The following is a 144,179-nucleotide window of genomic DNA, read 5'->3' on the forward strand; positions in this document are numbered from 1 at the left end:
CTTGAAAACAGCTCTCACTGTGGGAACAGTGGACAGTGTGCATTCCAAGGGCAGCAGAGGGGGTGAGGAACCTCTGATTGCCTGGGTCCAGCTCTCGGCTCTACCTGTGGTCATGTCCTCTCGATGACCTCCCCCAACATTTTTACTTTACCTACAGTAAGACCATAGACTTTCACTTCTTACTCGTTCAGAACCCCTTTATCATTCCCAATCTATTAACGAAACTGCTCAATACAGCCTACTTTTTCCTCCTATTATTCACTCAGCTATCTAAGAACTGTTACATCTTGGCCTCCTCTTTTTCATTCATAAAACTAGCTGTTGTCTGATGGAAAACTAGCTGTTTCTGATATCATTATATCAGAAATTAGGGAAACCAAAGTTTTATTCACACCTTTTTTGAGAGGCCTTAGAACATTGTTTAATTTACAAGTTCTCATTGTAATTTTTCTTTATTCCCTTAATAAACACGCACAATTTTTATAGCTAATGAGTGCACAGTGTTTCTACTATGTGAAACTTTACCTTATAGTTTGTTGACCTATGAATAGTGATTTTACTTCATTGCTTTTGCTCAAAATTATTCTATTCACTGCTGATGATATAATACCAACCATGTTAATTTTCCAAGCCACTACTCTTTCCCAGGATCCTACAACTGTGCCACATAACAGACGTGTTGCCTGGGGTGGTTACACTAGTTATAAATGGAATATTGGACACTGCAGTTTGGCCTGTAGCCTGATTTTTCTGTAACTCAAATTCTGGTTGCCTACTGCCTGAAGGAAATGATTTTCTTGATGATTTGTTATGTCCCCACAAAGGTCAACACTGTGTGTGTGTGTGTGGAGTGACTTATTTATTTATTATTTTATTTTATTCTTTTTTATATTATATAATGTGATTTGCAAAAAGGTGTACAACTTGATGATTTAATATCTCTATATATCGTGAAATGATTACCACTGTCAAGTAACCCATTCATCACCTCACATAGTTATCTTTTGTGTGTGTGTGTGTGTGTGTGTGTGTGTGTGTGAGATGAGACCACTTAAGATCTACTCTTAGTGGGAATTCCCTGGTGGTCCAGTGGTTAGGACTTCTGGGTTCAATCCCTGGTCGGGGAACTAAGATCCACAAGCTGTGCAGTGTGGCAAAAACAAACAAAAACTACTCTCTTAGCAAAATTCAAGTATACATACAGTATTGTTAACTCTAGTCACCATGCTCTAGGTTAGATCCCCAGAGCTTATTCATCCTATAACTGGAAATTTGTACCCTTTGACCAACATCTCCCCATTTCCCCCACCCCACAGTCCCTGGTAACCACCATTCTAGTCTCTGGTTCCATGAGTTTGACTTTTTAGGTTCCACATATAAGTGAGATCATATACTATTTGTCTTTCTGTCAACACAGTTTTGATAGTGCTAATTATTGTCTGCTTTCCTTTCCACATGAGATGGACTCTGTCATAGTGCAGCATATTATCGAACAGGCTTGAATGACAGAATCTGTCCTGTGTGAGAACATTTCCTTGGGAGACAGGAAACTTGGCTTTTAGTGCACATTTTACTATAACTGAGCTGGGTGACCATAGATAAGTGACTAAACTCTGGGTTTCATTTTTTATTTATAAAGAGTAGAAGGTTTTGATCTTTAATATATTAGGGATTCAGACTTCTTCAAATTATCAATATAGTTTTAGCTTTTAGAAAGAACTTCATTGAAATTTGTATGTAAACATAATAAGAATCCAAGACAAAAACTGCCTACATTCTCATTTAGTCTTTGTCTATGCACATATTCAATGAATACATACTTTCAGTTATGTTATAAATGAAACTTTATATGTTACTTTTTCACTTGACATATAGTACATATTTTTCCAAAAAATGCCTTTTTTTTTCTGTTTGACACATACTTTTCCTCCTTCTGTCCTCTCACCACCGTTCCACCATCCCCATCGCACTCAGGTAATATGTGTCCTTCCACCTTTTTCTGCATAACTCATTTGATTGTATAAAATATAAACATACATGTAGGGGTGAAATAGCATTTTGTTGATGGTTTCCTTTGCTGTACAGAAGCTTTTTAGTTTGATGTAGTCCTACTTGTTTATTTTTGCTTTTGTTGCCTTTGTTTTTGGTGTCAAATTAAAAAAAAAACAAAAAAAAACACCTGCCAAGACTGATGTAAAGGAGCTGACTTTGTATGTTTTCTTCTAGGAATTTTATGGTTTCAGGTCTTGCCTTCAAGACTTTAATCCATTTTGAGTTTATTTTTGTATATGGTGTAAGATAGTGGTCCATTTTCATTCTTTTGCATGTCCAGTTTTCCCAACACCATTTATCGAGGAGACTATCCTTGAAAATTAGTTGACCATATATGTGTGGGTTTATTTCTGGGCTCTCTGTTCTGTTCCATTGATCTTGTGTCTGTTTTTCTGCCAGTACCATACTTTTTTGATTACTATAACTTTGTAATACAGTTTTAGATCAGGAAGTATGATGCCTCCAACTTTGTACTTCTTTCTTGAGACGGGTTTGGCTATTCAGGGTCTTTTGTGATTCCATACAAATTTTAGAAAATTTTTTTCTATTTCTGTGAAAAATGCCATTGAAATTTTGATAGGGATTGCATTGAATCTGTAGATTATTTGGGTAGTATGGACATTTTAACAATATTAATTCTTCTAATCCATGAACATGAAATATCATTCCATTTATATGTGTTTTCTTCAATGTCTTTCATTAATATCTTATAGTTTTCAGTGTAGAGGTTTTATCACATCCTTTGTTAAATTTATTCCTAAGTATTTTATTATTTTTGATGCAATTGTAAATGAGATTTAAAAAATTTTTTCTTTCTGATAATCCATTATTAGTGTATAGAAATGCAACAGATTTTTGTATATTAATTTTGTATCCTACAACTTTACTGAATTTGTTTATTAATTCTAACAGTTTTTTTGGTGGAGTCATTAGGGTTTGCTATATATAAACTGTCATTTGAAAATAGAGACAGTTTTACTTCTTCCTTTCTGATTTGTATGCCTTTTGTTTCTTTTTCTTTCCTAATTGCTCTGACTAGGAATTCCAGTAGTATGTTGAATAAAAGTGGCAAGAGTGGCCATTCTTGACCTTAGAGGAAGAGCTTTCAGCTTTTCACCTTTGTTTTGGTTTTAGCAAGTAATTAGGTTTATTTTTTTCAGGTTTCTATTGACTTTATTTTTAAAAATTTTTATTTTATATTGGAGCATAGTTGATTAAAAATGTTGTGTTAGTTTCAGGTGTACAGCAAAGTGATTCAGTTATACATAAATATGTATCTGTTCTTTTTCAAATTCTTTTCCCATTTAGGTTATCACAGAATATTGAGCAGTGTTCCCTGTGTTATACAGTAGGTTCTTATTGGTTATCTATTTTAAATATACCAGTTTTTCACCTTTGGGTATAATGTTAGCTGTGGGCTTGTCATATATGGTCTTTATTATGTTGAGGTATGTTCCCTCTGTACCCATTTTGTTTAGCGTTTTTATCATGAATGGATGTTGAATTTTGTCAAATGCTTTTTCTGAATCTATTGAGATGATCACATATGACTTTTGTCCTTCATTTTGTTAGTGTGGTGTATCTCATTGATTGATTTGCAGATACTGAACCATCCTTGCATCCTTGGAATAAATCCTTTGATCATGATGTATGGTCCTTTTAATATATTGTTTAATTCAGTTTGCTAATATTTTGTTGAGGATATTTACATATATGTTCATCAAGGATATTGGCCTGTAATTTTCTTTTCTTGTAGTGTTCTTATCTAGTTTTGGTGTAAGGGTAATGCTGGTCTCGTAAAATGAGTTTGGAAGTACTTCTTCATCTTCTGTTTTTTGGAAGAGTTTGAGAAGGATTGGTATTAATTTTTCTTTAAATGCTTGGTAGAAGCCACCTAGTCCTGGACTATTGTTTGTTGGGAGGTTTTTATTACTGATTCAATCTCCTTACTAAAATTGGTCATTTCAGATTTTCTATTTCTTCCTAATCCAGTACTGGTCAGTTGTATGTTTCTAGGAACTTATCCATTTCTTCTAGGCTGTTTAATTTGTTGGCATATAACTGTTCATCATTTAAGTGTAGTTTCAATCAAAGCCAAGAGATTTTTTTTTCCTAATTGGACTAAAATTTAATCTTTAGTAATTAATATGGAAAAATTGCATAAATAAGGGACTCTTGCTCAACTACCTGTTAAAGCTTATGTATGGCAGAAATAAATACTTGGGTGTAGATAAAACTTGAGAGAGGGTAAAAGTGTACTAATTTCCTCATTTTTCAGAAAGGTTAAGGTCAAAGGGCTAACTAAACATGTACCCTGGAAACTTAATCAGGAAGAAAGTTAAATGTTAGAATTGTATAGTGGTAAATCCAAGATTAAAAAAATACCAAAGAGAAAGGTATAATTTACAATAAATACATAACTGATATACAATTGTATATGACTAATAACATAGTACTAATATTTAAAGACAAGTAAAGGAAAAATCCAATTAAAATATTGGCAAAAATTTGATCACTTTGTAACAGATGATAGTAAGAATGGCCATTAAACACACAAAATTTAAATTAAAATCACAAGATACCATTCATATCCTCTAGAATGGCTATAATCAAAAAGTCTAACAACATCAAATACTGGAGAGGATGTATACTACGTGAAGTCTCATACATTTCTAGTGGCAGTGTAAAATGGTATAATCACTTTTGAAATATTTCGGCAGATTCTAACAAAGTTAAACATATACATTCACTATTCCCTAGCAATTCCACTCATACATTTTCCAAAGAGAAATGAAAACTATGTCCAACAAAATGTACAAGAAAGTTTAGAACAGCCTTATTTATAGTAGCCAACAAGTGTAGTTGTATATTCATAGAGTAGAGTATAACTCAGAAATAAAAACCAACAATCCATGCAACGACATGGATGAATCTCAAAAAGAGTTGTTATGCAAAAGAAGACATGTTAAAAAATACATACTATAAGATTATATTTATATAAAATCCAAGAGTAGATAAAAATGATCTGTAGTGAAAGTAGTTGCCTGGGGCTGGGGATGGGAGTGGGAATGGGTAAGAGAGGAACTGAATTGAAAGGGGCACAAGAGAACTTTCTGGCGTGTTGGAAGTGTGTATAAAATTGTGAACGCTTAAACTGAAGACCTAAGGATTTTATTGTTAATTAATTAATTATTTGACATGTTATTCGTATCCCAATAAAAAATACAAAAGGCAGCTACAAATTAACTGAGAATTTTTCACATATTTCATATACATTATCTCATTCATTTAATACATAGAACAAGATTTGGAACAACTATTTTTCCAGTTTTACAAATGAGATAACTCAAGTTCAGAAAAGTGAACAAATACCCCTAAAGTTTATACCTAATAAGAATTCACATCCAGATCTGCTTGATATTAAATCACCTGTTCTTAGTTATGATGTCATTCTGTTCAAGATGGCAGAGTAGAAAGATTTGCTCTCACTCCCTCTTGCGAGAGCACCAGGGTCATGGCTAACTGCTGAACAGTCATCAACAGGAGGACACTGGAACTCACCAAAAAGGAGACCCCACATCCAAAGACAAAGGAGAAGCCGCAATGAGACAGTAGGAGGAGCGCAATCACAATAAAATCAAATCCCATAACTGCTGAGTGGGTGACTAACAAACTAGAGAACACTTATACCACAGAAGTCCACCCACTGGAGTGAAGGTTCTGAGCCCCACGTCAGGTTTCCCAACCTGGGGGTCCAGCAACGGGAGGAGGAATTCCCAGAGAATCAGACTTTGAAGGCTAGTGGGATTTGATTGCAGGACTTTGACAGGACTGGGGGAAACAGAGACTCCACTCATGGAGGGCACACACAAAGTACTGTGTGCATCTGGACCCAGGGGAAGGAGCAGTGACCCCATAGGAGACTGAACCAGACCTACCTGCTAGTGTTGAAGGGTCTCCTGCGGAGGTGGGGGCTGGCTGTGTCTCACTGTGAGGACGAGGACACTGGCAGTGGAACTTCTGGGAAGTACTCCTTGGTGTGAGCCCTCCAAGAGTCCGCCATTAGCCCCACCAAAGAGCCTGGGTAGGCTCCAGTGTTGGGTCGCCTCAGGCCAAACAACCAACAGGGAGGGAACCCAGCCCCACCCATCAGCAGACAAGGGAATTAAAGTTTTACTGAGCTCTGCCCACCACCAGTCCCTCCCGTCAGGAAACTTGCTCAAGCCTCTTAGATAGCCTCATCCACCAGAGGGCAGACAGCAGAAGCAAGAGAAACTACAATCCTGCAGCCTGTGAAACAAAAACCACATTCACAGAAAGATAGACAAGATGAAAAGGCAGAGGGCTATGTACCAGGTGAAGGAACAAGATAAAACCCCAGAAAAACAACTAAATGAAGTGGAGATAGGCAACCTTCCAGAAAAAGAATTCAGAATAATGAGAGTGAAGATGATCCAGGACCTCGGAAAAAGAATGGAGGCAAAGATTGAGAAGATGCAAGAAATGTTTAAAAAAGATCTAGAAGAATTAAAGAACAAACAGAGATGAACAATACAATAACTGAAATGAAAAATACACTAGAAGGAATCAATAGCAGAATAACTGAGACAGAAGAACGGATAAGTGACCTGGAAGACAGAATGTTGGAATTCACTGCTGCAGAAGAGAATAAAGAAAAAAGAATGAAAAGAAATGAATACAGCCTAAGAGACCTCTGGGACAACATTAAACACAACAACATTCACATTATAGGGGTCCCAGAAGGAGAAGAGCGAGAGAAAGGACCCGAGAAAATATTTGAAGAGATTATAGTCGAAAACTTTCTTAACATGGGAAAAGAAATAGCCACCCAAGTCCAGGAAGGGCAGAGAGTCCCATACAGAATAAACCCAAGGAGAAACACGCCGAGACACATGGTAATCAAATTGGCAAAAATTAAAGACAAAGAAAAATGATTGAAAGCAGCAAGGGAAAAATGACAAATAATATACGAGGGAACTCCCATAAGGTTAACAGATGATTTCTCAGCAGAAACTCTACAAGCCAGAAGGGAGTGGCATGATATAATTAAAGTGATGAAAAGGAAGAAGTTACAACCAAGATTACTCTACCTGGCAAGGATCTCATTCAGATTCGATGGAGAAATTAAAACCTTTACAGACAAGCAAAAGCTGAGATAATTGAGCACCACCAAACCAGCTCTACAAGAAATGCTAAAGGAACTTCTCTAAGTGGGAAACACAAGAGAAGAAAAGAACCTACAAAAACAAACCCAAAACAATTAAGAAAATGGTCATAGGAACATACATATCAATAATTACCTTAAACATGAATGGATTAAATGCTCCAACCAAAAGACACAGGCTCGCTGAATGGATACAAAAATAAGACCCATATATATGCTGTCTACAAGAGACCCACTTCAGATCTAGGGACACATACAGACTGAAAGTGAGGGGATGGAAAAAGATATTCCATGCAAATGGAAATAAAAAGAAAGCTTGAGTAGCAATACTCATAACAGATAAAATAGACTTTAAAATAAAGAATGTTAAAAGAGGCAAGGAAGGACACTATATAATGATCAAGGGATCAATCCAAGAAGAAGATATAACAATTATTACTATATATGCACCCAACATAGGAGCACCTCTGTACATAAGGCAACTGCTAACAGCTATAAAAGAGGAAATCGACAGTAACACAATAATAGTAGGGGACTTTAACACCTCAGTTACACCAGCGGACAGATCATCCAAACAGAAAATTAATAAGAAAACACAAGCTTTAAATGACACAATAGACCAGATAGATTTAATTGATATTTATAGGACATTCCATCCAAAAACAGAAGATTACACTTTCTTCTCAAGTGTGCACGGAACATTCTCCAGGATAGATCACATCTTGTGTCACAAATCAAGCCTCAGTGAATTTAAAAAAATTGAAATCATATCAAGCATCTTTTTGGATCACAACGTATGAGATTAGAAATCAATTACAGGGAAAAAAAAAGTAAAACACACAAACACATGGAGGCTAAACAATATGTTACTAAATAACCAAGAGATCACTGAAGAAATCAAAGAGGAAATAAAAAAATACCTAGAGACAAATGACAATGAAAACACGATGATCCAAAACCTATGGGCTGCAGCAAAAGCAGTTCTAAGAGGGAAGTTTACAGCAATACAAGCCTACCTCAAGAAACAAGAAAAATCTCAAATAAACAATCTAACCTTACACCTAAAGGATCTAGAGAAAGAAGAACAAACAAAACCCAAAGTTAGCAGAAGGAAAGAAATCATAAAGATCAGAGCAGAAATAAATGAAATAGAAACAAAGAAAACAATAGCAAAGATCAATAAAACTAAAAGCTGGTTCTTTGAGGAGATAAACAAAATTGATAAACCATTAGCCAGACTCATCAAGAAAAAGAGGGAGAGGACTCAAATCAATAAAATTAGAAATGAAAAAGGAGAAGTTACAACAGACACCGCAGAAATACAAAGCATCCTAAGAGACTACTACAAGCAACTCTATGCCAATAAAATGGACAACCTGGAAGAAATGGACAAATTCTTAGAAGGGTATAACCTTCCAAGACTGAACCAGGAAGAAATAGAAAATATGAACAGACCAATCACAAGTAATGAAATTGAAACTGTGATTAAAAATCTCCAACAAACAAAAGTCCAGGGCCAGATAGCTTCACAGGCGATTTCTATTAAACATTTAGAGAAGAGCTAACACCCGTCCCTCTCAAACTCTTCCAAAGAATTGCAGAGGAAGGAACACTCCCAAACTCATTCTATGAGGCCACCATCACCCTGATACCAAAACCAGACAAAGATACTGCAAAAAAAGAAAATTACAGACCAATATCACTGATGAATATAGATGCAAAAATCCTCAACAAAATACTAGCACAGAATCCAACAACACATTAAAAGGATCATACACCATGATCAAGTGGGATTTATCCCAGGGATGCAAGGATTCTTCAGTATATGCAAATCAATCAATGTGGTGCATCATACGAACAAACTGAAGAATAAAAACCATATGATCATCTCAATAGATGCAGAAAAAGCTTTTGACAAAATTCAATGCCCATTTATGATGAAAACTCTCCTGAAAGTGGGCATAGAGGGAACCTACCTCAACATAATAAAGGCCACATACGACAAACCCACAGCAAACATCATTCTCAATGGTGAAAAACTGAAAGCATTTCCTCTAAGATCAGGAACAAGACAAGCATGTCCACTCTATCCACTCTTATTCAACATAGTTTTGGAAGTCCTAGCCACGGCAATCAGAGAAGAAAAAGAAATTGTATTTCTAATACAAATTAGAAAAGAAGAAGTAAAACTGTCACTGTTTGCAGATGACATGATACTATACATAGAGAATCCTAAAGATGCCACCAGAAAACTACTAGAGCTAATCAATGAATCTGGTAGAGTTGCAGGATACAAAATTAATGCACAGAAATCTCTTGCATTCTTATACACTAATGATGAAAAATCTGAAAGAGAAATTAAGGAAACACTCCCATTTACCATTGCAACAAAAAGAATAAAATACCTAGGAATAAACCTACCTAGGGAGACAAAAGACCTGTATGCAGAAAACTATAAGACACTGATGAAAGAAATTAAAGATGATACAAACAGGTGGAGAGATATACCATGTTCTTGGATTGGAAGAATCAATATTGTGAAAATGACTATACTATCTAAAGCAATCTATAGATTCAATGCAATCCCTATCAAATTACTAATGGCATTTTTTACAGAACTAGAACAAAAACTCTTAAAATTTGTGTGGAGACACAAAAGACCCCGAATAGCCAAAGCAGTGTTGAGGGAAAAAAACGAAGCTGGAGTAATCAGACTCCCTGATTTCAGACTATACTACAAAGGTACAGTAATCAAGACAATATGGTACTGGCACAAAAACAGAAACATAGATCAATGTAACAAGATAGAAAGCCCAGAGATAAACCCACGCACCTCTGGTCAACTAATCTATGACAAAGGAGGCAAGTTTATACAATGGAGAAAAGACAGTCTCTTCAATAAGTGGTGCTGGGAAAACTGGACAGCTACATGTAAAAGGATGAAACTAGAACACTCCCTAACACCATACACAAAAATAAACTCAAAATGGATTAAAGACCTACATGTAAGACTGGACACTATAAAACTCTTAGAAGAAAACATAGGAAGAACACTCTTTGACATAAATCACAGCAAGATCTTTTTTGATCCACCTCCTAGAGTAATGGAAATAAAAACAAAAATAAACAAATGGGACCTAATGAAACTTAAAAGCTTTTGCAAAGCAAAGGAAACTACAAACGAGACAAAAAGACAACCCTCAGAATGGGGGAAAATATTTGCAAGCGAATCAATGGAGAAAGGGTTAGTCTCCAAAATATATAAGCAGCTAATGCAGCTGAATATTAAAAAAACAAACAACCCAATCCGAAAATGGGCAGAAGACCTAAATAGACATTTCTCCAAAGAAGACATACAAATGGCCAAGAAGCACATGAAAAGCTGCTCAACATATCACTAATTATTAGAGAAATGCAAATCAAAACTACAGTGAGGTATCACCTCACAGCAGTTAGAATGGGCATCATCAGAAAATCTGCAAACAACAAATGCTGGAGAGGGTGTGGAGAAAAGGGAACCCTCTTGCACTGTTGGTGGGAATGTAAATTGATACAGCCACTATGCAGAACAGTATGGAGGTTCCTTAAAAAACTAAAAATAGAATTACCATATGGCCCAGCAATCCCACTACTGGGCATATACCCTGAGAAAACCATAATTCAAAAAGACACATGCACCCCAATGTTCATTGCAGCACTATTTACAATAGCCAGCTCATGGAGGCAACCTAAATGCCCATCGACAGATGAATGGATAAAGAAGTTGTGGTACATATATACAATGGAATATTACTCAGCCATAAAAATGAACGAAATTGGGTCATTTGTAGAGACGTGGATGGATCTAGAGACTGTCATACAGAGTGAAGTATGTCAGAAAGAGAAAAACAAATATTGTATGTTAATGCATATATGTGGAACCTAGAAAAATGGTACAGATGAACCAGTTTGCAGGGCAGAAACTGAGACACAGATGTAGAGAACAAACACATGGACACCAAGGGGGGAAAGTGGCAGGGTGGTGGTGGGATGAATTGGGAGATTGGGATTGACATATATACACTGATGTGTATAAAATGGATAACTAATAAGAACCTGCTGTATAAAAAAGTAAATAAAATAAAATTCAAAAATTAAAAAAAAAAAGAAAAGAATTAATACAGAGATATTGTATACCTTTCACACATTTTCTCCCAGTGGTAACGTCTGTTATAACTGCAGTGCAATATCCCAAGCAGGAAATTGACATTGATATAATTCACCTACTTTATGCAGATCTCACTGGTTTTACATATACTCGTTTATTTGTGTATTTTGTTTTATGCAGTTTTATCACATGTTGATGCACGTGACCACCGCCATAGCCAAGATGTAGAACAGTTTCAGTACAGGAATCCCTCCTGCTACCCTTTTATGGCCACAACCAGTTCCCTCTCCTCTCTTGCCTCTCCTGCTCCCCTAATAACTGGCAACCACTAATCTGTTCTCCATCTCTATAATCATTATATGACTCTTAAAAGAATTAAATGTGCTTTGTTTCTAATTATTAATTGGAGCTCTATAAATACCTACAATAAATTCGTGTGGTTGAAATGAAAGAGAAAGAATGAATAATAGGTGTGAAGGATGACAGCTCTATGTGATCACTTTCCTAATGCTGTCATCTTAACTGTTAATGAGCCATGCTGTAGATAGACACATTTTATTCTTTAAAGAAATTTTTTTTATTAAAAAATTTTTAAAAATTTTATATTGTAGTTGATTTACAATGTTGTGTTGGTTTCAGGTGTACAGCAGATTCTTTTCCCATATAGGTTAATACTGAATATTGAGTAGAGTTCCCTGTTCTATACAGTAGGTCCTTGTTGATTATCTATTTTATATATAGTAGTGTATATATGTTAATCCCAACCTCCTAATTTATCCCTCCCCCCCACTTTCCCCTTTGGTGACCATAAGTTTGTTTTCTATGTCTGTGAGTCTGTTTCTGTTTTATAAATAAGTTCATTTAGATACATTTTATTCTTAAACTGCTTTTGATTTGCTTCTCATATAAACAGGGTCATGGGGAATTTTATACAGCCAAATGTGCAAAATGGCCTGGTCTTCAGATTTAGTTCTGGGTTAGAGGTCAGTTTGTGAAAGGATTATAAAACTTGAGAAGTATGGACACTTTTGTGGTTTTTATGGTATTTATGCTTGTATTTTATACATATTGCTTGTTTTTCTTTGAATTAAAAAAAGGACAAATTGGGGGAACACTTCCATAGCTGGTGATTTAATTAAAGGTGGGTGGTTCAATAATATTTTCCCCAAAACTATCAGTTTATTATGGCAGATTCCTGTCTCTATTCTAACTGAATATTACAGACAATACATTCTAAATAATTAAAAACATGTTTCATTTTCAAACTCCCTTTACAATATAAAAACTTTGGCCACTCTCAAGGGAATCATACTCTTGAGAGTGACAGCAGCATTTAAGAATGTAAAATAAAACATTAATAGGTATATATGAACTCTTTTGAGGCCTGTGTGAAAACATGGATTAGAGAGTTAATAAAATAGATTTATTATTTGGCAATCAATTCTAGAGTATACGAGAAACCCTAAATTCCAAGCAAAATACTTTATATTACTCCAGCTCATCCTTCTCATGGACTATGGAAAATAGAATGTCGTCTCCAAGGGAATTCATTCTCTTTAAACATATTCTTTTTTAAAATTTATGTCCTGTGAGCTGATTACCAGCCTTGCTCTGAGGGTCAGCAGCTGTCCAGATCCCATTCTTCAGCAGAATTCAATAAACATATTCTTTTAATCCTTTCCAAATTAGAGTCTAATTTGATATATGAATGTTATAGTAACTTTCTAAGAGGACTTTTAAACATTAAAGAAACTTCACTTTATGAAGGAAATGTTTTTGCAAAATTATAAAACAATCATATTTGCACAATTCTCACTTACCTTTGTTTTTTACAACCACCTTGTGGCAAATCTTCATTTACTAGAATGAGGTAATATTTTTATGTATTGTGTTTTTAAAGATTAGGACAACATAATTCTTTTTTGAAAAATTAACTTTTGAGATAATTGTAGATTCACATGCAGTTGTAAAAAAAAATGCAAAGAGAACTGTGTATCCTTTACCCAGGTTCCCCCAGGGTAACATCTTATAAAGCTATAGCACAATACACAGCCAGTACATTAACATTGATACAGTCAAGATACAGAACATTTCCATCCCCACAAGGATCCTTCCTGTTACCGTTTTATAGCCACACCCACTTCCTTTCCACCCCTCACTCCTACTCAACCCCTGGCAACCGCTAATCTGTTCTCCATTTCTATAATTTAATATGTCTGCTCTTTTTTTTCTTGGTCTGCTTGCTAGAAGTTTATCAACTTTATTGCCTTCTCAAAGAACCAGCTCTTTGTTTCATTGATACTCTATAGTGTTTTGCTGTTTCAATTTCACTGATTTCTGTTTTTATCTTTATTGTGTCCTTCCTTTTATTTTCTTTGGTTTTATTTTATTATATTCTTGAGGTGGGAGATTATATTGTTGATATATGACTTTTCTTCTTTTGTAATATAGGTATTTAGTGCTATAAATTTCTCTCAGCATTGCTTTATCTGTGTCCTATACATTTTGATATGTTGTATTTTCATTTCCATGCAGTTCAATGCATTTAAAAAAAAATTTCTCTTAAGCCTTTCTTTTTGACCCAAGGACTATTTAAAAGTGTGTTTAGTTTCCAATGTTTGGAGATTTTCCTGGTATTTTTCTCTTATTGATTTCTAGTTTGATTCCACTGTGGGCTGAGATCATATTCTGTATGATTTCAGTTCTAAACTTGTTGGGATCTGCTTTATGGCCCAGGATATGGTCTACTTTGGTATCTATTCTGTGAGCACTTGGAAAGAATGTGTATTCTGCATTGTTGAGTGAAGTGTTCTATAAATGTTTATTAGATCCTCTTGGTTGAGTTCTTCTGTATCTTTGTTGATCTTCTGTCTAGTTCTATCAATTGAGAGAGGAGTATTGTAGTTTCCAACTATAATTGTGGAATTGTCTGTTACTTCTGTCACTTCTATCAGTTTTTGCTTCACATGTTTTTCTCTTTTTTGATGTATACGCATTTAGGATAGCTACGTCTTGGGGGAATGACCCTTTTATCATTATATAATGTCCCTCTTGGTCTCTGGTAGTTTGCTCAGAAGTCAACTATCTGGTATTAATATAACTGAGGAAATGGGGGCATCTCTTTGTTACTGCTCAGTGGAGGTAGAAGTTGAGGTTCCCCAACCAGCATCTGTTGCACTCAAGTTGGAGAGTTCCTTGTTACTGCTGGGTGGGGGTGTGAATTCTGCTCCCCATGTGGTCTTCACCAACACCACAGTGGGGTAGCCTCATTGTTGCTAGACTGACTCTCCACTAGGTCTTCTCTGACACCACCCCAGTGCAGGGGATGTAGGGGCATCTCGTTACTGCCAGCTCGGGGTGAAAGTCTAGGCTCCCCATGTAATCTCCACTGATACCAGGGATGGGGGGACTGTGAAGGGCCTTGTTACAGACCACTGTGGGTAGAAATAACGACTCTATACTTTGCTCTGAAACCACTCTGGGGAGGGTGTAGGGACCCCTCCTTACAGCCTGGCAAGGATGGAAGTCTAGGCTCTCCACTTGGCCTTGGTAGGTATGGGTTGGGGTAGGACTGCAGTTTTTCTGTGGTGTTTGGCTTGGGTTAAGCTGTTATTGTCTAAAAGTTTTCTGTCTTGTCAGGCTGCCCCTTTCCTTTCTTTGCTATAGAGAGCAGGGTTTTCTTGAGGCCTTTTTTTTTTTTTTGGCCAGAACCTGTTGGTATTTCAGAGTTGCCCACTTCTCCAACTCCAAGTTGGGAATATACGAGATAAAAAGAAAACCCAGAGAATTTACCACAGTATTGTTCTTCAGGATCTGAGGTGTCTAGCTGGTCTATATTTTGCTCTCCACTTTTCAGAGCCATCTTATATTCATTTTATATATAATGTCCAGAGTGTTTAGTTGTACTCATTGGGAGGAATAGAGGGAAATGCATATACTCCATCAATGCCAGAAGTAGAAATTCCGGAATGCTTCTTTTTGTATGCTACATCTAATTTATGGATTCATGGTTGTTTGAAAATGGAACATATTTGAATATTGTAATTATGAAGATTCACATGTACTGGCACTAACAATTAATATCTATAAGGATAACTCTACGTACTTTTAATAAAATATACATGATCAAATTACAGCTTCTTTTAGCCATCAAATATGTGACAGATTGAAATTTAACATTTAATTTCAAATTGTAAATGATCACTTGCCCAGGAAAAATTGCTAACATCTGTTTTTCTAAATGTACCACTTTGTTTTGGATGCAATTGTTGCTTTTGGAGTAATAGACATTGAATATGAAAACTGTTCTTCTCTTTTAAGTACACTGTGATTTTAATGTCCCTCTATGGTAAAGAACACTTGTTTCTGTAACAAAGGCAGAAGAGAAAACAATATAAAGGAAACATTTTCTTACTCTCACTTGAAATGACTAAAAATCAGTTTAACAGATCATCAATTAGCACATGCTAATCAAACTTGCTCCTGGTTAAACTGGCCACATTTTTTAGAACAAAATTATCTTTAGAAGCTGTAGTTTATTTGATGATTATGTGCCTGAAAAGGTTATCCCAGTAAAAAGGCTACATCTGCACAAAAGGAAACAAAAATGAATTTGTTCAGGTAAAAATGGTACAAGGGGTGATTTGCAATGTTCATGTTTAATAGTTGAGGTCAGATTTCTCTGAATCAAATTTATAGTTCTGAAACTTGGTCACAGATTACCCAGCGTTTTCTGGGATTGAAGTAAAAGAAAGTAACTATTGAACTGAAAAAACAGCCAGAAAAAAATAAAATAGAATAAAAATAAAGCCAACCAATTTGAATGGTGCCTGAGTGTTTCTAGAGAATAGATGGGAAGAAGTCAGTTTTTCCTCCTGGCCCACTCACTTGGCTCGTCTCTTTCCATTTCGTTCTCCCTTTTTGATAAGTGAGATTTTTATGGCTCACTTTTAATGTAGCTGCTTTTAACTCAGAATCTGCATTGTGTTAGCCTGATAGCTAAATTATGGTGTGTATTCCAATCCCCAAAATTAGTTTTATTTTCTCCTTTCACATTAAAATAAATATGGGCATTGAACTATGACTACTATCCAGAAATCTTTAAACTATATACCTTTTTACTGATCTACTCTTTGTATTACAAATACATTAGAAAATAATAAATAATAAATTCATAATTTTCAGGAATAAGGCAATTTTTTGATGCTAAAACTAGTTCTTATGATAGATATTGTTTCTGTATCCTTCATTTCAGTTTAACCTGACAGTCTATAATTTTATGTCATTTAAAATCTTAATTATCAGTAATCTCTAAGTGTACTTCCTATAGCTAGAAATGTAAACATCTTTCTATTTCTAATGTTCAGTCCATAATGTCTTATTGCACAACATTAAAAGATTTGTTTTCCCACTTTCCTTAAAGAACAATTCTAGAGGATAATTTTATTTGCAGCCTGATATTAAAGATTTGGGAATGGCAAAGGATTGTATTATTGAGAGGTTGTCAATTTAGGTAAATTGATAGGTTTTATTATCATATTTGATTAAAGAATCTCTAAGTCCCTAACAGAAAACAGAAATGCAAAGCTCTGGACCCTATTATTGTTAACAAATCCACAGAAAACATAATTTTCAGTATTCTCGTTCTAGAAAACAGATGACCACCTGCAGAAAATTGTGATTGTTTAAAAATATCTTGCCATTTGTGACATCACAGACCTTGAGGGTATTATGCTAAATGAAATAAGTCAGACGAAGAAAGATAAGTACCTTTTGATTTTGCTCATATGTGGAAAAGAAAAAGAAAAAAAGAACAAATCAAACCAAACAAAAACAAATACATGGATATAAAGAACAGAGTAGTGGTTATCAAGGGGAAGTGGCAGGGGGAGGGCAAAATGGATAAAGGGGATCAACTGGAGACTTCCCTGGTGGTGCAGTGGTCAAGAATCTGCCTGCCAATGCAGGGGACACGTGTTCAATCCCTGGCCCGGGAAGATCCCACATGCCGTGGAGCAACTAAGCCCATGCACCACAACTACTGAGCCTGTGCTCTAGAGCCCGTGAGCCACAACTACTGAGCCCGTGCATGCACAACTACTGAAGCCTGCACACCCCAGAGCCTGTGCGCCACAACTACTGAGCCCGCATGCCGCAACTACTGAAGCCCACGCGCCCCAGCGCCTGCGTGCCACAACTACTGAGCCCATGTGCCGCAACTACTGAAGCCCACGTGCCTAGAGCCCATGCTCTGCAACAAGAGAAGCCACCGCAATGAGAAGCCCGCGCACCACAACAAAGAGTAGCCCCCACTCACCGCAACCAGAGAGAAAGCCCACACGCAGCAACGAAGACCCAATGCAGCCAAAAAAAAAAAGGGATCAACTGTATGGTGACAGATGAAAAGTAAATTTTTGGTGGTGAACGCATTGTAGGATATACAGAATTAGAAGTATAATGTTGTACACATGAAACTTATATAATGTTATAAACCAATATTATCTCAATAAAATTTTTTATATTACCTCAATAAGAAAGAAAAAAATATATTTATAGATTTTTTGATACCTTTCTTTAAGAAGTAGAGATTAATTCCTCTCCCCTGGAATGAAAGTTGGTGACTTGCTTTTAACCAGTAGAATCTGATGGGACTGACTGTAAGTGATATCTGAGACTGGATCATAAAAGGCATCGAAGCTTTCTCCTTTCTTTCTCTCTAGAATCACTTACTCTGTAGGAAGCCAGTTGTCATGTTGTAGACACTCAAGCACTGAAATGGAGAGAACCATCAGCTACTGAGGAGCTGAGGCCCCCTGACAATAGCCATGTGAGTGTGCCATCTTGGAAGTGGATCCTTCAGTCCTAGTCAAGTCTTTAGTTAACAGCATCTATGGCTAAAGTTTTGACTGAAACCTCATAAGAGACTCTAAGCTAGAAGCACCCAGCTAATCCTCTCCTAAACTGTGAGATAAGCAATGTTTGGTGTTTTATGCCACACAGTTTTGGGTTAATTTGTTACACAGCTATAGATGACAAATACAGATTTTTCCCTCCTTAAAATTCTGTCCCTCTGGAATCACTCTTGGTACCAAATGAATTGTATCATGTTAGATGGAAGCATGACTTTGTTATTGAGTTTTCTGGAAATTGTGTGGTTTAAAGAGCTGTATATGGGTGCCAAGTTGACAAATGTGGATTTTGGTGACTTTGTAACGTCAACTTGGCTATGTTAAACTGTATTTCCCAGAATTCCCTTCCCTTCATATTTTTTGGCTAAGATGAGCCACAAGAGACATTTTTTCATGAGTGTTTGAGGGCAAAGGTGAAGCAGCAGCTATTTTGTTTTTTACACTCAGATAGTCAAAGCAGGCACTTCTGTATCTCATGGACATTGTTGCTTGTCTCCTGGCTGATCTCATGGGAGAGGGATAGCAGCCAGGCCTGCAACTATGTCATCTTTCCCTGGATCCTCCTTTAACTTACTTGATTCCTTGGCCAAGTATGTATTTAGGTCCATGATGAGAGTGCCGACTTCTTCTGCTGGGCACCCCCATCATGAAGGTTGGAGGCACCAAGAATTCACATGGATTCCAGTGTGTCCTCATGGTTTCTAGCTCATGCTGATGGTTCCAGCTTGTTTTCACTCTCCTTCTCTTTACACTCATCTTCTCTTTTTGTCTACCTGAGCTACAGATTTCTAGCTTCAGCATCAGACAAAAATATTAGCCTTCTGGAGACTGTTAAACCAACTCCCACAACTGTATAGGTCAAATCCCTGTAACAAATACTTTATTCTATTTCTAGCTTTATTTCTATTTCTACCTCTATCTCTTTATAATCTATTTCAATCTCTTAATAGTTCTGCTCCTCTGAATGAACCTCGACTAATAGCGTGATCTTCATCATCAACTTGTACCTTCAAATATGTTTGTTCTCAAACCCATTAAAGTAAGTACAAGAATCAGGGATTCCTGTGAAACATGAAAATTACCAGTCTCTACCTCCAGAAAAAAATTCTGATTCACTGGGTGGGTGTGCAGCCTAAGAATCTACATTTTACATAGGCATCAGATTCAGGTGGTCCAAGCACCATACTTTGAACAAATACTTATGAATGTTTTATCATATTTAAAAGATATTTCCTTGAAATTGAAGTTTTCCAATAATAGGATTTCCTTTTAATGCTGGTAGTGTTAAAACCAAATCTAGGTGAATTCATCCAACAAACATTTATTATTCATGTGTTATATGTTAGAAACATGCTCCAGGGTGGGAAAATGTATGAAGGTATCTAGTGAAAGATACCCAGTAGAAAGAAGCATTGTGTTGGAGTCCTATAAAATGTTGTTATACATCTTTCTATTCCTATTAATAGTGATTTTTTCTGACAATGCTTTAAAAAGCCCTGTGGTTTTTCAGAGCAAGTTCAGGTATAAAGGAAGGTTCAGATTAGTGACACAGTGTGATTCTGCAGTTGCCTCTGCCTAGGTTTCAGCCAGGGAAGTTCTGTTATTTTACACACACACACACACACACACACACACACACACACACAGACACACACACACGAGGTTTTCTCATGAGGTGTTTTATTTGAAGAAATTGTACTACATAAAAATAATTGAAAATGAAAATCTTTACTATAAAATATTAAGCATATTATTTTTCACATAAAAAGTATTTAACAAATATTGATTAAATGGATAATGGGTATGTTGATACATCTTACCATTATAGAGTCACAGTATTAATGCAAAAAAGACAAATCATAGCTAACATCATATGCAATGATGAAGTGTTGAAAGTTTTCCCTCTAAGACCAGGAACAAGACAAGAGTGCCCACTCTCACCATTCCTATTCAACAGAGTACTGGAAGTCCTAGCCAGAGCAATTAGTCAAGAAAAATAAATAAAAGGCATCTAACTCAGAAAGGAAGAAGTAAAATTGTGTCTAATGGAAGATGCTATGATCGTGTATTTAGAAAACCCTAAAGATGCTATCAAAACTAATAAATGAGTTCAGTAAAGTTTCAGAATACAAAATCAGCATACAAAAATCAGTTGTGTTTGTATACACTAACAGCAAACTTCTGAAAAATAAATAAGGAAAACAGTTCCATTTACAGTAGAATGAAAGATAATGAATAAATTTAACCAAAAAGGGCAAATATCTGTACACTGAAAATTCCAAGACATTGATGAAATAAACTGAAGAAAACAGAAATTCAGGGGAAGATATCCCATGTCCATGGATCAGAAAAATTAATATTGTTAAAATGTCCATACTACCAAAAGCCATCTAGAGATTCAGTGAAATCCTTATAAAAATTACAATGGCATTTTTCACAGGAATAGAACAAATAATCTTAAAATTCATGTGAAATCACAAAAGTCTCTGAAGAGCCAAAGCAATCCGGAGAAAGAAGAGCAAAGCTAGAAGCATCACAATTCCTGATTTCAAACTTTATTACAAAACTATAGTAATCAAAACTGCACAGTTCTGGCATAAAAACACACATAGACCAATGGAAAAGAATCAAGAGCCCAGAAATAAACTCACGTATACATGGTCAACTAATCTTTCACAAGAGAGCCATGAATACCTACTGGAGAAAGGACAGTCTCTCAATAAATGTTGTTAGGAAAACTGGGTAATCACATACAAATGAATGAAATTGGATGCCTATTTTATACCACCCACAAAAATTAACTCAAAATAGATTAAAGACTTAAATGTAAGACTCAAAACTGTAAACCCACCGGAAGAAAACAGGGAAAAAGCTTCTTGACATTGGTCTTGGCAATGATATTTTTGGATATGACACCAAAAACACAAGCAACAAAAGCAAAAATAAACAATTGAGACTACCTCAATCTAAAATCTTCTGCACAACAAAAGAGACAATCAGCAAAATTAGAAGGCAACCTATGGAATGGGAGAAAATATTTGCAAACCATCTATCTAATAAAGGGTTAATATCCAAAATATATAAGGAACTCATACAACTCAATAGCAAAAATTAACAATCCAATTAAAAAATGGGAAAAGGACTTGGATAGATATTTTTCCAAGGAAGACATACAGATGGTCAATAGGTACATCACTAATCATCAGGGAAGTGTAACTCAAAACCACAGTGAGATATCACCTCACACTTGTTAGAATGGCTATCATCAAAAAGACAAGACAACAGGTGTTGGCGAGGATGTGAAGAAAAGGGAACCCTTGTGCACTGTTGGTGGGAATGTAAATTGGTACAGCCACTCTGGAAAAAAGTATGGAGTTTCTCAAAAAATTAAAAATAGAACTACCATATGATCCAGCAACCTCACTTCTGGATAATATCCAAAGGAAATGAAATCACAGAGTTTAGATATCTGTACCCTCTTGTTTACTGCAGCATTGTTTACAATTACCAAGACATGGAAACAACCTAAGTGTCCATAGATGGATGAATGGATAAAGAAAATGTGACACACACACACACACACTCACACACACACACACACACAGGAATATTATTCATCCATAAAGAAGAAGGAAATCCTGCCTTTTGTGCAACATGGATTGACTTTGAGCACATTAGGCTAAGTGAAATAAGTCAGACAGAGAAAGAAAAATACTGTATGTTCTCACTTGTTTGGAACCTAAAAAGGCTGAACTCACAGAAATAGAGAGTAGAATGGTGGCTGCCAGGGTCTGGGAGGTGGGGGAAATAGGGAGACGTTGGTCAAAGCATTCAGACTTCTAGCTATAAGATGACTAAGTTCTGGGGATTTAGTGTATAACATGGTAACTATAATTAACAGTACTTTATTATATACTTGAAAGTTAAGAGAGTAGATCTAAAATTTTATCATCACACACACACATAAAAGGTAATTATGTGGGGGGAAGGAGGTGTTAACTAATCTTATTGTGGTAGTCATTTCACAATATATAAATGTATCAAGTCATTACACAGTACACCTTAAACTCACTTATGTTATCTGTCAATAATATCTCAATATAGCTGGAGGTAAGAAGGCAAAAAGTTAACTAGAGACCATTTGGTGTAACCCTCTTATTTCATAGATGAGTAAACAAAAGGCCCAAAACATGGAATGATTTGCCCAGTTTCACTGGTAAATTTTCAGTAGAGCTAAGCATAGTCTTATAGGCCATTTCTCTTTTCTGTGTGCCATAACTGACATATTGTAAAAGGATCAATAAATATTGGTCTTTGTAACATTTCAGGAAATTTTCAATATGTTTATTATTTTTTCTGATTATATTGTATCTATTAGACTTACCTAATTAAATTAAAAATTTCTGGAGTTTTTAAACTTTTAACAAAGGGGATTTTTTTCTTTAGGCTAATCAGGTAAAAATATGATTATTCTAAAATCTTATACGTTGATGGGTTTTTGAATTTTGATTCAGATAAAGAACTATTTCAGATAACTTCACATCAAAACTAATTTTTAATTATATTAGAAGGTGAAATAATGAAAGATTGTATCGTGGCTTTAAAAAAAGTAATAGGCATGTTTTTCTCCGTTTGTATTTTGTTCATGTCTACAGCTGGATCCTGATGGCACCGTTACTGTAGAAGAGCAGATTGTCCTTGTGCTGAAAGCTAAAGTGCAGTGTGAACTCAACATCACAGCCCAGCTCCAGGAAGGAGGTAAAGATGCTGAGAACACCATGTTCCCCATGTGTCTCACCCTGGTCTTCACAAAAAATGCACATTTCCTCCTTAGTGAGTATTAGGGAGTTCTTCATCAGTCATTCCATGCTTCCATGTGGAGAGCTGTGTAGCAGAATAATGCTCTTTTCATCTCTTTAACCTACCAGCTCTTCGCTCCCTGTGGATGAGTGACTTGCCTGGTTTGTGAGTTTGAGAATGACCGGGCACGTGCACATCAGCGTCTTCCTCAGACCTGTCTTTGGGATCTGTCTGTCTGCAGAGAGCATGCATATTGTTTTGCCCTTGACCGTGCAGTAAGCTTGGAGGAGCAGGCTCTGTACTTGTGGGTATCACCTGCAGTTTTAGGGAGTATGTAAAATTCAAAGGAGCCAATAAGCAAGCCCATTGATACATACATAGACCATGTTCTCCAAAAAACTTTCTGCTTAATAAAATGATTATTTTCTCTTCATCTGCCTGACTTATGTAATTTCTCAATTAGTTCCAAGTTCAAGTGGGAAACTACAAAAACAAAACTACAAAACTGCAGATGAGCTTGTGGTAGTGTTGGTGCTCTTGTGCGCCTCTACCGTTGAAGCTGCACAGGGACCTGTGGCTTGTGTTCCTTAGGGTCTGGTGGTCACTCACAGTTCTAAACGGGGCCACTGAGTAAAGTCATTTATTGAATTGGAGTAGTGGGAAAATTATAATGTTTTATATAGGGAAATGCCTTGCCTTGATAGTTGAATATATTCAAAGACATTTTTAAAAAAGAGGGAGGTGCTATTTACTGAACTCCTTAAATTCCCAACAATCTGAATGAAGTAGATAATGTCCTTAAAGCTATGCTTTAAAAAAAATTTGTGATTGATTTCTCAGTTGGTTATGATCAGAGAATGTGGTCTGCATGATACTAATTTTTAAAAGTGTGTTGAGACTTAATGGCTTATATTGGGGTCAGTTTTGATAAATATCCTATATGGTCTTCCAGAGAATGTGTACTGTCCAGTTTCTGAGTACAGTGTTTTATAGTGTCCACTAGGTTAAGCTTATTGGGTGTGTGGTTCAGGTATTCTGTATCTATGATTTTTCATCTATTTGACCTATTATTTTCTGATATATATCTCTTAAAATATCCCACTCTGAGGATGAATTTTTTTGCCTCATATATTTTGAAAATATGTTATTGGGTACATACAAGTTTATAAATGTTATATTTCCTGGTAAATCAAGCCTTCCATTGATATGAAGCAGCCTTCTTTATTTCTAGTTTACTTTTGTTTTAAATATTAACTAATAAACATCCCAATCCAAAAATGGGCAGAAGACCTAAATAGACATTTCTCCAAAGAAGATATACAGATTGCCAACAAACACATGAAAGAATGCTCAACATCACTAATCATTAGAGAAATGAAAATCAAAACTACAATGAGGTATCACCTCACACCAGTCAGAATGGCCATCAAAAAATCTACAAACGATAAATGCTGGAGAGGATGTGGAGAAAAGGGAACTCTCTTGCACTGTTGGTGGGAATGTAAATTGATACAGCCACTGTGGAGAACAGTATGGAGGTTCCTTAAAAAACTAAAAATAGAACTACCGTACGACCCAGCAATCCCACTACTGGGCATATACCCTGAGAAAACCGTAATTCAGAAAGAGTCATGTACCACAATGTTCATTGCAGCTCTATTTACAATAGTCAAGACATGGAAGCAACCTAAGTGTCCATCATCGGATGAATGGATAAAGAAGATGTGGCACATATATACAATGGAATATTACTCAGCCATAAAAAGAAATGAAATTGAGTTATTTGTAGTGAGGTGGATGGACCTAGAGTCTGTCATACAGAGTGAAGTAAGTCAGAAAGAGAAAAACAAATACCGTATGCTAACACATATATATGGAATATAAAAAAAAAAAAAAGGTTCTGAAGAACCTAGGGGCAGGACAGGAATAAAGACGCAGACGTTGAGAATGGACTTGAGGACACAGGTGGGGGAAAGGTAAGCTGGGACAAAGTGAGAGAGTGGCATGGACTTATATATACTACCAAATGTAAAATAGATAGCTAGTGGGAAGCAGCTGCATAGCACAGGGAGATCAGCTCGGTGCTTTGTGTCCACCTAGAAGGGTGGGTTAGGGAGGGTGGGAGGGAGACGCACGAGGGAGGAGATATGGGAATATATGTATATGTATAGCTGATTCAATTTCTTTTTTTAAAAAATTTTTTATGTAAACACATACAGTGTATTGAGACCATTTGGGCAGGAATTAATCTCACTCTACATATAATGGACAAAAGTGACCATTATTTCATTAGTCATTGTTGATTCAATTTCTTATAAAGCAGAAACTAACACACAATTGTAAAGCAATTATACTCCAATAAAGCTGTTAAAAAATATTAACTAATATATAATATAAAATTATTATATTAAAATAATATTTAATAAACAACATTAGTTCTTTCTTCTTTGGTATTTGCCTTGCACATCTTTTCCCATCCTTAAAAAATCTTTAATTATGATACAATACACATAATATTAAATTAATCATATTAAATGTTTTTAAATGTACAGTTCAGTAGTGTTAAGTGTATTCACATTGTTGTGCCAACAAATCGCCAGAAAATTTTCATTTTGCAAAATTGACACTCTAAATCCATTAAACAGCAATTCCTTATCTTTTCCCATTCTTCTATTAAACTTTTCTGTTTACTTATGTTTTGGGAGTATCTTTTATAAACGAGACACAGGTGGACTTCTTCTTGTTATTTATTCTGTTAGGCTTTGTCTATTAACTGAAGAGTTTAGCCAATTCATTAATTATGATAATGAATATACAGTATTTGAATTTAATTTTACCATCTTATTTGGGCTTTTCATTTCACCAGCTCTTCCTGTGTGTCCCTTCTACTCCCCGCTTCCACCTTCTGTTGGCTTCTTTTGAATTGATTGAAACTTTTTTCCTTATTTCATCCTCCCTCCCCCTAGTTTGGAAGATATATGTTATATTTAATTCTTTAGTGATTAACCTAGAATTTTTTCATGTATATTTAAGAAAGTTTAATTTTATCAGTAACTTCCCTCTCTCAAATAATGTAAGCATTTTGAAATACTTTGCTTCCAAATTATGTGCTATTATCATATAGTTTTATCTTAAGTGTATGTTTTTATAATTTTTCTTCTTCCTGAAATACATCTTTTTTTAAAATAGTATTTTATTTTATTTATTTATTTTTTAACATCTTTATTAGAGTACAATTGCTTTACAATGCTATGTTAGCTTCTGCTTTATAACAAAGTGAATCAGTTATACATATAGATATGTCCCCATATCTCTTCCCTCTTGCATCTCCCTCCCTTCCACCCTCCCTATCCCACCCCTCTAGGTGGTCACAAAGCACCGAGCTGATCTCCCTGTGCTATGCGGCTGCTTCCCACTAGCGATCTATTTTACGTTTGGTAGTGTATATATGTCCATGCCACTCTCTCACTTTGTCCCAGCTTACCCTTCCCTCTCCCCGTATCCTCAAGTCCATTCTCTAGTAGGTCTGCATCTTTATTCCCGTCTTGCCCCTAGGTTCTTCTGACCATTTTTTTTTTCTATTTTTAGATTCCATATATATGTGTTAGCATACGGTATTTGTTTTTCTCTTTCTGACTTACTTCACTCTGTATGACAGACTCTAGGTCCATCCACCTCATTACAAACAACTCCGTTTCATTCCTTGTTATGGCTGAGTAATATTCCATTGTATATATGTACCACATCTTCTTTATCCATTCATCTGTTGATGGACACTTAGGTTGCTTCCATGTCCTGGCTGTTGTAAATAGAGCTGCAATGAACATTTTGGTACATGACTCTCTTTGAATTATTGTTTTCTCAGGGTATATGCCCAGTAGTGGGATTGCTGGGTCATATGGTAGTTCTAGTTTTAGTTTTTTAAGGAACCTCCATACTGTTCTCCATAGTGGCTGTATCACTTTACATTCCCACCAACAGTGCAAGAGGGTTCCCTTTTCTCCACACCCTCTCCAGCATTTATTGTTTGTAGATTTTGTGATGATGGCCATTGTGACTGGTGTGAGATGATATCTCATTGTAGTTTTGATTTGCATTTCTCTAATGATTAATGATGTTGAGCATTCTTTCATGTGTTTGTTGGCAATCTGTATATCTTCTTTGGAGAAATGTCTATTTAGGTCTTCTGCCCATTTTTGGATTGGGTTGTTTGTTTTTTTGATATTGAGCTGAATGAGCTGCTTGTAAATTTTGGAGATTAATCCTTTGTCGGTTGCTTCATTTGCAAATATTTTCTCCCATTCTGAGTGTTGTTTTTTCTTCTTGTTTATGGTTTCCTTTGATGTGCAAAAGCTTTTAAGTTTCATTACGTCCCATTTGTTTATTTTGTTTTTATTCCCATTTCTCTAGGAGGTGTGTCAAAAAGGATCTTGCTGTGATTTATGTCATAGAATGTTCTGCCTATGTTTTCCTCTAAGAGTTTGATGGTATCTGGTCTTACATTTAGGTCTTTAATCCATTTTGAGTTTATTTTTGTGTATGGTGTTAGGGAGTGTTCTAATTTCATTCTTTTACATGTAGCTATCCAGTTTTCCCAGCACCACTTATTGAAGAGACTGTCTTTTCTCCATTGTATATTCTTGCCTCCTTTATCAAAGATAAGGTGACCATATGTGCATGGGTTCCTCTCTAGGCTTTCTATCCTGTTCCATTGATCTATATTTCTGTTTTTGTGCCAGTACCATACTGTCTTCATTACTGTAGCTTTGTAGTATAGTCTGAAGTCAGGGAGCCTGATTCCTCCAGCTCCGTTTTTCTTTCTCAAGATTGCTTTGGCTATTCGGTGTGTTTTTTGTTTCCATACAAATTGTGAAATTTTTTGTTCTAGTTTTGTGAAAAATGCCAGTGGTAGTTGATAGGGATTGCATTGAATCTGTAGATTGCTTTGGGTAGTAGAGTCATTTTCACAATGTTGATTTTTCAATCCAAGAACATGGTATATCTCTCTATCTATTTGTATCATCTTTAATTTCTTTCATCTGTGTCATAATTTTCTGCATACAGGTCTTTTGTCTCCATAGGTAGGTTTATTCCTAGATATTTTATTCTTTTTGTTGCAATGGTAAATGGGAGTGTTTTCTTAATTTCACTTTCAGATTTTTCATCATTAGTGTATAGTAATGCAAGAGATTTCTGTGCATTAATTTTGTATCCTGCTACTTTACCAAATTCATTGATTAGCTCTAGTAGTTTTCTCGTAGCATATTTAGGATTCTCTATGTATAGTATCATGTCATCTCCAAACAGTGACAGCTTTACTTCTTCCTTTCCAATTTGGATTCCTTTTATTTCTTTTTCTTCTCTGATTGCTGTGGCTAAAACTTCCAAAACTATGTTGAATAATAGTGGTGAGAGTGGGCAACCTTGTCTTGTTCCTGATCTTAGTGGAAATGGTTTCAGTGTTTCACCATTGAGGACGATGTTGGCTGTGGGTTTGTCATATATGGCCTTTATTATGTTGAGGAAAGTTCCCTCTATGCCTACTTTCTGGAGGATTTTTATCATAAATGGGTGTTGAATTTTGTCAAAAGCTTTCTCTGCATCTATTGAGATGATCATATGGTTTTTCTCCTTCAATTTGTTAATATGGTGTATCACGTTGATTGATTTGCATATATTGAAGAATCCTTGCATTCCTGGGATAAACCCCATTTGAACATAGTGTATGATCCTTTTAATGTGCTGTTGGATTCTGTTTGCTAGTATTTTGTTGAGGATTTTTCCATCTATGTTCATCAGTGATATTGGCCTGTAGTTTTCTTTCTTCGTGACATCTTTGTCTGGTTTTGGTATCAGAGTGATGGTGGCCTCGTAGAATGAGTTTGGGAGTGTTCCTCCCTCTGCTATATTTTGGAAGAGTTTGAGAAGGATAGGTGTTAGCTCTTCTCTAAATGTTTGATAGAATTCGCCTGTGAAGCCATCTGGTCCTGGGCTTTTGTTTGTTGGAATATTTTTAATAACAGTTTCAATTTCAGTGTTTGTGATTGGTCTGTTCATATTTTCTATTTCTTCCTGGTTCAGTCTCGGAAGGTTGTGCTTTTCTAAGATTTATCCATTTCTTCCAGGTTGTCCATTTTATTGGCATATAGTTGCTTGTAGTAATCTCTCATGATCATTTGTATTTCTGCAGTGTCAGTTGTTACTTCTCCTTTTTCATTTCTAATTCTATTGATTTGAGTCTTCTCCCTTTTTTCTTGATGAGTCTGGCTAATGGTTTATCAATTTTGTTTATCTTCTCAAAGAACTAGCTTTTAGTCTTATTGGTCTTTGCTATTGTTTCCTTCACTACTTTTTCATTTATTTCTGTTCTGGTCTTTATGATTTCCTTCCTTCTCTAACTTTTCGGTTCTTTTGTTTTTCTTTCTCTAATTGCTTTAGGTGTAAGGTTAGGTTGTTTATTTGAGATGTTTCCTGTTTCTTAAGGTAGGCTTGTGTAACTATAAACTTCTCTCTTAGAACTGCTTTTGCTGCATCCCATAGGTTTTGGGTCATTGTGTTTTCATTGTCATTTGTTTCTTGGTATTTTTTGATTTCCTCTTTGATTTCTTCAGTGATCTTTTGGTTATTAAGTAGTGTATTGTTTAGCCTCCATGTGTTTGTATTTCTTACAGATTTTTTTCCTGTAATTGATATCTAGTCTCATAGTGTTGTGGTCGGAAAAGGTACTTGATACGATTTCAATTTTCTTAAATTTACCAAGGCTTGATTTGTGATGCAAGATATGATCTATCCTGGAGAATGTTCCATGAGCACTTGAGAAGAATGTGTGTTCTGTTTTTTTTGGATGGAATGTCCTATAAATATCAATTAAGTCCATCTTGTTTAATGTTTCATTTAAAGCTTGTGTTTCCTGATTTATTTTCATTTTGGATCATGTGTCCATTGGTGAAAGTGGGGTGTTAAAGTCCCCTCCTATGATTGTGTTACTGTCAATTTCCCCTTTTATGGCTGGTAGTATTTGCCTTATGTATTGAGGTGCTCCTATGTTGGGTGCATAAATATTTACAATTTTTATATCTTCTTCTTGGATTGATCCCTTGATCATTATGTAGTGTCCTTCTTTGTCTTTTGTAATACTCTTTGTTTTAAAGTCTATTTTGTCTGATATGAGAATTGCTACTCCAGCTTTCTTTTGATTTCCATTTGCATGGATTATCTTTTTCCATCCCCTCACTTTCTGTCTGTATGTATCCCTAGGTCTGAAGTGGGTCTCCTGTAGACAGCATATATACGGGTCTTGTTTTTGTATCCATTCAGCCAGTCTATGTGTTTTGGTTGGAGCTTAATCCATTTGCATTTAAGGTGATTATCGATATGTATGTTCCTCTTACCATTTTCTTAATTGTTTTGGGTTTGTTATTGTAGGTCCTTTCCTTCTCTTGTGTTTCCTGCCTAGAGAAGTTCCTTTAGCATTTGTTATGAAGCTAGTTTGGTTGTGCTGAATTCTCTTACCTTTTGCTTGTCTGTAAAGCTTTTAATTTCTCCATCAAATCTGAATGAGATTCTTGCTGGGTACAGTAATCTTGGTTGTAGGTTTTTCTCCTTTATCACTTTAAATATGTCCTGCCACTCCCTTCTGGCTTGCAGAGTTTCTGCTGAAAGATCATCTGTTAACATTATGGGGATTCCCTTATGTGTTATTTGTTGTTTTTCCCTTGCTGCTTTTAATATTTGTTCTTTGTATTTAATTTTTGATAGTTTGATTAATACATGTCTTGGCGTGTTTCTCCTTGGATTTATCCTGTATGGGACTCTCTGTTCTTCCTGGACTTGATTAACTATTTCCTTTCCCATATTAGGGAAATTTTCAACTATAATCTCTTCAAATATTTTCTCATTCCCTTGCTTTTTCTCTTCTTCTTCTGGGAACCCTATAATTCGAATGTTGGTGTGTTTAATGTTGTCCCAGAGGTCTCTGACCTCAATTGAGACTGTTCTCAATTCTTTTCATTCTTTTTTCTTTATTCTGCTCTGCAGTAGTTATTTCCACTATTTTATCTTCCAGGTCACTTATCCGTTCTTCTGCCTCAGTTATTCTGCTATTGATCCCTTCTAGAGAATTTTTAATTTTATTTATTGTGTTGTTCATCACTGTTTGCTCTTTAGTTCTTCTAGGTCCTTGTTAAACGTTTCTTGTATTTTCTCCCTTCTATTTCCAAGATTTTGGATCATCTTTACTATGATTATTCTGAATTCTTTTTCAGGTAGACTGCCTATTTGCTCTTCATTTGTTAGGTCTGTTGGGTTTTTACCTTGCTCCTTCATCTGCTGTGTGTTTCTCTGTGTTCTCATTTTTCTTAACTTTCTGTGTTTGGGGTCTCCTTTTTGCAGGCTGCAGGTTCGTAGTTTCCAGTGTTTTTGGTGTCTGTCCCCAGTAGCTAAGGTTGGTTCAGTGGGTTGTGTAGGCTTCCTGGTGGAAGGGACTAGTGCCTGTGTTCTGGTGGATGAGGCTGGATCTTGTTTTTCTGGTGGGCAGGTCCACTTCTGGTGGTGTGTTTTTGGGTGTCTGTTGCCTTATTATGATTTTAGGCAGCCTCTGCTCTAATGGATGCAGTTGTGTTCCTGTCTTGCTAGTTGTTTGGCATAGGGTGTCCAGCACTGTAGCTTGCTGGTCGTTGAGTGGAGCTGGGTCTTGGCGTTGAGATGGAGATCTCTGGGAGATTTTCGTCATTTGATATTATGTGGAGCTGGGAGTTCTCTTTTGTACCAGTGTCCTGAACTTGGCTCTCCCACCCCAGTGGCACAGCCATGACGCCTGGCTGGAGCACCAAGAGCCTGTCCTCCACACGGCTCAGAATAAAAGGGAGAAAAAAAAGAAAGAAAGAAGATAAAATAAAGTAAAGTAAAGTAATGTTATTAAAATAAAAATAAAAAATAATTATTAAGAAAAAAAAATTTTTTTAAGTAAAAAAAAAAGAAAAAAAAAAAACCGGACAGACAGAACCCTAGGACACATGGTAAAAGCAAAGGTATACAGACAAAATCACACAGAAGCATACACATACACACTCACAAAAAGAGAAAAAGGGAAAAATATATATATATATATATCGTTGCTCACAAAGTCCACCTCCTCAATTCGGGATGATTCGTTGTCTATTCAGGTATTCCACAGATGCAGGGTACATCAAGTTGATTGTGGAGATTTAATCCGCTGCTCCTGAGGCTGCTAGGAGAAATTTCCCTTTCTCTTCTTTGTTCGCACAGCTCCCGGGGTTCAGAGTTGGATTTGGACCCACCTCTGCGTGTAGGTCGCCTGAGGGCGTCTGTTCTTCTTCGCTCACACAGGACGGGGTTAAAGGAGCCGCTGATTCGGGGGCTCTGGCTCACTCAGGCTGGGGGGAGGGAGGGGTACGGATGCGGGGCGAGCCTGCGGCGGCAGAGGTCGGCGTGATGTTGCACCAGCCTGAGGCGTGCCGTGCGTTCTCCCGGGGAAGTTGTCCCTGGATCTCGGGACCCTGGCAGTGGCGGGCTGCACAGGCTCCCGGGAGGGACGGTGTGGATAGTGACCTGTGCTTGCTCATAGGCTTCTTGGTGGCGGCAGCAGCAGCCTTAGCGTCCCATGCCCGCCTCTGGGGTCCGCGCTGATAGCCGCGGCTCGCGCCCGTCTCTGGAGCTCCTTTAAGCGGCGCTCTGAATCCCCTCTCCTCGCGCACCAGGAAACAAAGAGGCAAGAAAAAGTCTCTTGCCTCTTAGGGAGGTCCAGACTTTTTCCCGGACTCCCTCCTGGCTAGCCATGGCGCACTAGCCCCCTTCAGGCTGTGTTCACGCAGCCAACCCCAGTCTTTTCCCTGGGATCCGACCTCCGAAGCCCGAGCCTCAGCTCCCAGACCCCGCCTGCCCTGGCGGGTGAGCAGACAAGCCTCTCGGGCTGCTGAGTGCTGGGCGACACCGATCCTCCGTGCGGGAATCTCTCCGCTTTGCCCTCCACACCCCTGTGGCTGCGCTCTCCTCTGTGGCTCCGAAGCTTCTCCCCTTCGCCACCTGCAGTCTCCACCCACGAAAGGCCTTCCTAGTGTGTGGAAACCTTTCCTCCTTCACAGCTCCCTCCCACTGGTGCAGGGACCGTCCCTATTCTTTTGTCTCTGTTTTTTCTTTTTTCTTTTGCCCTACCCAGGTACATGGGGAGTTTCTTGCCTTTTGGGAGGTCTGAGGTCTTCTGCCAGCGTTCAGTACGTGTTCTGTGGTGGTCGTTCCGCATGTAGATGTGTTTCTGATGTATTTGTGTGGAGGAAGGTGATCTCCACGTCTTACTCTTACGCCATCTTGAAGCCGTTCCTGAAATACATCTTTTTAAAGATTTTCTTTACATTGGAATCTACTTATAGTGAATTCTCTCAGTTTTTGTTTGTCTGAAAAGGTATTTATTTCAGTCTCAAACTTTATAGATACTTTTTCTGGACTTATGATCCTTGGATGAGAATTGTTTACTTTTAGCTCCTAAGGATATTGTTTTATTTTTCCACCCTGGCTTCCATTGTTGTTGCTGACAAATCAGTTCTCAGTCTTTGTTGGTGATTAGTTTTTCTCATTGGCTCCTTTTAAGAGTTTCTCTTTGATTTTGATGTTCTGCAATTTCATTCTGTATCTAGGTATGAGTTCATTTGATTTCTGGAGTGTAAGGTTCTGTGTCTTTTTTCAGTGGTGAGAATGTTTTGCTATTTTGTCTTTGAAAATTTGCTCTCCCCCATTCTCCTATTCTCTCTTTCTGGAACTTTAAGTAGAGAAGTATGGGAACTTCTCACATTACCCTTTGTATCTTTATATCTTATATGATTTCCTTTTCTTTGTTTTTCTACTGCTGTTTTGTTAACTTCTGCAAATATATTTTCCAGTTCACCAACTCTTTATTCAGCTTTGTCTAATGGCTCTTTAATCCATCCATTAAGCTAATTTTGATTATTCTATTTTTCAGTTTTTGGGATCTTCCTATTGAATTTTGGTAGTTTCTTTATCTTAAATATCATTTTAATCTCTTTTCTTTTTCCTTCTTAGACATATTCTATATTCTGCATTTGATATTAAAATAACCACAGACTTTGCTTGTCAATACTGACTACCACACATGGGGGCTTATTTCCTTATGTGTCTAATGACTTATGATAAAGAACTTGTAAGGTACTCATGTCATGTGCATTCTTCCAAAATTTCTGTTTTCTGCAAGGTGCCTAGTGGAACTATTGATCTAGTTCCACTTTAAACTAAGACCACACATTAGACCACACATGAATGTGAGCTTGTGGTTAGAAATTGTCAGAGAAGAATCTTTTTCTCCATTGTTTCCTAGTCCAACTCTAAATGCAGCCAGGAGTGAAACAAGGCAATCTCTTTCTGAAAGATACTTTTGTTTCTTGTTCACTCACTAAGGGCTTCATATTTTGGGGATCCTGACCTTATACAGGAGTTTCCAGTCCAGTTTCCCACTTCATCAGGTCTCAGACTCATCTTTTGCTACCAGAATACAATCAAAATCCAAGGTCTTAGCCAATAAGTCAGTAGAGGCCTCTAACGTAAGCCCCAAATGCAGTGCCTACTGATCCTACGGAATAATTTCTGATCTCAGATTTATTCCTTTAATTTGTAGCCAGCTAAGCCATGTTTTAACAAAGAAGGTTTTTATATTAATTCAGCCTTTGTAGGTGTCTTATACTAGGAAAGAGTTCTCTGAATGGCTAGACTAATAATGTCAGGAAAGGGAATCACTTATGTTACCTTTAAAGAACACTGACCCTGGTATCTCAAACATGTAGGTCTACTAACAAAGAGCAACACTGTCATGAAGGAATTTATAAAGATTGTTATCTAGGAGGGCTAAATGAACTATTTTCTATGAAGTCTCATGAAATTTTGAGCTGGAAGATATCTTAGAGACTATCTAGTCCAACATTATCATCTTTATTGGCCCTTTAACAGTTCAACAAAGATATTATGTGCCTACAGTGTGGTATTTCTGTAGTAAGCACTGGAAAAAATGAATCAAAGTCTGTCCTTACCCCATGGAAATGATGATCTAATAAGGGAAGTAGACACCTTTCAGATGGTGTGTAAGTGTAACAACAGAGGTATCACAACTATGGAACCACTGAAAAAGCATCTTAATTCATCAGGGAGGAATCAGAGAAAACTTTCTGGAGGAGCAATCTTGAAATTAAAGGAGTAGGATTTAGATGTGTACAGGAGGAAGTAAAAAGACATTCCGGGCAGAGGGAATAGGGTCGGCAAAGACAAGCAACTGGGAATCAGTCACACACCACAAGAGTTAAAAAGAGTAAAAGATCTGGATGTAAACTTATGTAACATCTAAAATTTGTGATGGTGCAACTCATGTGAAATGTGTAGATGAATAAATATTAAAAGAGAAAAGGCACTTTCTTTGAGATCTTTCTCCATACAATAGGATAGAATTAAATCTGGTCGAACTTTGGTCTCCCTTTCAATGAAAAATGTCTATATATGTAAATTGACTCAGCATTTCTTCACTTTACAAGTGTGAAAAGATAAATGACATTTTGAATTCACTAGTTAATTTAAGAAGTTTTCATTTTAAAATTCTCCTAAAATTGAGGGATGCATATCAGAATATTTAGGAGTGAGCTGTTATGCTGCCTGCAACTTACTTTAAAATACCATAGCATTCATTTAGATGAAATAAATATGGTAAAATATTACCAACTGTAAATTCTAGATTGTGGGTATATAATATCCTCTGTTTTATTTCTGAAAAAAATTTTATAATAAAAATAAAATATAATTTTTCCTCTTGTCTATGAAAGAAAGAAAAGAAAACGTAAATGCAAATACCTTGTTATACAACTATTTAGGTACTTAAGAACAAAACCCAAAATATTAATGATCGCAGTTTTATTTCACAATTGTATGGTTGTTTTATGTTATGGGTAACTGTAGAACTGAAAAGAGTCAAAGTTATGTTCTCCAAATTTTAGATTGCTCTGTGTAAATATCATGGTTTGACAAGTTTCACTAATGATCAGTTTGTCCTGGCACACACAAAAGATTACAGGGAGTGTAATTAATGGTGTTAATTTATAAAGGGACTTTGGTGACTCATTAGGCAATTAATTAGTTTCTTGCTAAATAATGAAAGTATTTACTCGCATAGAATGTGAAATGATGATCAAAGAGAAGATGTTATTTAAGATCTCTGTATTAAGTGTATGAGGGCATGGCTTTCCCAATCTTTTCAACCTTTTGTGAATATTGATTATTCTCTTTGTCAAAGAGCCACCAGAGAGATGATTACAATCTATGGAAACATTATTCTGGGGGAGTGTTGGTTTTCTGAATTTTGAAATACGTCTGTGTGTGTATGTGTGTGGGATGGTATCTTTTTTTTTTTTAAAGGACATGCTATTCGATTTTATTTTTAAAAACTTTTTAAAATTGAAGTATAGTTAACTTACAATGTTGTGTTAGTTTCAAGTATACAGAAAAGTGATTCAGTTTTATATATATCTATGTTATATATGTTATTTCCATTATAGGTTATTATAAGATATTGAGTATAGTTTCCTGTGCTCTACAGTAGGTCCTTGTTGTTTACCTATTTTATATATAGTAGTATGTATATGTTAATCCTAAACTCCTAATTTATCTCCCCCCCCACCTCACTATCCCCTTTGGTAACCAATAACCCCCTTTGGTAACCAATAAGCTTGTTTTCTATGTCTGTGGGTCTATTTCTGTTTTGTAAATAAGTTCATTTGTATCATCTTTTTAGATTCCACATATAAGTGATATCATATGATACTTGTCTTTCTCTGTCAGACTTTCTTCACTTAGTATGATAATCTCTAGGTCCATCCATGTTGCTGCAAATGGCATTATTTTATTCTTTTTTATGGCTGAGTAATATTACATTGTATATATATACCACATCTTCTTTATCCATTCCTCTGTCGATGGACATTTAGGTTGCTTCCATGTCTTGGCTATTGTAAATAGTGCTGCAATGAACAATGGGGTGCATGCATCCAGGAGTGGGATTGCTGGATCATATGGTAGTTCTATTTTTAGTTTTTTAAGGAACCTCCATACTGTTCTCCATAGTGGCTGCACCAATTTACATTCCCACCAACAGTGTAGGAGGGTTCCCTTTTCTCCACACCCTCTCCAGCATTTATTATTTGTAGACTTTTTGATAGCCATTCTGATAGGTGTGAGGTGATACCTAATTGTGGTTTTGATTTGCATTTCTCTAATAATTAGTGATATTGAGCATCTTTTCCTGTGCCTGTTGGCCATCTGTATATCTTCTTTGGAGAAATGTCTATCTAAGTCTTATGCCCATTTTTTGATTGGGTTGTTTGTTTTTTTAGATATTGAGCTGTATGTATATTTGGACTGGTATCTTTTAGGGAACAAAAATACAATTCCTTTTAAAGCATAAGGAAAATATCAGCAGTGTTCTTTATTGCAGTTTAAAAACTACATAATTATAGAATAAACTGATCATTGGCTTTTAGACTTCTGTGAAGACCTTAGTCCATCACATGATCAACTCTTGTCAGAAAATCTCACGTGACGTTGCAGCATACATTTTAGAGGGACAACTAGTTACAAGAACACAGGAATATATGTCTGGGACCATTTTATGTAGATTGCACCATAGATACTGTATCTGGTAAAGGATTGGATCCAGATAAATAAGGATGCATGACTTATTAAAGATAAAATGAATGGATGGGAAGCCATATGGAATGCTATCAAGACGTAGAAGAGTATCTAGTGCAAAGTTTATGGAAGAGATTGATTCATTATACTCTGTTTAAACAAGAAGGAAGATAAACACACAAAAAGCAGGTCATGGTGGAAAGAAGCAGGTGAAGCCGTATACCAGAAACAGGAGCCAGCGTAATGAGTTCCCAGGTTACTTGCAATATGCAAAGCCCAGGCTTTTATTATGAGAGCAAAGTGAGGCTGTTTCCAAGAAAACATTCTCTTCTACGAGAACAATGTGGGTGAGGGAAGATATTTTCTTTTTCTTATTGCTTCAGCAATTCACAAAGCAAATCAAGTACTTGTTTCCATGTGATATGGTGGACACTAGCAAGTTAATTTCAGGTTTATGCTGAATTATTTTCTGTAGAAATCGGTGTTTGCATGAGGTTCTATCATGCTGACTATTCAAAACTGAACAACTCGACATAATGAATGTTAGCTATAACAAAAATCCTCAGCTACAGTTAGTGTAATTGGTAACTAAAAAATTGAGAGAGCTGCAATGGTACTTGTGGTAGCAGAATAATGTCCCCTCAAAGATGTCCAAACCCTAATATCTGGTGTTCTGCCTGTGTATGTTATGTTACAGGGCAAAAGGCTTTGCAGATGGAATTAAGATTGTGGGCCTTAAAATAGGAAGATTATTCTGGATTATTTGGACAGGACTAATGTAATCACATGGGTTCTTAAAAGTGAAAGAGGAAGGCGGAATAGTCAGTAATGGAAAAAAAGAATGGAGGAGAGACTTGAAATGTGAGAAGGACTTGACCTCCCTTGCTGACTTTGAAGATGGAGGAAGGGGGCCATGAGCCAAGGGATGCAAGTGGCTTTCAGAAGTTGGGAATAGCCCTCAGCTGACAGCCAGGAGGGAGATGGGAACCTCAGTCTTATCACTACAAAGAAGTAAATTCTACCAACAACTGGAATGAGTAAGGAAATGGATTTTCCCCCAGAGCCTCAGAAAGCATCACAGTGCTGCCCAGCCCTTGATTCAGCCTTGTGAATCTATAAGCAGAGGTCTGGCTGAGCTCACCGGACTTCTGACCTACAGAAATAGTGAGATAATAAATTTGGGGTATTTGAAGCTGCTAAGTTTGTGCTAATTTGTTATGGAAGCAATGGAAAATGAATACAGCACTCATTAAAAATAGTCTCTTTTGGGTAAGTTGGAATATGACATGGCTGATAGGCTCTCTTCTTGAAAGTTTCATACACAACTAATGGAGGAGAGTCCTGAAAAACACAGAGTGACAAACGCATGAAGCAAAACAGGAGAAAATATTTGCAAAGGAACCAACTGACAAAGGATTACTCTCCAAAATATACAAATAGTTCATGCAGCTCAATACCAAAAAAACAAACAACCCAATCAAAAAATGGGTGGAAGACCTAAATAGACATTTCTCCAAAGAAGACATACAGATGGCCAAGAGGCACATGAAAAGATGCTCAATCACTAATCATTAGAGAAATGCAAATCAAAACTACAATGAGGTATCACCTCACACCGGTCAGAATGGCCATCATCAAAAAATCTACAAACAATAAATGCTGGAGACGGTGTGGAGAAAAGGGAACCCTCTTGCACTGTTGGTGGGAATGTAAATTGATGCAGCCACTATGGAGAACAGTATGGAGGTTCCTTAAAAAACTAAAAATAGAATTACCGTATGACCCAGCAATCCCCCTCCTGGGCATATAGTGAGAGAAAACCATAATTGAAAAGAGTCATGTACCACAATGTTCATTGCAGCACTGTTTACAATAGCCAGGACATGGAAGCAACCTAAATGTCCATCAACAAAGGAATGGATAAAGAAGATGTGGTACATTATATACAATGGGATATTACTCAGCCATAAAAAGGAATGAAAGTGGGCCATTTGTAGAGATGTGGATGGACCTAGAGACTGTCATACAGAGTGAAGTAAGCCAGAAAGAGAAAAATAAATATCATATATTAATGCATATATGTGGAATCTAGAAAAATGATATAGATGATCTTATTTGCAAAGCAGAAATAGAGGCACAGACGTAGAGAACAAACGTATGGATACCAAGGGGGAAACGGGGGTGGGATGAATTGGGAGACTGGGATTGACATATATACACTATTGATACTATGTATAAAATAGATAACTAATAAGAACCTAAGTATAACACAGGGAACTCTACTCAGTGCTCTGTGGTGACCTAAATGGGAATGTAATCCAAAAAAGAGGGGATATATGTATATGTATAGCTGATTTACTTTGCTGTACAGTAGAAGCTGTCACAACATTGTAAAGCAACTATATTCCAATAAAAATTAATTTTAAAAAACAGACAAAATTCCTCACCCTCAAGCTCCTTAAATCCTATGGTTTAAGAAAATGATAATAAAATAACACTTAATAGTGGAAGATGATGAGAGCTCAAGTGAAAAATATAGTAGGTAAGGGGATAAGGAGTATGGGTTGGGGTGGGTGAGTGGGGAATAAGCCAGGGGAGAGAGAAGATCCTGAGGGGCCATTAGGCCTTGGAAAGACTCGACTTCTGCCCAGAGTGAGATGGGAAGCCTTTGGAGGATTTTGGGCTATTGCATGAAGAATAAATGAGAGGAGAGCAAGAATGGAATCAAGAAGACCAATTGGGGGCCATTGCAATAATTTAGTCTGGACATGTGGTGGCTTGGACCAGGGGTGTGGCAGTGGACATTGTGAGAAGTAATAGGGTTCTGGATTCATCTCGAGGAGAGTAGAGTTTCTGAGAATTTTGTTTAAGATGAGTGTTAGACTCAAAGAAATTACTAGTAATTGGTAAAAAGGCAAACCCAAATCTTGGCGCTTACCTGTGAAGTTCAATCTATTTCATGTGTCATATTTTTTAACAGTAATTAAAAAAAAAACTAGGGTAAAAAATGTAGCTACAACTATGATAGACTTTTACTAACAGAAATTGTTCTTTCTCCCGATTCATCCCACCCCGCCCCCTTCCCCCCTTAGTATCCATACGTTTGTTCTGTACATCTGTGTTTCTATTTCTGCTTTGCAAATAAGTTCACTTGTACCCTTTTTCTAAATTCCACATATAAGCGATATTATCTGATAGATAACTAATGAGAACCTACTGTACAGCACAGGGAACTCTACTTAGTGCTCTGTGGTGACCTAAATGGGAAGGAAGTCTAAAAAAAGGAGATATACATATACGTGTAGCTGATTCACTTTGCTGTACAGCAGAAACTAACACAACATTGTAAAGCAACTATACTCCAATAAAAATTAGTAAAGAAATTGTTCTCAGTGAATTCTGATGTTTCTTATATATTAATTGCTATAACTCATATATATTGGAGTCACTAAAATATGTTTAATTTATGCAAATCAAATGTTCCTATCAATGGGCCTTTGATGAGGCTAGGTGGATGAGTTTTGGGGTATTTGCATCATATCTACCCCATTCTAGTTTCCAAAACTACCGATTTGTTTTACAGTGCCTGTGTTTTACATAGGCAGTGACCTGAAATTTTGTATTTTGAATGCATTCATTCTCTGGTTCTAACTGCATTTTTGTTTATTTGCTTTTTAATTTTTTTCCTTATCAGAGGGAAGTTGTTTCCCAGAATGGGATGGACTCATCTGTTGGCCTAGAGGAACAGTGGGGAAAATGTTGGCTGTCCCATGCCCTCCTTATATTTATGACTTCAATCATAAAGGTATTGAATTTTTCTGAAAGGATTAATTTGGAATAGAAATTTATTTTTTTTTATAATGGACTCTACAAGAACTGAGCAATCTCAGTGTTTTTCTTCATGTCTTCACAGGAGTTGCTTTCCGACACTGTAACCCCAATGGAACATGGGATTTTATGCACAGTTTAAATAAAACATGGGCTAATTATTCAGACTGCCTTCGCTTTCTGCAGCCAGATATCAGCATAGGAAAGGTAATGGTATCTTTGTATTTGTGAACCCCTAAGGGAAAGCAAAAGGTTTTTATATAATTCTTGATTGTCAACCACTATTATAAAAATCCTTATATTATATGACACAAAGATCAAAAAAGATAAAAGCAACTTTGGAATCTTTTCAGATACCTAGTTAAGGAAAGGTCTAGGATCTGAAACATTTTTTTTTCCTGTTTTAAGAAGTTCGTATTTTATTTTATTTTTTAAAAATTAATTTTTATTGGAGTATAGTTGCTTTACAATGTTGTGTTAGTTTCTACTGTACAGCAAAGTGAATCAGCTATACGTATACATATATCCCCTCTTTTTTGAATTTCCTTCCCATTTCGGTCACCACAGAGCACTGAGTAGAGTTCCCTGAGCTATACAGTAGGTTCTCATTCATTATCTATTTTAGGACCTGAAACATTTTGATATTTTCTTTAGGTTAGAGTGACCTGGGTGAGATATATGCATATATACTTATAAATATGTGTCTGTTGTATTATATTATGTTTATATTACACTATATGATGCTATATTATTTATGTATAAAAATTCAAATTGGTAGTCAGCAACATGATGCATAATTTTTTTCTTGGTTACCTATGAATGGCTACATCTCATCTCACTCTGTATTCCTGGAGGAGCTTTGTATTTTAGAGATGTATTTTCCATATCATAAGATTTGCCAGCAGGTGATTTCATTAGTATATGAAAGATTAGAGTTTCAGAATTAAAGAGGAGCAAGGGGTGTCTTATAGGTCTTCTCACACAATACCTTAATTTTACACGTGTGAGTCAATTCAGAACCAAAGGTTAAGTGTTGGTCAAAGTGACACAGCTGGATCATGGCAGGGTCAGTGCTGTTTCCGGTATGGTAATCATATGTAAATTTCAAAAACTTCTAGATAGTTACTTTTAGGTTATATGTGGTGGATTAAAAGTTATGCCTAAATTCCTATCACGCAGACCTCGTCAGTAAAATGCATGATGCTATAAGCATATGAATGCTAGGAATGAACATGGTAAGTTGATGTATAAATGATTTTATGAGGATCCTGAGAACAGTCATAATACATAACTCTCCTAACATTAGACATTTTTCTTTATGCTTGATGATATTTATTTTTTGGTGGGGAGGGAGGGAGAGCAGTGACAGAAGTGGTAAGTTGGAGTTTTCTTCGTTTGATTTCTTTTTTTTTTGGCCGCGCTGAGCGGCATGTGGGATCTTAATTCCCTGAGCAGGGATCAAACCCACACCCCCTGCATTGGAAGTGCGGAGTCTTACCCACTGGACTGCCAGGGAAGTCCCTGTTTGATTTTGCATTAATAGTCAGAACTTCCTTTCTTAACTTTTTTTTCTAACACAAAGCACTACCACCTTAATGACCCTTTAGTAAATTGCCAAAAGACCTCAGTTTTGTATTTCGTTGTTGACATGCTTCTTAGATAAAATTAGTCAATGTGAGGAGACAATTATGTACTCTACAATGGAACCAAAGCCAACAATGAGTTAATATAAAATACTTCAAAATAATTTCAATTTCATTGATATAAATAAACGTTTACAATATTTAGTATACTCTGTTATGAATTTGTGCATTAAATGATGACAAGTGCAAGTCTTCACAGCTTTTAAATGGCCATTAAATTATATCATGATTTTATTTACACTGAACTCTATTCAGAATATTACAACCATTCTTTTTAATAACTATGTATTCCAAGAATCAAAATAGCTAAGGATGGTGAAATACCCAAAATATATACTATTTTATATAAACATGATTTAAAAGTTAACTGAAAAATTTGATTAATTTTGTTAGTGTAAGTAATTTTATCTCCTTAATCAAAAATATAAAGAGTGTTTTCTATTGTTTACAACCCTTAAGCAATAATTTGAGAAAACTTAAGAAATGTAAATATCCTTTAATAAGAAAACTGGATACCTTCTAAAGTTTTGATATAGTGTAGGGCAAAATGATATTACTTATGAGATATTAATTATTAATGGTTATAATCAGAGTTTTTGTATAAAAAAAGGTAAAAACGAAAAAGTGCATTTAGAATAAATGCCACATCTTTATAGGGGAAATAAGGTGAAGATTTTTAAAACATCTATTGTTTTGTTCTTTAAATAATTTCCATATCATTGACTTGACAAAATGAGCTAATTACTTTTAATAAAAAAAGCGAGGAAACTCTTATGATGGGCCATGAGGTTGTTAAATTCTTTAGAGTATGATATTTTAAATAGTAGCATACTGTAGAAATTACCATATATCTCATGTCTAAAGGTTATATGGACTTTCGGACAGTAATTTAACAATATATATTAAGAAATTTCAAGGGGGTCATATCCTTTGATCTTATAATTTTACTTCTAAGATTCAAGCGTAAAGATTTGAAGTGGGGGGAACTGAATGGAATAATATTCATTGAACAATTAATTATTATAGTGAATATTCTGAAGAATTTTAATTTCCAATGAAGAAATGGTTAAATAAGCTCAAATATATATTTTGTGTAAAGAGTTTGTGGTCTTGGGAAATTCCTTTGTTATACAGTTACCCGGAAAAAAAAAATCAGATAATAAACTTGTATATAAATTGGGAATGCAATTATTCAAAGCAGTAGGAAATGATACATAGAAATAGAGTGAAAAGAAATACATGAAATACAGTGTTTCTTTTTGCTTGGTGGGAATTAGGGAATTTTTTTCCTTCTCTTTTTTGTATTTTACACATTATCCAGATATTTTCTATAAAAAGTTTAACATTTTATTAAGAGAAAATAATATATAATAAATGTTTTAAAACAGAAACAAGAGACAAAGTCAGGATGTGGGAAGTTGCAACAATAAGAATAAGTTGAGTAAGATGCAAAATTAATAATTTGTAAAAACCTATCAGTAAGCTGAGGATGCCAAGAAGTCTAAATGAACCTAATTGCAGAAGTGGGAAAGCCCTTGTTATGAGAGAAAAGACCTATGGCTGCATTTATCCCTGGCTCTGCACCAGAAAAGGAGCAACCAGGCTATGGAAGGGGATAAAAAGAAAAGAACCGGACTTTTAAAACAACTTTTATCAGACAAGGACTGGAATAAGGGCTTAGAATTCCAAGGAATGAACCCCAGTCACAGTGAGCTATTACCCATCAGCCAATTCTTTCCCATAAGCCTTCACTGAGTGTCTGGAGCCAGTGTGCCAAAGGCTGGGGTGGAGCAGGTGGGCCAAGAGAAATTTCCCAAGATGTGCGTAGGACCCTCACAGAATGAGAGCTGTTAGCTGAAGGCATGGGACGGAACAGAGGAGCTAAGAGACATCTCTTGGGGGTATCTGCGGCTCTCTCTAAGTGCATGACTGCTTCAGCTCATAGACCGGGGGAGGGCAGGAAAGCTGAGACAAACCCCCAAGATGACAAATCTCACTAAGTGAAAGGCAGCAGCCTGACAAAATAGAGCTGAGAAAGATCTTTCCTAGGCACAGGAGGTCTTCATCCAAAGCAAGGCAGTGGCTAGCTGAGAACTGGAGCAGAGCAGCATAATGGAGTGACATCTTCTGAGATGCAGAAAGCCCAGGGCAGAGCTGGAGAGCAAAGTGAAATTTCCAGCAGCTCTAAAGCTGATGGATGGTTCAAAAAGCAGAAAGAGTCCTTATGTGGCTTGGAAAACTGTCAGATGTACTAAAACCCATATACTGGCCACTAGAGGCTGCTGGTGCTCAGATCCCACGGTCTGCTGAAGGAAAAGTCTCGAATCTGCTCTCAAAACCTAAAATCAGGATAAAAGGAATCATAAAAACAAAAACAAAACCAAAGCACTACAACAAACCCAATCCCAGTTTAAAAACAAAGTAATCCATCCTCCCAACCCAAGAAGCCTGGTAGAGGAAGAGGACTGCCCTTTTCAGGCTGTTAATATTACATACTCCAGTCCTTACTCTTCTTTTACCTACAATGCCTGTAGTGTAATAAAAAATTACAAGGTAAGGACCCAAAATCTAGAGTAAAAACAAAAGCAAGAATGATCCAGATGTTGTAATTTGCAGATGAGGACTTGATAATAACTATTACAAATATGTTAGGTGATTTAGTGAAAAAGCATAAAACAGATGGGAAAATCAGCAGAGAAATGAAAACTTAAAGAAAAAGGAAATTGTAGAATTGAAATATTCAATTAAAAAATGAAGAAGTTATTTGATATGCTCAACAGCAAACTGGACACAGCATGATAAAGATCAGTGAACCTAAAGAGAGGTCAGTAGAAATTATCCAACTGAAGCATTAGGAGAAAAAATAAATTTATAAAACAGAACCATCTGAGACTGTGAGATAATATGTAATTGTCTAAACATATGTGAAATTAGAGGTAAAGGGAGAGGGAAAGAATAGGACAAAATAAATATCTGAGAAGGCAATAGCCCATAATTTTCTAAAATGGATGAAATAAATCAATCCACAGGTTCCAGAGATTCAGCAAACCCTAGGCAGGGTAAATAAAAAGAAAACCATATTTAGACACATCCTAGTTAAACTGTTGTGAATTAAAAAGAAAATCTTAAAAGCAGTGAGAGAAAAAGGGCACATTATATTCAGGGGAGCAACAACTAAAAAGATGCTGTGTTTTAGTAATAAACAATGGAGGCCAGAATACAATGGAATGATATCTTTAAAGTGATAATATTCATTAAGACAGAGGCAAAATAATGATATTTTTCAGACAGAAAAAATCCGAGAGAAGTCATCTTCATCGGACTTTCAGTATAAGAAATGCTCCAAAAAATTCTCTAGGCAGGAGAGAAATATACCAGATGGAAGCATAGATTGTCAGAAAGAAATGAGGAGTACCAGAATAGGTGTATATGTGGATAAAAATGACAGACTAAAATAATAAACAAAACTATATATACCTATCCTTATTTATTGCTATGTTTATATCTACCTTTATATCTATAATTTAATTCATTTAAAATCTGTTGACTGCTTAAAGCAAACATAATAGCCTCTTATTGGGGTTTATAAATTATGCAGAACAAAATCTAAAAGGGACAAAGGCTAGGGGAGCAAAATTGAGTACATGATTGTAAAGTTCTATTTATATGGTGAAATAGTTCAATATTACTTAAATGTAGGCTCTAATAAGTTCAGATGCATAACCAAGTCTCTATAGTAACTGCTAAAAAATAACACAAGTTTTGGGAATTCCCTGGCGTTCCAGTGGTTAGGACTCCAAGCTTTCACTGCCAAGGGCCAGGGTTCAACCCCTGGTCAGGGAACTAAGATCCCTTAAGCTGCCCCCCACCCCAAAACAAAAGACAAACCCACATGTGAAATACTAAGAAATACTTGATTGATTTCCCCATCCCCTACCCCCCAATAAAAGGTAAGGAAGTAGGTACAGAGGAACAAAGAAAAGATAGGACATTTAGAATGCAAATACCTATATGTTAGATTTAAACCCAGCCATAGCAATGATTGTATTCAAGGTAAGTGGACTAAACATTTTGCTTAAAAGGCAGAGGTTGTCAGAATGGATAATTAAAGTATGACTCAGTAGTTTGCTGTCTTTGAGAAATGTACTCTAAATATAAAGATACAGATAAGTGTAATTACCAAGATGGAGGGACATTTCAAATTATAAAGAATCAATTTACCAAGAGGAAATAATCCTAAATATACATGCATTTAGGAGCTTCAAATTACATGAAGCAAAATTTGTCAGAGCTAAAGGGAGAAATAACCAAATTCCAGCATGTTGACATTTTAAAGAATGCCATTTTCTTAGTAATTGATAGAACAATTGGACAAAACCTTCTATAGAATATATTTCAAACAATTTGAATAAATTGACATTTATAGAATAGTATACACAATAATTGCAAAATTTACATTCTTTTAAAGTACTCACCAAAGTTTTCTCAAGATAGAGCATATGCTGGGCTATAAAACAAGTTTCAGTAAATCTCAAGATTAAAATCTTATGGAGTATGTTCTCTGACCACAAAAGGATTAATTGAAAATAAGTTAAAATATGTATACAATTCATAAATAGTTGGAAATTATGTGACCAATGGCAAAAGTTTGAACTGAATATATATGAAAGCTCAATATATATAAAAAATTGTGGGAAACAGCAAAAGCAGAGTGTAGAGAAAGATTTATACTTTTCAGTGTTTAATTAGAATAGAAGAAAGGTGAAAGTTCAATGATCAAATCTTCCACATTAAGCTGTATAATGTAATACCGAGAGCCACCACCGAAAGCACTATACAAAAATATAAATCAAAATGGAATTCTACAAAATGTTCAAGTAACCAGGGATGGCAGGAAAAGCAAAACACAGAAATGAAAAACATAACAGAAAATAAAAATATAAAATGATGGACTTAGCCTTAACATATCAATATTATATTGAAAGCAAATGGTCTTAATATACCAATTAACAGAGATTGAAAGAGTCTATAAAAAACATGACCCAACTTTGTATGTTATCTACAAAGTTTGAAACTCATTTCAAATATGGTATATGTAGGTTACATGCATACCATGCAGTACTATGCAGCAATAAAAAAGAACAAACTTGGTATGTGTAACAACTTGAATGGATCTTGAGGTTATTACTCTGAGTGAAAAAAACCAATCTCAAAGATCATGTTCTGTATGATTTCATTTCTGTAACATTTACGAAATGACAAAATTATAGAGATAGAAAACAGATTAATGTTTGGCAGGTGATAAGGATGGTGGAGAGGAACAGGGTAGGTATGACTGTAAAGGAAACAGCACAAGGAACATCTTTGTGGTGATGGAATAGTTCTGTATCTTGATTGCAGAGGTTACAAAAATTTTCATATGTAATAAAATGACACAAAACTGTAAACACATGAACTGCACCAATGCCAAATTCCTGGTTTGATATTTTAGTGAACTTATGTAAGATATAAGCATTGGAGGATACTGCGTGAAGGGTACATAGGACCCTTTTTACTATCTTTTTCACTTCTTTTGAATCTAGAGTTATTTTAAAATACAAAAAAAAAAAAAAAAAGGAATGAGCCATTGATTCATGCAACAATATCAGTGAATATCAAAACAGTATATTGACAAAAAGAGTATATACTATATAATTCCAAGAAGTATAAGAACAGTTGAGAAATATATGAAGTACATGAACAGATAAAGCCAATTTGTGGTGACAGAAATTGGAACAGTAGTTACCTGGGGGTGGATGGTGGGTGGAATTTTCACTAGCAAGCGGCACAACGAACTCGGTTTGTCAAAACCCATCAAACTGCTCATTTTAAATCTGCACATTTTGTTTCATGTAAACTACAGCTCAATAAAAAAGCTAAAGAAAACTAGAACTAATATTCCAAAACTGACATTTTTTTTTTACCAGTTTTAAAATAGTCTGTAACATGTGTTTTATTTACTCCAAATATCACATGTTAGATATACAGTTCCAATTAGTTAAAATGAACACTGTAAAAATACATGAAGTAAATTTCGTAACATTGAATTTGGCTTCACTTAAGCAAGAAGAAATGCCAAATATTTTAATTATATCTTTAACCCTGACTTGAATTTAGGGAGTAAAAGGAAGGCCAGAAAAATAACCTGTATATTATACGAATGTGGTCACACGTTGCCTATCTTTACAGAGGTTAAAAGCACAATTTTTAAGTTTATCTACATCAAATTATTTGTTCAAACCTGCTTTTCTGATTAAATCTGTTGCCCTCCAGCAAGAATTCTTTGAACGCCTCTATGTCATGTACACTATTGGTTACTCTGTCTCCTTTGGATCTCTGGCCGTGGCTATTCTCATCATTGGTTACTTCAGGTGAGTGATTCCCAATCACTTTCTCCATGAGGGGGCAGTTCTGTTTCTTATTCATCAAAGACACAGACCTCTCATAATCTGTGCCTCCAAATACTTTTCCCAAACACAAGTTTCTGAATTCAGCCTAGTGTAAAATTATTTGACTTTGACAATTTATTTTTGATGAAAAATTCAGGGTTCTTCTTTGTTGTTTGTTTGTTTAAAAACTTAAAGCATCAAAGCAGTATGAAACCATTAAGCCAATAGATCTGCATTGTAGTATATTTTTGCAAAGTGACGCAGACTATTGTCAAGTGAGTTACAAAAATTTTCACTCATGATGTAAAGACTTATTTCACTTTTCCCAAGTGATTTTGGTGCCATGGGACAGAAATTCATTTTAAATAATCTCTAATTGATTTGATATCATATATAAAGAAATACTATATATTGCTTTTGCTGTGGTTTAAGTTTTATCCACTTAAACTTTTGTCTAATTCAATTCAACTTAATCTAAATCAACACAGAATTTTGAACGCCAATATGGAGATAAAACAGTGAACTATGTGTATAGGCTGATGCTTGCAGCTGGTTTGTGACACAAATAGCTGAGAAAACAATGAGTTTACAGTTTGAGAAGTGCTGTGATTCATGTGGCTTATAGTGATTTGGGAGGACAGAGGAGGGACAAGAGAGAAGACTTCCCAAATGAAGTGACATCTCAAATGACACATGAGTATACACAAAATTTAACCAAAAGAGGAGACTGAGGAGAGAGTTCCAAACCTGTTTAGATCAAGAAAAAGCATGGAATATCTGAGAATTGAGAATTTTGCTGTAGGCAGGTGATGGACACTGAGGCTAGAGAGGTAAGCAGGGTTGGGAATGTATTGAGACCTGTATATGGAATCTGAACTTCACCCTAAGAGCCAGTGAGGAGCCATGAAGAATTTGAAGCACAGGAGTGACATGGAACGTGTATTGTAAGGTGGAGTGTGAACTGGTGGTAGGAGGCCCATTTGGAAGATGCTAGTAGAGTCATCAGGACAAGAAGATGGTGGCCTGGCTTAGGGCAGTGGCCTTGGGGATTGGATAGAAATGGACAGTTTTGAGATATATTAAATTAAGATTGTACAATTGAAAAAATTTAGTGCTAAAGTATATGCAGGAAAAGAAGGGGTGAGGTTAGATGATACATTAGAAAATGGAAATAGAGGATTTAGAAATTAACAGAAACTATAACTAAAAGAAAAATTTTATATTTTGTTTCCTATTATCTTACAATCTTCTCTTCCTTGAAACTTCTCATACCTATTTCCTAGTTTACTTTTCTCCTCTGATGTATAACTGTCTAATGTATTATCTGATGTTTTACTTATTGATCTTATTAGTTTTTGTCTCTCCCTCTAGAATGTAAAGCCACACAAGAGTAGGCATTTATTTTTTTTCTGTTTGCTCATTGCTGCACTCTCAGTAGTACTTGATATGTCCTGGTGCTCAGTAACTATTTGTTGAATTAATAAATAGTGACTAGTTGTAATATTCCAACCACTTCCAACAGTTTCTCATATAGTAGTGGTATAGTGGTGTAGTTTATATTTCCAAAGCTTTTGCTTTATTGATTTACTAGTCCATTGGTTCAACAAGCGTTTTTCTCTATCATGTGATAGTCCTTTTTTGGTATTGATGGAGGCCAAGTTAAGATATGTTGAAGACCAGAAAAGTAGTATATACACCATTAAGAGAAACTGACACATTAGATGATTATCAATTAAAGTATTATTAGTACTGTAATGCAGGTTTCATAAAGGGCTTTGGGAATACTAAGGAACTAGTCTAAAACTAACAAGATAAGGGAGAGAGATTTCCCAGAACAACTGGTGTGTGAGCTGATACTGAATGATGAGAAGGAATTTGGCATATTCCAAATGATGGCAACAGAATGTACAAAGGTCAGAGGCACAAAGGAGCAGAGTATACGCAGGGAATATAGAAGGGTCCCATATGAATGCAGCATTTGATGCATAGGGAGGAGTGGCCATATGGGAATGGCCAGGGGGAAACTAGATTTTGTGGCATTAGGTTTTACAGGCTCTTGTCAAGGGCTTTGAATTTTGTCTTTTAAGGTAGTGTACAGGGAGCCAATGAAGTTTTTAAGTAGAAGGGTAACACGATCACATTTGTGGGCTTGTAGAGGGGTTCCTCAAAATAGCCTCGTGAAGTTGGCTTGGCAGGGATGATCTCATTTGAGAGACAAGAAACTGAAGCTCAGTGTTCAAAGTCACAAGGTCATAGGTGGTCCAGCTGGAAACAGAACTTTCATCTTCTGACTTGGATCCAGAGTTCATTCCATTACATCAAACTTAGCTGTGGTTGTTCAGAATAATAGATAGATATTTATAAGAATAAAAGTTACGTGAAATTTCAGGAGGATACCAATGACTAAGTAATAATTCCTCAGTTTACATAATAGTTTATCAGAGTATTTAACAGTAGATTCTTTCTATATTATGAAATATAAAAATATATTACTAGATTAAAACATTTCTTCTTTTATTTCTGGATTAAAACATTTCTTACTTCCTTATACTTGAGTACTTTGTCTTTTCAGGAAGAGACGTAGTATCAGTGTGTTCATTGTACACGAAAGCTCAGCTTTTTTCATAGTCAAGCAATGGTAGAGCTGGGCCTTTTGACCAGATTATACATCCCTTTTCCTGGTGTTTTTGTTTTGTTTTCATTTTTGTTTTAATCAAACTTAAAAGAAATCTTTTTTTTTTTTGGAGTTACCTTTCTGTACTAGTTGATGCTGCTATATCTACTCCTGAGTATGTTACTGACTTAACTTGTGTCTAAGATCCTTTTATAATTCCAAAGCTTTTTATATTAAAGGAAGCTTGTTTTCTCTCTAACATTCCTAGGAAATAAAACTGTGTAATTCTATCAAAATATCTTACTTTTTCTTATAGAGAATATATTGAAAATGTGAACATTCCAGTTTTAATAAGGCTTATCCCTGTTCAAGGTGGTTCTCCATCAATTATTTATTACCTTAATATATAGTATAATGTAATGCTATAGTATAATGTAGCATAATATTTAACACTGCATAGTCTGGATAACCATGGTAGCCGATCAGGATAAATTTGAAATTAATTCTCAAAAAGCTACATTTTAGTTTTTGACTCCAATTGTTTCTGTCTTTGTTCAGGTTTATTATATTTCTTCTTTTTTGGGAGGAGTTTGAGCTTATTTATGTATTTTCTTTCTCCATTTCTAATTTTATTCAAATCTAAGTACTGAATATTTTCTCTCCATAGACGATTGCATTGTACTAGGAACTATATCCACATGCACTTATTTGTGTCTTTCATGCTGAGAGCTGCAAGCATCTTTGTCAAGGACAGAGTGGTCCATGCTCACATAGGAGTAAAGGAGCTGCAGTCCCTGATAATGCAAGATGACCTACAAAGTTCCATAGAAGTGCCTCCTGTGGACAAATCACAATATGTAAGTGTTTTCACCATGAGCCCTTGCATGGCTCACCACTTTCAAAAGTAAAAAGCTCACCTGAAAGACCAGGAGCTTGGGATTTAAAAACCCAGGGCATTTAGTTCCTTTATTGTAGACTCAAAGACTTGTTCCCAAATAAGATTCCATGGTACTTGATTCTGCTCTTAAATGTCCTGTTGTTATTTAGTAAGTAGAATCACCCAATAATTCAGTTAATGAGAAGCATTATCACCATTGAAGCAATATATCTGGAAATTAGGTAGAATAGATTGATTGTATTGATGGTGTGAATTAATGCTGTCGGTATCTTTGCCCTTTGCCCTGTAGTTCATTGTTGTCTCTGCTGATTCTAATTCTGGATTGGCTTTGTGACTTTTAAAATGAACTAGAATGAAGTAGGTGTGATGGTGTGTCAGTTGAGGGTAGACCTCTATGAGTGAGCCTAGCCAAGATTAGCTGAGCTTTGCCCAAATCAGCAGAATCATCTAGCCAATCCATCGATTCATAAGACATATTAAATGTTTATCATTTTAAGCCATTAACTTTTGGGGCATAAAAAAGACCAGAATAAAATAAATTCATGGTAGAATGATGGATAATTTTTCCTCTTTTCTTTACTTTCCTAATTTTCTCTGATGATCAAGTATTTTTATAAACAAGAAAACTTAAGGAAAAGTGATTTCTTGTAACTTCTAAAGGAATAAAAATCTTATTTTAAAAATAGAATCAAGCCAGCAGTCTTAGAAATGCTATGTTAAAATAACTTTGTTCTGACCTCTTTCAAAAGTCTTGGCCTTCCCAGGTACAAGAGATATTAGATCATAAAAAAGAAATGGAGGAACTGCTTTTTAGTGGTCTAATGTTGGAACAAGTACGATTAGGAATTCTAATATGGTGCAATGTTGGTTTATTTGTAACAGATTGGGTGCAAGATTGCAGTTGTGATGTTTATTTACTTCTTGGCTACAAACTACTATTGGATCTTGGTGGAAGGCCTCTATCTGCATAGTTTAATCTTTGTGGCGTTCTTTTCGGACACCAAGTACCTGTGGGGCTTCACCTTGATAGGCTGGGGTAAGGCATTTCTGTCTGCTTTCCTTTTCAACTGGATTATGGATTGTAGGGCTTTCTGTCTTGCCTGTCATTAGCATTCCTTCTGTCATTTTCCTGAAATAATCCCTCCCTATTCTATCTTTATCCTTTCTTTCTCTTTAATTATTTATTCAGGAAATTTATTAAGATCAAGTCTATAATCCTCCCAGTGGTAACAAACTTTTCACTTTTAACTTAGGGTTAGTGTTCTTAGGCCAGATTCTTGCGAGGATTCTTTGGGGGAAATGCCTTGTTAGCCATGCACATTTAGAACTGCTGTGCTCATCGTATCTTATGTCAATGTCTTGATTTAACAATAATTTCATCCTAAAAATTTTGATTTTTGAATTTCTAAGCTATAATGATGCATCTTTGATTTGTAATTCTAGGTCATATGATGAGAATGCCAGAAAGGAATTTATAGGACCACCCTGACTGCATTTAACAATGCAAATTACAAACTAATTATGTAGATATACCATGTCTTTTGGAAGGAAATAATTCAAATTACTTTTGGCATAAATAATTTTAAAGAAAAGATATTCAGCTCACATTCCGAAAATGCCTTGTCAGTACTAGAGGGATTACTGAATTAGGCACTAACTCAATGTAATGTGGAGAAAGGATGTTGCTTGTTATAATTTAAGAAAAATTAAAACTCATACATGGTTAAAGTTAAGAAGTGTCAATATTAACAATTGCTATTTTAATATCCAAATTATGACGTGCTCAGCACAGGGAAAAAAATCAACCAAGTGGCTCAAGATTAAATTTGAAGTGTTTTTTTCCCATCAAAATAAGAATTTTTTGGCCTGTTTTGTCTTAATATTGTCTTAACGTTTGAAAATGTGAAGTAAAGGATATTGAATTTCCTGTTAGTTAATAACCTTTAAGAAGACAAAGGGTCAATTTACTGTCAAGTGTTATTTTTTATGAAATAATAATTGTTGTGAATAAAATTTTATTTCTGAAAACAGTTTGTTTTTAGGCTCTCCCTTATCTTTGATTAACAGTTACTAAGATAAAAAAAGATACACTTTATTTGTTTAGGGTACTTTGGATATTTTCTCAACAGTTTTTGGTAGTTTGCCTTCAAGGCAAAATTATATCTGTGTGCCCACATAATTACTAGAAGTTGGTAAAGATGTTGATAGAAAATTCAACAATGAATTTGTCTGAGTTCCATTTTATTTTTTGGCTTTCTATGACATTGGTCACACTAGTAATAAACTTGTTTTTCTTTCTTTACATATTGGTTTGATAGCAAATTCCCCTGTCAGCTCTTATTTGGGCTGTATCACTCAGTCTGTCGCTCTGTAAAATCAGGAGTTTGCCTCACTGAAACCCAGGAAACTAGTTTTCAAATATTTCTATGAAAATGAGAATTAAAAAAACAGTGAGGGTTCCAGTGAGCTTCTATGCAAGTATGAGGTTCTCACCTTCCTTTACAACTTTAATTATTTGTCCACAAAATTTTGTCATAAGAGTGACAATTACAGTAGAGAAGCATCACAACTTGAAATCTTCATTTCACTGAATGGTTTAAGAACATGCATGAAAGCAAGTAGTATCTACGTGGAAGATCACTTTACAAAAAGCATCTTACGTGCAATATTATGTAATTAACCACAATTAAAACAGTAACAAGTAATCTTTACAGGGTTATGGTTCTATAGTTGGTCTATCTTCCGGCTTCTCTCTTTGCATTAAAAAAATAAATGCTCTAGGCTAGGACATATATAATTAAAAAATAGTAATATTCTTTTAAGAATTTCTCTCTGCTACTGAAGTAAATATCCAAGTCTATTTGATTAATAGACTATTTTCTCTTATCTCAACACTGAGAGTCTGATTTTAAAATATCATTTTTATTTCAGACTCATTTTTCTAACTTTCTATAAGAAAAATAAATATCAAAACATTATAGCTGCTTTGCAGGATCCTTTGCTAGACTAATCCATAGTGAACCCAGTTTCAGACTTTCTTCCAGTGATATATTGGCTTCACTAGAGAAGAGAATTTGCTTGGATTCGTTTGTTGTTCATTTGGACCCAGTTATTATAACTTTAAGCTCTCTTTAGCTAGGTAAATACTCAGCACTTTATTACTCACTTTGTAATGATATGTGGAGTTGCATTATTTACATTGATTTTGCTGGTTCTTAATAATAAGTTGGCAGGGAAGGAAATTACCATCTAAAGAGGAACATATGCCATGTCTGCCTTAGTAAATTGAAGGCAGATATTTAAAATGACTGTTTTTTATATATCTTTATCACAAAACAAGATGTATAGAGGAGTAAAGGCAAATTCTAATGATGACTATGCTTCTTTTCTTTCAACTAACCATTTTCTTAATTTTTCCTATCCCTGCTCAATTTTCTCATGAATAAGGCACTTTATTCTCAGTTCCAACTACATATTTAAAAAATATATTTAATTCTATATTTAAAAGGTCAGTCAAAAGGTAACAAACTTCCAGTTATAAGATAAATAAGTACTAGGGATATAATATACAACATAATAAGAAAAAAAGTGTCATTCTTGCTTCTTTATCCTTATTGAATGTGGTAATTTACCTCTGTATTAGCAGCCATTCTTAATTTTCACCTGTCAGATGAGATGCCAGAATGTACGTATTATCATATAAAAGCACCTATCCTGGTTATACGACGTAGTCACGTCCCTGTTGCCAAGCTTTCTTATAGAATATTTTCATATTTTGTATTATCTTAAAATAATCAGGAGAAGGTACTACACTTCCAATTTTATTATCTCTGTATAAAATGATTTCAATCCAGCAAACATTTTTTGATCATCCATTTGGCAGTATATATAATTGAAATACAAGATATATGTTAAAGTCCCAGCACACAAGAACATGGAGTCTGACCTTTTAGGTTGTTTTATTTTTTGTAGGCCTATTCTCATCATATGTATTATATTCAAAATATTTAATTTATAAAATCTGTTCTTCATAAAATTATTTATGATAGTCAATATAACACCTTTATACAATTAAAAATCTTCGTTGTTTGCTTTAAGCAAATTTTAAAAATCTAGAAAAACTGTTTCTCCCTTGCCCTATGATTTTTAATGCCATTATTAATTCTACCTTAAAGTTATCTTAAAGTTAAAATTATATTTAACCATTAGAGTCAATAAGAGATCTATATTTTGGTCCTACTTTATGAAAGATAAGGAATTTGGTTCTCCCTGCTTATTACTTTTTCCAGACCTTCAAGATGTAATTTGGGGTTTTACTACTTATCATTAAAAAATTCTACAGGTTATTATCTGTTTAAAAGAAAATAAATTATAGTCAAATTTAAATTTATATTTGTAACCATTATGTAGATTTACCTCTGTGCGTTCACCTGGTTTCAAGATTCCACCTCCTCTCCACCAATTGATTTTCTACAGTTTCTGCCCGCTGGCAATATTTAATTCAGTAAACATTTTCTTTTCCATTGTAGCTCTTCTGTTTTAGATTGGTCCTTTTTCATAATGCCTTACTCTTCTTCTAGAGCAGATTTTAGAGTATGAATTTGATATATTTTTTAAAGATTTCTTTTGTTTACTGTAGTAATTCCATCTCAGGGGAGGGTAAGTCTTCTGAAGTTTCATAAATAGACACCTTTGTAACAATGGAAAACTTTAAAGGCTCTGGAGTTTTCCTTACAGAGAGGAAAGGCTCATTCAGTATTAGCCTTAGAGTCCTATGAGGCTTGAGAACAATTCTATCAAAATTATATAGACAAATTTCTAGGTTCCTCAAAGAATGAATCAGCAAGTGATAGATACTAAATTCCAGCATCCTGCAGTGAGTAGAGAGGGAACTGAAGACATAGCTTGGAGCTTTATGTCTGACCAGTCAACATAGACTGGATTCCCAGGGGAATCAAGGTTTCTGGTTAGTAAGACGTTGTATGTCTGTAGCAAATCTGGGAATCCCCATATCATGATGGGTTTCTAATTTTTAGGGTTAACTCTACACTTTATGATCAAGCTATGACTTTGCAATACCACAGTAGCATTTCAGGAGGAGGGTAAGGCTGAGGTTGGGTTCTATGAAGCCTCTGAAGTGTCCAAAACAAGATAAAATTACATGGGCCAATATGGCAAGACCCTTTTACCCCACTTTGGCTTCAAGGCATCTCTGGCTTATGCGGTGGGCTGCTGTATAAGTTTTTATTTGAAGAAAGTGTTTAATTGCTAAAGTTTTTTTGACTACTATTAGTCCAAACCTTCATTTTAAGGGAGAATAATAATGAAGCCACACCAAAACTCGAGTCTACTTATTCTTAGACCAGAGATTGCCTCCCTCTCAGAATCACTTATTTATACTGATGTATTTTATGAAAATAACTCAGCTCTTAAGATAAATACAAATATAGAATAACATTCCAATTTACATTAAATTTACTTAAAGTAACACTTAAATTTAAAATAACATCTAGACCTCAAAGATTTTTCCCTTTATTTATGTGTTCTCAATTATGTAATAATGTGACACTAAGATTGGTGACCAAAAATTCTTAAAAAGCCTCAAGGTGGTTTCTGTTCTTTATTCCTCCATGGTTGTCTCTGTGCTCATCTTGTGAATGAGGGTCTTCCAAGAGGATGAGAAAAGCAATTTCATTAAGACATGGTGTCTGATATAAAGTATTTGCTATAATTATCATTTAAAACATAATTCTAAATCCAGCACCATTAATCAATGTTCTATATATAGAACATCATTCAGGAAATTGCCTGATCAGGAGATTGTAAAGGAAGCAGAAGATGAAGACCTGCAAATGAGAAAATGTGAACATTTTGATCAAAGGCAGACACTTTTTAAAGATAACCAAGGCAGTAGAACAGCAAAGGGATCCATGTCAGACCTTTTTGAACCACTCTGTCAGAAGGAGCCGTGCTCTCTCCATTACATAGTGTCATTCTTGTTTTTTCTTCATAGCGCTAATGGATAACTGAAGTTGTGTTATTAATTTTGCCTCCCATACCAGAATATAAGTTTCAGGAAAACAGGGATATTGTTTATTCTGTTCTTTTTTTGAAATCTTCTGAGACTATAACAGTTCTTAACAAATGAAAAGGCATTTAATAAGTGCTAAGTGGATATATGTTTATACAGATGGATGGATAGATGGACTAGATAGATAGATAGAATAGCAAGCTGAACCTAAGAATTAACCAGAATTGGGTAGATCTCTTTTGACAAAAATTTCCTAGAACATAGAATTTGAGCAGAATTTTTAAAAAAGGAGTTATATAAAAACAATAAATAAAATTGGAATATAGAGTCATAAAGTTAAATAGCCACACAGGCAGGCTGAGATTAAATTCAATTAGATCACTAAGGAGACCAAAGAAATTCCCTTTTGTGGGATATCACCTTATTTTAATTTTTTCTGAAATTTTTTTCATCTGAATCTATTTTTATGTTTACTTTTTTGGCTTAGAAAATATATCTGAAAATTTAGAAATGTGTTTTTTAAAAGGTAAAGAATATTGTGTTAAAAAAATGTTCTGAGTTAAATTTTTTTTCTCTCTTTGTAAGGCGCTTCCTATGGTTTCTCTTCCTTTTTTTAAAACTTCTTTCTAAAAGGCCACATAATGAAAAGTTATCCATTAAATCCTTCGATCTTCTGTTGCAGTGCTGCATAAAAGTTATGGTTTGTGATTTTTTGTGATGTCAGAGTCCAAGTATAGCGTGAACTGAGCAGTCAACCTTTACTGGAGGCAAAGGACTCATGGAAAGTCAGTATAATAGAGTTGATGTTGCAAGCTCATAGGTGTTTATTGTTTATGAAGGACAAATATGTCATGCTCAAATCATCAAACTAATATAGCACCACCCTTTGCTAAGCTTTCAGTGCCTGCAAATGCTTCTGTCTGGAGCTGATATGAACAAAAAAAGAAGGGCTAAACTGATCAAAACCTCCTAATTTTGTAACTTGCAATATAGCCTCTCTATGCCTTCAACTTTTAGAATGAGAAAATTTGAGTATTTTAGAACAGCAGCCTTCCTGCCACTTCTCATGGGTCCCTCTTGTTGCTTCACTCCTCTTGGAAAGCATGTGGCTTTCGGCATTTCAAGAGGCAAAGTTGGAAGCACCGACCACCGCCTGCCTTTGACTCCGGGAACTTTGGTCCCCTCCATACATGGCTTAACCTTACACCCCTCAAAGGAAAATAGAGCCAGTCTTCATCTTCAGACTTTTGAGAATGAATAACATCAGTGTACCACCTCCCTTCTCAAACGGACAAGATGAAAATTAAGTGGACTTTTCATATTCACATAGCAACATTTTTCATGCCTGTTTTTCTCTCTCACCTTTTAATAGTATATTTTTATGTGATGAATATAAGAAAAAAATCCCTTAATCTTAAAAGAAATATGGTCTCTGAATCCTTTTCTGATTGCAGGGTTCCCAGCAGCATTTGTTACAGCCTGGGCTGTGGCACGAGCAACTCTGGCTGATGCAAGGTGAGTGGAAACAAGAAGAGGTAAAGCAAGAGCCTGGGATTTTCTCAAGACTTGCTGCTGTTCTTGATGACATTGCCCTTTAGGGATGTTATGTGGGAAATTACCTTGTAGCCTCTGATACATTACCAGCAAGCTATCCATCCCAGAGTCATGGGACAGAAAGACTCACAGACCCGATTAGGATGGTCATAAACTCCATGGTTTATGAAATCAATTTGAAACATACAGTGAGAAGCAAGGGGAAAGAGATGGGTAAGTTAACACACTTAGGATATCACGTACCCAGGTGAAAGGACTGCACTACCTGAGTCCTGGGATAGGCAGTACTCATATCTCCTCTCTGTCTCTCTCTCACTCTCTCTGCCACATCAGCATTCCCCACTGATGGTGCGGTTATGAGGACCAGAAATGTGGTTGCAACAAGGGGACCCACAGACAAAAGGTGCCTTGGGCCGGAGACACACACCTGCTGTCTCAGAGAGATATAAGGGCAAGTTCACCTGGCCATGGCTCTAGCTTGCCACTTAGCCTGCTGAGCAGCTCTGGGTTTTATTTGCGTTCTTTGGGCAAAGGATATGTGGCCATGGGTTCCACCAATCAGTGGCTGAATTAAGACATCAAGACTATCGAGTACTTCCTGCGTATTGGGGATACTTTGTGCCTCTTATATATTTAGTGCATCATGAATATTTAGTGCTCAGTTGCCCCAGATATTTAGTACCTGTGCTTAACACTCATGTGCTCTACTTAACTAACTATTGATCTACATTTAATGCAAACTGTAGGTTTAATCCACCCCATTTGTTCTCTTGTCTTCTATAGCATAATTAAATATTCTTAAATGATAAAACAAATGCACATTAGAAGTGGAATCCATCCTAGGGAATCACTAGCCCCCCAGTTGTCTGTTTCTCTTTGGGTGCTACATGATGAATGGATACTGAAACATTCATTTTTTCATATTATTTCTGTTTTTAGTAATGGTGAGTCAAAGAAAGAAAAGGAGAACATGGAGAAGCATTCAGTGCCTGCTCTTTGCTTTCATGGTCAAACTTATTGCTTGGAATGAATTGTGTCTCCCCAAAATTCATATGTGGGAAGCCCTAATCCCCAGTGTGACTGTATTTGGAGGGATGGCCCTTAAGGAGGTAATTAAGGTTAAATGAAATCCTAAGGGTATGGCTCTGATATGATAGGATTAGTGTCTTCATGAGAAGAGACACGAGGGAGCTCCTTCTCTCTGTGTATGCACATGAAGTAAAGGTTTTATGAGCACACAGCAAGATGAAAGTGCCTTGCATTTTGATCTCAGACTTCAGCCTCCAACTGTGAGAAAATAAATGTCTGCTGTTTAAGCCCTCAGTCTATAGTATATTGTTATGGCAGCCCGAGCAGACTAATACACTTATGATACATGAAAAGGCGATTTAAAGAGAGACAGTTTTAACTTATAGATGTAGTAATGCTGAGCATTCTTCCCTGTTAACAGAATACAGTTTAATATCCACAGATCGTGTACATTTCCTGACAGCAACTCCTTTTTGTTTGCTCCTTTCTTTCATTGAACCCGTACATTTGTTTTGAGTCACTGAGTATTTCCTTCAGAATCATTTTGTCAGTTGTGCAGTGAAGAAAATGCCACATTATGTGAGCACCTGAATTCTACAAAGAACCTACCACTGTTCCCCCAAATCTGAAGTCTACAGATCATTATCTTTAGGTGCAGCCTTGCTCCAGAACTCCCCATTCATCAGCTTTCCCTCAGTTCTAGAACTTACTGGCTTTGCTTTTTTTTACACAGCGATATTGGAAATCTCAAAGAAGACTTGCAGCATTGCTGTTTGGTTTCTTGGAGGAGGGAGGGAGGTTGAGTCAGTAAAGAGGTACTAAATAATGCTAAATAATTTTACCCTGAGATGTGTAACCAAATCACTTAGATTTGGAATTTTAGAGAAGGTAGAACCGAAGGCATTGTTTGGTCCAATCCCCACATTTGAGAGATGAATAGAATGAGACCCAGAGATATCAGGTTACATCTCCAAAGCCTACAGCTAGCCTGGAGCAATTTTGACTCATTCATCCATTCAACAGCTATTCCAGGCCTTGAGCAAGGAAAGAAAGCAAATATATTCATAGTACATTTTATATCGAATTAGATAATTAGTTTTCTTAGTTATCTTGCATTTTTAAAAGAATCATAAACTAGATATTAAATCATTAATAATCATAAGTCTTTTTGCTGAAAAAATAAGAACTACATGTTTATCATTTTTGAGAAAAAATCCATTAGGTATGTAATACTTTGAAAAATACAACTGATACTAAATATTGCTCTAAAACAGATGTATTAATGTAAAAATATTAAATATAAGTTAGATCATGTGACTCTTCTGCATAAAATATTTATTCCTACCTTACTTAGAATAAAATTCTGAATTCTATAGTGCCCTGATCTGAGTGCGATAATTGGGTTAAGGGGTCATTTTATATTTATTTTGCATAGAAAAAAAAACTGTATTACCACATTCATGGCATGATTTTATAATTGCCAGATTTGATTTCTCATGAAATTCAGCTTGTCTAAGATAAAAAGTTTTTGTGGGTTTTCTTGAGCGTCATCATCTGACCTATGTATAGTGCCGTGTCACAAAGTTCAAGTGGAGAGAGCAGACTTGGAGCATCTCCAAAGGACAGATGGGGCCCCTGCTCATGTCTCTTATAGTTGCGATTTATCTTTTTCTGATCTGGCCTTTCAAAGCTAGAACTCTGATTTTCTCTGTATCTTGGACATTTAGAGATAAGCAGATAAGACCCAGTTTTAGAAGGTACTCTAAACTCTATAGAATATACAAAAGAAGTCTCTTCCAGTTCTAAAATTCTATCAAAGTGTTATTTGACTAAGGTAGGGTAAGATAATTGGGAAGTTTAGATTGGACAAATGACTTAAAAAGTGAATAATTTTGTTTTTCTTTTTACTTACAAAAGCAAAAACACTTTACAAGATACCTTATTACCTTCTCCCTGCTCATTCAAAGGAGATAAGAGATGCCAGCAGGAACCTTAGGGCTTGCAATTGAAAGGACCAAGAAAAGATACACTCCCTCATTCCTAGGAAATCTGCATGGCTCTCAGGGGACTTCACTTCCTCTACTCTTATCAGAGTGTGAGTTGTGGAGACAATACAGTATTTAATCAATATAATTCCCTGGATCCCTCTGGTGGAACAATGTATTTCCTGTTTCCAGTTCTGGCTGCAGGAAATCCTACTTTATAGTCTGTATGCTTTACCATTCAGCATACAGACTACTGGGTTTCATGCTCTACCATTCAGGACTACGTTTTTACCGACATTTAGTCCTGCATTTCCTAGAGTGTTAAAATTTATTTTAAAAAATCTGGACAGAGGGTAGTTTCTCAGCCATGTTAACAAACACGGTGTGAGCTGGGACATTGAAGAATTAATGAAAAATAGGGATTAATAGCATTTTCTTTAAAATATCTGAAACCTCAGTTGCCTCTTATCAAAGGGCAAATTTGAAACTTTGACATTGAAAATGATCAAAGTCAAGTTTTTCCTGTTTTTAGAAGTAGCTGGTTTGACCTACTTCCAGATACAAGTATTTTGTAGAGCTGAAATTGTGTAATCGAATTCCAGTGTGTTAGGAGACACCACGATGAAATGTCATTGAAGCAAAGAGAGATTATGAAGATATTACCAGATGTCAAAGCTGAAAAGAAAATTTATGAAATCCAAATTTATGAAATCCAAAATTTAGTGAATCAATGTTCAATTTATATTCTCACAATATGTGCCACTTTCCTTACAGTGGGAAGCCTTTTTAGCGTAGTGTGATAGATGTTTTGCACGACTCAGTAACACTTTTATCTTTCTTGTCTGGCTGAACAATGTGGAAAATAGATGCATACAAATAATATGGGCAATGTTCAATAATGTGTAAACAAGTAAGGTGTATGCAAGTATAAAATGTCCCTGTGTTTGATTTCCATTCTTATTCAGTCTTCAAGCCCATTGACTTTGCAGATTTCAGTGTGGCTGGACCAGAATTACACTTTGGTCTAGGGGTCTGGTTGATTTAACTGTCGTACCTCCTTCCAATGGAATGCTGGGCTACTAAGCTCTCTTGGTACTGATATGGAAAGAAGTTAAAAATATACTATTAAAAGGAAAGGGAAAGTTACAGAACAGAGTGTACATTGCATTTTTGTAAGATGGGGAAAATAAGATTATAATATTTGTATGTGTTTGTATATGCATAAAGAAATACTGAAAGCATATACAATAAAGTAATAAAAGATGTTACCTGTAAGGAGAAAGGCAAGGTCAGAGGTATACAGGAACATGGGGAGGACTGAGAGGTCTCAATGTCTATCTTTTTATATAGTTTGTTTTTTGAAATGAGAATGTATTGCCTATATACAAAATTATATTTAAAAAATATGTTGTTATTACATGTGTACTGAAAATGTTTTACCTTCAAGGAAGAGTTGAAATAGCTTTTTATTATCCATAATTTGTTCATTAATTTAAAAGTAACTTTCTTAATAAGTTTATTATCCAGAATTTAAAAATTATCATTATATCATTAAAATTTCTTTATAAAATTTCATTTACTGTTGCCACAATCAATGCTAGGTTTTGTCTAAGGAGAAAGAAACTGAAGACTTTTATTTATGTATCTTTAATTTAAAACAAACGTTTAAAGTGCTACATTAAAGTTTCAAGTGGAACTAGTTTTTCTCAACTCTGTTCCATTTATTCTAGTGTAAGACCTTTACCACAAACCAGATTGGGTGAGGTTGAGTCTAACTTACTTTGAATTCAATTCAATTCAACAAATGTTTATTGACTACCTACATGCTATGTACTGTTCTAGGCACTTGTAACAGAAAACAAAAACAACAATGATCCCTGCCTATGTAAACTTAAATTCTAGTTGGAGTGAGCAGGAAGCAGAAAATAAATATAACAAATAAGTAAATCAAATAGTGTTTTTATTAAGTACTGTTAAAAACTAGCTTTTTAAAATAGAAGATAAAATCATGATCTTATGCAAATATAAAATGAGCACCTATCAAGATTTTTTAAGTCACTAATTAATGAGGAAACCAGTAAGATGTTGTAACTGGTTCAAAGGAGAAATAAAAGAATTACATGTTTATATCTAGTAATACATACACTGAAATAATTTTACAAATAAATGTAAAAACTGGTCAATATTCACAGATCACTGAGCAATTACATTCCACCAACCCAGCTAATTTTCCTTTCTATGGACAAAAATCATTTGCATTCAGTTTTCTTCTACATTCCTATCAACAAGAATCACTTTCATGATTGTCAGTTTTCTGTTGCATTTCTGTGGATTAGAATGTACTAATGTCAATGTTCTACAACGAATGGAGTAAATTCTGAAAGTGAGAGGACTTTCTCTATCAACAAGGTTTAATTGTTATGGATCTTTCCAGTGATAACAAAAATAAAGAATCAATGGTACCACATTTAGAAGACTAATTTTATTGTGGCTCTAGAAACATAGTTTTGACTCTTATAAAAATAATAAACCACTATTTATAATACTTTACTTATTCCCAAGGGGTAGCTAATAGTATGGAAACCAGGACCGTTACACTTTTTTTTTTTTTTTACTGTTTTGGGTGTTTTAGGAGATTTTTTTTTTCCTGTCTACTTGTTTCTTAATCAAAAACCTGGGTCTGGAATTTTTGGTAAAACAAAAGGTTACATCTCACTGCTTATTTGCTTTGCTGATTCTTTAATGGAAGTTCTTTTTCATGTCTCAGATGCTGGGAACTTAGTGCTGGAGACATCAAGTGGATTTATCAAGCCCCAATCTTAGCAGCTATCGGGGTAAGTTTAAAAACCTGTATAGTTTAAAGAAAGAAGAAAAAGATGCATAATTAAACTACTGCTAAAACCCAGAGAAAGTTTGTCTGTCACTTTGTTTCCTAAACCTCACATTACAGCAATAGCTGTTGGGAAAGTCTGGATTGGGGATCAGACCCTTATTCATGGCTGACACTGCGATCCATGAAGAAAGTGCATACCCTCCCTTTAATCTGCTAACACGTAGGGAAAATTCCGGGACTTCAAAATATCTATGAACATTTATAGGTTCAAGCAGTTAGGGCGGTCCTTAAACTCTTCCCCCTTTTCAGCCATTATTTTATAAAGTTCTGACCACCTGATGACCTGGTAATAGGTAGGAGGAGGGGGCAAAGATGGAATAGCAAGAGAACAGAGGAATTATCGAGAGAGAAAAATGATAGTGTGATTTATTATAAAACATTGCCTAAAGCTTTTATTTCACATACTTTCCCCAAGGAGTTAAGAGGATTCCATACTCTTTTGGACTCTCTAGTCCAAAAAAGACTAGAGTTGGCAGTCATATTGCATGGGACTTATCTGCCTGTATATTACGTCTGTGTTACAAAAGAAAACAAAATCACACACTTTGTGTCTAACAAAACTCACCAAAATGCTCAATATTCTGTAATAACCTAAATGGGAAAAGAATTTGAAAAAGAATAGATATGTGTATATGTATAACTGAATCACTTTGCTCTGCACCTGAAACTAACACAACATTGTTAATCAACTATGCTCCAAAATAAAATAAAAATTTTAAAAAAAGAAAAGAAATGTTTACTCTTGACCTTCCCTGAAGAGTTTATGGTATTAGCTTCTCTGTGGTTTGATGAAGAAATTATACCACCTTGTGTTTTCCTGGTTTTCATGTATTAACCCAAGATTATAAACATCTTTAAAAAAGGACTGATGTCCCAATATTAAATGTTAAATAATTTGAAAGTAATATAGCAGCCTGATTTTTTTCTATTTTTTTAATTGAAGTATAGTTGATTTACAATGTTGTGTTAGTTTCAGGTGTACAGCAAAGTGATTCAGTAATACATATCTATCTATATCTATCTATCTGTCTATCTAGCTATCTATTCTTTTTCAGATTCTTTTCCATTATAGTTTATTACAAGATATTGAATATAGTTCCCTGTGCTATACAGTAGGTCCTTGTTGTTTATCTATTATATATATAGTAGTGTGTATATGTTAATCCCAAACTCCTAATTTATCCCCCCGCAACCTTTCCCTTTTGGTAACCATAAGTTTGTTTTCTATGCCTGTGAGTCTATTTCAGTTTTGTAAATATTTTCATTTGTATCATTTTTTTAGATTCCACGTATAAGTGATATCCTATGATATTTGTCTTTCTCTGTCTGACTTCACTTAGTATGACAATCTCTAGGTCCATCCATGTTGCTGCAAATGGCATTATTTCATTCTTTTTTATGGCTGAGTAGTATTCCATTTGTGTGTGTGTGTGTGTGTGTGTGTGTGTGTGTATATATACATATATATGTATATATATACACACACCACATCTTCTTTATCCGTTCATCTATTGATGGACATTTAGGTTGCTTCCATGTCTTGGCTGTTGTAAATAGTAGCAGCCTGATTTTTAACCAATTTTTTCAGTCTTTCTTTGGTCTCCAGTTTCTTACTTTTCTCATTTTGTTTTCTTTTGGACAAGGTGTGTCAGCATGTTGGCATGATGGATCCAGAAGGACAGCTATTAATGTGGTTGAAGTTTTGTAAGATCTATCCAGATAGTCAGATAAAAGCTTATTTATCTCATAGGAAAAATGCAGATAGCAAGGTAGAAGAGATCAAAAAGGAATCTTCATTTCAGAAGCTTATTGATGTAAATATTTAGAGGGGAAAATAAAGTACAGAAGTTTTAGAGAAGCCAGTTTGTACCCTTGCTACAGCAGCCTGTTATCAAATTAGACCCGATTCTAAGTCTTAGGGGAAGCTCAAAAATGGATTGTGGAAATGAGCATATCTGCAAAACAAAAACAGACTCACAAATATAGAGAACAGACTTGTGGTTGCCAAGGGGGAGGGGGTGGGGGAGGGAAGGATTGGGAGTTTAGGATTAACAGATGCAAACTATTGTATATAGGAGGGATAAACAACAAGGTGCTACTGTATAGCACAGGGAACTATTTTCAACATCTTATGATAAACCATAATGGATAAGAATATGAAAAAGAAGATATATGTATAACTGAGTCACGTTGCTATACAGCAGAAATTAACACAACATTGTAAATCAACTATACTTCAATAAATTTAAAAAAATGGGTTGTGGATAAATGAATGAATGAATGACTTCAGTTTAGAAACTCATATTAATTTTAATGAAGTGCTGCTGTATTAATGTAGTGATAAACCATCCCATCAAACCTAGTGATAAACTACATCCCTGAGAGATTATCAATAAACTTAAAGAAGATAATTAACTTTATAAATTAACTGGGGTTTACTACTCTGATTTCCCTTTTATGCACTGATACGCTAACCTTATCTGCATTTCCAAGCCTTTAACTTTCCTTTCTCTCTCTTCCTTCTTTATTATGTTTGCTCCTCCATCTCTTACTACCATCTTTTTGAAGGGATAACCCATGTCTTAATACTTTTTGTGTCTTCAGTGCCTTGTACTTGAATTGATAAATAAGAGGTAATTAAATATTATAAAAATGAGGCAAATTTAAGAACATTAAGTTTGTGTTTTCATTTGATGAAAAAGAAGGGCTTATTAAAATCCAGGGGATCCTTGTAAAATTATTAGGAATTGAAGCAAAGAACAGTGGAGAAAAAAGTAAATCATAGGACATTTTCCCTTGAAATAGTTGATTTTTATCCAAAGCTTTGTTGTTTATTTACAGATCTTAGTTACTCACATCACCAGTGTGGATGAGAAGTTTATTTGCTGAGGTTTCTAAATTGCAATGTGAAACAGTACAGTTAGGTGATTATAGAGGTTCTGAAAGATTCACCATTGATGAAAGAGAACCAGAAATGATGGTACACTCAATAAATTTTGAAGGAAACTTAAGTAGGTTGCCATTTTCATCTTGAGCAATGCAAAAGCAAGAGCAATGCAAAGCAAGAATTCTTAAATATTTTTCCAATATTACAACATCCATTTAATCTCAAAAATCAGAGAAGAGATTCAAGAGCACCTTTCTGTTCACTTAAAGTTACCTTTCTGTTTCTTTATTACAATTCAGGGTTATCTCAATTCCTTTTAAGGTTTCCTCATTTTACTGTGGAAACAGCCTGTATGGGAAGAGATGCACCTGGAGCCCTGGTCTCAGCACCTGGAGTGTAGTACTCCTTCCTCTGAGCTCTTCTGTGTCCTGAATCCAGGAAGAATGATGCTAATAATAACAACATACACAGCAAAGTGCTTACCACCATTGGGCACTGTTTTAAACACTTTATTTACATTGATTGATCTAATCCTCCCAATAACTCTAAATGAGGAAACTGCCCAAGGTCACTCAGCTAGTAAGTGGTGGAGCTCAGATTCTAACTTCAGGGTCAATGTCCCTACCTAATGAGCTCACAGTAAATAATGTGAGCTCTTATAATAAAGAGCTTACATCCCGCACTTATAATAAAAGCCAACATCCCTGATAGTCCAGAGAAGACCCTGTCACTCATGCCTGCACCCCTTTATGCTCTCTGCCTTAGCCTCGTTGTTTCCCTTTCGGTTCCTTGAACTTGTCCATGTCTGCCCCTCTCAGGACTATTCTTCATTTTGCCCTGTACCCCTGGAAGGCTGGGATATGCTTCCTTCTACTCCTCACTTTAAATGTCACTTCTTCATTGTGGCTTCCTTGTTGCCCCCAATCCAAATTAGGTCACCTATTATAACCCGCAGAGCACGGTGAGGTTTTTCTTTCTCAAGATCATCATCAAGTATAATGCTTCTGATTGTTTGTTGAATGTCCATCTTGCCCACTAAACTGAAAGGTTTTTGTGAACAAGAACCATATTTTTCTCAACTTCTATATTCTAATGCCTTGTAATTTTCCTGGCACAGAGTGGACACTCAATAAACACTTGCTGAAAAAATAAAACATGCATACAAAGTAAATATTCTGGGAAACGGTAAGAGGGGAGAAGTGAAATAAGAGCAGAAAGCCAGTATAATTACAGAACTTTTGAGTCCATTTTACGCAACCTTTTTATTTTCTAGAGAAGGAAACTAAAGCCCTCACAGATAAAGGTCACACAGCCAGTGTGACAAAACAAAGACTATAACCTGCATTTTTGGACCATGTTCTTTTCACTTACATTCCAAAGCATGTCAAAATTTTTTCTCGAAGGTATGGGAAAATAATCTTTTCAATTTTATGGCTACATTTATAATTTTTTATATGTTAACTTTAGAATAAAAGGTTTGTTTTTTAGTCTTGTATTTCGTAGTATGGATGAGCGTTCATAGGTTCTAACTTGAAGAAGTCATATCAAGAGAATTGAATTTTAGAGATAAACACAGACTTTAGTACAAATTTGGAAGGAACAACTTGATTTTGGAATCGTAGAATCTAAAATTGTAGCACTATGTTTTGTTCATATGTGGTAAAATTATGTTTAAGAGAATTAAGGTCATTCGAAACATTAATTTTTGTTCTGAAAATAAATGTCTCTAAATATAATTAATTATTCACCCTCAACATCTTGATGTTGATTTGAAGATGATTTTAAGTTCTTCTATATAACATTAAAATATGAAAGGAATGGGCTTCCCTCGTGGTGCAGCGGTTAAGAATCTGCCTGCCAATTTAGGGGACACGGGTTCAATCCCTGGTCCGGTAAGATCCCACATGCCGCGGAGCAACTAAGCCCGTGCACCACAACTACTGAGCCCGCGTGCCACAACTACTGAAGCCCGGGCGCCTAGAGCCCGTGCTCCGCAACAAGAGAGGCCACCGCAATGAGAAGCCTGCACACCGCAACGGAAGAGTAACCCCTGCTCATCGCAACTAGAGAAAGCCTGCGCGCAGCAATGAAGACCCAACGCAGCCAAAAATAAATAAATAAATAAATTTACAAAAAAAATGTGAAAGGAATATTTCCTAATTGACAACGGGACATGAAGCATTGTTTTGGTCCTGGGCCTCCCAGAGCAGCATTAGGAGGAACAGTGTGCTTGGCCCACAGAGCAGGAGAAGCCACAGGCAGGGCAGGATGGATTAGAAGTGGTGAAGGTGAAGTTGGCAGAGGTGATAAATCCCGACCAAGCGGGACACTGCCCCCTGATACACGAGAACCTACGTTTTCACTGGCGTCAACCAGAAGAGACTATAATAGTTGAAGAGAAATAAAACCACAGACATAAAAGTACAGATTGTAAAATTGAGCAGATTTGCTCATGAGCATTTACAAGATGGTCTTGAAGAGGCCAGTAATATGGGGTGGAGAGAGCTTTGGTCTTAGCAGAAATCTGAGATCTTGGATTTACAGGTTAGGGAAAAGAAAAACAGAAACTCTGTGGTATTTGTTTTTACTTGTTTCCTTCATCCTGTGTTAGTCTGCTTCATCCCTCCATCCTTTCATTCATCATCCTCTGATGTGTGATCAAATGGTCTTTCTAGTACCTGCTCAATTTCATTTTTACCAAAATGTCTTTTCTTTTGTCCCTTGACAGAGTTAATCTCTTTCTATTTATCATTTGATGAATAAATATTTTGGGGTGCGTTTTTTTGCTTCATGTTTTGTCTCAAAACCTTTTCTTCATTAACCCTCAAACAACTTTGAGATTGGTATTTTCATTATTCTTAGTTTGAGTCCAAGAGCAGTTATGTAACTGGCTTAGGTATATACATTTAGAAAGTGCTGAAGTCGGAGTCAGGTTCAGGCAGCGTGGTTCCAGAGCCCACAGTTTTCCATTTGTGGTAATTGAATTTAAGCTCAGCCAGTGTTTGCCAGGGTGAGAGCACATACCCTGGTGCATGAGAGGATTGATTTAGGTAGTGTGTGCAAGGTTATTAAGTAAAATCAGTTAACATTGAGAATATTGGTCCCTCTCCAACCCTTCTGAACACATCTCGGAGGTCTCATTTTGATACTGATCTTTAACACTTTTCTAATGTGTGTGGTGTCTTCCTTTGGGGAATGGAGGTGGGGGACAGGCAACCCAGTCTAGGTAAAATTTCATATGACTTGTTTCCATTGTATTTATTTTTACAGTTGCCTCTTGCTTGTAGCAGCTTCTATTGGTTTTCCATTGCTGGTAATGATATGAAATTTAAACTTTAATAATTTAATAAAAGTGGATTGCTTGAAGAAGGGTATTAAGTAAATAATAGTAGATGAATAATATTGATATGGCCAAAATCATGGTGGTGGCACCCTAAGCCACTTGGAAAACGCTGAACTAGATCAGTTCCTTTGACAATGAAATTTGGAGTTACTGCAAAAGGCCTGACCAGTGTAACCAGTGAGTGTCCACATGGTTGTGGGAGGTTAGTTATGTTTCATGTGATCAGGAACGTTAAGGGTATAAATGGACGGGCCATGTTTTCTGCGGCTGGAAGGATGGGTGCATCTGTTGAAAATGCAAGAGATCAGACTGGAAGTGGATAGGGGTTGAATCATGATTGGACTCGTATTCTGTACTATAAGGACATTGGAATTTTCCTTAAAATTATAAGACATTGAAAGATTTTAAGCAGGATAGTGATCTGATTAGATTTGGGTTTTGGCCTTATGAGGATGGTGCCCCAGGCACAGGATGCTCCTAACCCTGGAGATGCTACAGAGAAAATCTGTTCACCGCAAGCTCCCAAGATGAAGAAGGATAGGCTGAGTCAAGCAAACTCGGTATTCTTCCCACATTCACTCATCAAATACTTCAACCCATCCCCTCCAGGGATGGAGACAGTAAGGGGGACTGAGGAGCACAGACATGCACATCAGTTGAGCTGCCTTCCCTGGAAGGAAAAATCAAGAATGGGGATTAAATGAACTAGTCTGGAGGTATGGACATCTGTCTAAGAGAGCTATTGGCTATTCACTTTTTTTTTAAAAATTGTTTATTTTATTTATTTAGTTTTGGCTGCATTGGGTCTTCATTGCTGCACGCGGGCTTTCTCTAGTTGCTGTGAGCGGGGGCTGCTCTTTGTTGCGGTGTGCAAGCTTCTCACTGCGGTGGCTTCTCATTGTGGAGCACAGGCTATACGTGCGCGGGCTTCAGTAGTTGTGGCACGTGGGCTCAGTAGTTGCGGCTCGCGGCTCTAGAGCGCAGGCTCAGTAGTTGTGGCACACGGGCTTAGTTGCTCCACAGCATGTGGGATCTTCCCAGACCAGGGCTCGAACCCGTGTCCCCTGCATTGGCAGGCGGATTCTTAACCACTGCGCCACCAGGGAAGTCCTGGCTATTCACTTTTAAGTACATAATTCTATCTGACTGACTCTGACATCAATTATGATATTTTGAAGGTCCTCAGATTTCTATATGAGAGGTCATTTTCTTGATGCAGGCTTCCAAAGAAAGATACAGGAAGTAAAGAGTTGCATTAAAATTGGAACAACCAGAACTTCCCTGTGGTCCAGTGGTTAAGACTTTGCTCTCCCATTGCAGAGGGCCCAGGTTCGATCCCTGATCAGGGCACTAGATCCCGTATGCCACAAATGAAAAATCCCGCATGCTGCAACTAAAGACCCCGCACGCCACAACAAAGATCCCACGTGCCACAACTAAGATCCGGCGCAGCCAAATAAATAAATAAATATTTAAAATTGGAACAACCATAAACAGTGTTAAACTAAGGTGAGCAACAAAGGGACATCAGTGCTTCAGCAGTTGGTGACCATGAGCAGGGTGACGGCAATCCTTGTTTTTTTCTTCTTTTGATAGGAGTCAAGCCCATATCTTCAATTCATATAAATCCATTCCTTTGGAGAGACCACAAACTCCCAAAATATTTCTCTGTACAATGTATTGCTTCATCGTAGCTGAACTAAAATGTAAATGTGCAGTAAGAACTATTTTTTTTAAAGGTACCAAGAAAAGGTAAATATCATCAATAAAAATGTAAATGTATTACTAATTTAATTACTAATTTTAATGTATTACTATTTAATAATATATCTTTTATACTTGGAGGGTCGAAATTTCTTCCAGAGTTACTTTTCTTATAGTACATACAACTAAGCAATGTTTATACAGTGGGAGTGGTAAAATAGAAAATCCAAGATTCAGTCTTAAAGCAACCCAAAGCTTTTATTAAAGACACTGAAATTGGAAATCAGGGCCAGTCACTCGCGGAGACGTTAGAATTTATGTACTTGTTTTTCTATAGGCAGTAGTTCATTTTCTGGTAACTCCTCAAAAGTAAGCCATAGAATGAAAAAATGTCCATGTTGGGAAACATTCTGGGGGGCTCTTGCCTGATGTTAATCTGGCAACACTATTGCAGAGATTTTTGAGCTTTAAATAACCCTACAGAGAACTGATAACTGTGAGAGTTTATAGTTTTCTTTATATATGTTGATGGATTTTAGGAAACTACAGGGCAATAGTCCGTCCCTCCTTCCCTCTCCCCTCCCCTCCCCTCCCTTCCTCCCTCCCTTCCTTCCTTCCTTTCTCTTTCTTTCTTTCTTTTCCTTCCTTCCCTCCTTCCTTCTTCCCTCCCTCCCTCTCCCTCCTCCCTCCCCCTTCCCTTTTTCTTTCCCTTCCTTCCTTCCTTCCTCCCTTTCCTTCTTTCTTCCTTCCTTCCTTCCTTTCTTTCTCTCTCTGTCTTTCTCTTTCTTTCTTTTCTTTCTTTCTTTCTTTCTTTCTTTCTTTCTTTCTTTCTTTCTTTCTTTCTTTCTTTCTTTCTTTCTTTCTTCTTTCTTTCTTTCTTTTCTTCCTTCCTTCCTTCCTTCCTTCCTTTCTTCCTTCCTTCCTTGTTATTGGTATATTTGCTTGTTTTTAGATGTCTACCATGGCTTACAGCACCACTGTGTACCCAAGCTAAGGACTAATGTCTGACGTCAGCAAGTAGTTTGTGGTGTTTGTCATGGGCTTGCTCATTCTATGAATAACGATCTAATTTGAATGACTAACTAAGTAGTGGCCCTTGAGGAGACTGCATGCTACTCAGAGTGCATTAAATGGAGAGCTCCAGACTTTCAATTTTTTTCTTATACATGTTTTGTTCCCTGTACCTGTCAAAGGATATCTCAGGGAATTCTGGCAGGTGGAATAAGATGGTACTTCTAATAAATTCCTTTAAGAAAAATTCTAAAGTGATATGTTTAAAAAATCATATCCAGTGCACTTTATAAAATATGAAAAGAAGGGGACAAACAGAGCATAAGCTTCTCAGCTGCTGTTGAGTCAGTGATTCATTTCCGCCCAGTTGTTATTAAAGGAGGCTCGATCATGAAGCACAAGAAGGGAGCATGAGAGGGATGACTGGTAAGGGAGAAGTTTTAAGTAAAATGGATAAAATTTAATCTCTGATCTTTGATGGAATTGCAAATACAAAATTTTTTTTTTACCCAGAGGAAAATCTCCGCTCCATAATCTCTTTCCTCTTCTAAATCAGTCAGCTATAGAACCTTGAGTGAAATTAAAGCTCTAGCATTTACCCCTAAGTTATAAATTGAATTCCAAAGGATAAGAAGTGAACTACATATTTTGTCTTCATATCTATTATACAGATAATCAAATTATAGTAGCTGATATAGATTAAGGAGTTTATTATCTATCATTTAAATGTTCAACATTTAGAATTGATACACATATAAACAAAGCAAAAATGTTTCTCATGTTCATGATATTGAAAAAGAAACCAATATATGGGGTGAGATGTGATGTTTTCAGAGAATCTCTGAGGGCAGCTAATACATAGCGTCCCTCTTTGCTGCTCAGATTCTAAATAAGTTGAGATATAAAACAAAGGAGGAGAGAGAGAAACAAAGCAAAACCCTTATAGCTGTTAGAGTCTGGGTTGGAAGTTGTGATCTTCGGTCTGTTAGCCAAGTGAACCAGTTGAAGAACCCCACAGTTAGGCAGGATCTGCCCACCCAGGCACAGATTGCTGAGGGGCAGGCTCCTAAGCCTGGAGATGCTGAAAGTCTGCTCACTACAAGCTCCCAAAGAAAAGAAGGATGGGCTGAGTTAAGCAAACTCAGTATTCGTCCCATATTCACTCATCAAATACTTCAATCCATCTTCTCCACGGTTGGAGACAGTAAGGGGGAGTATGGAGAACAGAAGTGCATATCAGTTGACCTACCTTCCCTGGGAGGAAAAATCAGGAAAGGGGAGATAGCAAATCTTCCCCATCATGTATCCAAAGGCATTGATGAAATTTTTAAGTGTAAATAGATAGTTTTAAAGATATTTTATAACAGTGGAATTTCTTATACATAAATTTTGACTTCTTTCTCTACTTATGTCTTTTGTGATAGACACCTAGAAGTGAAAATTCTACATTGAAGGGGGATATGCTGATTTACCTCAATATAAGTAGGGTTTAGAGAGTGCACGTTTCGTTCACTCATTTATTCATTCACTCATTTAACAAATCTTGATTAAACACCAAGAACATGGCAGGTGCTGTGTGAGGCAATGGGGATGAGATGGGGGGAACAGGCATCAATTTCTCCTTAAACTTAAGCATAGTGGGTGAGACAGACATTAAAATGTGACGAGTGCTGTGGTGGGGCTGGGGTGTGGGGAATAGCTTTTGAGAAGTGACATTCAGCTTAAAGCCTGAGAATGAGCTGTCCTAGTAAGGGTGAGAGAGCGGAGGGAGTAGGGAGAATGATCCAGGCAAAGGTGATTCTAGGAGCAGTCTCTGAGACGGCCTGAGGAGCCAGAGGTTTCACGGCTGAAATTTTAACTTTGAAACTCATCTGTGGTTCACTTTGAATAAATCTTTAAAAATTTAATTGAGAGAGACTCTAATGTTTATATTTGCATTATTTTAAAACCACATTTGCATAAAATTTATTCTATATGCTACTGGCTTATTAACGGCTTTAAGCAAAATTTTCCCTCCAAGATTACTTGAGATATGCAAGGACTCTCTAAATGATTTTTTTTCTCTCTGAATGATACTTCATTTAAAAAAATTTTTAAAAATCTCACCAGAATGTGTTGTTCTTTTTCATTCCATTTCCCCATATATAGAGTCATTTTTCCTTCTGCAGACTTGGATCTTTCTTTAGAGCAGGATTTTTTCTTTTATGTCTTTATTGATTTGTTCTATTTATCATTTCCTTCAGAAAGAGAAATAATCTTCATAATGACTCTGAATTCCGTGCTCTCCATGTAAGCATCTATCCCTCATCACAAAAGTCTTTGTTCTTCATCCCTTCATTTGGGAAGATTCTTCAAGTGTCTTCTAAATTGCTAAATCCACTTTCCTGCTCTGTTAGACCTAATGTTTAGGTTTCTAATACTGACTTTAAAACTGGGTTATAAGTTAGATTCTTTACAATCTTTTCTTAATCCGTCCTGCTCTTTAAAAAATTTCTGTCTCCATCTCAATCTGCTATTAACTCAACTCTATTTTATGGGCAGTTTGGTGCAGTGGTTAAGAGTCCATGCTATGTATCCAGGCTGCATGGGACTCATTAGGGCTCTGCCACTTGCTGGCTGTGTGATCATGCATAATTTGTGTAAGCTGTGACTCAGATTCCTCATTTGTAAAATGGGAGCAATATGCCTATCTCATAGAGCTGCTGTGAAGACTAAGCGTCAATTCACCTAAAACACTTAGAATAGTAAGTAAGTAGTCAATAACTTAGTTTCTAATTAACCTATATTCTATACTTTCCTAAATTATTTATAATTTTTTGGAAATTCATTCAACTGTTACTGCGTGTATCAATATGTGTGTGTGCGTGTGTGTGTGTGTATGTGTGTATTTTGTTTACCTATCTTTTAAGGCAGCAAGTTCTATTTTTCTTAATTCTTAATTCTTTCCATAATCCACTTTGCTGTCCTTTGAGTTATAAAACCAATGGACTGATTGGTGTGTGTCTTCTTTAATAAGTTTCTGGGAGTTTGCAGTATTTACTTAGTATGGTCTACTGACTTGAGTACAGAGTCCCTGGTCATGGGCATTTTAATATGGACGGAGTTTAAGGTTGGCCCATCTGAAGCCATTTGTAATTCTTTATTTTTTCCAGGAATAAGGAATGGCAAATGACAATACCCAGCTAACATTGCTTCCATAGCTCTGCCAGCTTCAGCTCCTAGCACTTGGTCCTTCACACAGTAGTTACACAGCATCACTCCCCACTGTTTTCACTCCCAGCTGCATTTGTATTGCCAGGGAGTATAGTCTTAGGGAGAGAGGAATTAATGAAGCATGAAATAAGTTTGGCCATTCAGAAAGTAGCACTCATGTGATAGACAAGTAGCAGTTTCTCACCTTCTTATTGAAAAAGATTATGTGGACATGAATCAGGTGTTGTAGTGGGTGAGGATGAATGAAAATCCTCAACTCTCATGTTTTGCATCTTTTTATCCTCCTGAAAAGAAGGTATAAGATAGTGGTTAAGAGTGATATCAGCATCATGGCAGTGTGTGGCACTCTCTTTGCCTTTCCCCTTCAATCTACAACCAGTAAAAACATCCATAACTCAACAAAGGTGCCTTTGCTCAACACAGCAGGACATCAGAGAATTCCACACATCTAAAGGTGGGTGGACTGAAACACATGGAAGAGGCAGAACCAGGCAGAACAGCAGAGGTGGTGCCTGTGATCCTGGACCCTCAGCCATGGTAACTGAGCCTGCAGCCCCAGAGAACCTGGTAACATCAGGGGAAGCAGAACATATGACTCCAGCCTCCCAGCCAAAGTGGTGCCCCTGGCCAAAGAGATCCAGGCAACAGTGACAGTGGGCCTATGACCCTGTCCTTCCAGTTATGGAGATGCCTATTACTCTGGCTCCCCCTGCCTGCCCCTATCCACAGTGGCAATGCCTATGAGCCTGACAACCCTGGACATGGTAAGGACACCTGGGACCCTGGCTCCCTACCCTCCCCCCCCGGGGGGGGGTAGTGGCGCCTGAGCCCCTGGACATAGCAGAAGTACCCATGAACCCAATGTCCCAGGTAGTGATGCCAGCAGCAGCAATGCATTAATGACCCCAGAGGCACAAGCAGCAACAACCAGGGCAATGGATGACACCTCTGACAGAGGTGGTGGAGAGTGGAAAATGCTGATGCTCAAATATAACCAGAAGCAGCTCAGGTAGGAGACCAAAAACTTGTGCTATATCACCCCTGCTGGAAAACAAGAGAGGCCTCTAGTTACTAATCTGTTGAACCTTTTGAATCAAGTTTTTTTTAAAAAAGCTTTACCTAAAGAAGAAAGGTGTTCTCTACTTCAAATGTGCTGGCAGAAGAACAACTCATCAAGCTCAATGAAGAACCATGGTAACACTGTATCACAAAAAGAAAGTGACAGTTCTCCAAAAACCAAACTTAGAGCCACAGAATATTGCAATCTTACTGATAGAGAATTCAAAATAGCTGTCATAAAGAAACTCAATGAACTAAAGGAAAATACAGAAAGGCAATTCAATAAGCTCAGGAATAAAATTGTTGAACAGAAGGAATATTTTGCCAAAGAGACTGAAACTCTAAAAAAGAACCAAAGAGAAACTCTGGACCTGAAGGACTCAATAAATGAGATGAAGAAAGCACTGGAAATAGAGCAGATGATATGGAAGAGAGACTAGTGAGCTTGAAGATAGGAATCTAGAAATGATACGGATAGAAGGGAAGAGAGAATTAAAATCTTAAAAAAAGAAGACATTCTATGAGAACTATTTGACTCTATTAGGAAGGGCAGCATTATGTTAATGGGTATTTCAGAAGGAGAAGAGTGGAAGCAGGGAGGAGAAAGTTTATTTAAAGAAATAATAGCAGAGAATTTTCCAAACCTGAGGAAGGAACTGGATATAGAAGTCCATGAAGCTGGGAGAACAACTAATTACTTCAATGTGAAAAAACCTTCTCCACAACACATTATATTAAAGCTGTCAAAATAAATGACAAAGAAAGAATTTTAAAGGCAGCCAGGGGAAAAGACTGGCAACCTACAAAGGAACCCCAGTAAGGCTATCAGCAGATTTCTCAGCAGAAACTCTACAAGCCAAGAGAGAGTGGAATGATGTACTCAAAATATTGAAAGATAAAAACTCTCAGCCAGAAATACTCTATCTGGCAAAGTTATCATTTAGATATGAAGGAGAAATAAAATTTCTCAGACAAACAAAAGCTGAGGGAGTGCATTAGTACCAGATTTGCCTTGTAAGAAATGTTGAAAGGAGCTGTTCTTCCTAAACGAAAAGGTAAAAGTGTGCAAAACTTTGAGTAAGGTGATAAATAGAATCAGAAAATTGCAACTCTATATCAGAATAGCACAGGGGTTAAAGGGAAAAAAGCAGTAAAAACAACTATAGCTATTTCAAGTTGGTCACAAACTCACAACATAAAAAGGGATAATTTGAGATGACAGAAACATAAAAACGGAAGAGGAAAGTACAGAAGTCGTATAGTCAAATGATGATAAGATGCTATCGGCAGAAAAAGAACAATTTTATCTATGAGAATTTTAAACAAACATGGTAACCAGAAAGCATAAATCTAGAGCAGAGACATGAAACATAAAAAAGAGGAAATGGAGAAAATATCATAGAAAACCACCAAACTAAAATGGCAGTCAGAAACACAAGGAAAAAGAAATAATGGAGATATAGAGCAACTAGAAAATAAAAGATAAAATGGCAGTACTAAGTCCTCATTTATCAATAATCACCCACAATGAAAATGGATTCAATTCACCAATCAAAAGACACAAAGTGGCCGGATGGATTAAAAAAACATGACCCAATGAAATGCTGTCTCCAGGAGACTTATGTCAGCTTTAAAGACAAACATAGACTCTAGTGAAGGGATGGAAGATGATACTCCAAGTAAATGGCAGCCAAACGAAAGTGGATGTAGCCATACTCATAGCAGACAAAATAGATTTCCAGCCAAAAGGGGTAACAAGAGACAAAGATGGACATTATATAATGATAAAGGGGACAACACCAACATGCACCTAACATATGATCACCAAAATATATAAAGAAATTATTAACAGACCAAAAGGGAAAGATTGACAACAACACAGTGATAGTTGGGGACTTTAACACCCCACTTACATCAATGGATAGATCATCCAGACAGAAACTTAACAAGCAAACAGCAGCCGTAAAACATTAGACCAGGTAGACTCAATAGATTTATACAGAACATTCCACCCAAATGTAGCAGAATACACATTCTTCTCAAGTGCACATGGAACATTTTCAAGGACAGACCAAAAGTTGGGACCCGAAACCAGTCTCAATAAATTTAAGAAGATTGAAAAAATAACAGCATCTTTTCTGATGAAACTAGAAATCAACTACGAGAAGAAAGCTGGAAAAATCATAAATATGTGGAAACTAAACAACATGCAACTGAACAAATACTGAGTCAAAGAAGAAATCAAAGTAGAAATTAAAAAATACCTTAAGACAAATGAAAGTGAAAATACAACATGCCAAAATCCATGGGATGCAGCAAAAGAGGTACAAAGAGGGACGTTTATAGCAATACAGGCCTACCTCAAGAAACAAGAAAAATCTCATATAAACAATCTAACTTTACACCTAAAGGAACTAGAAAAGAAAAACAAATGAAGCCCAAATTCAGTAGAAGGAAGGAGATAATAAACATTAGAGTGGAAAGAAATGAATAGAAACTAAAAAGATAATAGAAGAGATTAATGAAACTAAGAGCTGTTTCTTTGAAAAGGTTAAAAAAAATTAACAAATCTTTAGCTAGATTCACTTAAAAAAAAGAGAGAAGGCTCTGATAAATAAAATCACAAATGAAAGAGAAGAAATAATAATGGATATCACAGAAATGCAAAGGATTAAAATAGAATATTATGAACAGTTATATGCCAACAAATTGGACGATATAGAATAAATGGACAAATTTTTAGAATTATACAACCTTCCAAGGCTGAATCATGAATAAATAGAAAAATTGTAATAGACTGATCACTAGTAAGGAGATTGGAACAGTAATCAAAACCTCCCCCAAATCAAAAGTCCAGAACCAGATGGTTTCACAGGTGAAATCTAGCAAACACTCAGAAGATTCATTACCTATCTTTCTCAAGCTCTTCCAAAATATTGAAGAGGAGAGAATGCTTCCTAACTCATTTTATGAGGACAACATTACCCTGACACCAAGGACAACACACAAAAACAAAACTTACACGCCAATATCTTTGATGAACATAGATGCAAAAATCCTCAACAAAGTATTAGCAAGCTGAATACAATAGTACATTAAGAGTATCATATCTTATAATCAAGTGAGATTTATTCCAGGGATTCAAGGATGATTCAATGGCTGCAAATCAATCATGATACACCACATTAACAAACTAAAAGATAAAATCATATGATCATCTCAGTAGATGCAGAAAAAGCAACTGACAAGATTCAACACCCATTTATGATAAAAATTCTCAATAAAATGAGTATAAAGGAACATACCTCAACATAATAAAGACCATATATGACAGCATCATAATCCCAGCTAACACATTCAACAGGGAAGAACTGGAAGCTATCTAAGATCAGGAGCAAGACAAGGATGCTCACTCTTACCACTTTTATTCAACATAGTATTGGAAGTCCTAGCCAGAACAATTAGGCAAGAAAAAGAAATAAAAGGCATCCAAATTAAAAAGGAAGAAGTCAAACTGATGCTACTTGCAGATGACATGATTTTATATATAAAAACCCCTGAAGAGTGTGCAAAAAACCTGTTAGAACTAATAAACAAATTCAGTACAGTTGCAGGATACAAAGCAACATACAAAAATCTGTTGCATTTCTATACACTAAAAATGGACTAGCAGAAAGAGAAATTAAGAAAACAATCCCATTTACAATTGCAACAAAAAGAATAAAATACCTAGGAATAAATTTAACCAAGGAGGTGAAAAACATGTACACTGAAAACTATAAGACAGCCTGAAAGAAACTGAAGACTATGCAAAGAAATGGAAAGATGTTCTATGCTCATGGTTTGGAAGAATTAACATTGTTAAAATGTCTACATTACCTAAAGCAATATACATATTCAGTGCAATCCCCATCAAAATCCCAAGGACATTGTTCAAAGAACTAGAATATAAAAATCCAAATATTTGTATAGAGCCACAAAAGACCCCTGAATAGCCAAAGAAATCCCAAGAGAAAAGAACAAAGCTGGTGATGTCACACTCCCTGATTTCAAACTGTATTACAAAGCTATAGTAATCAAAACAGCATGGTATTGGCAGAAAAAGAGTCACACAGATAAATGGAACAGAATTGAGAGACCAGCAATAAAACCACACATATATGGACAATTAATTTAAAACAAAGGGGCAAAGAATATAAATGGAGAAAGGATGGTCTCTTCAATAAATGGTGTTGGGAAAACTGAACAGCCACATGCAAAAGAATGAAAGTGGACCACTGTCTCACACAACACACAAAAATAAACTCGAAATGGATTAGACTTAAATGTAAGAACTGAAACCACAAACTCCTAGAAGAAAACATATGCAATATACTCTTTGGCATTGGTCTTAGCAATATCTTTCTGGATATGTGTCCTCAGGCAAGGGGAAAAAAAGCAAAAATAAACAAATGGGACTACAGCAAACTAAAAAGCTTCTGTATAGCAAAGGAAACTACCAACAATAAAAAAGACAACCTACCAAATGGGAGAAAATATTTGCAAATCATATACCCAATAATGGGATTAATATCCAAAATATATAAAGAACTTGCACAACTCAACAACAAAAGATGGGTAGAGGAGCTGAATAGACATACAGATGGCCAACGAGCACACAAAAAGATGTTCAATATCACTAATTATTTGGTAAATGCAAATTAAAACCACAATGAGATATCATTCCATGCCCATTAGAATGGCTATTATCAAGAAAAATGAGAAATAACGAGTGTTGGAGAGGATGTGGAGAAAAGAGAACTCTGCATATTGTTGGTGGGAATGTGAATTGGTGTAGCTACTATGGAAAACAGTATAGAGATTCCTCAGAAGATTAAGAACAGAACTACCATATGACCTAGCTATTCCACTTCTAGGCATTTATGTGAAGAATGCAAAGACACTAATTCGAAGTATATGCACCCCTATATTCATCACAGCACTTTCTACAATAGCCAAGATATGGAGATAACCTAAGTGCCCATTGAATGGGTATAGAAGATATGATATCCGTATCTATATCTGTATCTATATACCTATATCTATATCTATCTATCTATCTATCTATCTATCTATCTATCTATCTATCTATCTATCTATCTATCTATCTATCTATTCAGACACAATGAAATACTACTCAGCCATAAAAAGATGAAATCTTGCCATTTGTGACAACATCGATGGACCTTGAGGGTATTATGCTAACTGAAATAAGTCAGAAAGACAAGTATTGTATGATTTCACTTACATGTGGAATATAAAAACAAAAACAATATCCCCCAAAACAAAATAAATGAAGAAACCAAATAAAAACAAACACCTAGATACAGAGAACACAGTAGTGTTTACCAGAAGGGAAAGGGGTGGGGAGGACAAAATGGGTAAAGGGGACGGATAGAAACTACCTTTTGGTAGTGAGCATGCTATAGTATATATAGAAGTCGAAATATAATGTACACATGAAACATATAATGTTATAAACCAGTGTTACCTCAATAAATAAAAAGTTAAATTTAATTAAAAAATAAAGGTAGTGGTTAAGAATTCACAATACAGACTCACATAGGCCTGGTTCAAATTCCAGCTGATAGCTGGGTAGTCTAGGTCAAATCAGTTAATCTCTTTGAGCTAGAGTTTCTTCATTCATAATAAATGGGCATAATAAAAATTCCTGTCTCATATTTATGTGAGCATTTAAACTAGACAGTGTTCAATAACTAGTAGCTCTTATTAGCCTGAAAACATCCTTCTTCCACAATTTCACAGCACAGCTCTGTCCTTCCTCTAGGGTATGGGGCTCAAGACCCAGCCCCCAGTTCTTTTTTTTTTTTTAGTCTTTATTGGAGTATAAATGCTTTATATTGTTGTGTTAGTTTCTGCTGTTTAACAAAGTGAATCAGCTATATATATACATATATCCCCATATCCCCTCCCTCTTGCATCTCCCACCCTCCCTATCTACCCCTCTAGGTGGTCACAAAGCACCGAGCTGATCTCCCTGTGCTATGCGGCTGCTTCCCACTAGCTATCTGTTTTACATCTGGTAGTGTATATATGTCAGTGCCACTCTCTCACTTCGTCCCAGCTTACCCTTCCCCCTCCCCATGTCCTCAAGTCCATTCTCTACGTCTGTGTCTTTATTCCTGTCCTGCCCCTATGTTCATCAGAACCATTTTCTTTTTTTTTTTTTTTTTAGATTCCACATATATGTGTTAGCATACGGTATTTGTTTTTCTCTTTCTGACTTACTTCACTCTGTATGACAGTCTCTAGGTCCATCCACCTCACTACAAATAACTCCATTTTGTTTCTTTTTTATGGCTGAGTAATATTCCATTGTACATATGTGCCACATCTTCTTTATCCATTCATCTGTCGATGGACACCTAGGTTGCTTCCATGTCCTGGCTATTGTAAATAGTGCTGCAATGAACATTGTGGTACATGACTCTTTTTGAATTATGGTTTTCTCAGGGTATATGCCCAGTAGTGGGATTGCTGGGTCATATGGTAGTTCTATTTTTAGTTTTTTAAGGAACCCCCATACTGTTCTCCATAGTGGCTGTATCAATTTACATTCCCACCAGCAGTGCAAGAGGGTTCCCTTTTCTCCACACCCTCTCCAGCATTTATTGTTTGTAGATTTTGATAATGGCCATTCTGACCAGTGTGAGGTGATACGTCATTGTAGTTTTGATTTGCATTTCTCTAATGATTAGTGATGTTGAGCATTCTTTCATGTGTTTGTTGGCAATCTGTACATCTCCTTTGGAAAAATGTCTAGTTAGGTCTTCTGCCCATTTTTGGATTGGGTTGTTTGTTTTTTCGATATTGAGCTGCATGAGCTACTTGTATATTTTGGAGATTAATCCTTTGTCAGTTGCTTTGTTTGCAAATATTTTATCTGATTCTGAGGGTAGTCTTTTCATCTTGTTTATGGTTTCCTTTGCTGTGAAAAAGCTTTTAAGTTTCATTAGGTCCCATTTGTTTATTTTTGTTTTTATTTCCATTTCTCTAGGAGGTGGGTCAAAAAGGATCTTGCTGTGATTTATGTCATAGAGTGTTCTACCTATTTTTTCCTCTAAGAGTTTTTTAGTGTCTGGCCTTACATTTAGGTCTTTAATCCATTTTGGGTTTATTTTTGTGTATGGTGTCAGGGAGTGTTCTAATTTCATTCTTTTACATGTAGCTGTCCAGTTTTCCCAGCACCACTTATTGAAAAGCCAGCCCCCAGTTCTTGTAGGAGGCTGTGAAATTGGTGAGAGTTGCCTATGGGGTAGTCAGTGGTAGGATGGCAAAGAGGGTGGTGGGAATTAAGGGCTGATGCAGATAATCAACTAGATTGGGTAGTGGGGCACATGAATCACCCAGTACCAAAATTCTCCAAATTCCAGAAATGATTGGAGACTCTGCAGGATAATTTATCCCCCAGAATGCAGAGTTGATGGGTCCTCTCTTCTAGCTGTTGCTCTGGTATTGACACAAACCCACTCTTGGCAATCCACAATTCCATTATTCCTAAGTACTAGCGCTTCCTGGACTGTAGACATCTCCCTGAATTAAGGGACCCAAGGGGTTTGGGCTTCTACCTCCTTATGACCCCTGACCTGGAGATCTTTTCTTCCTCTTCATTTTGGACCTCTTCACTGATCCTTGAGGCCCTTGGACATAAAATGTCTTATCCCACCAATACTTTCCCTTCCCTCCCCCTTTTTAAAGCCAGAACGTGATTGTCTGGTGGTGCCCACACCTCAATTTAATTGCCTACACTGGGACTTTTTCTTATACAGCATCTTACCTGGCTTTTTTTTTAACCTTGTATACTTCACCCAGTGCTTTTCATATATCATAAGAGAGACAGCATCCCCAAAGCAACCCTATTATTCTTCTCCCTAAAATAGATACAGAAGCTGGGAATTCATTTCAAAAAGGGCTGTCAATTACATTTGTATAATAACTATTATCCTTTATCCAGATAGTCTGCCACAGAACTTCATCTGAACTTTGGTTTGGAAATTCCCCATGGATTCTGGCAGATTATCCTCTGGTATTTCTAGTTTCTAGTGCTGTTGAAATTTTATCTCTTTGTGTTTTCATGAGGGCAAATCAAGAATCCCTATCTTTCCAATATCTTACCTCAGATTTCCTCATTCACATTTACAGAATGGGTAATGTTCAGTCTTTGAATACAAAGAAGTTCAATTTATGTAAATTTTTACAAACAACTTGAAGACTAACTTAATAATTCTTTGTAATATTACCTTCTCTTTCAGCTGAATTTTATTCTGTTTCTGAATACCGTTAGAGTTCTGGCTACCAAAATTTGGGAGACGAATGCGGTCGGGCATGACACAAGAAAACAATACAGGTAATTCCAGGACAGACATCCATCAGAGGAAATATTTTGGTTACTATTTAGAGTAAAGGACAGATATCAGTTGATCTGAAATGTCTCTAAGAGACTAAATTGTGAATGTGTATTTTTGTTTGGTTTAATTGTGCTTGTGCTATTTATCAGAAAAGTATATATATTTTAGGAAAATATAAATAACAACAAACCTTCCCAATATGCTTAAATTCTAAGTATATTTTTAAAAATCTGTTCTTAGCAGCTGGGATTTTACCATTAGCTATGTAACCTATGTAACCATGTAATCTCTTGTTGATGATCTTGGCAGACAATTTTACTTGCCTTCTTAAAATAATGTCATAACTGAAAAAAAATCAAGAAAGTGTATTTGCTATATTGTTTCCAATCTTCCCATCAAATTGGTACCTCCCAAATATTGATTTTTAAGAACTTTCAAATGTACTGATTGAAGGAGGTCTGTTATTCAGTCTTTGCTAAAGAAAAGGACAAATTAAGTATTTATAATCATTATCGAACTATCTTAAGAATGTGTCCATTTCTCCCAATGATCATTTTGGAAGTTCTGAATAATTTTGGAAGTGGCTTCTACCCACCTGAACATATACACCACTAGTCAGGTGCATGTGGATTAGTTTTTGTAATCCCCAAACAAGAATCTATTTCCTTCTGCCTCACATTGTCATGAAATGCTATCACAGACACAGAAAGGAAGAAATCATAGTCAACATTTCTATCTTCTCTCACAAACATTCTCTAAGTCCTTTGTGGAATCATTCCCGTGCACCGTGTAGGCAGCATTTACTGTCAGGCAGAAAAGAGTACAGATACAGATGGACTGAAGTCTAGAATAGGATGCACAGTATGAACAAACCGTCAGCTGCTAGCTCCAGTTATTTTCAATATGCTGCAAGTGGTAGTATTAAAATCATGCCTGTGTTTACAGTGAAGGGTCTGTGCTATACTAGAATAACTTGTCTCATGTCACATTCCATTGGTGAAGACAAAGGTCAAAGGATGATAAAAAATGGAAAATGTAAGTAGCCTTTCATTCTTCTTCATAAAATGAAAAAGTGCAGTGGTGTTGAAAGCTAATTATTTCTCTAGTTCTGAATCAAGGCTACTTATTTCTCTCATTCTGAATAAAAGCTACTTATTTCTATAGTTCTGAATAAAAGCTACTAATTTCTAGAATTTCCAAATGATGTGAAATTATACTTTCAGTAGAAAGTTGCTCAAGAGATTTGAGAAACTCTGGAGAGAACAAAGAGTGGATTATCTTTAAACCTAGACAGAATAGACAGCTTATTTTCAAAAAAAAAAAAAAATAAGTAAGTAGGGAAAGAAAGAAAGAGAGAGAGAGAAGGAAAGAAAAAGAAAGAAAGAAAGAAAGGAAAAAGGGAAAGAGAGGGAGAGAGGGAGGGAGGGAGAAAGGAAGAAAGAAACTGAAGGAAAGACTAGTGAGGAAAGGAAGAAGGTTGGAAAGTCAGTTGGTTGGACTGAGGAAAAATCCACTCTTAAGCTCACGTGATTGTTGACAGGATTTATGTTCTTGCTGGGTTGGTCAGATGCCACCTCTCCTTGCCACATGGGCCTCTCAGTAGAGCAGCTCACAACTTGCTTCACTGAATCAAACAAGGGAGAGAGTCTGCTACTAAAATGTATGTTACACTCTCATGCAACATAGTCACAGAAGCGGCATCCCACCATCTTGGCCATAACTGATTGGTTAGAAGTAAGTCCCAAGTCCTGCCCACACTCAAGCAGAGAGGATTAACAAGGATGTAAATACCAGAAGGTCGGGAATTATTAGGGGTCCATGTTAGAGTCAATCCATTATATTGGAAACTGGGATTCCTCTAAATACACAAGAAAATGTGTATGAAGAAGCAGTTAAAGGAAATAAAGTCACATTGCTTAGTTTGTAAACAAACAAACAAACCTACAGCTATAGATAATTTGAGATAGAATATTTGACAGAGAATATTTAGGGAAGGCAAGAGGTATTGACCACATATAGCTCATAAGAAAATATGAAATGATAAATGAAGATCCAAGTGTAAGAAGAGACCAGGGAGTAGTTGGTTCTAAAATGAACAAAACAAGCCAAAATGCTGCCTGTGAAAGTAAAGACAGTTATTGAGGATGGAGGTGGTACCTCTTTAAGTCGCAAACATAGACGTTAAAGAAGACTTAGGACAGAAAAAAAAAAGGCATTTTACAATTTTATGAAAATAGTATCCTTTAAGGAAGAAGAGTGCAAATGAGATTAAAGAGACTTAGCGGATAGTAATCATGGGAAGTGAGAATAAACTACCTGATTTAGTATAGAAGTGACAGGAAGAAGAGGGAGAGAAAAAAAAACTAGCAGAAGCAGTGGATCCAAAGAGATGGGGGAACGTCAGCCCCTGGTAGCTCTGCTAAATAAGCTTTATTTTTTTATTTTTTAATTAATTAATTATTTATTTATTTTTGGCTGTGTTGGGTCTTCGTTTCTGTGCGAGGACTTTCTCTAGTTGTGGAGAGTGGGGGCCACTCTTCATCGCGGTGCGCAGGCCTCTCACTGTCGCGGCCTCTCTTGTTGCGGAGCACAGGCTCCAGACGCGCAGGCTCAGTAGTTGTGGCTCACGGGCCCAGTTGCTCCCTGGCATGTGGGATCTTCCCAGACCAGGGCTCGAACCCGTGTCCCCTGCATTGGCAGGCAGATTCTCAACCACTGCGCCACCAGGGAAGCCCCAAGCTTTATTTTTTTCCAGCAAGCTGTCTCTATGGAAAGGCACTCTACATTGATTAATTAAAAGGCTTGCCGTTCTCTTCCAGGAAACTCGCCAAATCAACGCTGGTGCTGGTGCTGGTCTTCGGAGTGCATTACATCGTGTTCGTGTGCCTGCCCCACTCCTTTGCTGGGCTTGGGTGGGAGATCCGGATGCACTGTGAGCTCTTTTTCAACTCCTTTCAGGTAGGGAGTGCTACTAGTAATTTGATTCCTGTATTTTGCTTTTTTCCTTTCTCTGCCCCTCCCTCTGGATTTCACGCACCTGTCTCCCAAGGGCTAGGAAAGGGGCTATTTTCTGGCACCTGCGCATTTCTATCCTGCAGCGGTCAGTCAGGTTAACCTCTGACCACAGCAGGAGCTGTTTCTAACAGACAGGCTTGGGCTATGAGACAAGAAAGCACATTGTTGTAAAATATGTGACACCTACAGAGCACGAATCTGTGTGTGTGTGTGTGTGTGTGTGTGTGTGTGTGTGTATGGAAAGTCAATGAAAGCAAAAGAAGGGATAGGCAGGGGAGAGGAAAAAAGAGAAAGGGAGACAAGTAAGAGGAAGAGGTTGCTTCCTTATATTTGATCTCATTTGAAAACATGATACCATTCTCCCTCACGTGGAGGCTACAGGCGCCTCCTAACTCTTCTTCCTGCTACTCTTTTGCTGCCACCTCCTGCCTTCAATCTAGTCTTCACACAATAGTCTGAAGAATCTTAAAAATAAATCTGATAATATCACTGACCTGCTGAACATATCCAGAGGCTTCTCATTGCAGTCAGAATAAAATCCAAACGCCGTTTCCTGGTGTGCACAGCCCTCCCTGGCGGGGATCCTGCCCAGCTGTGACCTCACCTCACACCATGCTCCCTGATGCCCACTAAGTTTGAGCCACACTAGCTCTGCCACAATTTCTGTTCCTCAAGTTCATTTCTGCCTCAGGGGTTTGTACTTGCTGTTCCCTTTGCCTGGAATGCTGTTCCCTCTAATATTCACATGGCCTGGCTTCTTCTTCTCACTCAAACCAGCTTAAATGTCTCCCCCTCAGGGAGGTCTTCATTGAGTTCCCCCTTTGATAGATCTTCTCCATCTTCTTTTTCAATACCACTTGTTTTGCCTGCATGGCCTTTATCTTATCATCTTACATTTTTCTCCTGTGGCTATTTGTTTATATTTTATCCATCTGTATTTCCTTCTAGGATGTAAGCCCTAAGAGAATAGGGACGTTGTCTGTCTTGATTAAATTGTTTATCCCTGTCATGCTGAGCATTTCACACTGTATAAACTCAATAAATATTTTTGAATGAGTGAAAAAAAAGTTTCTGTGTGTTTTCACCATATAAGACCCTGTGTCTGTAGTTTCCAGCATTCACAGTGTAAAAATTTCACTTACTAACTAGGGGATGTTCTGTGGTCCTGGGGTGGCAACACATGAAACGAATGTAACAGAAATCAGTTCTTCGTGTATCTTGGAGTGTTTTATTTAGTTATTTGGTTCAGTTCACACCAAGGAAAGATCTCAGACAAATTTCATGTATATTTAAGGATTTTGAAATATTAGGAGAGATAATTTGCATAATTTTCTGGAGGAATCATTAAAAAAGAACCCAGTTTTTCAACTTACGCATTGTGGCACAAGACATTTTAGTGCTGTGATCTTCATAATTAAAATTAATTAATTAAAACATTCTATTTTCTCCTCCAGGGCTTCTTTGTGTCTATCATCTACTGCTACTGCAATGGAGAGGTAAGTTTGAAGGAACCCCATACCTCCTGCAGGTCTAGCTCTGAGTAAGCTTGTAAATGGCCATCACAATGTGACCAGAATCTCTTTAGAATCCTCAGGGGTTACAGGACAGAATGGACACAGAGAAGGGAGATATTTTAATCATAAATTATTTTGAGAAAGGAAGAATTCATGTAAATAAGCCAAGGTCTTCCTCTTCCAGCACTTTTCAATGTCAATTCAGTTGCAACCCTTGATATCAAAAACCCAACTTACTGGAATGCAGATTGATACTTGGAAGGACCGTGAACTTCATATTCCAGTCAATGCTTCAACTTATATTTTATTTCAAGTTCTATAAGAAACTCAAATATAACTTTCCCTGGGAATAATCCATTAGAACATTTTGACATTTTTTAAACTACAAGATGGTGATGGGACAATTTCAGTTCATTTAGGAGTTGGCTGGAGAGAAAGAATGGTACCGATCTTTTAGATGACATCAGCTTACCAGGTTTCCACTGTTTCCAATGGAACTTTCAAAAAGCTCCCTTCTGGGGCTTCCCTGGTGGTGCAGTGGTTGAGAATCTGCCTGCCAATGCAGGGGACACGGGTTCGAGCCCTGGTGTGGGAAGATCCCACATGCCGCAGAGCAACTAGGCCTGTGAGCCACAATTACTGAGCCTGCACGTCTGGAGCCTGTGCTCCTCAACAAGAGAGGCCGCGATGGTGAGAGGCCTGCGCACCGCGATGAAGAGTGGTCCCCACTTGCTGCAACTAGAGAAAGCCCTCGCACAGAAATGAAGACCCAACACAGCCATAAATTAAAAAAAAAAAAAAACTCCCTTCTGGAAAGTTGCAATAGCAGAATTGAATCTTCAACAGCAAGAATGGAAACAAGAGCCCCAACCTACTACGAATGCCCTTGCAGCACCCACTTTTCACCATCCAATCCTTTTCTCAATTTCCCTCCTTCAGTATGCCCGTTCAGAGCAATGGTGTTACAGTTACATTTCCAGCTGAGTACCTTCCATGCCCTTCCACAGCCTTAGCTGGCACTATTTATCCCATTTTCTCCTCCAACCCCGTGTCCTCTTTTCCTCTCCCATGAGTCAGATATATGTATTGGCTGCATTTCAATATGTACTACAGTACTGCACCATCTGGGGTTGGTTGAATCCACCAATGCAGAACCCCAGATATAGAAGGCCAATTGTGAAGTCATAGGGGATCTTCAGGGGCATGCGGCAGACACCCCTAAGCCCTGTGTTGTTTAAGGGTCAACTGTATATATAAAGTCCCTGGTGCACAGTGGAACCTTAGTGATTATTACTATCATTGAAATCAGGCAGATATCCATCTAACAAGGTTCCAGGGTCTCTGATGGTTTCTGATGCACAATATGGTCCTTGCGGTTTAGGTTCAGTCTGAGGTGAAGAAGATGTGGAGTCGGTGGAATCTCTCCGTGGACTGGAAAAGGATGCCCGCATGCGGCGGCCACAGATACGGCTCCGTGCTCACCACCGTGACGCCCAGCACCAGCAGCCAGTCGCAGATGGCGGCCAGCACACGCGTGGTGCTCATCTCCCGCAAAGCGGCCAAGACGGCCAGCCGGCAGCCCGACAGCCACTTGACTTTACCCGGCTACGTCTGGAGTAACTCGGAGCAGGACTGCTTGCCGCACTTGATCCATGCAGAGACCAAGGAAAGTGACAGGAGGCAGGGAGATGCGATTCCAATGGAGGAGTCATCCACGCCATTAGAATTTAACCCAGACCCCGAAGGAAGCAAAGGAGAAACCGAGGATGCTCTGTGAATCAACATTTGTGTCTTTAAGGAGCTGGTCCATCTGGCTGTGGCAGAGGAGCTTGGCCAGCATCGCTCTGCTTGAGCCCCAGAGCTGAACAGTCAGGGTTCGAGCGTTCACAGACTTTTTAGGCTCCATGAATTGGCTCCTGTAAATACTAAAGCCACAAAAGAAGTGTCAGTGGAATAATTACCTTATTTTGGCATCCCATTCTCTTCTGAATTGATGTGTAGTACTTGTAGTACTTGCTCTGTGATTGTTCATTTTTCTGCTACTTTTGGGTAGAACAAACGTTTCAGTTGCTTGACTCTAGTTTTCTCTCATAAATATCACTCGAAATATGATAGAGATCATTTAGTATGTGTCATTTGCCTTTTAACAAATTAGTATTCTCTTTCTCACTTTAAGGGACCTCTATCATTGCATTCATTTAGCCTATGCATCGGAGCAATTAGGATCTGAAAATGTACGTTGAAAGATTAAAGATCTGGGAACAAGTACACACTGGAAAATAAGCTGGCTGGACTTTGTTAAAATAATAAATGTGTGAGAAACTTGTTTCTTTCTAGGAATAAGGAAAATTACTCAAAAAAGAATATTGCACATATTCCTCTTTTTGAATGTCCCCTCTGTGACCAGCCAAATCTCAAGTCTTCACTCTTTTGTAAACCGTGACATGTCACAAGGTTTTCTTAGTCAGTGAGCTTGTGTCTGCAAACTGATTTTGTTTGTAATCGTTTATAGTGATAGTCACACTGCTTCTATGTTTTTTTTCTTTGTTCTGTTACTATATTCCAAATGGCATGTGGGATAAATTAAAAGTTTGTTTTAAAAATATATTTTGGGTCACTTTTTAAAATGTTCTCTTAGCACCTAACTTTGTTTTTGGGAATCAACCAAATGTCTCTTCTCCACATCTACAGAGATCAGCATGTAGCCCCAGAACTTCACTGAGCTTGAAATTTCAGTGTATTGCAGTAGTGAAACATTTACTGAGTGCATGTTATGTACCCAGCATCCTGCTAGGTTTTTACAAGCATTAAGTTATTTAATCCTCACCACAAAGTTATGGAGTAAGTCTTATCGCTGTCCCCCTTTTTACAGATAACAGCGTGACTCACAGAGGTGGAATGACTTGCCCAAAGTCACACAGCTAGTGATTGAGAGAACACGGTTTCAGACACAGATCTGACTTTAAGTCCCATGTTCTTAGCCATATGCATACTGTTGCCAATGTATATATTGCCCATTCACAAAAAAATAAATGAATTCCTTCTGGGTAGAGAGTGCTTTAGGAACTCTTATTGTAGTATGGTCTAGCCTCTGACCCTCATGAAGTTTCCACTCTAATGGGGGAGCCAAATACACATAGGAAATGAAAACATCACAGAGAAATGTGTTTTTAAGTGAAATGACACAGGTCAAGCTGATCCATCTCACTTTGCTTGATGGTTTAAATATGCAAATAGTGTTATGATGAAAAAGGTACTCTGATGTCTACATGCCCTCTTGAAAAATATTGCACTTTTCTGCCATGTTCATTCTTTCCTTCCTCCTCTGTGACACACAGAGGTCATTTCCTTCCCATCCTGTTTATGAAGGTGCCATTGTGCATACTTAATTCATTTGATTCAATGCTATATTGTCACATACTAATGCTACCTCCCTGTTAGGAGAACCATCATGGGCTGAGCCAGAGATTAAGTTCAGTTCCATTGCTACTTTTGTGCAAGGCTTTGTAAATCACTTACCTTTCTTTGAGTTCAAGTTCTCTATCTTTAAAATGAAGATATCTGCCTACCTTAGAGAAATGTTCAGGCGATAAGAGAAATCACATATTGAAAGCACTTTGTAAAATAAAAATTCCATACAAATATTGATACTTGGTTTAGGTTGTTTACTGTTTAAATTTCATTTTGCCCCATTATATTAAAAAAGGACTCATTGGTCATTGCAACATAATAATTATAAGACTATATATATTTTGATAATATTGAAAACATTCTAAGCCACCCCCAAATTCCAAGGCTAGACCACTATTTCTTTACACTAACAAGTACGCATAAAGCCCTCAGACTCACCAAGGTTTAAGTGAGTCACCAAGTGACTCACTTAAAGTTTAGTCATTCACAAATTGAGTAAACATTTACTTAGAGCCTATTATCTGACAAATACTATGCTATGTGCTAGGGACATAACAAAAAGTAAGGCATAATCTACTCCTTCAAGGAACAAACAACCCCTCAGTTGCTAGGACTCTTTATCTCAACTGTGTACACACATTTTTTCTTCTAGGTTTTGATAATGTTTGCATCCAATTAGACAGCTAGGACTGTAAGTTATACCTGTGTATTGATTTTATCAAGTAAAATATTGAGCACTTACCAAGGATTGCCATTAAACTAGAACTCTCTTTTTTTTGTAATTTTTATTCTTTTATTAAAGTGTGGTTGATTTACAATGTTTCAGGTGTACAGCAAAGTGATTCAGTTATACATATACATATATATATATATTTTTCAGATTCTTTTCCATTATAGATTATTGCAAGATATTGAATATAGCTCCCTGTGTTATACAGTAGGTCCTTGTTTTTTATCTATTTTATATGTAGTAGTCTGTATCTGTTAATCCCAAATTCCTAATTTATCCCTCCACCACTTTCCCCTTTGGTAACCATAGGTTTGCTTTCTATGTCTGTGAGTCTATTTCTGTTTTGTAAATAAGTTCATTTGTCTCATTTTTTTTTGGATTCCACATATAAGCGATACCATATGATATTTGTCCTTCTCTGACTTTTACTTCACTTAGTATGATCATCTCTAGGACCATCTATGTTGCTGCAAATGGCATTATTTCATTCATATTTTTATGGTTGAGTAATGTTCCATTGTGTGTGTATGTGTGTGTGTGTGTGTGTGTGTGTATATATATATATATATATATATACACACACATATATATATATATACACACACACATATATATATATATATATATATGACATTTTCTTTATCCATTCATCTGTTGATGGACATTTAAGTTGCTTCCATGTCTTTGCTATTGTAAATAGTGTTGCAATGGACATTGGGGTGCACGTATTTTTCGAGTTAAGAGTTTTCTCTAGATATATGTCCAGGAGCGGGATTGCTGGATCATATGGTAACTCTATTTTTAGTTTCTTAAGGAAACTCCATACTGTTTTCCATAGTGGCTGCACCAATTTACATTCCCACCAATAGTGTAGTAGGGTTCCCTTTTCTCCACACCCTCTCCAGCATTTATTATTTGTAGACTTTTTAATGTTGGCCATTCTGACTGGTGTGACGTGATACTGCATTGCAGTTTGATTGCATTTCTGTAATAATTAGTGATACTGAGCATCTTTTCCTGTGCCTTTTGGCGACCTGTATGTCTTCTTTGGAGAACTGTCTATTTAGGTCTTCTGCCCATTTTTTGATTGGTTTTTTTTTTTTTTTTTTTCTGTTTGATATTGAGCTGTATGAGCTGTTTGTATATTTTGGAAATTAGTCCCTTGTTGGTTGTATCATTTGCAAATATTTTCTTCCATTCCACAGGTTGTCTTTTAATTTTGTTTATAGTATCCTTTGCTGTGCAAAAGCTTTTAAGTTTAATTAGGTCCCATTTGTTTATTTTTGTTTTCATTACCCTAGGAGACATCCAAAATATATTGCTATGATTTATGTCAAAGAGTGTCCTGCCTATGTTTTCCTTAGGAGTTTTATAGTATTCAGTCTTACATTTAGGTCTTTAATCCATTTTGAGTTTATTTTTGTGTATGGTGTTAGAGAATGTTCTGGTTTCATTCTTTTACATGTAGCTGTCCAGTTTTCCCAGCACGACTTATTGAAGATTCTGTCTTTTCTCCATTGTATATTCTTGCCTTGTTTGTCATAAGTGACCACAGATGTGTGGGTTTATTTCTGGGCTTTCTATCCTGTTCCATTGATCTCTGTGTCTGTTTTTGTGCCAGTACCATACTATTTTGATTACTGTAGCTTTGTAGTATAGTCTGAAGTCAGGGACCATGATTCCTCCAGCTTGTTCTTCTTTCTTAAGATTGTTTTGGCTATTCAGGGTCTTTTGTGTTTCCATATAAATTTTAAATTATTTTGTTCCAGTTCTGTGAAAAATGCCATTGGTAGTTTGATAGGGATTGCATTGAATCCGTAGAATGTCTTGGGTAGTATGGTCATTAGAACTCACTTTCTTACCAGAAATTATTTCATTTTAGAAAAGTAAATATTTATATGGTTGAGTTTATTCAAAAATCTGTGGAGGACAGTCTCATCATTTCTAATGAGTTATTAAATATTTTAGTTCATTTTTTCTCTCTTTAGACCTGTTCTGCCTATGTCCTCCACTCTTGGACCCTCTCCCTAAGACACACAGGGAAGCAATTGCTCAGTAAATCTCTAACCTGCTCTTCCCAGGAAGTTCTATGCTGAACAGATGGGCAGTTTAGAAATAGCATAGATAAACAGTCAATATACACTGGCTTTGTTTTAAGAACTGAGCTCAGTATTTTCAGTATATTTTATCATATAATCTTCATCACACACTATGATGCAGTTATCACCATTTCAAAAATGTCATGATAATCAGAAGTTAAATGATTTGCTCCAGATCAAAGTGGCTGAGTCAGGATCTGAACCCAGTTCAGTTTGACTCCAAGGCCCCTGATTGTCCTCTCACCCATGTGGCCCTTTTTTACTTTCTTTATCAAGAGCTTAATAGTATGGCAAGTCAATGAGGAAATAAAAAAGATTTAGTTTCAACTATTTTGATGGTAGAATTAGCAATAGTTACAAGAATGTAAAAAAGAAATAATAACATGATTATGGTTTTTAATAAAAGCATTTTTATCTCCCAGTATTTCATGACTATCAAAATTAAAAAAAAACTTTTGACTCTAAGCTCTTTTTAAAATTTCACCCAAAATATATAACTTAAGTTTATAAAGGTCTAAATACTATTTTTTTAAGAACATATGCATACTGTGTTTATTGACAGTTGGTATGTAAAGTAGTATTTTGTTAACTTTTTTATTTGATGTACAGTAAACAAGGTAATTTTCCCTTAATGCCCCACAGAAGAAAACATGGGAACTGAATTTCATTAAGGTCTTTTTCAGAGACAATTTGTATAACAAGTATCCGCATATATTTTAAAGTAAAATGGATTTCAAAGTGACAATTTTATTTACTGACCAAATAGCTGATCCCTGTTTTCCTAAAGTCTTCCTTTGGAATTAATAGTTAAAAGTTATTAATATATTCAACCACTTTGATTCACAATAATGACAATTTTAAATTGTTAACCTATATTGTTAGGGAATGTAGTAATAAATATTATAATAAAGTCAAATTATTAAATGATAAATTCAATATTGTGTAAGTATAAATTTTTTTCCCTTTGGTCCCTTCTAAAAACTTACTGACCTTAATGTAGGAGCTAATGTTTACATTATAAACAGTAAGGAGGGATAAAAAAAAGAGAAGGTCATATAATTAAAGGCACAAAATGCAGAAGAGCGTCTCTAAAAGCTCTGACTCCTAAGGAATTCAGTTATTCGTCACCAGTTAACATGCAATGCTCCAATCTTTGCACATGATCTGTTCTTAGTTACTTATTTTACAAATGAAATCCCAGTTTTCTACCTAGAGAAAGGCCACAGATCATGTTTTCTTTTGGATTCTTCAATCCTGGTAAAAATAAAATATTATTATTATAAAGTATTAGGTGCAGCATCAATGACTCAAGTTATTAAAGGAAATGTAGTTTCAGTAAATATGTAAAGAGGAGGATCTGCTTCCCATGATGTATTTTGTTTCTGAACATACAATATATTTTTAAACATAAAGAACATTATTTTTACTTTCATATTTGACACATAGATTTCCAAGCCATTAAATAAGTGTTTCTATCCTGTGTGTATAGCTAAAGAATCTTGATAATATCTAAGTCCTATTCTCAAGCTGCCTCATGAGACCATGGAAAATTTGCCCCCGTATTGTTGCAAAAATGACTTTGAACAACTTTACCTTTAGATTACTCATCTCTCTGGCATTTAAAGAGAACTTTTATGTAGGGCTTCTATTTATTCACTATTATAAAAATCACTCACAGCAATGGAAGTATCTGTAAATGGTGTAGAGCCAGGCAAAATGGTAAATGTCCTTATCTCTCACCGACTCTTAATTTAATGCTGTTAGCATTTAAATTCAGCCCCTACTTAGACCCTTAATCTCTTCCAAAACCACATTTCATTTGGGTGGCTTAAGTGGCTCATTTGATTAATGATTTAAATGGCTAAATAGGAAAACAAATTTAGTAGATGAAGCTCTGAATTTGTATAACTTTTTTTCCCGCAACTCTAGCACATACAGCATATTCTTGATGACCAAAGACATTTCCAGAGTCTGACCTTGACCTCCCCAGAGCATGGCAATAGAGTTCAGTACCTCAGAAAAATGCCAACCTGAGCTGGCAAAAGGCGGGCACCCCCAATTCAGCTTAATTGAGGGGCACTGGCAGCACTCCCAATTCCATTCCAATTGACAACCAGAACATCTAACATTTTCAAAGCTACTGTAACTTGGAAAAAGTGCCTCAATAAATCATAACAACTCTTTAAAATAAAAAATGGCAATGTGTGATTTAATCTTGCTGGATCTTGTTTTGGGGTCTGACTAGGGGCTGAATAAACTAAGAAGGTTTTCACAGGCTTTTATGGCACACAAAGAAAAGGGCTCCTTAAAATGACTACTTAAGCAAGTGCTATTTCCCTGAAAAATCTCATTTTGTCTCAGTTTAGTCATGAGAAAACAGACGAACCTAGATTGGGGAACATTTTACAGTGTACTTGCCTAATACTTCTCAAGACTGTCAGTCATGAAAAGAGAATAGACTGAGGAAACTGTCATGATCAGAGGGGACGGAGAGACAGGACAACTCAATGCAATGTGTGCATGTCAATCCCAAACTCCCTAACTATCCCTCGCCACCAACCTTCCCCCTGGTAACCATAAGTTAGTTCTCTAAGTCTGTGAGTCTGAATTCTGTTTTGTAAATAAGTTCATTTCTATCATTTTTTTTTTAGATTCTGCATATAAGCGATATCATACAATATTTCTCTTTCTCTGTCTGACTCACTTCACTCAGTATACAGTGCTATATTTAAAATGGATAACGAACAAGGACCTACTGTATAGCACAGGGAACTCTGCTTAATATTCTATAACAACCTAATTGGGAAAATAATTTGAAAAAGAATAAAAATTAATAAATGTTCTTACCACAAAAATGGCATGATAATTACATGAGGAGATGGAGGTGTTAGCTAATGCTATGGTGGTAATCATTTTGCAATGTAGAAGTGTATTAAATCGACACATTGTATACCTTAAACTTATACAATGTTATATGTCAACTATATCTAAATAAAGCTAGTAAGATACTTTTAAAAAAAATAAATGCAATGTATCACCCTGAATGGGATCATGGAACAGAAAAAAGAGTCAAAGGTCAAAAACTGGTCAAATCCAAATAAAGTCTGGAGTTTTGTTAATAGTAAATGTGCCAATGTTAGTTTCTGAGGTTTGACAAGTATACAATGGTAATATAAAATGTTAACAAAGGAGGAAACCCAATGTGAGATGAGGGGTGCACTGGAACTCTCTGTATTATCTTTGCAACATTTCTGTAAATACACTATTCCAAAATAAAAAGTCTTAAAAAAATCTCATTTTAGCAAGTGAGAAATAAATTTAGGAAATCAGTATAAATACTATAGTCTAACTCCACTTGAAATTTTTTTTTAACATCATTATTGGAGTATACTTGCTTTACAATAGTGTGTTAGTTTCTGCTTTATAACAAAGTGAATCAGTTATACATATACATATGTCCACATATCTCTTCCCTCTTGCGTCTCCCTCCCTCCCACGCTCCCTATCCCACCCCTCTAGGTGGTCACAAAGCACCGAGCTGATCTACCTTGTGCTATGCGGCTGCTTCCCACTAGCTATCTGTTTTACGTTTGGTAGGGTATATATGTCCATGCCACTCTCTCACTTTGTCCCAGCTTACCCTTCCCCCTCCCCGTATCCTCAAGTCCGTTCTCTAGTAGGTCTGAATCTTTATTCCCGTCTTGCCCCTCGGTTCTTCATGACTTTTTTTTTTCTTAGATTCCATATATATGGGTTAGCATACGGTATTTGTTTTTCTCTTTCTGACTTACTTCACTCTGTGTGACAGACTCTAGGTCCATCCACCTCACTACAAATAACTCCATTTCGTTTCTTTTTATGGCTGAGTTATATTCCATTGTATATGTGTGCCACATCTTCTTTATCCATTCATCTGTTGATGGACACTTAGGTTGCTTCCATGTCCTGGCTATTGTAAATAGAGCTGCAATGAACATTTTGGTACATGACTCTTTTTGAATTATTGTTTTCTCAGGGTATATGCCCAGTAGTGGGATTGCTGGGTCATATGGTAGTTCTATTTTTGGTTTTTTAAGGAACCTCCATACTGTTCTCCATAGTGGCTGTATCAATTTACATTCCCACCAACAGTGCAAGAGAGTTCCCTTTTCTCCACACACTCTCCAGCATTTATTGTTTGTAGATTTTTTGATGATGGCCATTCTGACCGGTGTGAGATGATATCTCATTGTAGTTTTGATTTGCATTTCTCTAATGATGAATGATGTTGAGCATTCTTTCAGGTGTCTTTAGGCAATCTGTATGTCTTCTTCGGAGAAATGTCTATTTAGGACTTCAGCCCATTTTTGGATTGGGTTGTTTGTTTTTTGATATTGAGCTGCATGAGCTGCTTGTAAATTTTGGAGATTAATCCTTTGTCAGTTGCTTCATTTGCAAATATTTTCTCCCATTCTGAGGGTAGTCTTTTCATCTTGCTTATGGTTTCCTTTGCTGTGAAAAAGCTTTTAAGTTTCATTAGGTCCCATTTGTTTATTTTTGTTTTTATTTCCATTGCTCTCAGAGGTGGGTCAAAAAGGATCTTGCTGTGATTTATGTCATAGAGTGTTCTGCCTATGTTTTCCTCTAAGAGTTCGATAGTGTCTGGCCTTACATTTAGGTCTTTAATCCATTTTGGGTTTATTTTTGTGTATGGTGTTAGGGAGTGTTCTAATTTCATTCTTTTACATGTAGCTGTCCAGTTTTCCCAGCACCACTTATTGAAGAGGCTGTCTTTTTTCCACTGTATATGCTTGCCTCCTTTATCAAAGATAAGGTGACCATATGTGCATGGGTTTATCTCTCGGCTTTCTATCCTGTTCCATTGATCTATATTTCTGTTTCTGTGCCAGTACCATACTGTCTTGATTACTGTGACTTTGCAGTATAGTCTGAAGTCAGGGAGTCTGATTCCTCCGGCTCCGTTTTTCTTTCTCAAGATTGCTTTGGCTATTTGGGGTCTTTTGTGTTTCCATACAAATTGTGAAATTTTTTGTTCTAGTTCTGTGAAAAATGCCAGTGGTAGTTGATAGGGATTGCATTGAATCTGTAGATTGCTTTGGGTAGTAGAGTCATTTTCACAATGCTGATTCTTCCAATCCAAGAACATGGTATATCTCTCCATCTATTTGTATCATCTTTAATTTCTTTCATCAGTGTCTTATAATTTTCTGCATACAGGTCTTTTGTCTCCTTAGGTAGGTTTATTCCTAGATACTTTATTCTTTTTGTTGCAATGGTAAATGGGAGTGTTTTCTTAATTTCAGTTTCAGATTTTTCATCATTAGTGTATAGGAATGCAAGAGATTTCTGTGCATTAATTTTATATCTTGCTACTTTACCAAATTCATTGATTAGCTCTAGTAGTTTTCTGGTAGCATCTTTAGCATTCTCTATGTATAGTATCATGTCATCTGCAAACAATGACAGCTTTACTTCTTCTTTTCCAATTTGGATTCCTTTTATTTCTTTTTCTTCTCTGATTGCTGTGGCTAAAACTTCCAAAACTATGTTGAATAATAGTGGTGAGAGTGGGCAACCTTGTCTTGTTCCTGATATTAGTGGAAATGGTTTCAGTTTTTCACCATTGAGGATGATGTTGGCTGTGGGTTTGTCATATATGGGCTTTATTATGTTGAGGAAAGTTCCCTCTATGCCCACTTTCTGGAGGGTTTTTATCATAAATGGGTGTTGAATTTGGTCAAAATCTTTCTCTGCATCTATTGAGATGATCATATGGTTTTTCTCCTTCAATTTGTTAATATGGTGTATCACGTTGATTGATTTGCGTATATTGAAGAATCCTTGCATTCCTGGGATAAACCCCATTTGAACATAGTGTATGATCCTTTTAATGTGCTGTTGGATTCTGTTTGCTAGTATTTTGTTGAGGATTTTTGCATCTATGTTCATCAGCAATATTGGCCTGTAGTTTTCTTTCTTCATGACATCTTTGTCTGGTTTTGGTATCAGAGTGATGGTGGCCTTGTAGAATGAGTTTGGGAGTGTTCCTCTGTCTGCTATATTTTGGAAGAGTTTGAGAAGGATAGGTGTTAGCTGTTCTCTAAATGTATGATAGAAGTCGCCTGTGAAGCCTTCGGGTCCTGGGCTTTTGTTTGTTGGAAGATTTTTAAACACAGATTCAATTTCAGTGCTTGTGATTGGTCTGTTCATATTTTCTATTTCTTCCTGGTTCAGTCTCAGAAGGTTGTGCATTTCTAAGAATTTGTCCATTTCTTCCAGGTTGTCCATTTTATTGGCATATAGTTGCTTGTAGTAATCTCTCATGATCCTTTGTATTTCTGCAGTGTCAGTTGTTACTTCTCCTTTTTCATTTCTAATTCTACTGATTTGAGTGTTCTCCCTTTTTTTCTTGATAAGGCTGGCTAATGGTTTATCAATTTTGTTTATCTTCTCAAAGACCCAGCTTTTTGTTTTATTGATCTTTACTATCGTTTCCTTCATTTCTTTTTCATTTATTTCTGATCTGATCTTTATGATTTCTTTCCTTCTGCTAACTTTGGGTTTTTTTTTTTTTGTTCTTTCTCTAATTGCTTTAGGTGTAACGTTAGGTTGTTTGTGATGTTTCTTGTTTCTTACGGTAGAATTGTATTGCTATAAACGTCCCTCTTAGAACTGCTTTTGCTGCATCCCATACGTTTTGGGTCATCCTGTTTTCATTGTCATTTGTTTCTGGGGATTTTTTGATTTCTTCAGTGATCTCTTGGTTATTAAGTAGTGTGTTGTTTAGCCTCCATGTGTTTGTATTTCTTACAGATTTTTTCCTGTAATTGATATCTAGTCTCATAGCATTGTAGTAAGAAAAGATACTTGATACGATTTCAATTTTCTTAAATTTACCAAGGCTTGATTTGTGACCCAAGACATGATCTATCCTGAAGAATGTTCCATGAGCACTTGAGAAAAATGTGTATTCTGTTGTTTTTGGATGGAATGTCCTATAAATATCAATAAAGTCCATGTTGTTTAATGTATCATTTAAAGCTTGTGTTTCCTTATTTATTTTCATTGTGGATCATGTGTCCATTGGTGAAAGTGGGGAGTTAAAGTCCCCTCCTATGATTGTGTTACTGTCGATTTCCCCTTTTATGGCTGGTAGTATTTGCCTTATGTATTGAGGTGCTCCTATGTTGGGTGCATAAATATTTACAATTGTTATATCTTCTTCTTGGATTGATCCCTTGATCATTATATAGTGTCCTTCTTTGTCTCTAGTAATAGTCTTTATTTTAAAGTCTATTTTGTCTGATATGAGAATTGCTACTCCAGCTTTCTTTTGATTTCCATTTGCATGGAATATCTTTTTCCATCCCTTCACTTTCAGTCTCTGTGTGTCCCTAGGTCTGAAGTGGGTCTCCTGTAGACAGCATATATATGGGTCTTGTTTTTGTATCCATTGAGCCAATCCATGTCTTTTGGTTGGAGCATTTAATCCATATACATTTAAGGTAATTATCAATATGTATGTTCCTATTACTATTTTCTTAATTGTTCTGGGTTTATTATTGTAGGTCTTTTCCTTCTCTTGTGTTTCCTGCCTAGAGAAGTGCCTTTAGCATTTGTTGTAAAGCTGGTTTGGTGGTGCTGAATTCTGTTAGCTTTTGCTTGTCTGTAAAGGTTTTAATTTCTCTGTCAAATCTGAATGAGATCCTTGCTGGGTAGAGTAATCTTGGTTGTAGGTTTTTCTCCTTCTTCACTTTAAATATGTTCTGCCACTCCCTTCTGGCTTGCAGAGTTTTTGCTGAAAGATCAGCTGTTAACCTTATGGGGATTCCCTTATGTGTTACTTGTTGTTTTTCCCTTCCTGCTTTTAATATTTGTTCCTTGTATTTAATTTTTGATAGTTTGATTAATATGTGTCTTGGTGTGTTTCTCCTTGGATATATCCTGTATGGGACTCTCTGTGCTTCCACGACTTGATTAACTATTTCCTTTCCCATATTAGGTAAATTTTCAACTATAATCTCTTCAAATATTTTCTCCGTCCCTTTCTTTCTCTCTTCTTCTTCTGAGACCCCTATAATTCGATTGTTCGTGCATTTAATGTTGTCCCAGAGGTCTCTGAGACTGTCCTCAATTCTTTTCATTCTTTTTTCTTTATTCTGCTCTGCAGTAGTTTTTTCCACTATTTTATCTTCCAGGTCACTTACCCGTTCTTCTGCCTCAGTTATTCTGCTATTGATCCCTTCTAGAGAATTTTTAATTTTATGTATTGTGTTGTTCATCACTGTTTGTTTGCTGTTTAGTTCCTCTAGGTCCTTGTTAAACATTTCTTGTATTTTCTCCATTCTATTTCCAAGATTTTGTATCATCTTTACTATCATTATTCTGAATTCTTTTTCAGATAGACTGCCTATTTCCTCTTCATTTGTTAGGTCTGTTGGGGTTTTGCCTTGCTCCTTCATCTTCTGTGTGTTTCTCTGTCTTCTCATTTTACTTAACTTACTGTGTTTGGGGTCTCTTTTTCGCAGGCTGCACGTTCGTAGCTCCTGTTGTTTTTGGTGTCTGGCCCCAGTGGCTAAGGTTGGTTCAGTGGGTTGTGTAGGCTTCCTGGTGGAGGGGACTAGTGCCTGTGTTCTGGTGGATGAGGCTGGATCTTGTCTTTCTGGTGGGCAGATCTATGTCTGGTGGTGTGTTTTGGGTTGTCTGTGGCCTTATTATGATTTTAGGCAGCCTCTTTGGTAATGGATGGGGTTGTGTTCCTGTCTTGCTAGTTGTTTGGCATAGGGTGTCCTGCACTGTAGCTTGCTGGTCGTTGAGTGGAGCTGGGTCTTGGCATTGAGATGGAGATCTCTGGGAGATATTCACCATTTGATATTACATGGAGCTGGGAGGTCTCTTGTGGACCAGTGTCCTGAACTTGGCTCCCCCACCTCAGTGGCACAGCCCTGACGCCTGGCTGGAGCACCAAGAGCCTGTTCTCCACGTGGCTCAGAATAAAAGGGAGAAAAAAGAGAAAGAAAGATAGAAGATAAAATAAAATAAAATAAAATAAAGTTATTAAAATAAAAAAATTATTATGAAAAAAATTTTTAAGTAAAAAAAAAAAAACAAAATGGACAGATAGAACTCTAGGACAAATGGTAAAAGCAAAGCTATACAGAGAAAATCACAAACAGACGCATACACATACACACTCACAATAAGAGAAAAAGGGAAAAAAAAAAAATATATCTTTGCTCTCAAAGTCCACATCCTCAGTTTGGGATGATTCCTTGTCTATTCAGGTATTCCAGAGATGCAGGGCACATCAAGTTGATTTTGGAGCTTTAATCCGCTGCTTCTGAGGCTGCTGGGAGAGATTTCCCTTTCTCTTCTTTGTTCGCACAGCTCCCGGGGTTCAGCTTTGGATTTGGCTCCGCATCTGTGTGTAGGTCGCCTGAGGGTGTCTGTTCTTTGCTCAGACAGGACGGGGTTAAAGGAGCAGCTGATTCGGGGACTCTGGCTCGCTCAGGCCGGGGGAAGGGAGGGGTACGGAGGAGGCGGTGCGAGCCTGCGGCAGCAGAGGCCAGTGTGACGTTGCAGCAGCCTGAGGCGCGCCGTGAGTTCTCCCGGGGAAGTTGTCCCTGGATCACGGGACCCTGGCAGAGGCGGGCTGCACAGGCTCCCGGGAGGGGAGGTGTGGATAGTGACCTGTGCTTGCACACAGGCTTCTTGGTGGTGGCAGCAGCAGGCTTAGCGTCTCATGCCCGTCTCTGGGGTCCGCGCTGATAGCCGCGGCTCGCGCTCGTCTCTGGGGCTCCTTTAAGCGGCGCTCTGAATCCCTTCTCCTCACGCACCAGGAAACAAAGAGGCAAGAAAAAGTCTTGCCTCTTCGGCAGCTCCAGACTTTTTCCCGGACTCCCTCCCGGCTAGCTGTGGCGCACTAGCCCCTTCAGGCTGTGTTCACGCCGCCAACCCCAGTCCTCTCCCTGCCATCTGACCCAAGCCTGAGCCTCAGCTCCCAGCCCTGTCCGCCCCAGCAGGTGAGCAGACAAGCCTCTCGGGCTGGTGAGTGCTGGTCGGCGCCGAGCCTCTGTGCGGGAATCTCTCCGCTTTGCCCTCCGCACCCCTGTCTCTGCGCTCTCCTCCGCGGCTCCGAAGCTTCCCCCCTCCGCCACCCGCAGTCTCCGCCCGCGAAGGGCCTTCCTAGTGTGTGGAAACCTTTCTTCCTTCACAGCTCCCTCCCACTGGTGCAGGTCCCGTCCCTATTCTTTTGTCTCTGTTTTGTTTTTTCTTTTTTCTTTTGCCCTACCCAGGTACATGGGGGAGTTTCTTGCCTTTTGGGAGGTCTGAGGTCTTCTGCCAGCGTTCAGTAGGTGTTCTGTAAGAGTTGTTCCACATGTAGATGTATTTCTCATGTATTTGTGGGGAGGAAGATGATCTCCACGTCTTACTCTTCCGCCATCTTGAAGCTCCTTCTTGAATTTTTAATATAAGTTGACATATAACAAAAATCACACACCAGGATCCTTTGGCTTATAAATATATATCTAATATTAATCCCGATTTTGTGAATAATTAATAATTACTGAATGCCTTTATCTTAAAATGTTAAATGTTTGTTTTTAACTGTTCCCATAGCAAACCTTTTACCTCTTTCACATTCAGTAATTACAATGTAACATTTCTAGTTACAATCGAACCTTAAGGTTTTTGAAAGCTTTGGAAAAAAGCAGTAAATTCTGAAAGTGTGGTCTGGAGGCCTTAGCTTTTGGAGTTGTTATTTTGTCACCATTCCGTCTCTGGTAAAGCCTCTCCCCCCATCCTTTGAATGCTGTTTTTATTCTAGTTGAATTTCTGTTACACTGAAGAGAGTTGCTAAAAGGTCAGACTTGGAGCTCAAATCCGGTAGTTTTATTATATTAGCTGTGACACCATCCAGCACATAATATGTACTCTTCTGCATGTTTCCTTTTGGCAATTTCCCTTTTATGAAAGTATCAGTTTCTATAATGCAATCTAGATTACATATTCCCCTTTGTAATGAAATAGTCACAATAATTCCATATTTTCCTTTCATCATAATTGGTATACATATATACATTGATTGACTAGAGTTGGAGTTAAGTAATGTGTGGAATTTCTTCTTTGTCGAGTTTTAGGCTGTGCCCTTACAATCTTGGAAATTTCCAGCTGAGCAACAGTGATTGTCAACTCTTTTGTTTAACCAACATCTATTGAACTCTGATTAAAAACCCTAAGTGTAAGATACAGAAATAACAGGCTCTATTCCTACTCTCAGGAAGCTCACAGTCAAATGTAAAGACTGTTATGAGAGAAGATAGTTATGGGGCCACAAAGAGGAGGCACTTGGTTCAGACACAGAGTGAAAAGAAGGCTTCCTGGGAGGTAAAGTAGAATCTCTAAAGAAGAGTAGAAGTGAGCAGTCAGAGAAGGAAGGAAGGTGTCCTAGGCAGTTGAAACCGCAGGTGAAAAGCTACAAAAGTGTGGGAGAATGCGGTACATCCAGGGAGATTCCAGGGTTTCATGATCAAGTGTGAGCTGTGAAGGAGGAGCTGAGGCTGGAGAGAGAGGCAGGGCAGATACTTGGAAAGGCTTTTATCCTTTACTATAATCTAAAGGGAGTAAGGCATCTCTAACAGGTATAAGCAGGAAAGAAGCAGGTGTGTATTTTTGAAATAACTCTCAAACTGTCTGAGAATGAGCTAGAAAAGGTTAAGTAGGAGCAAAGAAAGCAGTTAGGAGGTGACTCAATGACACAGATGAGATACAACATGAGTCTAAAGTATGACAAGGGCAGTGAAAATGGAGAGAAGGTACAGGTATTCCCCCACTCCCTTCGAAAGTTCGCTATAGGCCATTTCGCTATTAGGAAAGACCTACATTAGCATGTACTGTTTTCGTTAACTGAAAGAAATTTAAAGATAATTTTCACTTTTATGGAAAAAGGCGAAAAGCAAAAATAGCGTTCAGCCTTTGTTTTCCAGCCAGAGGCAGCGCACACCCTGAGCAGACCCTGAGCAGTGAAAGTGGGACCGCCAAGCTGCTTACCTGGGGCTACACTCAGCATCACAGCATCAAGTCGCCAGAGCTTTGAACTGGGTTTGAGCGTCTGTGTTTTATCTCAATTCATTTTGTGCATCCCTTAGCAAGATGTGTCCTAAGGTACGTGCTTCCTTGCTTTCCACCATTTTATGAAAGGTTTCATAAAAACACTCTACTTTTGGATAGCGGGGGGAAAACTTGTATTTAGAACGTAGAAGGCAGGCAGAAGTACTACTGAGAGAAGCTGGTAGTTCCAGTGTTGGACATGCTGAATTTGAGAGCTCTTTAAGTCAAGGTAGCCTGAGGATGAGAGCAGAAAGCAAGACAGAGGAAATTTCCTCCGAGGCAAAGGAATTGCTGTCTGCCATGGTTCTAGCAACCATTCCTCCAGAGCTTTGCAGGCTGTACCACTGAGACTTTCCTAGGTATTATATATGGGGTTTCAGCTAAAAGAAAAGAGTCATGGTCCCATAATTTAAGGCTGATAAAGGATGGAATGAGCCTCTATGGGGATGGTGATCTCCCTCCCCGTGGAGGTGTTAGGGCAGAGTGGTAACCAGCTGTTAGGAGCTGTAGAAATATTCATGAACAATGAAAGGAATATTAAGTAACATAGCCTCTGCACTCCTTTCTGTTTTCCTTATTCTGATGAGAAATAGCAGCACTGTGTAAAACTAAATAACATTCAAATAAAATGCTAGGTTTGAATCTAGCTATAATTGATGTCAATTAAAGGATTCAAAGAAAGATACTGTACAGAGCATCTTGTGTTTGCTGCCCAGCATCTGTTCTCTTTCATTCTGGTAATAATACTCCAAATTTCCTTTGGGAAACCACCCCTCTGCCATTCTCAGGCATGTGATTTGGGTGGGATTGATGCCACTTGTGACTTCCAAGAGCCACCTGTTAGGTTTCAATTAAGCAACCTCTTTCTTCTGGCTGGTTATTGGGTTGGTGACAAGGGTGTAACAAAGAAGAAATAGGTTGGGCTCTTGGGGGAAAGAAGCTCACTCCCTTATTGAAGCTGCCATCGTACAGAGCTTGACAATGGAGCTGGCCCCAAAGAGGCAAAGCTGATGCATGCATCCTGGTGACATTGTTTTGTGGTAAGAATCCCTTCACCTCATGTATGAGCTCTTTAATGATGAAACCAATAAATTCCTTATTTTTTTGTCACTTGAGGTTTTTCTGCCTTTTCAGCCCAAAGTATATTGATATAAAAAGTCACACTTTATTCAGAAGTTTATTCGTTCAACAAATATTTCACATGTGCCATGTGTTCAAGGAGTTGGGATTAAAGCAGTGAACAAGATTGACAGGGTCTTTATTCTCAAGGTGATTATATTCTTTGGGAAAAGAGCATAGACAGTAAACAAATGAAGTCTTACATAGATGAGGTAATTTCAGATTAAGTTAGCTGCTATGAAGAAAATTAATAGAGTGATGTGGCAGAGAGTAATAGTGGGGAAGATGCTTAAGATACAGTAGGTCAGGGAAGGTCTTTTTCTGAGGATGTGGCTTCTGAGTTGAGACCAAAAAGCCAGCTATGGAAATATGTTTGAGAAAGATGGCACAGCAAGAGCAAATTCTTCAGCAAGGAAGGCCTTTGAGTATTCTAAAAATGCAATGAAAATCAGTATTATTTGAAGATAATGAGTAAGAAAGAAAGATGTGACTAGAAAGGTGAGGTTGGTGTCCCCCCCCACCCCGCAAGAAACAAATCCTACCCCTTATTTTAACCCAAGTGGATTTCTACTTCATTCACATATTATTCATTCAACTAACACTTAGGCCTTTTATGTGCCAGGCTCTATGATAGATACAGCAAATAAAGGGATGAAAACCTCAGAATTCCTATTCCAGAGGATCTCACAGTCTTTGAGAGTTCTTTTCACTCACAACCTCTAGAATCTCATGCACTTGCCCGGTTCTGGGTTGACATCGCAGTGTTCTGAGCTTGAAGTCCACCTCCTCACATTCGTCACCAGTTCAACCAAGCACTGTCTTCTTGCCCTGTATCCCATCCTATCTTTCATGTTACTGTCTCAGACCTAAATGTCTTTGCTTACCTCTGAGCTCCCCACTTTCTGGGCTGTAAGTAGTTTTCTAAAGCAAAGCCTTATGTGTTATTAAATAGCACAAATGTCATCAAATTTGGTATATAATTTGTTGTAGTTGCTGTAGTCTTACCACATGCATGCTTGTTAATGTAAATTTTTATAGTATATCTTATTTATTTATTTATTTATTATTTATTATTTATTTATTATTTATTTATTTATTTATTTATTTATTTATTTATGGCTGTGTTGGGTCTTCGTTTCTGTGTGAGGGCTTTCTCTAGTTGCGGCAAGCGGGGGCCACTCTTCATCGCGGTGTGCAGGCCTCTCATTATCGCGGCCTCTCTTGTTGCGGAGCACAGGCTCCAGACGCGCAGGCTCAGTAATTGTGGCTCACGGGCCTAGTTGCTCTGCGGCATGTGGGATCTTTCCAGACCAGGGCTCGAACCCGTGTCCCCTGCATTGGCAGGCAGATTCTCAACCACTGCGCCACCAGGGAAGCCCTATAGTGTATCTTTTTAAGACAGCCTCATTTGAAACAATAAATTCAGGAATTCTGTACAGAATCTGAGACTATTCTAATGATGTCAATGAAGACTATATGTTTATGAGGTTTTCTATAAATTTTCTTAAGAAACGTAAAGCCAGACTGGCAGATAGGTGATGAAAAATAACTAGAGAAGTTTGCACACACACAAAAATCTGCCACCTAAATTAGGAGACTCAGGAGAAGTAGGCTTAAATATTTATCATCCAGAAGATACTTAATATATTAATAACAAAGAGAATACCAGAAAAGCAATGATAAAGGCAAACAAGATAATTCTCTTTGGTAAATATTTATCAGTAGTTATTTTATACAAAACACTGAAGCAAGGTTGACATTGGACTATTCAATGGACATAATTTTGTAACTATGAAAATAATATTTGGAGGCAAAATGATGAGGAATGATAAGACAGTTTCAAATATTGAAAAGTTTGAAAGCTTAGACATACCAAATTTTATTTCAGGCAGTCATTCAGAATGCTAAGACAGGTATTTCACACCAACCTCTAATCACTGTCCTAGTGGGATAATGAATATAAATTTAATTAGCTTCACCTTACTTTCCCTCCTTTATTATTTAATTTTCCTTAGGTTTCTAAGAAACTGTCGTCAAGTAGCAGTATGCATATAGATATATAACTATGAATTTTATGTGTGTAGATAGATATATTTAATTAATAGTTTTTTTTAACTTAAATGCCACCTCTTTTATTCTTTTTTTCTTGTAGAAAGCATGAGAAAATGAAAGGCATATCACAAACAGGCATATCATCATGAAAAATAGTGATGTTCAAAGGAAAGAAATAACATGTAACTCTCCAAAAGGCGATTAAGCATGAAATACAGCATATAAAATGAATCATATAAATCATGAAACATAAGCTAAAGTTGGATAGCTACTGAATTTGTGTATACATTAAAAATATGTGTCAAGTTAGAAAGAGAAAAGAAAGATAAATCAAAATATGCCAACTCATAACATGACCTATCAATACTGCTTCAGATATGTGGTCTATGCCTCTATGATGATAGACTTGCTTGGTTGGTTGGGGAGGGGACATATACTAATAGGATGAGGGAAGAACTTGGTGATCTGAAGCCTCCACTATTAATGAGATACTACAGTCTATTTTCTTTATGATCAAATTGTTATTCTCCCCAAAGGATACCATTGTGATTGTAACATCATTTTACTTAAAAGCATTTGTCTCCATATTATTGTAAACAAAAGCAGACATTATTACAGAAGTAACAGTGAAAATTCACATTTTTCATGCTAAATTTTCCAGTAACTCTACTTCCTTAAGAAAGACAATAAAGTGTTAAAATAAAACGTACCTATTTTAAAGGTACATTAATTTTTAATATTTTTATACAATTTTTAAACATTACTTTCCATTTATAGTTATTACAAAATATGGGCTATATTCCCCATGTTGTACAATACATCCTTGAGCCTGTCTTATGCCCAATAGTTTATAGCTCCCACACCCCCCCCCATGTTGCCCCTTCCCCCACTGCTAACCACTAGTTGGTTCTCTATATCTGTTAGTCTACTTCTTTTATGTTATATTCACTAGTTTGCTATACTTTTTAGATTCCACATATAAGCAATATCATACAGTATTTGTCTTTCTCTGTCTGACTTATTTCACTTAGCATAATGCCCTCCAAGTCCATCCATGTTGCTGCAAATGGCAAAATTTCATTCTTTTTTATGGTTGAGTAGTATTCCATTCTATATATATAGCACATCTTTTTTTTTAAACAAGATTGTATTTATTTATTTATTGATGTGGACCACTTTTAAAATCTTTATTGAATTTGTTGCAGTATTGCTTCTGTTTTATGTTTTGGTTTTTTGGCCCCGCGGCATGTGGGATCTTAGCTCCTCGACCAGGGATCAAACCCGTACTCCCTGCATTGGAAGGTGAAGTCTTAACCACTGGACCACCAGGGAGGTCCCCTACATCTTCTTTATCCATTCATCTGTTGATGGACACTTAGGTTGCTTCCATATCTTGGCAATTGTAAATAATGCTGCTATGAACATTGGGGTGCATGTATCTTTTTGAATTAGTGTTTTTGCTTTTCTTGGATATATTCCCACCACATATTCTACCACTGAGTGGAATGGCTGGGTCATATGGTAGTTCTATTTTTAGTTTTTTAAGAAACTTCCATACTGTTTTCCACAGTGGCTGCACCAATTTACCTTCCCACCAACAGTGTACAAGGGTTCCCTTTTCTCCACATCCTTGCCAACATTTGTTGTTTGTGTTCTTTTCAATGAGCCATTCTGATAGGTGTGAGGTGATGCTTCATTGTGGTTTTGATTTGCATTTCCCTGATTATTAGCGATGTTGAGCATCTTTTCATGTGCCTGTTGGCCATCTGTATTTCCTCTTTGGAAAAATATATATTCAGTTCTTCTGCCCATTTTTTAATAGGGTTGTTTTTTTTGATGTTGAATTGTATGAGCTGTTTATATATGTTGAATATTAATCCCTTATCAATCTTATCATTTGCCTATTTTATGTACCTATTAATGTACCTATTTTAAATACCTATTTTAAGTAGACTGTGCAGTGAGTTTTGATAAAAGCATATACCTGTGTACTACCACCACAGGTTTTGGAGACTTATTTTATGGAGCATTAAATGGCCTATATTTGTTAATGCTCCACATTCACTTGAAAAGAATGTATAGTCTGTTGTTAAAAAGTTAATTACGGGGATTATAGAGTTATATCAAAATTTGTATCATTAGTCATAGAATATAGTAATATTAGTCACTGAGGCACACATTAACACTGTTGACGGGAGTTTTGAGGATCTCACAGGAAAATACTTTTTAACCTTAAAATACACCCATCCCTTAATTAATAATCCATGTGATTGATATTCATCTGGAAATGATTAAGGAAGCAGATGTGGTAGAATTTTTGAAGAGCAGTATAGTCACACTCAGTTTGCACCTGAATCTTCCATAGCTGCTAAAAATCGTTCAGTTCTTAATTAAATTTTTATTTTGAATGGGAGCAGTTTTTCCCACCAGTCAGGGAAAAGGCAGGACCATATGCTTGGAACTTGTGTGAGTGGCTTTTATCTTACGCATCAATAGGATAAACAATCTCGGGTGGCAAATGCATTAATATAAATCACATAAAATATATAACAAAAAACAGAATCAGAGCAGTGCTCTGGGGGAGGGGAGATTGACAGGAAGTGGATATGAAGGAATTTTCGGGGGTCATGGAAATGTTTTAGTGCATGACAAGGGTAAAGTTTACACAGGTGTTTATACTTGTTGAAATTGTACATGTAAGATTTCTTTAAATCCTATTTGATGGTTAAAGCACAAAATAATATATTGTGAGATTTATGACATATGTGGAATTTTACTTCAAAAAATCCATAAAAATTTGTTTTTAAAAAACCCTTAGTGTGCATATTAATTTTCTGGACATTTGTTAAATATTTTATTTAGATTACCATATTCCACAGCAGAGGTTCTAGTTAATTAGGCCTAGGGTGAAACTTAGGAATTGGCATAATTAGCAACCATACCAGGTGCTTCTTATGACAAAGTGACACCCTTTGAGAAATAATGGACAGAAAAAATTCCAAAGAGGGTTCCAGGGAAAGACATACTATGTTTCTAATAGTTGGAAAGAACTTTCTGAGAGTAGGACTTAGGCATTGTAGAATAGAAATAGTTAAGTAAACAGCAAGCAGTTTTATCCATTTTGTAGAGAAAGAGTCGTTGCCTAAAAATTCTAAATTGTGAGGATCCATCCACTTTGTAAATTTCAGTCCTATTTGGTTTATAGCAAGTTAAAAAAAAAAAAAAACCAGGCTTGCTACTGACTCATGTGTAACCATAGTTACCTTTTTAAAAGCATAATTTTCCTGAAAAGGAAGTAGCAAAAATGGCAATGTAACCAGTAAAATATCTCTTTTAAACATTCAAATGAAAACTAGTTGAAGAGAGGAATTGAATGTAGTGAGGCATGGAATTGCAAATCAAGAAAATACATGATAACACGGTTCATACTAATCTCTCACACAACCTTCACTCAGAGATAATACGCAAGATAAGGCATGTTTTATTTTTTTCTTCAAATATACTGTCACGGTGATTGATTAGTAGTAAGTTAGGTGTCCTGAGCTACATTAAAGTGAAGAATTAAACTTTGTACAGGTGACTTTAGAATTTGAAGAAGAACATGGATATATAATTCACATACAAACGATGTATAATTCATATTAGAGTAGGTACATCATATATTAAAACTGAACGGTGATTTCAATATCAACTAGGAACCTGGGTGATGAAGAGGTTTGGGGAAATGTCAAGGAGCACCACCTTATTCTCCATATCTAGTGATGTCGCATATTCAAAATCCATGCGCTTATTTGTGAGTAATAGAAAAAGAACACATAATCATTATAGTAGTGGAAAGAAGCCATGACCCTAAATTAATAAAAAACTAAACTCAGATACTAAGGAAACAGGCGTAAAACATTTCCCTCTTCCTCGTTTTAACTGTGTGTGTGTGTGTGTGTGTGTGTGTGTGTAGGTATCAGAGTGTGTGTCTGTATTTGTATGCTTTTGAATAAAGTTGGTGGGAGAGATATGGGTACAGATAATAACGTTGACATAATTTATTAAATTCGGTATCAATGAGATAAACATGGTAAATACATAGTGATTTTATTAAAGGTTGAAAATTGAAAACTAACCAAAGAAAGCTCAATTAACACAAAAATATATTTGGATTCATTTATGAGCTGTCACATTCAGAGAGAATATTTCCATAGTAAGTGTGATTAGTTTTAAAATTTCTGCTTAGATTTAAACATCTGAAGCACCTGGAACATATTACAATGATACTAGATTGGAAAATGAAATGTCCTCACCAAATAATGTGCATGATGGTAAATTAATGGCTTATTGAAAGATGCCATTAAAATTTAAAAAGGAAATTAAAGTAGAATACAAGAATATATGTTCATGTTCATACCCAGGGACGTTAAGAATCTATAAAAAAATGGAGTCATTATCCCTGAATAATAGTAATGGGATTTAATCAAGACATTTCAGAATAATGAGGATATAGTAAGAGCTGGTCAGTTACTTCTTTTCATGTTGCCCTTTCATTCCAGAAAACAATGAAACCTTGGTGAAATAAAGTGCCTGAACGTGAATAGGGAGTAAAATATAAAATATATTTAAATATAAGAGATATGACCAATGAGTGCCTCATGCAGAAAGTCCCTAAATCAGACAGTATGTCTATATGGAAAGGGAAAATAATATTTTTATCATCTTTCTTTAATCTGTCCTTATTGGATCCTCAGTGGGTTCAGAGTTCTACACTAGACATAAAAACTCAAGGCTTTAAGGAGCAGCTGCTGAGACATGAAATATTGCCTTCTTTAACATCATTGTCTACATGAGTTACCATTGGATCTTATCTATAGCTTGAGTAAAGTATTTCTTTTGTAAACAATAAATAATACCACTTATTGAGAAATTACCTTGTGCCAGGTGCTTTGTGTTTTACCCGTGTTAATCCTCACCACAGCCCTGCTTTACCATAATGAAATTGGTGCCAGGCAGGATTTAAAGTTCATTATCCACAGGTTATTAATAATGTTCACATTGATCATTGATTTGCTGTAATTGCTAATTCCTTTTTCAATGGGAATTCAACCAGAAAAGAAAGAACTAACCTCATTTAAGTGGAAGTTATTCAGGGCTGGGATTCACAGGACTTGTTCTAATTCAGCCCTGGAGCAATCCAGCCCTGCAGCCCCCATAAGATTGCAAGATATTCTATTTTAAAACAGGTGGGCCAATATTCCAACTTTCCATCTGAAATCTTTCATGTCTAAAAATATTCTTTCTGGATAATACTTAATCTTTCTGTTTAGAAAACAATTTGAGAAAATCCCAAATTTAGCAGTGTGTGTTTTTTTTTTTTAATTAATTAATTTATGGCTGTGTTGGGTCTTCGTTTCTGTGTGAGGGCTTTCTCTAGTTGCGGCAAGTGGGGGCCACTCTTCATCGTGGTGCGCGGGCCTCTCATTATTGCGGCCTCTCTCGTTGCGGAGCGCAGGCTCCAGACGCGCAGGCTCAGTAATTGTGGCTCACGGGCCTAGTTGCTCCGCGGCATGTGGGATCTTCCCAGACCAGGGCTCGAACCCGTGTTCCCTGCATTGACAGGCAGATTCTCAACCACTGCGCCACCAGGGAAGCCCCAGCAGTGTGTTTTTTTGTCAGCACTGTTATGGTGTTATGTCATGACCTTGTTAGACTAGTCCCAGTCCCCGCCCTGATTTTTCACTACTGGTTACCACAGTGGGGAACTGCTGGGTGAAATCAGGGTCCTCCAGGGGCCTAGAGCAGGCATCCCATGTAGCACAGTCTGCTGCACACCTGGGCAGCAACCAAGGGCACTTTGACTATGTCAGGCAGTGGCAATCACACAATAGCCCGGGAGGTTTGAAACATTTGGTTTGCTCCCCTGTAGTCATTAGTCTAGTTTTTAGATTACCGCAATGCTCCATATATAAGTAATAATTAAACTCTTTGTCAGATATAGTTGGTTGCCTTAATTTAAAAATTAATTAAATGCAAATATAATCAGAACATTTCTTGATACAAAGATCAGTGATAATGTTTAAGGTATGAATGTGATATTAGTGCATAGAATTGACACATTTTCTATTGAAACAGTGAATCTCTTCTTTTGATACTAACATGTAGAAAAAGTGATTTCCTTTTGAAAACTCACTGAAAAAACCTCTGACACCACTTCCTAGAATACGGGGCTGTCAAGATTCCATTTCGAAGCAAAGTGGTCATGTTTAATACTAGGTTCAAGGGGGTGAAGATAAGGTTAGTTTCCCTTATCTTTGCTGTAAATTTTAGTAATACCTTTGATTCGCTCTTTATTTGGTCCTTGGTGAAAAAAAAAAAAAAGCTTAGTATTTTGTAAATGGATTAATAAGACCAAGTTATAGATGTGTATAATTATGTGTTTTCTCTATCATAAATAAAGCCATTTGTCTTTTGGTGTTGCTCTCCTCAGTAGTATTTTATTGTAAAAATGAAGGAAAGCTAAACGTAGTCTCTATTTTTTAAAAGCCTCATGTTTTAAAAGCTTATTAAATCAAGGAAGAAAGTGATTTTAAAGTGTGAGGGAAAATGGAAAGTCCCTCAGGAAATTAAGGCATGTGGATGTAGGCTTTTAGTGCACTTTTTCTAAGCATCTGTCAATATTTTAATTTTTCTTCTTACTACGAATCAGCTAAAGAACTCTTAGGGATGATGCTATTCATTATAACCCTCTCAGCAGAAACTGCATTACAAAGGTGAAGTTGTGATAGTATGAGGGCTGGAAATATCTATGTTTCAGCATACACCTACTACAATATTTTATCATGCTCCTACATGCACTTTCCCTAACGAGTAAAATTGCCCACTAATTCAATTTTTAGATTATATTTACTTGTCTGTGGGTTGTTTTGTTTCTGTGCACTTTCTCGTCATCAATTTCTCTTCATATAGGTGCAACAACATTGCTTCCCATTACTGTGAAAGTTAATGAAATGAAAAAGCATATGTTTTAGTCAGCCACTCCCCTCTTTCAGCAGGCATTTTACTAAAAGGGCAGGAATTATGCAAACATTGCTCCCACCTACCACTATAATGTGGGCAAATACAGGCCTTCTAATTATGCTGTCAGTAACACAATTTGCCACAAGCGAGAATTTGAAATGGTTAGTCAGAACTCCAGGTACGGAAAACAGTCTTTATTTTTGTATCACAGGGGTAACTCCTCCATTTCAGCTGTTTGGTCTGCTTTAGAATGGCTGTTCTCAAGGTGTGTTTCCAGGACCACCAGAGCATCCCCACGACTTTTCTCAGGGCCCATGAGGTTCTTCTTTTTCCAATTACGTATCTGAGTGAGGCCATAGTTTCTTTGTGTACCACAATCAAAAATAGCACACCACAACAAATTAGATGTAAAAGCACATATGAAAATCCAGCTGTCTTCTGTTAAACCAGACATTGAATACATTTTACAAAAATGTAAGACAATGCTACCCTCACTCTTTTTTTTTTTTTTTCTGGTTTTGGAAAATATAGTTATTTTTCATTAAAATGTTTACTATTATGCATATTATAGAGAATATGTATACTACCATTATTTTCAATGAGTTTAAATAAATATTTTCAAATGCCACAGTATTAATTTCTAGTGCGGTAAATATTGATAGATAATAACTGACACAAACAAAAGCTCTTTGGTGTTCTCAGTTTTTAATAGTGTAAAGGGGTCCCAAGATCAAAAGGTTTGAGGTCTGAATCTTTACAGCATGTCTTCTATCAATTAAAGCAGAAGGAAAAATTATTTTTGTCTTTAAAATAAAAATCCATGTAAATACAATTCTGGGTTTATTGTCTCAAGCATATATTTTAAAGTAATCTTCATGGCATTAAATGGTATGAAGTTCTGAGAATATCACTGTTAAAAATCAACAAATGAAAATATTTTGAACCTAAAGTATATCTTTTTATCCTAGTTGTCTAACTTAAACTGCTATATAAGTGAAATTAACACTGCATGTGTACAACATCCTATTTCTACTTCTGTATACCCTACAGAGTGCTCACCACCAAAAATTTAGTTTTCATCTGTCACCAGACAGTTGATTCCCATCACCCATTTAGCATTCCCACCTCTGCCCCATCTCCTCTGGTAACCACTACTCTGTTCTCTATGTCTTTGTTTTTGTTTGTTTTGACTTGTTCCTTTATTTTGTTTTGTGTGTTTGTCACATATGAGTGAAATCATACGATACTTGTCTCTCTCCATCTGAATTATTTCACTTAGCATAATACTCTCAAGGTCCATCCATATTGCTGCAAATGGCAAGATTTTATCTTTTTTTTTTAATAGCTGAGTGGTATATCATTGTATATAGATACGACATCTTCTCTATCCATTTATCGGTTGATGGGCACTTAGGTTGTATCCATATCTTGGCTATTGTAAATAATGCTGCAATGAACATAAGGGTGCATATATCTTTTCAAATTACTGTTTTTGAATTCTTCAGATAAATACCAGAAGTTTAATACCAGAATATTTTAATTCTTTGAGGAATCTCCATACTGTCTTCCATGGTAGCTGTACCAATTTACATTCCCACCAACAGTGTATGAAGGTTTCCTTTTCTCCACATCCTTGCCAACACTTGTTAATTCTCGCCTTTTTGATAACAGCCATTCTAATGGGTATAAAGTGATATCTCATTGTGGTTCTCTTTCAGGTCTTGTAGTTTCTTGTTGTCTGGAACTAATTTATTTTTATTTTTTTATTTTTTAGCATCTTTACTGGAGTATAATTGCTGTTCAACGGTGTCTTCTTGTAGTTTCTCGAAGCCTGAGATAGTCATATTTTGGGTCCCATTTTCTTTTGGAAACAGATGTTAGGACTCTTCTCCTCATTTGCCTCCTTTCTTATCTTCCTCAAATCTTTACCTTGAAGTCTGATGTAAAGGGTTTAGAAATATTGCTGGTCCACAGTAGAACTTTCATTGGAAACCTGCTCTGGAGGATGTGATCCTCAAAATTTTCAAAGGTGATGTTTGTGAAACATTGAGTGTGTTTCTAAATCTTCTCTGCCATCTGAAATTTGGTTGCTGTCTCTTTAGCAACGGAAAAATTTCATTCTTCCCCATGAGAATCATTTCTTGTCAAACTCTTCAGGATCCTATGTCAAAGAAAGTGTAAGCAGTTGAAGCAATGCTGTTATGACCAAAGAACAAACTCCTATCCCCACACTAATTCTAAATAGATTTAATCCCCTCATGTAAGAAGCAGAGGGACATTTTCTAGTATGTTAACTGATTTCCTCTACTGATGAAAAACACTTTGGACTGCTTATTTCTCCAGAGCAAATGTCTAAACTACATTAATAATTTCTAGATTACTAAAGATCGGATTAAAAAAATATGCTCAGAAATTTGTTTGAATTTCTGTGACTTCTACGAATAATTTTTCAAAAAGAGATGGTAGTACATCCCCATGGGTAGTTTCTTATAACACAGGAACATAGTGGTAGTCTAATTCTTTATGTTTACTTATTTTTATGTTTATGACTCTTTTAGAATGATGGTTTTCTCAGGGTATATGCCCAATAGTGGGATTGCCGGGTCGTATGGTAGTTCTATTTTTAGTTTATTGAAGAACCTCCATACTGTGCTCCATAGTGGCTGTATCAATTTACATTCCCACCAACAGTGTAACAGGGTTCCCTATTCTCCAAAACCTCTCCAGCATTTATTGTTTGTAGATTTTTTGATGATGGCCATTCTGACTGGTGTGAGGAGATACGTCACTGCAGTTTTGATTTGCATTTCTCTAATGATTAATGATGTTGAGCATCCTTTCATATGTTTGTTGGCAATCTGTATATCTTCTTTGGAAAAATGTCTATTTAGGTCTTCTGCCCATTTTTTGATTGGGTTCTTTGTTTTTTTGATATTGAGCTGTGTGAGGACTTGTAAATTTTGGAGATTAATCCTTTGTCAGTTGCTTCATTTGCAAATATTTTCTCCCATTCTGAGGGTTGTCTTATGGTCATGTTTATGGTTTCCTTTGCTGTGCAAAAGCTTTTAAGTTTCATTAGGTCCCATTTGTTTATTTTTGTTCTTATTTCCATTTCTCTAGGAGCTGGGTCAAAAAGGATCTTGCTGTGATTTATGTTGTAGATTGTTCTGCCTATGTTTTCCTCTAAGAGTTTTATATTCTCTGGCCTTACGTTTAGGTCTTTAATCCATTTTGAGTTGATTTTTGTGTATGGTGTTAGGGAGTGTTCTAATTTTATTCTTTTACATTTAGTCGTCCAACTCTCCCAACAACACTTATTGAAGAGGCTGTCTTTTCTCCATTGTATATTCTTGCCTCCTTTATCAAAGAAAAGGTGACCATATGTGCATGGTTTTATCAATGGGCTTTCTATCCTGTTCCATTGATCTATATTTCTGTTTTTGTGCCAGTATCATACTGTCTTGATTACTGTAGCTTTGTAGTATAGTCTGAAGTCAGGGAGCCCGATTCTTCCAGCTCTGTTTTTCTTTCTCAACATTGCTTTGGCTATTCAGGGTCTCTTGTATTTCCATACATATCGTGAAATTTTTTGTTCTAGTTCTGTGAAAAATGCCATTGGTAGTTTGATGGGGATTGCTTTGAATCTGTAGATTGCTTTGGGTAGTATAGTCATTTTCACAATGTTGATTCATCCAATCCAAGAACCTGGTATATCTCTCCATCTATTGGTATCATCTTTAATTCCTTTCATCAGTGTCTTATAGTTTTCTGCATACAGGTCTTTTGTCTCCTTAGGTAGGTTTGTTCCTAGGTATTTTATTCTTTTTGTTGCAATGGTAAATAGGAGTGTTTCCTTAATTTCTCTTTCAGATTTTTCATCATTAGTGTATAGGAATGCAAGAGATTTCTGTGCATTAATTTTGTATCCTGCTACTTTACAAATTCACTGATTAGCTCTAGTAGTTTCCTGGTAACATCTTTAGCATTCTCTATGTATAGTATCATGTCGTCTGCAAAGACTGACAGCTTTACTTCTTCTCTTGCAATTTGGATTCCTTTTATTTCTTTTTCTTCTCTGATTGCTGTGGCTAAAACTTTCAAAACTATGTTGAATAATAGTGATGAGAGTGGGCAGCCTTGTCTTGCTCCTGATCTTATTGGAAATGGTTTCACTTTTTCACCATTGAGAACGATGTTGGCTGTGGGTGTGTCATATATGGCCTTTATTATGTTGAGGTAACTTCCCTCTCTGCCTACTTTCTGGAGGGTTTTTATCATAAATGGGTGCTGAATTTTGTCGAAAGCTTCTTCTGCATATATTGAGATGATCATATGGTTTTTCTCCTTCAATTTGTTAATATGGTTTATCACACTGATTGATTTGCATATATTGAGGAATTCTTGCATTCCTGGGATAAACCCCACTTGCATTCCTGGGAGAGAATCCTTGCATTCCTGGGATTGCAGGAAGAATCCTTGCATTCCTGGGATAAACCCCACTTGATCATGGTGTATGATCCTTTTAATGTGCTGTTGGATTCTGTTTGCTAGTATTTTGTTGAGGATTTTTGCGTCTATGTTCATCAGTGATATTGGCTGGTAGTTTTCTTTCTTTGTGACATCTTTGTCTGGTTTTGGTATCAGGGTGATGGTGGCCTCGTAGAATGAGTTTGGGGCTGTTCCTCCCTCTGCTATATTTTGGAAGAGTTTGAGAAGGATAGGTGTTAGCTCTTCTCTAAGTGTATGATAGAATTCGCCTGTGAAGCCATCTGGTCCTGGGCTTTTGTTTGTTGGAAGATTTTTAATCACGGTCTCAATTTCAGTGCTTATGATTGGTCTGTTTATATTTTCTATTTCTTCCTGGTTCAGTCTTGGAAGGTTGTGCTTTTCTAAAGATGTGTCCATTTATTCCAAGTTGTCCATTTTATTGGCATGTAGTGGCTTGTAGTAATCTCTCATGATCCTTTGTATTTTTGCAGTGTCAGTTGTTACTTCTCCTTTTTCATTTCTAATTCTATTGATTTCAGTCTTCTCCCTTTTTTCTTGATGAGTCTGGCTAATGGTTTATCAATTTTGTTTATCTTCTCAAAGAACCAGCTTTTAGTCTTATTGGTCTTTGCTATTGTTTCCTTCATTACTTTTTCATTTATTTCTGTTCTGGTCTTTATGATTTCCTTCCTTCTCTAACTTTTGGGTTCTTTTGTTCTTCTTTCTCTAATCGCTTCAGGTGTAAGGTTAGGTTGTTTATTTGAGATTTTTCTTGTTTCTTGAGGTAGGATTGTATTGCTATAAACTTCCCTCTTAGACCTGCTTTTGCTGCCTCCCATAGGTTTTGGGTCGTTGTGTTTTTGTTGTCATTTGTTTCTAGGTATTTTTTGATTTCCTCTTTGATGTCTTCAGTGATCTCTTGGTTATTAAGTAGTGTGTTGTTTAGCCTCCATGTGTTTGTATTTCTTACAGATTATTTCCTGTAATTGATATCTAGTCTCATAGCATTGTAGTAAGAAAAGATACTGATACGATTTCAATTTTCTTAAATTTACCAAGGCTTGAATTGTGACCCAAGATATGATCTATCCTGGAGAACGTTCCATGAGCACTTGAGAAGAATGTGTATTCTTTTGTTTTTGGATGGAATGTCCTATAAATATCAATTAAGTTCATCTTGTTTAATGTGTCATTTAAAGCTTGTGTTTCCTTATTTATTTTCATTTTGGATGATGTGTCCATTGGTGAAAGTGGGGTGTTAAAGTCCCCTCCTATGACTGTGTTACTGTCGATTTCCCCTTTTATGGCTGTTAGCATTTGCCTTATGTATTGAGGTGCTCCTATGTTGGGTGCATAAATATTTACAGTTGTTATATCTTCTTCTTGGATTGATCCCTTAATCATTATGTAGTGTCCTTCTCTGTCTCTTGTAATAGTCTTTATTTTAAAGTCTATTTTGTCTGATATGAGAATTGCTACTCCAACTTTCTTTTGATTTCCATTTACATGGTATATCTTTTTCCATCCCCTCACTTTCAGTCTGTATGTGTCCCTAGGTCTGAAGTGGGTCTTTTGTAGACAGCATATATAGGGGTCTTGTTTTTGTATCCATTCAGCCAGTCTATGTCTTTTAGTTGGAGCATTTAATCCATTTACATTTAAGGTAAGTATCTATATGTATGTTCCTATTACCATTTTCTTAATTGTTTTGGGTTTGTTATTGTATTGTCTTTTCCTTCTCTTGCGTTTCCTGCCTAGAGAAGTTCCTTTAGCATTTGTTGTAAAGCTGGTTTGGTGGTGCTGAATTCTCTTACCTTTTGCTTGTCTGTAAAGGTTTTAATTTTTCCGTCAAATCTGAATGATATCCTTGCTGGTTAGAGTAATTTTGGTTGTAGGTTTTTCCCTTTCATCACTTTTAATATGTCCTGCCACTCCCTTCTGGCTTGCAGAGTTTCTGCTGAAAAATCAACTAATACCTTACGGGGATTCCCTTGTATGTTATTTGCTGTTTTTCCCTTGCTGCTTTTAGTATTTTTTCTTTGTGTTTAATTTTTGATGGTTTGATTAATATGTGTCTTGGTGTGTTTCTCCTTGGATTTATCCTGTATGGGACTCTCTGTGCTTCCTGGACTTGGTTAACTATTTCCTCTCCCATGTTAGGGAAGTTTTCAACTATAATCTCTTCAAATATTTTCTCAGTCCCTTTCTTTTTCTCTTCTTCTTCTGGGACCCCTATAGTTCGAATGTTAGTGCATTTAATGTTATCCCAGATGCCTCTGAGACTGTCCTCAATTCTTTTCATTCTTTTTTCTTTATTCTGCTCTGCAGTAATTATTTCCACTATTTTATCTTCCAGGCCACTTATCCGTTCTTCTGCTTCAGTTATTCTGCTATTGATTCCTTCTAGAGAATTTTAAATTTCATTTATTGTGTTGTTCATCACTGTTTGTTTGGTCTTTAGTTCTTCTAGGTCCTTGTTAAACGTTTCTTGTATTTTCTCTATTCTATTTCCAAGATTTTGGATCATCTTTAGTATCCTTACTCTGAATTCCTTTTCAGGTAGACTGTCTATTTCGTCTTCATTTGTTTGGTTTGCTGGGTTTTTACCTTGCTCCTTCATCTTCTGTGTGTTTCTATGTCTTCTCATTTTGCTTAACCTCCTGTGTTTGGGGTCTCCTTTTTGAGGCTGCAGGTTTGTAGTTCCCATTGTTTTTGGTGTCTGCCCCCAGTGACTAAGGTTGGTTCAGTGGGTTGTGTAGGCTTCCTGGTGGAGGCGACTGTTGCCTGTGTTCTGGTGGACCAGGCTGGATCTTGTCTTTCTGGTGGGTAGGGCTTCATCCGGTGGTGTGTTTTGGGGTGTCTGTGACCTTATTATGATTTTAGGCAACCTCTCTGCTAATGGGTGGGGTTGTGTTACTGTCTTGCTAGTTGTTTGGCATGGGGTGTCCAGCACTGTAGCTTGCTGGTCGTTGAGTGGAGCTGGGTCTTAGCTTTGAAATGGAGATCTCTGCAAGAGCTTTTGCCGTTTGATATTACTTCAAGCCGGGAGGCCTCTGGTGGACCAATGTCCTGAACTCTGCTCTCCCACCTCAGAGGCACAGGTCTGACACCCGGCCAGAGCACCAAGACCCTCTCAGCCACATGGCTCAAAAGAAAAGGGAGAAAAAAAGAATGTAAGAAAAAAATAAAATAAACGTTATTAAAATAAAAAATAATTATTAAAAATAAAAAATTAAAAAGTAATAAAAAAGAAAAGACAAAGAAAGAAAGAAGAGAGCAACCAAAGCAGAAAACAAATCCACCAATATTAACAAGTGCTAAAAACTTTACTAAAATAAAACAAACAAAAAAACAGACAGAACCCTAGGACAAATGGTAAAAGCAAAGCTATACAGGCAAAATCACACAAAGAAGCATCCACATACACACTCACAAAAAAAGAAAAAGGAAAAAAATATATATATCGTTGCTCTCATAGTCCACCGCCTCAATTTTGGGATGATTCGTTGTCTCTTCAGGTATTCCAGAGATGCAAGGTACATCAAGTTGATTGTGGAGATTTAATCCGCTGCTCCTGAGGCTGCTGGGAGAGATTTCCCTTTCTCTTGTTTGTTCGCACAGCTCCTGGGGTTCAGCTTTGGATTTGGCCCTGCTTCTTCGTGTAGGTCGCCTGAGGGTGTCTGTTCTTCACTCAGACAGGACGGGGTTAAAGGAGCAGCTGATTCGGGAGCTCTGGCTCACTCAGGCGGGGGGTAGGGGGGGTGGGGGGGTGGGAGGGAAGGGTACAGATGCGGGGCGAACCTGCAGCGGCAGAGGCCGGCGTGACGTTGCACCAGCCTGAGGCGCGCCGTGAGTTCTCCCGGGGAAGTTGTCCCTGGATCGCGGGACCCTGGCAGTGGCGGGCTGCACAGGCTCCCGGGAGGGGCGGTGTGGAGAGTGACCTGTGCTCGCACACAGGCTTCTTAGTGGCGGCAGCAGCAGCCTTAGCGTCTCATGCCCGTCTCTGGGGTCCGCGCTGATAGCCGCGGCTCGCGCCCGTCTTTGGAGCTCCTTTAAGCGGCACTCTGAATCCCCCCTCCTCGCGCACCGGGAAACAAAGAGGCAAGAAAAAGTCTCTTGCCTCTTCAGCAGCTCCAGACTTTTTCCTGGACTCCCTCCTGGCTAGCTGTGGCGCACTAACCCCTTCAGGCTGTGATCACGCCGCCAACCCCAGTCCTCTCCCTGGGATCCGACCTCCGAAGCCCGAGCCTCAGCTCCCAGCCCCCGCCCGCCCCAGCAGGTGAGCAGACAAGCCTCTCGGGCTGGTGAGTGCTGGTCGGCACCGAGCCTCTGTGCGGGAATCTCTCCGCTTTGCCCTCCGCACCCCTGTGGCTGCGCTCTCCTCCGTGGCTCTGAAGCTTCCCCCCTCCGCCACCTGCAGTCTCCGGCCTGCGAAGGGGCTTCCTAGTGTGTGGAAACCTTTCCTCCTTCACAGCTCCCTCCCACTGGTGCAGGTCCCGTCCCTATTCTTTGTCTCTGTTTTTTCTTTTACCCTACCGAGGTACGTGGGGAGTTTCTTGCCTTTTGGGCGGTCTTAGGTCTTCTGCCAGCGTTCAGTAGGTGTTCTGTAGGAGTTGTTCCACATGTAGATGTGTTTCTGATGTATTTGTGGGAAGGAAGGTGATCTCCACGTCTTACTCTTCTGCCATCTTGAAACTCCTCCCTGTGGTTTAGTTCTTATTGCAGCATGCATAGTCTTTTCTGACTAATAGAGGCAGAAATTTATGGCATTTCAGAAAAACAGAATTAAAATGATTTGTTTATTGCCTAAGATCAGATAAAACAGTTATTAATATGCTACTGGACCAGAAACTCACATGAACTACCTCAGCTATGCAGACCCAATGTTAACATAATCTAAATATCTGATTGTAGCACAAATAGCTTGAATTGACTTAGAATTTCTAAAAAGTATTTAGAACTTTGCCCTCCACACATGTAAGTTACTCCCCTAAATTATTAAGTCTAAAGGCAAAGCTCTTGCATTTTTATAATTTTTTTTCTTTCAGTAGACACTTTCTTAATTTCCTGTTTTCCAGAAAGTCTGATGTTTGCTCTGTCCAGAGCAGCCACCTTTAGTTCTTTGTCACACACCTCATGTTGGTGCATAAGAACTGAGATTACACCCCAGTACCATTCCCTCACATTTAAAGCAGTATTTCTAACCATGATTTGGTCTCTGTTTCACCTATAAGTATGAGAAGACACACAAAGAAATAGAAGTGCAAAGAAATGACAAATATTTAATGGATACAGAACAGTTCAATGTACACATTTCAGATTGCACAATGGATCAACCCTCTTTATTCTCTTTGCTAAGAAAAGATATGATTTTCTTATCACTTTTGAAAGGAAAAAACCCTGGAATTTTCTTCGATAGTTGATTAATGTATGGGTCTCTGAGACAAAGTAGACAATATACAAATGGTGCTGTTTCAACTCTATTTTCCATAATTGACATGCCAGCCTTCCCCATTAAATATCCAATTCAGAAAGCCACCCTACAACTGTTTGTGTTTGAAAGTTTTGAAAACAGTAGCAGACCCAAGTTAACCTGGTCCATACAAGAGACATTAGTGTGGCACCAGCTCCCCCAAAGCTTCTCATCTCACTACCAATACTCAGAATTCCATTTGAGAGAAGTGGTGCCCAGACCAGAAGCATCGGCATCAACTGGAAACTTTTTAGAAATACGAAAGTTTGGGTCCCACTCCAGATCTGCTGAATCAGAAGCTCTGTGGATGGGGTCCAGCAAGCTGTGTTTTAACAAGCATTCCAGATGATTCTGATGCAAAAGTTTGATATTTGCTTAAAGCACTGATACTTATCAGACATGTATTTATCAATGAAATATGGAAGTTCAGACTAGACTTGATGGGGGATGAAGGGAAGTAATAGGAGGGGTATAATCTTGAAGTGGGAGGAGTCCTGATGAGATGGCAAAGGGTAGGCTTTTCAGGGAAGCAAATACCCCAGTTTGGTTTATGTACTTTCAGTGAAAGCAGCCAAGCCAAGAAATACTTGACTATTACAGTGAGTTTAAAATGGAAAATGAGACGGGGAGGGATTATCGGTTCTGGAAGGAAAAATGATAGTGGACATATATGCATCCAGGCATCCAGCTCTGTGACATCCATCCTTTCTAAGGGAGGGAGATCTGTGAGTCACCCCATCTTTTCCAGATCCTCCAGACCCTCTAGATCCCCCAGCCTAGCCAAATTGGCTCAAGGCTCCTCTTCCTCCTCAAGCAGTCTTTGCAAATGCCTATGAAATCTTGGTATTGTAGGAATCCATTCCTCAAATGCTGTAGGGCCAACACCAAGGTCAGATATTATATGGGGAGAGATGGTTGTAGTAGGATTTATAGAAAACCCCCTTCTTTACCTGCCTTGGGTGATGCTGCTCTTTATCCCTAACCCTGGGAAGCAAGAACAAAGCTGAATAGACCTTGAATAAGTTTAGGTTTTAGCCTTTGAAGAAACCATTTTCTTGGTGTGCTCTTCTTATCTTAAGGGATCTAGATTCTCTCAGGAAAAAGGTTCCATATTGTTAACCAAAGTAATAATAATAATTATAAGCACTGCTTCTCAGTCATTAATGTGCATGAGAATCACCTGGGGATCAAGTTACACATGCAGATTCTGACCCAGCACATCTGCACTGGGACCCAAATTGATGCCAGTAATGCAGAGTTCCTGGACCACACTGTGAGCATCAAAGATAGGAAGAATGAAAATGGCACCAAGTTTCTTTCTGAGAAGGGGAAAGTAGTGTGTCAGTCTCATTAGTGCCTACAACTAGCAAGAAGTTATTATCTCTGCTACTCACTGTTTCTCTGGCAAAAGAACTTTGCAGTAAGTATTACGGCTTCACTGAGACCACATGAGCAGGATGTACAGGCTAATTTGTACAACAGTTCTGCACGGCAACCAAAGAATAAATGGACTTGCCTTAGATTCAGAATCAGAAAGCACTTGTGATTAATGGAGGAATAATTAAACTTCTCTCATAAGTTGTGGAAGTTTAAGTTCTCAAGCCAGCTTCTATCCTTTAACTCTGTAGAGTTCTTGCAGAAGCAATCTGCTCATCAAAGCTTGGGAGAGCCATTAAAGAGGCCATTACAGCCAGCGTATACTAGAAAGCAGCAAGACATGATACTTTCCAAACGTCTGGGAAAGTGGATCAGTATTTCAAATTTAACAGGGCTGCCAGACCAGAAGTCCTGATTGTCAACTAAGATCTAATGTTGATGCTTACTAGCTATGGATAATTAGATGTAATGAAGTTGAAGGTGAAATATAGTGTAATGGATAGATGAAGAGCTTCTAAAAATGGAGTGGCTAATCTTGTTCTTGCGTGTTGATAGGATATTATCCATTTGCCTTTTAGTGACTGTGACAGTCAAATTACATTTTCTCCTTTTGAATTGTACCTAAGACTTCATTTATGAAGCCAAACAGATGATTCTAGAGTTACATAAACAGGGTGAAGAGAGATTAAAACAATTTCCTTTTTACTGTTTCATACTTGACCCATGATTACAATATGCATATTTGCCAAACAAATAAGTAAATATTGATCTTATTTTAAAGAGGGAGGCATTGTCCTGATGTCACATATTTTGATGGTATTTACTGAATCAAAATTTAGAGTGAGAGGCTTCCAGTGTTGTGCAAAGAAAGTACCATGCTGCTCTTCTGGGAAAAAAAGATAGCTTAGAAAAGGAGTAACAAGAAGAATAACCAATCATGAAAGCTGCAGATATATTGATCTAGTAAGTAGTTATTCACCATAGCACAGATTCAATACAGTTTTTTTTTTCTTTAATATTCACTTTATGGTCTGAAAATGTTTTCGTTTATCCTACCCTCCCTCTTAGTTCTCAGTTGTATATAGATCTGTTTGCAGAAGTTGTGAATAGGGTGAGGTCGGAGCACTTGTGGTAGGCGGAATTGAAAGTTGGTCCGCAAGGTTTCTGCCCCCTGGCGTAACTGCCCTGTATAATCCCCTTCCCTTGAGTGTGGGCAGGACCTGTGAATATGATGGGATTTCACTCCTCCAACTAGGTTACTAATTTATTTTACTAGTTCAAGGCACTACATGGAAAAGAGTTTAAATGAATAACTCTCCAATAGAAGAAACCAGAACTCCTTGGACAAATGGCTAAATTCAGGGCTGGAATAGGGAAAATACAAGATTAGTCTGAAATATATTGTGGTGCCATAAAATTAGAAAGTGCTCAAAAAATGATGGGAACATATTAAAGGACATAGACACTAACTTGAAGTAGCCCCCAATAACCATATCAGTAACAAAATTAATAATGATAATAATGGATTATAATCCATTGAATACAATATGAATCCATGAGTCCATAGTGATAGAAATAATTTTTTAAAAATCGAAAAAAAATCAATGGGAGAGAAGAGAAACCTCTTTTTTTAATAGTAGAATTCCAAAGATTAAATGTAGAGAATGATGAAAATAGAAAATTCCATTTGTCAAATACAGTAATAATTGCTTCAGGCAAGAATCATCAATGGATGCTAAAATTAGTCACTGAAAGTGTGATAGAAAACAAAATATTGAGACTGTGTAGTGTTAACTTATCTCCCCATAAGATACATAGTAACTACAAAGGGAAGGAGTAATTTTATGATGGAGAAATCAGACAGACACCACCTGTTGTGGGTTGAATTGCATTCTCTCTCTGCAGACTCATAAGTTGAAGTCTCAGTACCTCAGAATGTGACCTAATTTGGAAATAAAGTCATTACAGATATAATTAAGAGGAGGTCGTATTGGAGCAGGATGGCAGTACATGATCCAATATAACTGGTGTTCTTATAAAATGGAGAAAGTTGGACAAACATAGATGTATACAGGGAGAATGCCACATGAAGATGAATGCAGAAATCAAGGTGATGCTTCTACATGCCAAGGAACACCAAACATTGCCAGCAGACTTCCAGAAGCTAGGGGAGAGGCATGGGACAGGTCCTTCCTCACAGCCCTCAAAGAAACTGGCTCTACCAACAGCTTGAGCTCAGACTGCTAGCTTTCAGGATTCTGAGACAATCAATTTCTGTTGTTTAAGCCAATCAATTTGCTATATTTTGTCACAGCAGCCCTAGCAAACTAATACAAAACTCTAAGTGATCATAGTTAACATGACCAGTAATAGAACAAATGGACATTATGCTCTCCTTATAGAATGTACCAAGAAAGACACAATATCACTTCTGTGAGATTTTGCCAAAAATGAAAAACCTGAATTTTATAATGATGAAGTGGCAGATAAATTCATATTGAGGGACATTCTATTTTTAAAAAACTTGGCTGGTATCCTTCATATATAAGTATGAAAGACATATCATGAAAGACAAGGAAAGGATGAGGAATTGTTCCGAATTAAAAGAGACAAATGAGACATGACACGTAAATGCAATGGTGGACCTAGATTAGATCTTAGACCAGAAATAACACATTAGTGGAACTGTTGGAAAACTTTGAATGAAGTCTCTAGATCAGCTAATATTATTGAATCAATATTAATTTCCTCATTTTGATAACTATCCTATGATTAAGATATTAATATTTGAGTAATCTTGATGGAGGGTATACAGGAATTCTTTGTACTATTTTTTCAACATTTTTCTGTCTGAATTTTTTTCAGTGCGAAAGTTAAAAACATTCAAACAAAAACAAAAGCAAAAATAAAGTCATGCTATAGATTCAAACCACCAGAGAAAACTTTTTTTCCACATTGATTTGCAAATTAAACCCTTCCAATTCTGTGAGGGAGTGGATTAGAGGTAATTTTGAAAAGTTGTGTGTTACCCTCACAGCCTTAGGCAGTATTATAAGGAAGCCATCATAGCCCAGTGATTTGGCAGTAAGATTCAAATATTAATTCTCCATTCTTATGCCATTTAAAAATTCTTTCTCTGAGCTTTTTTTTCCCTGATTTTTAATTATTTTAAAGTCCTCTAAGATAAGAATGAACTCTTTTGATTATTCGCAATTACATTTAAACATAGCATTGAAGGTACATTTCAAAATCCTGAATAGGATTTCATTACATCACATTGATAGGTCACAGAAATGTTTACTGACCTTTTAGATACTGAAGATACACTGGTGATAGAACAGAGAGTCTTCTGATGAAACCAAATGATTTCTCAACACAAGGTAATCTCCCCAGCCACAGCCTTAATGAAGAGAATTTAAATCTCTTTTCAGAAATCAATAACACATTTGGATAGAAAGGCTGATCATATGTAGTGGGCACCCAAGATAAGGTAACAAATTTCATCCTCTTAAAATGACAAATTTCAGACTTCTATTTATACATATGCTGTACTTAAGTATTTTTTCTAAGGGTGGCTAGTTGGGTTTGGAAATGTTTCAGACTATAAATGAAGTCTATCTAGCATAGAGAGAAATGGTTTCTCACAGTGCAGTTGGGTATTTGGTATTGCTACAACAATACAACAGCAGCTGGTAGGGAGCACCTGCCATCTGGCACAATTATTTTACAGTTAAGTTTCTGAGTCATTGTCTGCAATTAGAGAACAGAGAGTAAGAGAGAAGCTGTTCACAGAGACATTGAGATGGGTAAAGTATTAGAGGAAACATGACTTGGGTGGTGTTCTCTAAAAGGGAAAAGAGTTACCATACCTATGTGTCCATTCACTTTCCATGGGAGCACGATGCACATCTTTTGGTTCTATCAGTGTGTCCATTGCTTCTTGTGGCAGACACACCTAAATTGACCCCCAGTGAGTCATATCCTCATATGATCTCCTCTACTCGAGTGTGGGTGGGTCCTGTGACTTGCTTTTAACCAATAGAATATGGCAAAGGTAATTGGATGTCATTCCCTGGATTGAGTTACATTATATAAGACTTCCTCTTAGCGGACTGGGTAGAGAGACTCCCCTTGCTGGCTTTGAGTAAGTAAGCTGCCATGTTCTGAGGGCCTGTGGAAAGGATCGAGAGTGGCTCCTAGAAAATAGACAGCAAACAAAACAAAAAAAACCAAAACCAAAAAAAAAAAAAAAAAAACCCACCAGGGGCCTTAGTCCTAAAGCTGCAAAGAGATGAATTCTGCTAACCGTCTGGGGAAGCCTGGAGGTAGCTCTTTTCCAGCAGTGCCCCAGATGAGAATGCAACCCTAGCTCACACCTTGACTTCAGGTAGTGAGACCCTGAAGCAGAGAATCCAGCTAAGGGTACTAAGACTCCTGACTCAAGGAAACCTATGCGATAATAAATGTGTGTTGTTTTAAGCCATCACATTTGCAGTAATTTGTTACACATCAATAGAAAACTTACCCTCCCTCCACCCAAATCCTTGTATTACCATGAAATACTTGACCTTACTTCAGTAGATAGCCCCGTATTTGTCCTTCACTAGAGGCATGGAGTGCTTCCTGGTGGTACTTTGTTTTGTTTTCCCATGTAGATAGGAATGGTAGGTGTTACATTGTAAATTTAAACTTAATTTTACACAAACAATGACACATTCTTGAGCACTAAAGGTCAATATTCGTTCACTGACCTAAGAAAATGCCTGTGGCAAAAACTAGCGCTGCTCACAAAACATCAGATGTGTTTCTCCAGATTTCTCACCCCCTGCCAGGGGCCATGTGACTATTCTGTGCCATTTACATATGAGCAGAAATGATGTGTTCACTTCTGGATTGGGGAAGTGGAAAGCCTTTGAATGATGTCAATTCCTTTTTTCCTTGCAATGACAACTGCTGTGGCCACATGTTCCAGATGGCACAGCTAAAGATGATGAAAACTTCCTTCAGCCGTGTCCTGGAGATGCCTTGGGAGAAGAGCCCCTGCTGACCAGTATGGTGGATCTAGCATGATGGAGAAATAAAGATGTATTGTCATAAATCACTGGGATTTGGAGGTTGTTTCCACAGCACAATCTAGCCTATCTTTATTAGTTTAAATGCTCTCACATTAAGTTTAACACACAGGATAAAACATTGTTTTACACAGAGAAAAGAACTAAAACAGAAAGAGAGAGGTTGGACTATATGTTAAAATGTCAATAGTGGGTATTTCTAGTTGGTGAGCTGGATGTTGAAGGTACAAGTGATCGCTGATTTGTTACATAAATCTGGAATTAAATTCAAGAAGAAAGTCAGCATTATTTTCAAAATATTTTTGATACTTCCATGGTCACTGGGAAAAAAATTCTTCAACAAGGAACGTCAGAGTTAAAGGTTTAAATAGTAATCCACTTAAAAGATAGCATTTTCAGGACATGCTACTGATTAAAACTTAGGTTGATTTTTTTTTTCATGAAGCAAGCTAACTTACTGTGATTGTAGTTATAATCATTTCAGATAGAAAGAATAGGGTTATTGTTTCATTTGTTATTGTAGTTCAAAACTTTACAATATATATTAGTCCTTTAACCATGTCTGAATAAAACGTCTCTTTCCAGAATGTGGATAGAGATATGGTGTTGTTTTTATCCTTTCTGATACAATATGTATGTATATTTAAATTCATCTTCAGCTGTCAACACCTACATCAGTGTGATAAAGCATTCTTAGGGGAAATCATGTTTTTAATAACTTATCATCAGAGAAATTCCGAAGAACATCTTATTTTCAAAAGTCAGTGTTACCAAAAGACAAATATTTTTGTGTTTTAAACTTCAGCTTTATTTTGCTTGTCTCTCAGCTAAAATGCAAGCAAGAAGAAAGAAATGATTGTTTCAATGATGCAGGAGAGCAATGTAAGGAACTAAGCTATAAAAATCATAAATCTGTGTTGGAAAATAACATCAAGTTTTGACATCACACAAAGATATACAGAATTCCTGAGACAGTCTGATTTATAGTTTTTCTGAATATATATAGTAATTGACAATAATCACGGAGGAAACATCTTCACTTCCTATATCTGAGTTGGGTCTTTAAAAAGTCTATAGACTTTCAGTTATAGAAAGTTTTAGAGTTCATCTAGTTAAGCTACCTCATTTACCAGATAAAATTATTGAAACTCAAAGACTGAGCAACTTTTCCATGGTTACATAATTGTTTAGAAATAGCTGGTCATAGGTTTCTGACCTCCAATTTCATTAAATTTGTTTATGTTTGACCTCTTTCTCTCAAGTGCATTTAATTTTGTTCTTTCTAAGTATTCTCTTAACTATATTTGGTGCTTTTGGACTTCTCTCATTTAAGAAACAAATTATACTTTTCCAAGGATGAAACCTTCTGTTTCCTTAGGGATGTAGTGTCCAGTGTTTGTTAAAAGTATAAACTTTGCAGTGAAACTGACCTGAGTTAGCATCAAGGCCCCATCACTGCCTATCTTTGTGATTTAGGGAAATTATCTAACCTTTATAAGCTTTAGCTTATCCAAAGATAATAAGTCAAACTATTGCTTTTATTTTTATGGGAAAATATAAAATTATGTGAGCCATTATTATATCACTCAATCAGTATGCATAGTGTTAACCCTTAATATATGCGAAGATGATTTTCAGATATTTTGGTGAAAAAGCCAGAAAATCAAATAACTTGCTTTTAGATAATGCCGTTCAATACCAGTTTTTGCAAGTATGTATTGTTGCTATGACGAAATTTAAAACCAAAGTAATAAATTTGCACCTTCCTTGAGGAGTTTATTATTTATTGAAGAAGACAGCTAAATGAAGATAGAAGATAGCAGTATGGTGTTGGGATTCAAGAGTAGAAAATCAAAATATTTGAGAAGTGTTAATTTGTAAAATGTTCATGGAGGATGGAAACTGAAAGAAGAAAAGTACACAGTTTGCCAACATAAAGGAAGAAGGACATTCTACATAGGAAGAACAGCAGGTGAACTAGCTCAAAGATTTGATTAGAGGAACCAGAGGTACAGTTTCTGACTGTAGGTTACCTCACACAAAATCAGTTTTAAAATTCATTTATTCCTTATTTCCAAAAATTATTTAAAACAGTGAATGCTGAAAAAACACAGATATTATAAAGCAACTTAAAAATAAGCATAAAGTGATATAAGAGAGAATCCAGAGGAGAGGCATTTGACCATATTTACTACCAAGAGAAACTTTTTTTTTTTTTTTTTTAATGGCACATATTGGGGATTTTGAATCCTCATAGTGCTTTTTTTTTAAAAATTTAATTAATTAATTAATTTATTTATGGCGTGTTGGGTCTTAGTTTCTGTGCGAGGGCTTTCTCCAGTTGCGGCAAGTGGGGGCCACTCTTCATCGCGGTGCGCTGGCCTCTCACTGTCGTGGCCTCTCTTGCTGCGGAGCACAGGCTCCAGACGCGCAGGCTCAGTAATTGTGGCTCACGGGCTTTGTTGCTCCGCGGCATGTGGCATCTTCCCAGACCAGGGCTCGAACCCGTGTCCCCTGAATTGGCAGGCAGATTCTCAACCACTGCGCCACGAGGGAAGCCCCGAGAAACTTTTTTTGAACAAACATTGCTGCGATGAGAAGCTTTGTTGTGGCCCCTTGAGAGGCTCTAGATCTTTCCCCAGCCCAAGTTTTACATCCTTGTTCTTCACTTCCTTCTTCCTTATTGTTATTCTATTCCTAAGTAAATGTTAAGTCAGTAAGAGTTTGTCATTCATATATTAACGTGGTGCTGGAACACAGAAAGAATACTGAACAAATAGAAAACATGCTTATTATCTTCAAGACGATCAACATCAAATTGGGGTTCTAGACTATTACATTGTTTATGTGGTAATGTACCTCAAAAGACTTCATTTGAATTGTGTGATGTAAGTGGGTATTTTAACTTTAATGTGTAACCTTTTATCTATTGTATAAACTATAGTATGATAGTAGCATTTGGAAGACCTTGATTAGAAATTCTTACTCCAATTGTGTTTGCATATGTTCTTTAAATAGTATAGTAGTCTACTCCAAAGGATTCACTAATTAGCATCAGCAATGTTAGAAAAAATTTTCCTTTGGTGAAATGAGTGAAGTTCAAGATACGTGATTGCCAAAAACACTGGTGTAGGTGCCATCACATTTCATGATCCAGATGTAACAGTCCCTTAAGCCTAGATGCCTAGCACTTATGGTGTGCAGTGTTGTAGATCTCAGAGATTCATTCGATAGTGTGTATACTGCATTTTGTTTGTTTCTTGTCCCAAAAGAATTTGGATGATATGGTTAGGTATTATTCTATGTGCCTTAGAATAAGGATCTCCTGTGGTGGGCTTGTTGGAGTGTATATGGATAGAGATTACTTAGCATCTGAGCATGAAATGATAAGTTGTATGACTGTTTTGGGTCTTCTTGCTAGTAAATGTTTATAAGTTTGTCAGAGTTTGCTCTGACACTTACTTTCACTATAATACAGCAGAAAGATTATTGGGGAAGGAGATGCACAGATTCCTCTTTCTTCTTATCACCAGAGGCCACTGATATTTACAGTAAAGAACTTGGTATTACTACCTGCCAAATTGGTTGAGATAAGTACATAGCAGACAGCCAAAAAAAAAAAAAAACCATCTTTGAAAAAAATACAAGAATACATTCAGCATTTTTTTCTACCCCTCTGTTAATGAACTGATTTTTTACTCCTTCTGCCATGAATACATGTGATTTCAACTACAAAAAAAAACTATATCATATACTTACTTTTTAGAATATTTTGATAAAACCAAACTATGGAACTGAAATAGAATTGTATCTTTTTAAAATACAGATGTACAAAAATCTATTAAGAGAAACGAAGGTGTGAAGCAGCCGCATAGCACAGGGAGATCAGCTCGGTGCTTTGTGACCACCTAGAGGGGTGGGATAGGGAGGGTGGGAGGGAGGGAGATGCAAGAGGGAAGAGATATGGGAACATATGTATATGTATAACTGATTCACTTTGTTATAAAGCAGAAACTAACACACCATTGTAAAGCAATTATACTCCAATAAAGATTTTTAAAAAAAAGAAAAAAAGAGAAACGAAGGAGTTCAAGATGTCAGACGTGGAAAATTTTGAGATTTTCTTGATTAGTTGGGTGAGAGTAGGAAAAGACAGAAAGAAGCCATGACACAATGGAACAAAGATCATCATCTTGAAAAACAGAAATTTTTGGAGTTCCTACTGTGTAGAGAACACTGACAAAGAGGTAAAAGATTTAAAATAAAACTCTGTGCCTTTAAGGGGTGATAATAACAGAAATATAAGTAGAAGACAATGAGGATGTCTAAGATGAGAAATCAGTGTGTAACTCTTTTTTTTTTTTTTTATAAATTTATTTATTTTTGGCTGTGTTGGGTCTTCGTTTCTGTGCGAGGGCTTTCTCTAGTTCCGGCGAGCGGGGGCCACTCTTCATCGCGGTGCGCGGGCCTCTCACTATCGTGGCCTCTCTTGTTGCGGAGCACAGGCTCCAGACGCGCAGGCTCAGTAGTCATGGCTCACGGGCCTAGTTGCTCTGCAGCATGTGGGATCTTCCCAGACCTGGGCTCGAACCCGTGTCCCCTGCATTGGCAGGCGGATTCTCAACCACTGCGCCACCAGGGAAGCCCAGTGTGTAACTCTTAGGTGAAGACTAAACAGAGCATTTTCCTTTCCTTTTCTTTGTTTAACCAAAGAAAGTTTCATCTCCTCTGCAGAAAAAACATGGCATTAAAAAACTTATTTGGAACTGAGGTGCAAGGAATGATTGAAATGACTATGAATGGGACAAGGATCTCTCCAGAAAGGTCCCTTCTCCTCTGAGCTCCTATTGTCTGTTTTGAGAGCACACTGGCTTTTTGTCCTTTTATTTATGACCAGTATTTCTTGAACCCCAAAGTACACTCAACACCCAAATATAATTTTAATACCAATGAGTGGAAGCCAGAGAAGAATTGGCTGTCACCCAACTGCTTTATCTACTTCCAAGAAGTCATTCTTTCAGGAAAGAGCAAACAAGACATTTTAAAATTAAAAACTGGGATGAAGAATTATTCTTTTCACTTTGGGTTGAATGAGCTGTGACCTTTATAGTGTGTTATCTAAAGATATGGGGTCATAATTCACATATTGTATTCTTAATAGCACATCCCTCTGACTATATTTCTTGGCTTTTTAATGAAGGCTAAAAATGCCCTTCCGTCTTCCTCTTGTTCCATATACAAAGACACATTTGTTTAGTTTTTCAAGACCTGAAATCTTTCAAGATCTATCTTTGCAGTGTAAGCCTTGTTTAATGCAATTAGGACTTTAAAAAAATAATATATCAAATGAGATAAAATTATGGCAATAATCTAAAAGAGAGGGGATCTGTAATGTTACTTCTTAGATTAGTCCAGGATGCCTCATGGGACAAATTTAAAATATCATCTGATATCTCTGGTACTTTTCATGCCTAAATCATCAATAAAATAAATACTACTTGCATATTAATTATGTGCCCATTTCCCTTTTATATAATTTAATAATAGGAAACAAAAAATAAGAAATAGTCTATGCCTCATACTCAGGCACTTCTGACCTATTGGAATCTATCCTTTTCTATGACTTATACTCTTTTTATTTTTTTATATATATATTTTAGTCTATGGATTATAAATTCTTTATTGGAGTATAATTGCTTTACAGTGGTGTGTTAGTTTCTGCCCCACAACAAAGTGAATCAGCTATACATATACATATGTTCCCATATGTCTTCCCTCTTGCGTCTCCCTCCCTCCCACCCTCCCTACCCCACCCCTCTAGGTGGTCACAAACCACCGGAGCTGATCTCCCTGTGCTATGCGGCTGCTTCCCACTAGCTATCTATTTTACGTTTGGTAGTGTATATATGTCCATGCCACTCTCTCACTTTGTCACAGCTTACCCTTCCCCCTCCCCATATCCTCAAGTCCATTCTGTAGTAGGTCTGTGTCTTTATTCCCGTCTTGCCACTAGGTTCTTCATGAATTTTTTTTTTTCTTCTTAGATTCCATGTATATGTGTTAGCATACGGTATTTGTTTTTCTCTTTCTGACTTACTTCACTCTGTATGACAGACTCTAGGTCCATCCACCTCACTACAAATAACTCAATTTCGTTTCTTTTTATGGATGAATAATCTTCCATTGTATATATGTGCCACATCTTCTTATCCATTCATCTGTTGATGGACACTTAGGTTGCTTCCATGTCCTGGCTATTGTAAATAGAGCTGCAATGAACATTTTGGTACATGACTCTTTTTGAATTATGGTTTTCTCAGGGTATATGCCCAGTAGTGGGACTGCTGGGTCGTATGGTAGTTATATTTTTAGTTTTTTAAGGAACCTCCATACTGTTCTCCATAG

The 144,179-nt window shown here is 36.8% G+C and overlaps 1 protein-coding gene across 2 annotated transcripts; it reads left to right on the forward strand.

The window, feature by feature from the left end:
- The first annotated feature begins 22,950 nt into the window (after positions 1-22,950).
- Positions 22,951-94,617, forward strand: PTH2R (parathyroid hormone 2 receptor). 2 transcript variants are annotated; one of them, XM_061204517.1, is made up of 12 exons: positions 22,951-23,050; positions 41,478-41,588; positions 41,697-41,818; positions 49,567-49,664; positions 52,964-53,153; positions 54,077-54,230; positions 60,680-60,740; positions 66,561-66,627; positions 88,216-88,310; positions 91,131-91,269; positions 92,781-92,822; positions 94,222-94,617. In XM_061204517.1, the coding sequence occupies exons 2-12, from the start codon at positions 41,540-41,542 to the stop codon at positions 94,615-94,617; spliced, it is 1,413 nt and encodes a 470-aa protein (XP_061060500.1). In that variant the 5' UTR covers positions 22,951-23,050; positions 41,478-41,539. The 2 variants fall into 2 exon arrangements, with proteins under 2 accessions (XP_061060500.1, XP_061060493.1); XM_061204510.1 differs by lacking the exons at positions 22,951-23,050; positions 41,478-41,588; positions 88,216-88,310; positions 91,131-91,269; positions 92,781-92,822 and having other exon boundaries at positions 41,741-41,818.
- The last annotated feature ends 49,562 nt before the right edge of the window (positions 94,618-144,179 follow it).

The sequence above is a fragment of the Eubalaena glacialis genome, chromosome 1, assembly GCF_028564815.1.
Source record: "Eubalaena glacialis isolate mEubGla1 chromosome 1, mEubGla1.1.hap2.+ XY, whole genome shotgun sequence".
NCBI classification, from domain to species: domain Eukaryota; kingdom Metazoa; phylum Chordata; class Mammalia; order Artiodactyla; family Balaenidae; genus Eubalaena; species Eubalaena glacialis.

Bases quoted from the DNA above. Each gene is read 5' to 3' on its own strand.
- PTH2R (XM_061204517.1), top strand. From the start codon at position 41,540: ATGTTGGCTGTCCCATGCCCTCCTTATATTTATGACTTCAATCATAAA. The intron at 54,231-60,679 runs GTAAGGCATTTC...TTCTGATTGCAG, and splicing joins CTTCACCTTGATAGGCTGGG to GGTTCCCAGCAGCATTTGTT. The intron at 66,628-88,215 runs GTAAGTTTAAAA...CTTCTCTTTCAG, and splicing joins CAATCTTAGCAGCTATCGGG to CTGAATTTTATTCTGTTTCT.